The sequence below is a fragment of the Accipiter gentilis genome, chromosome 33 (genome assembly GCF_929443795.1).
Source record: "Accipiter gentilis chromosome 33, bAccGen1.1, whole genome shotgun sequence".
Lineage (NCBI taxonomy): Eukaryota > Metazoa > Chordata > Aves > Accipitriformes > Accipitridae > Astur > Astur gentilis.
In genome coordinates this window covers 20,376,648-20,519,059 of record NC_064912.1, presented here as the reverse complement: position 1 = coordinate 20,519,059, position 142,412 = coordinate 20,376,648, and the positions used below count along the sequence as shown (strand labels likewise).

At 52.8% G+C, this 142,412-nt stretch overlaps 1 protein-coding gene across 1 annotated transcript; it reads right to left on the bottom strand.

Moving 5' to 3' along the window:
* Positions 1 to 52,140: 52,140 nt before the first annotated feature.
* Positions 52,141 to 117,709, bottom strand: HS3ST4 (heparan sulfate-glucosamine 3-sulfotransferase 4). Its single transcript, XM_049791484.1, is given in 3 exon segments — positions 52,141 to 52,786; positions 116,789 to 117,319; positions 117,321 to 117,709. Coding segments are annotated over 3 exon segments (1,290 nt in total). The 5' UTR covers positions 117,443 to 117,709; the 3' UTR covers positions 52,141 to 52,149.
* Positions 117,710 to 142,412: the final 24,703 nt, after the last annotated feature.

Here is a 142,412-nt window from a genome sequence, read left to right as displayed (position 1 = left end):
TGCCTTGCAGCTTGGCATTGCCTTTCTCACCACGTCTCTGCCGATTCAAATGTAATCTGTAGGACATTGCTCCTTCCCTTGCTGTGTGCAAACCGCGTTAGAGGCAGCACACGCAGGTAGGTTGTGCTGAATGGCATGTGCACTGCAGGCAGCTCTTTGTTGCTCCCACGTAGGCCGTGGATGCTGCGGGATTAAAGCTGGTGACGTTGGTAGTAGTAACTAAGCCCCTGTACATCCCCCTGCCATAGTACGGGTTGTGTACAGGGTTGTTCGCCCATGGAGCTAATGAGCAACAACGGGATGAGAAATGGAAAATTAAGCCTGTATAATGTGCAAAGAAGACAGCAAACTAAGGAGGGGAAACTTTCTCCCCCACAGAGCTGTGAAATGCTCCCAGTTCACAGGCCACTTGTGGCATCTTTTACAGCCCCTTGGGTTTTGCTGCAACACAGGAATGGTGCTTACACAGATGGCGAAGATATGTTTTTGTAAAGGCATGGAAAATATCTGTGGGTAGACAAGATATCAGGCTGTCATCGGCACAAATGTATCTGTGCATTGTTTTCCAGGCTCCTGGACAAGTGCCACTACAACCAACAATTTTCCTGTCCTTTTTTCCTTGGCTTTTACAAGCATCTTAAACCAAACCCCTCCTTCCCAGCAGGAACAGAATTCACTGCTGGGTGTAGAATAAAAAAAATCAGGATTTTGAATCCATCAAGGAGAAACAGAGGAAAAAATTTTCTGTTGGGTGTAAACCCAACCAGTGCCCACTCAGCTCCCTGCGTCCCCCTGACCAGCTCCTGCCCGTGCCGGGGAGCCAGGGCTGGCCGTTCCCCCTTCCCATGGAGAAGGAGCTCAGCAGCGCCCTGGACCTACAGTGCTGTGCCCCCCAGCTGGTGCCAGCTCCACTGTGCCAAGCTCTGGGCAAAAGTGAAGGGGGGAAAGCAAGGTGTGATACGACCCTCACTGCCCTTTCTCTCTTGAGTGGCTTGGAGTCCCGTGCAGGGATTCAGTTAGCCCTGACTGCTGCAGGCTGAGCATGGGTCGTGGCTGGAGCACACAGCCAGTGCTGGGAACTGTCCAATGACTTTGTCCTTTCCCTCTTTATGCCTCCTCCCCCCACATGGAGCAGAAAAGAGGTACATCTATTTGCTGGAGCCAGAGGAGTGAGACTGGATTGCCTGTCCCCGGGGTAAGCATGCAGGGTGGACTTGTCTGGCAGTGACAGCAGGGTGATAGGTTTTACCTGGTTGTCTGCTTGGCCCATTTATTTGGAACAAAACACATTCAGAAATGTGTCTGTGTCAGCAGCACTGCAACAAACAAATATCCCTGAGCAAGGAAGGACTCGGGGACATTTTCGTATGGGTCAGATGTTTATCAAAGAGCAATAGAAAACATAGAAAAGTTAGCTGGTCAGTGAGTGGGCTCTTTGGACCCCGGGAGAATGGGGCTGAGCCATGCCAGCAGCAGGTCTCCTCTCCTTGCCCTGGCAGCAAGGGTTTTCCCAGCTTTTTCATGCCTGCCTGCCTTCGGGAGCTGCCGTCAGCAGCTGGTGTCCCCATCCCCTGCCAGGAGCGCCTGTGACAACAACATCCCAGACAGCTCCTGCACATCACCCCAGCTGTGCCACCGTGGCCAAAACCATCCCTCCTCCTTGGGCAGAGGGAGCTGCCCTGTGTCCCTCTCCCACGGGTGGTGAAGGCGGCACCAGAGAGGCAGCAGTTTTCCTTGTTGTGCTGCGTGTCAGGGGCTCCGAAAGGAGGGTAAGAGCATGCCAGTGCTCTTGCAGGTTTTCCCTGTAGGAAAGCTATAGTATTTCCCTGGAATAAAACACGCATTTTAGAGAGAGAAGAGAAATTCAATTTTTAAGTAGTTTTACAGGGAAAGGAGGAGGAAACAGAAGAATGTGGTTTTATTTCACAGTCTTACGGTCGCCATGCTCACTGGTAGTACAGCGAGTGAGGTCGAGCCAGTGCTGGCTGGGCACCAGGCACAGCTGGGGAGTGACCCTTTGTACCTGCCCAGGGAGAATGGTGCAAGTGCTGAGACATCCCAGCATGGCGCCGGGATACCCCATCCCCAGGTGATCTGTACCCCTCCTGTGGGGTTAGCCTGGTGCTGCAGAGCCCGTGGATCCTGTGCTCCGACAATGCTTGTATGATGTTACTCAGTAGCCAAAGTGTGCACACAGCAACCCAGCTGGCAGCTTTCTGCAGCCCAGCCACCGGGCCACCCTGGTCTCACTTTTTACTTCCAGAGCTGATGGAGCATGAGGGACTGCACCCACCGGGGCTGGGTATTGTTCCCCTGGCAGGGAGCAGGGCAGGCAGAGAGAAGAGTTTGAAGGGGGCTTTAAACTAAAGTTGCTGGAGGAGGGGAACCTCAATCCATCCCGCGCCTACCAGTTTGATGCCAGTGCCAGCAATAGATGCCCAGAGCCTGGACAGGGATCACAGGTCAGCAGGAGAGCACCTGAAGAGCAGCACGAAGGAATCCCAGCCAGTAAGTTAGCTTCATCAGGGCCCAACTTAAATGCCAACTCACGTAGTATGGGGAATAAACAAGAGGAGTTAGAGATGTGCACACGCCTGCAGGGCTCTGATCTTATTGGCGTCACAGAGATGTGGTGGGATGGCTCCTGTGACTGGAGTGCTGGAATGGAAGGGTACAGGCTCTTTAGGAAGGACAGGCAGGGGAGATGAGGAGGGGATGTTGCCTTCTACATCAGTGACCAGCTGGGGTGCATGAAGTTCCACCTGGGGATGGATGAGGAGCTGACGGAGACCCTGTCGGCCAGGATTAAAGGGAGGGCAGGGACAGGTGACATTATAGTGGGGGTCTGCTACAGGCCACCTGACCAGGAAGACCAAGCGGATGAGGCCTCTATAGACAGATAGGAGCAGCCTCATGTTCACAAGCCCTGGTCCTCATGGAGGACTTCAACTGCCCTGGTACCTGTTGGAGGGACAACATGGCAGGGCATAAGCAATCCAGGAGGTTCCTGGAATGCATTGATGACAATGTCCTTCTCGAAGTGATAGAGGAGCCAACGAGGAGAGGTGCTATGCTGGACCTTCTTCTCACCAACAAGGAGGAGCTGGTGGGGAACGTGAAGCTCAAGAGCAGCCGTGGCTGCAGTGACCATGAAATGGTGGAGTTCAAGATCCTTAGGGCAGCGAGGAGGGTGCACAGCAAGCTCACTACCCTGGACTTCAGGAGAGCAGACTTTGGCCTCTTCAGGGATCTGCTTGGTTGAGTACCATGGGATACAGCCCTGGAGGGAAGAGGGGCCCGGGTTAATATTCAAGGATCACCTCCTCCAAGCTCAGGAGTGATGCATCCCAACAAAGAGGAAGTCAGACAAAAACACCAGGAGGCCTGCGTGGATGAACAAGGAGCTCCTGGACAAACTCAAACACAAAAAGGAAGCCTATAGAGGGTGGAAGCAAGGACAAATAGCCTGGGAGGAATACAGAGAAATTGTCTGAGCAGCCAGAGATCAGGTTAGGAAAGCCAAAGCCCTCATAGAATTAAATCTGGCCAGGGACGTCAAGGGCAACAAGAAAAGCTTCTATAGGTATGTCGGTGATACAAGGAAGACTAGGGAAAATGTGTGCCCTTTCTGGAAGGAAACAGGAGACCTGGTTACCCAGGACATGAAGAAGGCTGAGGTACTCAATGACTTTTTTACCTCAGTCTTCACTGACGAGTGCTCCAGCCACACCGCCCAAGTCACAGAAGGCAAAGGCAGGGACTGGGAGAATGAAGAACCACCCGCAGTAGGAGAAGATCAGGTCTGAGACCATCTAAGGAACCTGAAGGTGCAAAAGTCCATGGGACCTGATGAGATGCATCCGCGGCTCCTGAAGAAACTGGTAGATTAAGTAGCTAAGCCACTATCCATCATATTTGAGAAGTCATGGCAGTCTGGGGAAGTTCCCACTGACTGGAAAAGGGGAAACTTAACCCCCATTTTTAAAAAGTGAAAAAAGGAAGACCTGGGGAACTATAGGCCAGTCAGTCTCACCTCTGTGCCCGGCAAGATCATGGAGTGGATCCTCCTGGAAACTATGCCAGGGCACATGAAAAATAAGTAGGTGATTGGTGACAGCTGACATGGCTTCACTAAGGGCAAATAGTGCCTGACAAATTTTGTGGCCTTCTACGACAGGGTTACAGCATTGGTAGATAAGGGAAGAGCAACTGACATCATCTACCTGGACTTCTGCAAAGCGTTTGACACTGTCCCACGCTACATCCTTGTCTCTAAATTGGAGAGACATGGATTTGATGGATGGACCACTCGGTGGATAAGGAATTGGCTAGATGATCACACTCAAAGAATTGCGGTCAATGGCTCGATGTCTGAGCAGAGATCAGTGACGAGCAGTGTTCCTCAGGGGTCAGTATTGGGAGCGGTGCTGTTTAACATCTTTGTTGGCAACATGGACCGCAGGGTTGAGTGCACCCTCAGCAGGTTTGCCAGTTGCACCAAACTGTGTGGTGAGGTCAACACACCGGAGGGAAGGGATGCCATCTGGAGGGACCTTGACAAGCTTCAGTTCAACAAGGGCAAGTGCAAGGTCCTGCACATGGGTCAGGGCAATCCCAAACACAAATACAGGCTGGGCATTGAGTGGATTGGGAGCAGCCCTGCAGAGAAGGACTTGGGGGTATTAGTTGATGAAAAACCCAATATGAGCTGGCAATGTGTGCTCAAAGCCCAGAAAGCCAACCATATCCTGGGCTGCATCAAAAGAAGTGTGGCCAGCAGGTTGAGGGAGGGGATTCTCCCCTTCTACTCCGCTCCTGTGAGACCCCACCTGGAGTACTGTGTTCAGCTCTGGGGCCCACAACATAAGAAATACAGGGACCTGTTGGAGTGAGTCCAGAGGAGGGCCACAAAGATGATCAGGGGGCTGGAGCATCTCCCCTCTGAGGAAAGGCTGAGAGAGTTGGGGTTGTTTAGCCTGGAGAAGAGAAGGTTCTGGGAGACCTTATGATGGCCTTCCAGTACCGAAAGGGGGCCTACAGGAAAGGTGGGGAGGGACTCTTTAACAGGGAGTGTACTGATAGATGGAGGGGTAATGGTTTTAAACTGAAAGAGGTCAGATTTAGGTTAGGTATTAGGAAGAAATTCTTCACTATGAGGGTGGTGTGACACTGGAACAGGTTGCCCAGAGAAGTTGTATCTGCCCCATCCCTGGCAGTGTTCAAGGCCAGGTTGGATGGGGCTTTGAGCAACCTGGTCTGGTGGAAGGTGTCCCTGCCCATGGCAGGGTGGTTGGAACTAGATGATCTTTAAGGTCCCTTCCAACCCAAACAATTGTATGATTCTAAGAAGCGGCAGGAGAGAACATGGTGACCAGGCTGATGGCTGCCTGTTGGGATGCAGGTGCATCAGCAGAGCTGCTGGGAGCCTTGCGTGTTCCCTGGCTGCACTGCAGATGCTTAAGTCTAGTGCTATTATGCCCCTGTTTAGGAGTGCTAAATTTGTTCACAAATCTGAAATGAAACAAAAGGTGCTCTTTTAAAGTAAAAATGCCACTCACAAGTTTTATAATACGTATTCTATTTGAACTTACTTTAAAAAGTGACCTTTAAGCATTTAGTTCACTCACTTTGATGTTAGATACAATTTTCTCCAATAAATCTCATTTTAACTGTTGCTTTAAATTAAGTAAATTCTCCACCTGCAGGGCTGGTAACCAGCGGTCACATCTTCCAGAGATTTTCTAGTTGTTCAGTAGAACTGTGGTGTGCAGATCTGTGAATCTCATTTGCCAGCTCTGAGCTTAGCTATGCCATGAACCCCAACGTCCTGCTGTGTTTGCTGTGTTTTTTCAACTCGGAGCCATCTTCCCAGGGAAGGTGGTTTGCTCCAGCTGTGTGGGAAGTGTTTAGCATTATATCCTAACTATGTGCAAATGTTCCTCTGTAACTGATTTTAAATTGTTAAAAAATCATAATCAATAGTGGAGCTGTGGTCCTTATAAACATGATCTCAGCAAGCAGGCAGTGCCTTTGCTACTGAGTCCAGAAACATTGAGGCTTTGCGAGAAGTGTTTACTGCCTTGTTTCTTAAAGGTAGAGTTGTGTATTGCTGAAAAGACACAGAACACAGCTCATCTGTTCCCTGTACCTAAAAGTGAGAAACACAGAGTATGGAGCATCAGTGCTGCCTAAGTGCTATGAGACTTGGCCAGAGGCACTAAACTTGGAAAGGTGCTCAAGGGAGGATCCTGCCGCAGCCGAAATCGGATCAGAGACACGGGGTTTGTGTAAGCAGAAACTGGAGAGGCTGAGGCTGAAGAGCGTGCAGACCACAGGCCAGGGCGTCTCAGATTCCTGCTGCAGGATGCTCAGCCCGTGAGCTTGCTGGGTTCCTCCTGGATCTCCAGATCATTATCCCAAAGGCTTGTTTCTAGTCCTTTGGCAACACTGTAGACAGCTGAAGTTCATGTATCGGCTCTGACTCAGGGGTCTTTTCTGACTCTAAGGTGCTTGGGGCAGCTCCCCCCTTGGCCAGACTCCTTGCGGTGACGTTGCCCTCTTCGCCCACATCTGTTGGTGACAGCACACAGATGATCAGTGAAGAAAGAGCTGGACATTAAGTGGAGCTGAGATGCGTGAATGCCTGTTATCACCCTGCCCTGAGTGGCAGGACGGGGGAAAGGGAGGAGGAGGCTCCTGTTCTGGGAAAGGGCTCTCCTCCTCCACCGGCACAGTGGCACCATGCCGTGGGCACTCCTGCTGCCACCTGCAAGCAGCCTCTGACCCTCTGAGGCAGGAAAGTAGCATCTTCTCTGTTTCCTAGGTAGCTCAGGACGCACAGAGGAGCTGGGTGGCCCGTCAGGCCATGCTGAAATGATGTGAGCCGGCACAGCAGCATGCAGGGCACAGCCAGGTGCTGGAGTGACCGAGGAGGAGACACTGACAATGACAAAGGCAGAAACCCAACAGGTAACAGCCTGAGGAGGGGACCGGCACCAGTGTAGTAGTTCTGCTTTTACGTTTCAAATGTGTGCATTGCAGATGATTCAGTGTAGAGGGGAGAGGGAGGGACAGAGGGGGCAGTGGATCTGAAAACAGTCTGTGGCTTTGTGTTTGTGCCACCTCTTGGGCCATTCCCAGGCTGGCATGTCCCTGCCACTGCTCAAGGACCCGTCAAAGGAATTAGGAAAGACACTGTAAATAATGAAGCCCAAGACACCCTACATAAATTTAAGCACAAAAGGAAAAAGCCCATGGGGGCTCACCATTTTCCTTGACAGTCTCCACTTTGCACCTTGAATTTCATAAGCCATTATTTTCCTCTCTAGTAGTGATGTACAACAAAGGCAGAGCGAGCAGGCTCCGAGGGATCACAGGCAGCCCTCAAAGCAGCATCTTTGCTGTGCAGAATCAAAACCCAGCTCTTGTTATTTATTCACCGCAGAGAAAAAGGAACTCCTGAACCACTGTGAGGAGGAAGAAAGGGGGGGGAGGTGTGTGTGGGGGGGTGTGCGCACGCGTACACGCGTGTGTGTGCGCAAAAGGTGGGAGGCACCCCACAGCTGTGCTCCCCACGCTGCTGAGCAGGACCCTTGTGTGTCAGTCCAAGAGCGTGCTGAGCCCACCAGCCCAACGGGGAGCCCAGGCAGCCCTCGGAGCTCTGCCTTTCTCTCTGTGCAGCCTGTGCTCCAGCCCACGGAGCTGATTTTTTATTTAAGTGCATTTGAAATGCATACAGAAGATTCCCCCAGACCTGAGGCATCTTGGCAGGCTGGTGCCTGGGGGAGTCCAGGCGAGGACGGCGGGGGGGGTCTGCCCCCCAGCCAGGACACGCTGAGGCCGAGGCTGTGGGTCAGCTCACCTGGGGCCGGTGAGGGTGTGTGGGGTGGTTGTGCCTCTGGGCAGGGCACTGCCCTTGCCCATGCCCGCTGCCCCCGGTGGGGCACGGGTGATGCTGTGACGGGCATGTCCTCCCTCCGGGCAGCAGCCCTCCCTTCCAGCGTGCTCCATAGAGCTCCGGGCTGGGCCAGGTTGTGGTGCTGCCGACACATCCTCTGCTGCGTACTTCCATATTTTAGCTTTTGGCTTAGGCTGAAGCTGGGGATTGATGATGCACGTGAAAACCAAAGGAGCCGGCCCGCAAAGGCACTGCAGCCCCTGCTGGAGCTTTCACCTGAGTGCAGCAGATCCCATCTTTCAGGCACGCCTTTTAATTGTGCTCTCCACCTGCCGTGCGAGAACTGAGCAGCTTCTGGAGCCACCCTCGGTGCGAGGGAGAGCTTCGGGCTCCTTCGTCGTGCTCGTGGCAGGAGACTCGGGTGCTGCTGGTCTCTGGCTGTGGTCAGCAGGCTGAGCCTTGCAGATGCCTGCTTTCCTTGCGCCTCTGACGATGGAAGGCTGGCGGAGAGGGCCCTGGTCTGTGTGGTTCGATTTGTTTCCCGTGGCAGGTCAAAGCAAGTGTTAGTCTCCCGGCTGCAGGCGCATCGATCCGCCTCCCTCAGGACCATGTGCAAATACAGACGGGAGGGAAGGAGGCGGCTGCAGAGCATGTTTTAATTCTGTCCTCGTGGCCGCTGTGGGAGAAAGGCAGGCAGGCTAGATAGGCACAGCGGTGTGGAGTTTGCCGAGGGACACGGCTAATTGTGTCTTCAGGTCTGCCTCTTCCCCAGGCAGGTGCCCAGAGCTTTCCAACCATAGTCTGTTAGCAGAGATTCTTTTTAAAACCTATGCCAGGAGCCCACACAGGGAATCTGTAACCCTGGGCTCTGCAAGCCCAAGGGAGCAAGAAAAGTCTGTCCTGCAGCCGGGGAGACTTGGACCCGAGGCGGGATGGGGGTGGCAGTGGTCCGCAGGAGTCCCACCCCCACCCTGCCAGCAAACAGGGCAGGGCACTTGAGGTGCTGCTCCTCTGAGCGCACTTACAAACTGAGCTGATTTAATAAACAACAGGAGTGTTTTCCCAGGCCACATGCTGAGCTGTATTCAAAATACATTTGTACGAACATCAATTTTTAATGCAATTTATGCCAAATGTTGTTGCAAAAAGCAGCCGTTAACATGACATTAATTCAATCACTGGAAATACAGTACGTGCTGCTAAATGAAAACATGTTATTAGTCAATTAGATTAACTGGATGTAACTCTTCCAAACACAATGTATTATGGTTTCTACATGGTTAATTACGTTGTACAAATTACATGGCAATAAGGCTTAGCACTGGACACACACATACCATTAATACATAAGCAGAAAAAACAGCTTGCAATTCACAGTTGAACCCTGTAAAAATTATTTGAAATATAAATATCTTGCAAGCTCGAAATAAAGAGACAGAATTATGCTGGTATTATAATGGGAACAGGGCAATTTCTAAAAGAGCCAGGAAAGCCTTTGCTGTGAGATCACAGATGTTCATGGTTGCTTTCATAACAAGTTTTAATCTGCTTTAAAAAGACCATTTTAATTTTAAACAGAAATACTCCTGGCCCTGGTGAAGTCCCTCCCTGTGCAGGAATCTCTCAGCGCCCACGCCAGCGACGACTTTGCTGCCTCCTCCTTTGTTTGTGTTTTAGGATGAATTTGTGCCCACTTGTAGGGAATCGTGCCAGACTTTGGCACCAGCAGCGGGCATTGTGCCTGACAGCCATGCGACATGCCGCAGGCACCACAAACCCTCTGCACAGCATATGTGCCACCGCAAACACCGCCGGGGGTGGCAGCAGGCGGGCCGGCACCGGCTTCAGCACCCTGCTTGGGTAGGGAGCCCCGCAGCTCCGCCGCCTCTGGGATCCCCAGTGAGGGGTGTCCCCAAGTGCCCAAGCCAAGAGGCCCCTGGAAAGAGGAGGCTGCTGTTCCTGGGAAGGACTCGGTTCCCTGTGGCCGGGAGGGCAGCTGCAGCCCAGCAAGCTGGACGTCCCAGGAGGCAGCCCCCTGCTGTCCCCCATCTGCGGGGAGGGGGCTGCACCACCCAGCCAGAGCTGCCTGGGGACCCCCTGGGCAGCCCGGGCAGCGGCTCTGCACCACTCAGGTCCCAGCACATAGTGGCTGGCATCCTTGGAAGAGCAGAGTGCCTTCAGCCCCCCAGATTCACCAGGGTCAGCCTTGAACCCTGGAGAAACCCCAGTTGAAGAGGAGAGCTGGTTCTGGCAGAGCAGCGTGTGAAGCAGAGACACAGGTAACCCGGAGCACTGCAAACCGAGCAGAATGCCATTGCAGCTCACGTGCGGGAACAAGTGGTGTCCGTACCTGCTTGGTACCTCCGCTGGGTGGGGAGTGAGCCCTTGACTTCCCAGCCGGGGCTGGAGCGTGCCTCTCCTCCAGTTCCATCCCAGATGCTCTCCTGCGTTTCTCTTGCTGCTCCCCAGCGCTGCCCCTCTCCTCCCTCTTACCCAGCGAGACGGTAGCTTAACTCAGAATGTGCTCTTTGCCAAAGCCGTCTGCGGTGGCCCAGTCACCCCTCGCCTGTTGTCACGAGGGAGGTGCCCCCATCTGCCACATTGCCGGCCCTTTCCACCTCTCGGGGGGGCTCCTTTGCACTTGCAGGGGGCTGGTAGACCTGCCCCAGGCCCTTGTCCTGTGGGGATCTGGGACGTGGGCTTGTGGCTCCCCCTCCCCTGGGACCCTGTGCTACAGAAACACCCAACTGCAAATCATCCTGCAAACAGGGCATAAACAAGCTGGTGGTGGAGCTCTGGAAATACGTTTTTGTTGCTATTGTTGCAATAATTATCACAGTCCATGGAAATGTGGCTCTCAGATATTCAATTGGTAATCTAAACAGCACCCCAGCAGTGCTGTGAGGCTCAGAAGGGCGGGCGAGCAAGGGTGAGGTGAGCTACACCAGGAGCATGCTCTGCCCGGCGCTTGTCCCTCTGAGTCCCTGAAACAACTCCAGCGCCGCAGGGCTGAGGAGGGTGCGACCAGGAGTGTAAGTAAGGAGAAAAAGGAACAGCAGAGTGATGGATAATGTCCTGGTGAGCAGCTGTGTGGTGCTTAGTTGCTGGTTGGGGTTAAACCATGACAATAAGTAAAACACAAGGTGCAACGCAGGCAGCTATGCTCGTAGGCTGCTAGAGGTGTGTAGTGCTAGCTGGGGAGGATGGGCCAGCCCTCGCTTACAGGTCGCGGTACTAGTGCAGAGATGAGGCGCTTGGGCAAAGCCAAGGAGGAGCTGTGCAGAGTGCAGTGCAGGGGGAGATGGTGGGATGCTATCAGACGTGACAGGGACAGCCTTCCAGCAGTGCCTGCGCAGACAGGCCCATGCCAAGAGCGGTTTTTGTGTTGTGGTGCGTGGCCAGGTGGCACAGAGCCGTGCGGTCACCGGGAGGTGAGCAGAGAAACTGCTTCACCTTCACAAGAGCTAGTCCATGCCCGTGCAGGCAGCTCCTCGGGTGACAGCACCTGCACTTCTCAGATCCCTGCACCGGCGCTGGTGGAGGTGGCTGGGTTGGGAGGCGAGACGTGCCAGCGGTCGGCACCCTGCTGACCTGTGGCTCCCTGCGGCCCCCGGCCCCGCTGGTGCAGAGGTGGGTGCTGCACCAGCAGCTGCAGCCCCAGCTCCCGGGATGCCCACCCTCACATACTCCCGCCCTGGGGGGTGCCCAGGGATGTGCGCTGATATTGGCAATCTGTCGGTGATGGACTGAGATTTAATTTGACATAACCAGGGGGCACGGTTCAGGAACCTAGTCGATGCAGTGGAGTATAGCTTATTGGTTTCACCGGGAGCAGAGAACGATTTGAGCAACCTCTGTACCGCTGGTCCAGACACACACCACCGCACTGTTGACTTAGCAGCTGCTGCTGTCAGAGAGAAGTGATAAAGCTCTTGGAGATATTCCTGTCTCATCTGTCTCAGGTAAATCAGAGGAAGGCTGGAAACATCAGAGGAGGCAAAATGCAAAAGCAATAAAAAACTCCTGACTCTCATTGAAGACAGAAGCTGGTCCGACATGACCACTGGCAACAGAAAGATTTCACGTCATCAGGGCGTTGCTTACTTGAGGAATTGTTGATTATTTAGTGGCTGCTTAAGGGGCTGGGGGAAAAAGAAATCAAAGCTCCTGCTGTTTGCAGGTTGATGAAAGGACTACATGCTGCCCCTCTGCAGCCCTTGTTTACCACCAGCCTTACCTGCTCGGAGTAGTTGGAGAGATTTCTGACTGCTTGCTCAGAAATAAAAGGAGCCTGAGAATCAATCATTTGTTTACATTGTATAACTTGTTGAAAATCAATTGGCTCCACATGTTGCAGATCTGATTGCATTTTGTTAGCGGTCACAGGGAATGGTTTTCCCTTGACATGCCTGTGTTCGTGGTTTCTCCAATGCATCAATTGTACCAAGCTTTTAGGGTAATTGAGACTGAGCAACAATCCCCTTTATAAATATTAACTCTGATATGCTTGGGAAACTCTGCCTCTCTTGGATGAATTTTTAACTAGCTTTTTAATCTATCGCTTCTTGTTAGAACAGCAGGAGCGTTTCTTGGTGCCTGTTTCTGTCTCCCCGGCTCCAAGAGAGCAGCGTCCCTGCTGACCCCCACACCCGGGGCAGGGAGCCCACTCCTGCCCTGCCTGGCTGGGACGACCCCCCCGGAGCCGGCAGCTGCTGCCGCGGGCAGGGGAGGGCTCTGCCGGCCCCGGTGGGCCACGGGGATGGGAGAAGCTCCAGCTCAGCGGGGCTCCTCGGGGACCCGCTGCCCGCTTGTCTGGCGGCCATCCTCCGCACGCGGCACCGCGGAGCCTCCCACCGAGGTTCGCCCGGGGAGCATCCGTGCGCCGGGCCAGCCGCGGGGTTGGCGGAGACAGGGTGAGGAGAGGAGGCCCCAGGCCAGCAGGGAGCAGGCGCCATGCCACTGGCCTCTGGCAGGGCGCGGGCGACGGTGGGACGTGGCAGGGGCAGCCCGTGCCGGCTTCGGCCGACGGATTGGCTCCAGCTGCGGTTCCCCGGCAGCGCTGCGGAGCAGAGACACAGGCCCAGCCCTCGCCTCAGCAGTCATCCGTCCCCTGCCAACGTGTCCTGGGGAGGCATACCCCAGCCTGCAATGTGACTGGCTCCCAGTGCCTGTCTGTTATGCTATTTTTTCTGTTAGTAATTCACTGGTGAGAAACTGGCGTGTTTGAAGACTGCCAGGACCAGTGGAGACCGAAACAAGGAACATGTCTTCCAAAAGAGGAGAAGGGCTTTGTTACAGGGAACTCCAGCCAGATGCTTAGAGATCCCCTTCCCTTCCCTTCCCTTCCCTTCCCTTCCCTTCCCTTCCCTTCCCTTCCCTTCCCTTCCCTTCCCTTCCCTTCCCTTCGGCTGGTCTGATTGTGCCATTGCTGCATATTTTCTGTACTCTTGAATCTGCTGTTCAAGTTCCCCTGTGGGGAACTGAAGGTTTAGGAGCAAAGAGTGCTCTGGTTACTGCCCATATCGGCAGCACAGCTGTGCCCAGGTCTGGATGCGGCAACAGGCAATTTCCAAGAGTGGCACACGCAGGACTGGCTGGCAAGTCCCTTCCCTCTGCTCGCTGTGCCCTCGCTCCCCTCGCACACATTGTCTGCAGAGCAGTGCGGCCCTTGTGCAACCTCGCGTGTTTGTGTTCCCTATCTAGCACTAGCAGACAGTGGCACTGTGCTGCAAAGGGGTTGGCAGTCATCCTGAATGCTGAACTTCAGCTCAGGCCTGGGAGAAGTGCTGCTGGGCCCCGCTACCCTGTCTGAGCCCTCCTGTGGGATGTGTTCCCCGCCCCCCCCCCCCATCTCGGTTCAGGGCTCCCGCAGAGCAGTGACCACAGAGGGGACAAGGGTTTGTCTGGCTGCAGACTTCGGGGGGGAACTACAAGCAACCCCTTTCCTTAGAAAAAGTGGGGAGACAGTGCTGTCTCAGCCATGGGACACTGTAGAGGTGGGGGAACCCCCAGTCAGACCTGGCCACCCCACACCTGTGGGGCCCAGGACACGCTGATGGAGGGGTGTCCACTGGCAGGGAAGGGAAGGGTGATGCGGAGGGGAAAGGGCTGATGCTCACAGCTCTCGCCGACTCCCTGTCCTACACCCAGGGCCAGGGGTCCCCCAGAGGGGAAGCATTTCCTCTGGCATGGGCACATGCCTGTGCCCGTGCTGTGCCTGTTGTCATCCCTCTGTGTGGCTCTCTCCTTTCCCATTCCTCCCCATCTCCCGCATGGCAAGCCAGGATGCCTTTGTGCAGACCTGCCGTGCTGCAGGCAAAGGGCAAGTAGCAAGAAGCATCTCCTGGCCAGCGCTGACCCAATTGCTGGGGCTGGGGAAGGCTGCGTGTGTGTGATGGGCTCTCTCTCTGGCAGAGGTTGCAGCTGCAGCACGGTACCAGGACCCTCTTAGTCTTTCCTTTCCATCGGCATGTGTCTGGCTGGTTCTGCAAAGCAGCAGGTCAGAGCCCATTTCAGTTAAACTGTTTCTTTCCCCCCCAATCAGATGTTGCCTTCTTTAATATCATCTGAAAGTCTGTCAAACTGTGTACATTCTTGTGAAACCTCTATACAGAAAGAGACAAAAGGAATCAGGGATGCTGTTAAAATGAAAGCCCTACTTTACATTTCAAATACGTTAACAGATTTTTCTCTTCTTTTTTTTCTTGGATCTTTAATAAAAGCTTTTAAAATACTTTTTTTGTTAATGGTGATTGCTTGCCAAGGGACGTGTCTATGAGGATATGAGAAAGATATTGCAGTCAGAGGTTGCCCCAAACTAGGCTCGACTTTCTGGGCTGGTGCTCGCCTGTTCCAGCTGAGTGGCTGCCTGCGTTGCTGTGGGGGAGGCAGGATGGATTGCCTGGAGAACCCAGGCATCGCGGCTGTGAGCATTTGCCTAATAGGCGCCTGGGAAATGCATCCTGGGAGCCATGCCTCTTCTCTGAGCAGCAGCTGTTTCTCTCCAGTAAGTATGTAAATCCCAGCACATTCCCAAGTGCAGGAGGTTTCTGTCAGGCTCCAGAGGCTGCACACTGGCACGGAGGCTGGGAGACCCCAGGGTAAACTCCAGTGCATCACAATATGATCAGCATCGGGTGAAAGAACTATTCTTGGGCACTTGCTTGTGTTACAGGGTAATACTTTTTTTTTCAACAGTTTGTACCATGCCAATATTATTAAAATGTTCTACAAGTTCAGAAAAAGTGCAGCTTACTCTGAACAGTATGCAGAAATTTAAGTACAAGAAATACATTTAATGATCTTGTAGACCAGGCTGGGGAGAGTGGCATTTATTCCATGCAGAGAGACAGACCCTGGCACAGCTTTGCCCCAGTCTGTGCTGTCTGCCACTGCCCTGGGGACACAAGCGGTGGGTGGGAGCGGGCAGGTGCCGTGTGAGGGGCACTCACGCCGTGTCCCACTGCATTTGCTTGACTCCCAGCGTGGTGGTAACTCGCTGCTGCGTGTCTGCCCCATAGCTGTCCCCTGCACGCTGTGGGCTGGAAACCGCGCCTGCTGCCTTGGGGATGCTCCCAGCCCCTCCGCCCATTACCCTGGCTGGCAGGAAGTGGGGGGCACCTCCTTCGCAAGGAGGAAAATTAAATTCCTGATGAAACAGTGACTGCAGAGCTGTCTGCGAGCCCTTCCTCGGCTCAACGATGGCCAGGCAAGCCGGGGGAGCTGCTCGCTGGCTGTCAGGCTGGCCAGCCTTAGCCATATTTCAGCACTTGGGGAGGGCAGGTTATTTCCCAGCTACTTGGCATGGTTGCAAAATTTAGTGGAAAAGCTAAAACAAACAGACTGTGGAGTGTCACATTTTGTTAGTGCTATGCAGAGAAGGGTTGTCAAACCCGCAAACAAGACACAGGAGAAGTCTGGAATCGACACAAACACTGATGTCTGTCTCTACTGAAAGTGCTCTGCTGCGAGCGGACATCGAAGCAGGGGCTGGGACACCTTCGCATGCTGCCAAACTTAGTGTTAAAATCTGCAGCACTAACCAAGGCTGATGGAAGTGTATTTATTTAAATTGCCAGGATAAATTAACTTTTAAAGCCACAGCGAAAAAGTCTTAAAGTCTGTGCCGCGAATCAGGGGCATGAATATTCAGGCACATGCACTCATTGAATTAGTTTGTTGCAAACATATTTGGAGGCAGCTGTTCATTTAATAATCAGGGATAATCACAGAAATAGACGACCGGTTACTCCATCTAAATTGCATGGTTAAAATTATAATTTTATAACTCTATCTCAGCAATTAGATTTAATAGCTATGAAAATCCAGCAAAACCCAGTTGAGGGAAAGCTGTTATTCTTTTAATGCAGAAAAGCCAAGGTCAGATTTGGGCTGCCCCTACACGTAACCAGCAGTGTCTCCAGTGTCTGCATTGTTTCTGACACCCCCCGAAGTGCAGGTGCGAGACTTCTGGGCCAAACAGTCCGATGCTAAAATCAGCCCAGGCAGGGGTTAATTTTCTTGGCATTTCTTGTCTTCATTACAATATTTGTCCCAAGAACAGATTAATTCCTCTCATTCTTTCTGCTTTCCAGCCTTTTGTCACGGGAATGCATTTCACAGGACTGTAATGTTTGATACTTGCTCTGAGTTATAGCTGTGCCGTACGCTGTAAAAGTTTGACTCTCTCAGTATTGTACATTTTGATTCTACCCCTGCAGGCTATAAACAACCCAAATTACCTCTTTCTTTAGCTTCCAAGAGGACTAATCCCCTGTCTAGTGCTTTATCAGTCAGTTGAGAAAGAGTGAGACCAACCTGCCAATCCAAACAGAATATATTGAAAAAATCATATTACCACAATGCAGAACCTTGCCGTAATTCACCGAACAGCTCAGCCGGTAAAAGCCTGACGCCGTGGCCGCCTCCGTTACTGTAATGAGACCAGCAGCAGATGCACCATCCATCCACCCATCCATCCTTCATGCCCCATCAGCCTCTTCTAAGGCACTGCACGGAACAGGGAGGGGCGGTGGATGGCAGGGGCGGTGGCAGACTGATGGCTAGGACCCTTTTTAACATAATAAACCCCATTTCGATGATGGACGCTGTGCTGCTGGTGGGCTCTTGTGGTCCCTCTGCCTCTGGGCGGCCAGGGTTGAGCCCGCTGTGCACGGCAGGAGCGTGGGCTGGAGCGGGCGGTGGGTCCGTGCTGAGGAGGCACCATCCGCGGGGTGGGGAGCTCCCTGAGCCGCTTCCCGCTTGTCATTCCATCCTGGTCAGGTCTCGCTGGGTGGATCTGGGGGCTTCTCCTGTATTTCATCCCCCTCCTCCAGCTTGCAGGTGGCCTGTTTCTGAACAGCATCATGCGATGTCTCCTGCTGGGCGGCAGCATCCTCAATTTTACTCGGGCTGCTTTTACGGTCCCTGCCCCGATGAGCTGATCACCCCCAGCCCCTCGGTGAGCAGGGGAGGTTGACTAGAACAGCATTGCGGGGCCTGGGCTGCATTTCCCTAAATCGCCACCCCAGCATCCCTGACAGCCCAGCTGGGGTGCAGTGCTGCTGGGGATAGGCAGGACGTGGCCTCTGCCTGGGGAGCGGCAGGGGGTGCCTCCGCCTGGGGAGGGGGCTCTCCTTGGAAAAGGAAGCCAGTATTCATCAGAGCTGCTGCAGGAAGAGCCGCACTGGCCGGTAATAGTGCCCTCCAGCCCGCGGCAAGTGGCTCATCGGTTCAGCTGAAACTCCTCTCCTCTCAAGCACCGAGGCCAGTGCGGGTTGCTTCAAGGTTTAACGCTTTATTAGAAAATGAGAGGTTAGAGCATGTTCCAGAGGAGAAGGAAATTTATTGTTGCCCTGGCCCTGCAGCAAAGCAAAACTCAAATAACCCAGATGCAGGGAGGACTATAAATCCCCCACTGGCAATCACACTGCTAAAAGGATGGTGACAGCCACAGCAAAGTTTGGCCAGTTAATATTTCTCATATCTGAGAGAGAAAAATAGCAATATTTAAAATGATATCTCTGCCGAATTATGCAAGGAAAAAAAAAAGAAAGCTGTAAGCCCTTCTCGACACTCGGCCACAGGAGGTGCAGGTTTGCAGAGGGCTCCCCGGGAGCGGTGGAGAGTCCCGGGGGTCTCCTCCCCATTGCCCTCCTCTGCTGAGGGACCCCTTTTCTGCCTCCAGGCAATCCTGGGCAGGTGACAGCTTTCTGCCCAGCCAACCCTGCTGTGATTTCCTACCTTGTGCTGGGTGAAGCTGACTCAGCCTGGGCTGATCATTTAGTGAAAGGGAGAGCAAGATGGGGACAGAGAAATTGGGAAGGAACAAGTGCTCCAGCAGACACCAGACAGGTGGTTAAAGCACTTGAGGGCTGCGGGAAGGTGGTGTCACACCGGCGTGTGTCCAGATCGCTGTCCAGGTGAGGCTGCACCACCGCAGCCAGCTCACCGCGGGGACAGGTATGAAGAGAGGTACATTTCTTTCCAGCTCTGGCTGGTACCTCTGCAGTGGGATGGAGAGGGTTATCATCATCCTAAGAGCTCCAAGTCTTTTTTCCATTTAAAAATGTAATTATGAGAAACTTTTACTTTCTAATTTTTATTTTTAGGCTGTTGTTGTTTTGAAGTCATACTTGTCCACAGATTAAAGGTCCTTGGCTGATGGTCCTGGGAACAGCAGGGAACAGGTAGCAAAGGAACCATTTCAGCTTGATAGACCCTATAAATTTCCAGTGTATGTTTTTGTTTTATGCTCCAGGTGAAGGGAGCAGAAGTCATCAATCCTCCCTCCTGGCTGACCCTGAACTGCTCACGCACAGGCAGGCCAGGCAGCATCTGTCTGGGACATCCCTGATGGGGATGAAGGTCGGTGAAGATCCTGGGCTGTTCTAGTCTAGCAGGTTTGCCTTTAAAAACCGATTTTCCATGGGCAGAAAATGCAAGCTGCTGAGGGCATGCCAGGAGGGGATATTTGGATCTTTCTGGTCTGACATCTGAAATAACTCACCATTAGCCTTAGCAACGTGCCGGTGTTGGCGTGGGCTCCCCCCAGCACAGCCACCCGCTCTCCCCGCAGATGCGCAATTCGTGAGCTTTCACATCTCTGTCATTAGCCCGTTAATCCAACACCTTGCTCCAGCCTCGCACCACGGTGAGGATTTATGGTTCTTACAGACCAATTTCATTATCCCGGGGGGAAAATCAGCATCTTGTTATGGATAAAATGACAATAAATGAAACGGCCATTAATTTACGATCTTGCCACACAGTGGCACTCAAACAGATTCCCATTAATGGCTTGTTATTATCACCTCCCATACAGGGCTAATAACAGTTCATGGGAAAAACCGCACCTGAGCCCAGGGAAGGCGCTGGCTGCTGGGTGTGCGGGACCCCCGGCCCTGTCCCGCAGCAGCAGGGCCACCCCAGCCCTGCTCTGGGGCTGGTGGGAGCTGGGGAGAGGTCGGACACCCATCACGCTGGCCCCAGTGGGAAAGCAGCAGCCAGGCCCTGCTTTGGGGCCTTGGGACCCGCTGGCTTTCTGGAGGAAGAGGTGTCTCAGCAACAGATGCTGACGCTGTGCCTCCGTGGGATTTTTAATTCAGAGCCTTCTTTTGCAATGGCAAAGTGAAAAGCGAGGCTGGGCCGGCTATGTCCTCCTAGGAACAAAGGGACCAGGGGCACATTCACAGAGGGATGTGCTGGGCGGCGGGGAGCCTCGTCCCGCTTTCTGCTCCTTCCCTTTGCACTGTGGACAGTCCCAGGGGGTTATTGCTTGCTAACGAGCAGCTCCGTTAGGCAGCAATTTGATTTTCGATGCATGTTAATCCCACCCATGGCAAATGAATTTGCGGACTGAGGCAGGCAGGATCCCTGCCCGGCTGCAGGATGCGGCAGCGGGATCCCCACGGTCCCCTGAGAGCCCAGCCCTGCCCGTTGGCATCAGGCAGCAGGAGAGGAGACGGAGCCATGCCACAGCAGGCGCAGTGCTGGGGAGCTGCACTAGCAGAGATCGATCGGCCGGGGATGGAAGTTGCCATACAGAAAGGGGAGGAAAAGCTGCCAGCTGGGAGATCGTCCAGGGAGTGGTGTAAAAAGCTGATTTTTCTGTTTGCTTGCAGCTCAAAAAGCCTGGAAACATTGGCTTGACATTAAACAACTTTTCAAAAACTTCAGCAAAGCAAAAAGCACTGTAAAACATGAAACAAAGGCTAACCTTTCTATGTGGTCGAAGTACTTAATTTGTTCCAGAATGAAGAACCTAATTTCCTTACTGAATTTGTACTTTTTAAGAACATGAAGTGGTGTCAGATGGAAAAGCTTCAAAACTTCTTCTTAAAATACTCTCCTTTTTAAAGCCAAATAAACTGGCAAAACCCAACTTAATCTGCAAGAAGTTCAGTGATCACATTTGCTTCTTTGCCACAAAATGGTTCATTTGAAGAACTTCTGGCTGCTTTCTCATGCCTGTGTGGATCCACGTACTCAGAGCTCGCTGGGGACTGCACCATCCCAAGCCTGGACGCGATGCTGCAAGAGCTGCACACCTCCCACCAGGCAATGTGAGCATCTCCTCGTGCACTGCCCGCGCACCTTCCAAACTCTGCTGCAACTCCCACTCCTGCTGCCAAGAGAGGGAGAGTGGAGGGTGCATTGCCAGGGACAGGAGAGCCCTGCGCCTGGGCAGAGTGCTGTGCCCGGGGCTGAGGGCAGCCGGCACCAGGGCTCCGTACCGCCACGCTCTGAACAGCCGAATCCACTGCTTCTGCTCTAGGTAAATTATGTTTAATGTGCATTTTGCTAAACACATTTTTTGCTTGATGAGCGAACATGCCAGGAAGTGGCCTTCATAAACACTTTTTTACAGTAATATAACAGTATAAATAAATGCTCCGGCATATCTCCCAGTGTCACCTTTATTTACATTTTAAGTGACCTGTTATTATTGACCCCTCTGCCTTAAATGCCTAATTGAGAGGAGGCCACTGAGCAAGCAGAGCCAATGTGAAAGTGCATTATGCTAAATAATTCATAACGAGCACTGTGGTTGTTGCAGTGATATATGTAAATAGGGGATCCTTATTTTTTAACTTACAGTCTGTGTTGGTTTATGAATTTTAAAAGGAGAAAGTCTTCATTCTCTAGTACAGAACTGAAGAGTTTCTTTTTCCCTGAAGTCCCGTCCCCAGTAGTCAGCTTCACAGGACTGACTGTGAGACTGGAAAAAATGTGCTCATGGACCTCTTTCTGCGTTAGCACATTTTATGTCTATTTATTCCTATGTTTTACCTGTGGCTTGGTGACAGTCTTTGTGGGTGCCACCTTCAGATCCAGAGGGTGGAAACAGGCACCCGGGGGTGGGGGTGCAGCATCTGCATGTTGGGGCATCAGCAGAGCATCCTTCCCTGATGTCCGGCTGCAGAGACCTCAGCCCTAAAAACCCAAGTCCGAGAGTCTCTCCAGCTCAGTGAAGACACCATGCAAGGTTCCCAGGCTCTTCCTCTGCAGCCCTGGGATTGAAGCACTTTGCACTTGTCAGGCAGAGCAGAGCATCCTGGTCCCTGAGGAGCACACCTGGGCTTGTGTGGCGCTGAGATTCACCCACTTGTTACAGCTCGCATGAGAAAAGTACTTCCCCTTTATTCCACCTTTTAATTCAATATCATGTTTTCTCTTCCTTTGTTATGAGAGTGGGATGAGAGGAGCTCCCAGACTGTCTCTTCAAGACAATTTATTATTTATTCATTCTGTTTCTACCTTGTTTTTCTGTCTCTCCTTATTTGAGAATTTTTCCAGTCCTTGATATTATTCTTGTCCTTCTCTAGTTTTCATCTATTCCTACAATACCCTCTAGAGATAGGGTAATCACACCAAGAAAATTGACTTACTTTCAATGGCAAAAAAGCTTCATTAAAACCCAGTTAAGGTTCCCAAAGGTACCTTCTGTTCCTCAGAAATATTCAGCAAAACTCATACTACTTCCAACAACACAAACTGAGGAGTTTTGGTACTGCCCAGGCAAGGCTGCAATAGCGAGTGAGCTCCTCTGCCCTCTTGCACTGGCGTGCAGGTGAAGGCAGGCTCTGCAGTCAAGCGCTACTCGGGGAATCACCCTCCATAACGCACATGGGCAGTGATTTTACTTCCCCAGAGTTTAGGGTGCTGCCAACTAGCCTGGCAACTTCACTCTGGGGCTGGGAGCTCTCAGGACCACCCCCCTGACTTGCAGGCCATCTGGAGGGGCTTTTAGCAATCCTGCCTTCTGACCAGAAGGGCTTTGCAGACTCGGGTACAGTGCCTCTGGGGTGCACCTTGCTGTCCTCCGCGTGGGGCTCACCCTGCCCATGCTCGTGTCGTGGTGGGGCGCAGAGGTCCCCACGGGGCCCGCTGCCCTGAACCCCGACCCACCTGCAGGAGCCAGGGCAGTTTCTTCAGAGCTTTGCAGGGTGTGAGTGGTGGTCAGGCCTCCCTGCCCTGTTCGTGGCTTTGCATTTGCAGTGCCCATGTGCACCCCGTCCCTGTGGCCAGCGCGGTTGCCCCTGAGGTGCTGCTCTGCTCGTGCTCGCCTAAATTGGTGTCATATTGGCACATTTTGTAAATCACTGCTCACCTTCCCTGCCCTTTCCAGTTCATTAACATGTTTGTTAACAAGCAGGACCGACTGCAGAGGCTTTACACCACTGCTGCTAACACGTAGTGACACAGAAACGGATGCTGCCTTCTGCCACAGCAGAAGCCTTAGGGTGGGCAGGGCATGACTGCCTTCTGGTTGCCTCACCAGCACCAGTTAACCAGGCTGGTGGCATTAGTGGGGTAAGCATTGCCCGTGCATTCCGCATGGGGAAGCAGTGGTGTGGAGCAACTTGTCCACAGCAGTGCAAGACAAGTCAGTGGTCCTGGGGGCACAGAGAGCACATCTCTGGTGCTTGGCTTTGTGCTTGAACCGTTCAGGCCTGCCTTTTGTCCAGCAAAATCCCTCTGCGCTTGCAGGGCAGCTGAAGGAGGGGAGCCGTGCGGCCCCCGTGCTGTGCGAGGCTGGTGGGACGGGAGCCGGGGCAGCTCCGGGCTGGGGTCAAGGAGCTCCCGGGTGCCCGCACATCCCCCCTCTGTCTCAGCCTGGGGCAATACGGAGCTGCTGCGTGGGGGGAAAGTAAGGGGGAACTGGGAATTTCCCCTCTGCCGTAGCTGTTCTTAATGGAGCCTGAAAGTTTTCCTCGGGTTCAAGTGACACCAGACCAGGTGTCTGTGCAGTGCTCCCCGCAAGCACGGCAAAGAAGCTGTGATGATGGTCAGGGCGCACGTCGTTTGGATACAGCAAAAGCCTTAAAAGCGTCGTCAACAGCGTGGCGCAAGCCTCCAGCCTGGCCTCTCCTGGTTCTGCTCGGCTTTCTGAGGGCAGGGGAGGACGCGGCGGCCGGAGCGGAGGGGGCAGCGCGGCAGCAGCCGGGGGCTGCCCCGCCGCGGGGGCGGCAGCTGCTGGAACGGGGCAGGGAGCCCGGCCCGGCTGCTGGGCTGCTCCCGGCTCGCCCCGGTGGCCAGAGGTGCTGGGGACCCGCTCGCCAGGTAGGGTGGTGTCATGCGAGGGCTACCGCCGGGCTGTTCGTGGGTGGGGTGAAGGGGTCCCGCTCGCTGGGGGAGCTCAGCAGGCAGGAGCAGTGTCCTGCAAGGGCCCCTGGCTGCTCCTGGCATCACAAAACAGAGCTAAAGCTGATGGCGCCTTGAATGGTGCCGGCTCTGCAAGCGACGCTTCCCAAACCCCGACCGGAGGGATGCTTCAGGAAGAATAACTTATGCTTGTGTAGTATTGCCCAAGAAGGGCGAGGCTGGAAAACTTGCCTTAAAATAACTTAGAAAGTCGGTCTCTTTCCTCCTGCAGCAGAGGAGTAATTACCACTTTGTAAAGCTTTTAATTTTTTTAACATTGCATATAAATACTGCTGCTCAAGAGTTCAGAGGCAGGGATTTTAAATCTAATCCACATTTAACAAGGCTATTAAAGAAAATGTTTAAGCTGCCAGAATTTAACTGATTACAATATTTAATAAATCTTACCCGAAAAAAGATGTCTTTAAAAAAAGGAAAAAAGGAGCCAAGATCACATGGCTTTTATGTATGCACTACTGAGAATGCTTTAATGGGAAATGGAAACCCAAAAGATGCCATAATCCTGCCAAAAAGGCCCAAATGTATTATAAAAATGTTTAAAGCTCCATTTGAGTTTTTCTAATTAACTTGATAATGACACCAGCATCCTCTCTCTATCAGTCTCCTGGAAGATCAGATGCTTCTCGATTGTTAGAGCAATCTTAACAGTGGCAGGAAAAGCAAGGGGTTTTTTCCCTTCCCCAGGAGGCCACGGCGTTGCTTTTGAAGCTATCCTGTGGCTCTGGGGCTGTGCGTGGCTGTAGCATGCTTGGATCAGGGGGGAAATGTGCACTCCAGCGAGGAGCTGGGCACTGACGTCCGCAAGCCCCCTCTGTGCAGGATGTGCCCTGCCTGCCCCGTGCCCACCCACAGCCGGGAGCACTGCAGGCAGCGGGGCCTTTCTGCTGGCAGTCAGATAAAGGCAGCGGGCAAAAGCTGCTTCTTCCCAGAAGCTCTGGGCAGGGGCCAGCAGTGCTCAGTGCTGTTTCCCATGTCCCTGAGAAGCTACTGTGTGCCAAGAGCTCTGCTGATGCGAGTGTGCGACCACCCTCCCCTCATGCATAGAAGTGCCCGTGGACACCTGCAGCCAAGGCACTGCGCTTGCTCCGCCTGGGCAGGGGCAGCTGGGGGGCTCTTTCTTGGCTATTCTCTCTCCCCCTGGCTGGTGAGAGGGGCATCAGGTTGCTGGTACAGAGGTGCCAGCGGAGAGCATACTGGTGTGAAGTGGCGCATTGCCCAGCCAAACATGCCCTTGGAGCTTTCTGACAGCCCTCTGAAGCCCGGTCCCTGGGTGCAGGCCTGCAGCTCCTCACCTCCCCTTGCTCTGCAACACACTCAGAGATTTTTGTTAGTTTTAAGACATGAGTCTCTTAAATCCTCTGGAAGAAGGCAAATGAGGGCAGCTGCTTGGGCTCCTGGCAGATGCTCAGCCTGTGTTTGGATGGGTGTCTGCAGCACCTGTTTCTGCAGGCACAACAGGAGGAAGAGCCATGTATGGAGCCAGAGGGATGCTGGTGTGACCTGGGAGTGAGGGCAGCTGAGCTTTGGGTTCAGCCTTTACTGGAGCAATCTGGGACTGAGTGCATAGCGAGTGCAATGTCTGCAACATCACCTGTGGCTTGTGGTACAAGTTCCAGGGGTTCTCTAAAAGGGACAGGACTCCACCAGGCAGCCCTATGTCAGCTGGACCTTCTTGTCCTTTTTCTGCAGGTCCTGTCCTGTTCTCACAGACAGTGCAGCGTTCCTCCAGGGCAGGCATAGACTCTGACAGAGCATCAGTGCCTGGATGGGCTGGTGGGGACAAGCCCAGCAGGCAAATGGGGGCAAGGGGAACCGGGTGTCTGCAGGGAGGTGTCAGTCCGTTATGCTCTTCAAACACAAAGGCATGCAAACAGGCCCTGGTGTTAGGTGCAGGAGAGGACCCTTGTTGGAGCCCTCGCTGTAGCAAGCAAGCTTATGGTCTTGGTGCTGAGGCTGCTCCGAAAAGGGGGAAAGGCATCCCAGTGAATTAGCAGAGATCCACATTTTGAGGCTGCATTTCTTGTTGGCTGAGTCAGAGAAAGGCCCCTGAGCTGCAGTGTATATCCCATAGGAGATATTAACTAGAAAATGTGAGGTCAAGGTAGAGTCATATAATTTCATGGTTGAAGTTTCTGGGCTGCAGCAGACACCTTACTTATAAGGTGCTCGGTATTGTAGCAGAAATGCCACCGAAGGAGTGCTGAATGCATTTGGGGCAGAGGCTCAGCCCCAAACACCTGGGTGTGTGTCCTGAGCTCTGGGAGCGGCAGGATCCCGTCTGGAGCTCCAAGGATCCCGTCTGGAGAAATGCTTAGGGGGGCTCACAGCTCTCTGCGTCCTGCAGGCCCATGTAGGGTGCCTGCCTCTCCTGACACCAGCACCTGGGGACTTCTGCTCTTGCTCCCAGCCTGGGCAGAAAAGGATGGTGCTGAAGCAGTACTGAACCTCCAGATGTCCACCAGAATGGACCTGAGATCATGAGTTGATTTCCAGGGCAGCTGCTGCCATTCACTTCCCTTTGCTAATCTGGTCCAGGCTTTGCTGTTCAATAGCAGGCATCTTCTTGAGCCTTTCAACTGTGTTTTGTGGCTCTTGTTCCCTCCCTACAACTTTCACACCTCGTTGTAGCATGGGAGGGGAAGAGTTGTGATATTCCTGCTGTGTCTCCCCAAAGCTGCATGAAGAAGTCCTCCTCCGTGCTCCTAACTGCCGCCTCTGCACATCAGCCTGTTTGGCCACCACCTCACGCTGGGACCTTATGCTGTGTTGCTTGTCAGTGCACCTCGGCTGCTTCGCAAGGTCAGTGCTGTAGAGAAGGCAGCTCCTCCTGCAGGAGCTGTCTCCGTGCCCAGCTCCCGGTGCCCAGGTCCTGTGTGGCAGGGCTGCCTGGTGTGCCCATGTTGGTGACAAGGCTGAGCAGCGTCCAACCCCTGCTTGTCCTCAAGAGGCAACTCCTTGATGGGGATTCCTCATTCACAGATGCTTCAGCTGCTGCTTAATCCATTTAGCACGGGCTCTGGTGTGGAGTGCGATATTTCACTCAGGATGGCATGTGATGCAGTGCCAAACACCTCACAGAAGCCTGTTACATCAGTGTAATTGCCTTAATCAGCCCAACTTGTAATCTCATCGAAGGAGGAGGTGTGGATTGTTTGACAAGGCCAATTTTCCATTGCTCCATGCCAGCTGGACTTATCCCTGCTTGTTAAATCTTCATGGGTCCCCCAGTGAGCTGTCCTGTTGTTTTCCCTTGAGGCTGCAGTCACTCCCCAGAGGAGTCTTTAACTTCCCTGTGGGTAGCTCTTCTCTTCAGCCTTTTTAAATATCAAGCTCCTCATTTGTCCCCTTATAGTTTTCCAGAGCACTGCAATTCCCCCCCAAGCCTGAATAGAAATGAGCAATGGGCTGGACACTTTTTCCTTCTGCCTGTTCTCAGGTTTCATGGACATGAATTTTTCAGGCATGGGACACTGTGAGAATTGTTATAGTCACTGTCATTGTGACATCCTCAGCTAGTCACTGATTGAGAGCACTTACCCATGTGTGACAAACGGCCACAATGGTTCTGAGTGCAGAACAAACGTACCTGCTGAATATATGTGGAAGAGGTACATACAAATTGGCATCTTTGCTATCCCCCTAGAAATAGAATCTGCCACTGTTGAAATTTGTCACCAAAAATCTATCTCCTTTTTCTTACCCCTGTCAGAGTATGCTCTGCTGTCCTGTAACTTTTGTCTGCTCTCGAGAGCTCCTGACTTTGCCTAGTCAGCTATTGCCTTCCTCCCATCTGTGTGGGCACCTGTATTTCCAGTTGCTTCCTCTGCTTCCCCAGGAGACAGTAGAAGCCCTTTAACCAAAGTTGTGGTTTTCTGCCTCTCCAGTCACCTGCGAGGTGCTCAAGCACAGCCAGACAGAGGGATGCGTGTGGGGCATTGGGACCAGACATCCTCACTGCGCTGGCTGCAGTGGCAGCAGCGCATGGCTTGCATACTTCATAACATGCCTGCAGAACGTGATGGATGTGCCTGTAATAGATGTGGGGCATGCCTGGTGCGTGGTCACAGCACTCCTTTACAAGTCTTTAGTGACAAGTGTTCAGACACATTCTTGTACTGTACAAATTGTCTAACACTTGAAGCTGTCAGACACAAATTCATTAGCCAGGTATATTTTGAAGATATAATCTCCAGGACCCAGCAGTGCTGCCTGCAGTCGCTCTGACAGCAGTGACACCGGCTCCTTGGGACTCTGCTGGCCATCGTGCCGTTGCCCCGTACCCTGCTCGCCCACCTCGGGGCTCCTGTGTGGCAGCTGCCCCCCCCAGCCTGGTGCTGTTGTCCCATGATAGGGTTTCATTTCTCTAGTTTCTCCTCTGGCTCAGTGAAATTTGATTTGCTGTGCCACATCTCTCAGCAGTGTTAATCTGCATTATTAGAACTGAGATTTAGTAGTGCTTAAAGTTCTAATTCTGAAGCTTTTTCTAGGGCTATAGATCTGTTTCCTTGCCGTGGTTCAGCACTTCAAACCTGCAGCACAGCGTGCCTGTCTTAGGGCTGTTGTGGGAAGACTTTACAGTGCCATGCACCCCTGCCCAGAACAGGTTTGGTCCTAATCAGGCTCTCCTTGCTCGGCATTTTGTTCCTCAAAGGCCAGCTTTGTGTGCGATGTGCAGGCTGTCTTGACTCCGTGTCAGGAAGGGTCTGCTGGCCAGGCAGCGTCCAGGCGCTGGGTGTTTCTAACGTGGCTTGGGAGGCATCTCTGCAGCATCTCTGCAGCCATTTGACAAGTGCCCCCGAAGAGAGCCCAGGGAAATGGATCTGGGTCTGCAGCATGTGTTGCTATAGGCTTTGGGTGAGATACAAAGGCAGTGCAGGGTTAGTGCTGAAAGCAGTGGAGAAAATGACTGCTATTTATGAGCATCTGCTGTCTCTGGTCTGGGCAATGTAAAGCAGTTCTGACAGCACGTGGCTGACTTGACAACCGTTGAGGTATTCGCCTAATGCAGCAATTCCACAGCTTCAGTGGAATTCATAAAATGTGCCTTGACAGATTCCCTGAATCATCGCAGCAGGATGCCTAACCCCTGCGGAGACTGGGAGCGGAGCGTTCCCCTTACAATAATAATTGTATTTCTGAAGCGTGTCTCTCCTGCCACGCTGCACGGGGCCCAGCGGAGATGGTTTCGAAACCAAAATCTGTCGAGGAGCGTGCTGCACCCACCATGCTCAGTGCATGTGCCCAGCACCCGCTAAGCCCCAGGGTAGCGCGGCACGGGGGCGCGCGGCACGGGGGCACCCGACTGCAGCAGGAGCTGCTGGAGGACGGCTCGTCCCACGGCAGCCGCCCCTGTTCCCTGAGCAGGACCGTGCGTGGTGGCCGGGTGGCAAGTGATGGGAGGGCGGCGGGAGCCGACGGGAGAACAGCTCCTGTGTGCAGGGGTGTCCCTGCCTGGCACCCCCTCCCCGACTGCCTGCCAGAGCTGAAGGGGTCATTGCCCCCAGGGAGCAAAGCAGGCCCGTGGTGGCAGGGGTGAGGACAACACTTCTGCAACAGGCTCTCCTGTGTTGGCTGCTGCAGCCCATCAAGTAGGAAAAAGCTCTGTTAACTGTTCCTCCTGGAGGAGAAATAAGCCTTTTTAGAGATCTATAAAACGCTGTCATTTTGTAAAGAGTGGATGGTGAAGCTCCTGTGTACTGTCTCTCCCTACACTGGTACTGATGCCCTGGAAGCAGCAAGTCATGGCATGAGAGGGCTTCTTTTTGCTGGGGGTCAGCATGTGAGTTGGGAAATGAATGGGCAGTGTTCCTTTCCTGGGGATACGTGAGATCCGCTGCTGATGACTCTCCTGTTACTGCTGTGGGTTAATCATTCAGCAGCAACATCTTGCCACTCTGAGACAAAGATTTCACTTGTGCTGAAAAACAATAAAAGACCAACGGAGGAGAGCATCTTTGAGAACAGTAGGCAAAGAAAAATGCTAGCAATTTTGCATTTAAAAAAACCCAAACAGATTTTAACTGAGTTCTGATACCTCTCTGTGGAAAATGGTTGTGGGAACTGTGTTTCCTTGTTCTGAATTTTGCCTTGAATAAAATAAGACAAATATTACAGGAAGTTTAAAAACAAACAACCTTTTCTAAAAGCAGAGTTTTTTAAACCGCAACATCCCCTCCAGTGCTGCTGGCTGCGCAGGGGTGGCCGGGACCCGTGGCTGGCAGGAGCTGTGCTCCCAGTGCAGGGAACCAGTGGCTGGATGCGGGTCCTGCTCCCTCTGCTACTGCACATCCGCACCCGGGGGAACGGCTGTGCCTCCAGCTCCCTGTCCAGATGAGCTCTGCGGGGCCAGCTTCTCTGCTGGGCTGAGCACCCCCAGGGGTTTCCCTGGGCCCTGTGGCTGTGGGGGAAGCAGGGTGCTCCCCTTGCTGTGGCATGGTCTGCAGGCTCTCCAGCCCCCCTGGACCTGGCGGTGAACCGTAGCCTCCTAGACCTCATCCGTGGCATTCCCTGCCTCAGCATTACATCCGGGGGGGGGGGGGGGGGGTTCAAACTGCATTTGCATGCATTAAAGAGGCTTCACGTATCGTACAGGGATAGATATTTTGAAAAACAAGATAGCGATGCAAGTGTTGAGCCACTTTATTGGCTCATTCACGTATTAGTGGACGTGGCTCCCGTCCTGCTGTTTGTGCTCAGAATGGATTTTTATTGCTTAATTCCCTGTAAGTGAAGTGGTAGCAAATTGTAAAATCCTATTGCTTAACATGTAGCATTAAGTATTGAACTTGCAAAAGAATCAATTACAGGTTTGGTCACTGATTAGCTTGACTTTTTATGGAATTTAATGCCAAGTCTCATTATAATTCTGCTCTTTAATTCAGGAAATAAAGCACGTGTGAGTGGGATAATGGCTGTGAGTGGCTCTGTTCCAGCTTTCCCGCTGGTGGGATGCTCAATAGTATGCTGCTGGGAGAACCTGCAGAGCCAGTGGTGGGGAGGTGACATCCAAGCCGTGCTGCCTCTGGAGCCTGCTCCCCATCTCCCCATCAGGACAGGGCCAGCCCTGGGGCTCTTTCGGGGTCCCCCAGTCCTGCAGAAGACATGCCTGAGAGTCTGGCTCTTTGTTTCTCTGCCCTGCTTTTCTTGCCTGTGAAGGGACCAGGGGCTGGCTGCATGGTTCAGGACAGGGGCTGCTTCGTGAGCCTGATGCATCTTTACGCATGTCCTTCCCATTTGTCTTGCAATTCCCTGCAGGCTGGTGAGAGGCAGAGCTGCTGAGCTAGCACCTTCCTTGGTGGGAGGCCTTGTAACCTGCTCCCCAAGTACGGGGCAGCATTCCACCTTGCAACCCAGGGAACGGCCCGCAGCGTGGGCATTGCAATCAGACTTTGGTTATTTCATTACTACCAAAGCCTGGGTGCAAAGTAACTTACATTTGGCATCTGAAATACTGATAGGCCCTCAAAGCCTCCTTCCTTGGGGGAAATGGGGTAGGAAATGGCTCCAAGTAGTTTGCAGGAGCCTTTCAGCAAAGGGCTGAGCCAGAGCTGTGCAGCAGAAGACTTGAGCCTTCGTTGGATCACTGGAGTCCATCAAGGACCTTGAAAAGCTCTGTCTGGCTTCTGGTAAAATATCAATGTAATGACTGAGGGCAAGTGAAATATGAGGAGGTATCTGAGCCCAAGTTAAAAATCCTAGCAGAAACATTTAAATCAAACCTTCAAGGAAGGTGGTGCAGAGAGAGCTATGCTTTTCTCTTGGGGATGGGGTATCAGTGCAGCACCCCAGCAGACCCAACAGGGATGGGCCGTGCTGGGGGCAGCCTGCATTTCCCTCCTGGCATCTCTCAGTGCTGCCAGCGAAGGTGGGGAGGGCTTCTGCCAAGCTGCTTTCCCCCTCTTGCTTCTCTCTGACTTGCAGCAGCACTTGTCCTGCACGTGGCTGCTGTTGTCAGTGCCAGCCTCTGTAAAACCCCTCTGGGAAAAGGGCTGTGGACTGTAGCAGGGCAAAGAGGCTTTGCAGCATCTTGGGCCTCCTAATTCCCTGTGTGGGCTGGGGTCCCATGGGGCTGAGCCCCCCACCTCCCCTGCCCTGCTGCTGTGGGCTCGAATCGCCTGCAGCCTCCTGGCTCCCCTTGCCAGTTGCTGCCTTTGCTGATGGACAAGTGCAATTGGATTTCCAAATTACACCAGCCCGGATTAGATTCAATATCCCTTTTCTCTAGCCAGACAACCCTTTAATTCCTTTTCTTTCGATTGCATGGGGACCCTTCCGTGCATTTCAGACCCTTCGGCGGGAAATCTTTGCTGCACGGAGGCTGCCATGTGCTGCCACTGCAATAAACCGGAGACATGGAGCTCCAGCACAAATAGCGGGAGACCAGCAACTTTTCCCTTCCAGCACTGAGATTTCTGGAGACTCCTTCTTGTCTGGCTGAGCTTATGCCCCTTCCAGGAGAAGCTCTGCTAGCATACTAATTTATAGCGTACTTTAGCAGTCCCCCTACATCCTGAGTGAGGATGGTTTGGGAAATTAAAGTTTGTAGGAAATACATCAAAATTCTGATGTCCTCAAGCAAGACATCTGTTTTTCCAGCCACCAAAAGGGAGGCTGTAACTAACTGCAGCGACTTGGGGGTCAGCAGAGAGAGGAGGGGGGGACAAGCATGCTGCCTGGGCTGGGCTGGGGGGCGATGCAGTGCTTGCATCTCAGCGAGGGGGAGGTTTGGTCAGTGCCTGTGGTCTCTTGGCACTGGGAGCATGGTGCGTGCCTGGGAGTCACGTTACACTGTGCCTGCGCTGTGCTGGGCACGTTCCTGGTGCTGGCAAATAATAAATAACGATAATGATTATGAAAGCACTGTGCATGTGCCCCTAGGGCTCTGCAAAAAAACTTTTACATCAAAATCCAACCGGAACATTTTCCCCCTTGTCTAATTCACAAAATATGCCCATAAAACCACTAATTTATCTGTACAAGGGTAATTCCCTAGGTATTTAAACAAAGATTGATAGCTGCTGACTGTATCCCGTCCTAGCAGAGAGTGAGACCCAGTGGAATTCCTGGGACTTTGTGCAAATGCAGAAGCATTTTGGTTTTGCATATTAAAAAATTATTACATGACATGATAGTTACTAGTTGGGATTAAACTCTGTGGTAGGTCTGGTCCTACCCCTAGCTGCGTCTCTGAACTTGCTCATGACATCCCTAGGCTCTGGGCCTGGCTCAGCTCCCGATTTTCAGGAAGGGAGCTGAGAGCAAGCGCTTCTCCCTGTCTCCAGGTTTGACTTTCATATCATGGCTTTTCAATGTACTTAAATCTGCGTGGTGTTTAAAATTCAGCTATGTTTGTTGGAATTCAATTACCCCTGAAGATTACACAAAGATTATCAAAGTTGTAAACAGCAGAATATGCTCAGAGATCAATGAAGCGCAACAAAGACCATATTTAACAGGAGAAATAAAAGTAAGAGCATGCTGGCAAACTCTGACAGTGGAGCGTAATGTCGCATCATCACACTGAAGGTTGGAAAGTAATTGAAATCTATGTTATAGCACAATATATCCCTGCACAGATTTGCAGTCATGGAACACAATTTCAGCTCTAATATCCGAGCAATTCATTTGGTTTAAGCAGACCCAGGCTCTGAGGTGTTCTTATTAAGCATCGGTGCCGAGCACCTGCACAGGTTGCACAGTGGCTGCAGAGCTGCTGCCCATGCATATCCCGGCTTCCCCCCCGCCGCCTTACACCCTCCGCTGGCAGCCTGCCAGCAGCAGAAATGCTTCACTGGAGGAAATTCAGGATTTGGGGCAACAGTATGATTATCCTTAATACAAACGAAGCATCTTGCCATTTTTGTGTGGGTTTTTTTTTTGGTAGGAAGGTATTTTCAGCTCTGCAGCCATGCCCACAGCATCGCTGTGTAAGGCGCTGGGGTCAGAGGTGTGCCAGCTGCCTCCACAGCCGCAGTGTGCGGGCACAGCTGATCCCTGTGCCGGCAGAGCTGCCCTGCTCTGGGGCAGTGCCCTGTCCCGGGGGCAATCCCCTGCCCTGGCAGAGGAGCTGCTGCCTGAAGAGCTTGAGGTGTCTGAGGAGCAGCAGGAGGGACTGAGGGTGCGGGGTCCCAGCTGCCAGCCCTGTTCAGGAGCACGGCTGTCCCCTCTGCCCAGAAGGTGTCTGTTTGCCACGGGGCAGTGGGCCACGGCCCGTGGGACGCCGTGCTCTGTGGGACTCCTTCCCCATGAGCACCCTTCCTTGCAGCACCCCGGCAGAGATCTCCTGCAGCCAGCCGCACCTCCATCATGTTTTGTGGCTTTCCATTGTCATTCTGGAGGCAACGCAGCCAGCTGATTTTTCTTCTCTGTAATATATTGCCACTATAATACCAAGTCTAGCAGAACAATGAACTCTGGAGGATGGAGATACCTTCCTCCTGTTTTGCAAACTAAACATAATTTTTATTTGTGCTCAGATTTGTGGCTGCTGCAGGGGGGAGCGTGGGGCAGGGAGGAGGGATGGCACGGGCCAGGGGCCGGTGCTCCATCCCTGGGTCCTGCCCCACAGACCAAGTGCTCCTGCTCTGTGTGTCCCCAGCAGCATTGAGATTCAGAGGAGGATGCCTCCTTTTGTCAAACACCGCGGGGTTTCAGAAGAAACCCTTCAACCCAGATTAATTACTGTTATCTGTACCCACTGGGGCCGGGTCCACCTGCCTGTCTGCTGCAGCCAGAATGTGCTGAAATTCTCATTCCCTTTTTCCCTTTCTTTCTCTCTCTCTTTTTTTCTTTTCCTATTTACTTCTGCTTTAATCTGCATATTATCATCAGTGCAAAGACCTCTGAAATAACATCTGACAAATGATGCCTATTAAAAAAAAACTCTGCACTGTCCTCTTTCACCGCCTTCCAATTTGGACTAGCACTATAACTATGCATCAATAGACAAGCAATATTATGTTAAGAACATGATAAAATACCAGCAGCTTCATAATGGCAGCAGCCAAATGGTAATTTCTGCTTCAGAAATTGGTCATTTATTTTGCTGGTCTGTTCTTACGTTCAAATTAGATGAAGTTTAATATACTGTAAAATTGAATGTATTCTATCCTTTTCAACAAATATGGCATGTATGAAATGATTTATGGGTCTTACAAACCTTAAAATGTTAAATAATCTCCTTTTTCCTGTGCCTTAAGTCAGTGATGCCAAATAGTTTAAGTACAGAGAAGCAAAACTTTATTAGCTCCCATCCTGATCATCACTTTATTTTGCTGCATTTACAGAGGCAGGAACAGTATTTAACATATTAGACTGAGTTTTAGAAGCAGCCATATTAATTGGTACATTAATTTTACCCTATTAACTGTAATTGGTAGGAAAGCGATTCTTCCCCGGTGAATGTTGTAATTTGTGTTTTAAATTTTTAATAAAGTCATGATGGCACTGCAGATGCCTAAATGAGGGTGCTCTTCTCAGCTCGAACCTCCGGCCACCACTGGGCTCCCCCTGGCCAGTGATCACGGGGCTGCCCCATGGCATCCAGGAGCACCAGCCTGCGGCTTTGTCTCTGCCCAGCATCCTCCCTGGCCTCTGGCTCTGTCCCCCTGCCCATGGTTCCCCTCGGCGTGCCCCTCGTGGGGATCTCAGGTCAGTCTTGTCTGAATCCGTGCCTCCTTCTATGCTTCCCCTACAAGGGGGTCACAGCGTCGAGTGCGATGGGCTGGGTGGGCGTGAAGATACTGCAGGTCTGTGTCCCTCGACCCGCTGCTCGCGAGTCTTTCCGAGGTGTGCACCAGTGGGACAGTGAGGGTGCTAAGGCTTTGGTAACCTCCAGCCCTGACCAAAGGCAGGCGTGCCAGCTGCTCCTTGCACATACAAGCCTTTTCTCTGGCCCCTGCTGTCACCCTTGTGCAGGATCTGTCCCAGCATCGTAACTGTGCACGCTCTGGGTTGCTCCAAGGGCTGACAGAGCTTCTTGCAACACCTTCCAGCTTTGCACACACGAGCGTGCCACATGGCAGAGAGGGCAATGAGATACTCCTGTAGTGATTTGGATGCAGCAGCCTTAGAGAAATCCCTGCTTTCCCTTGAGGTGAGAAGCTTGTCTGAATTTGAGCTGAATCTGATCTACAAGTTGCTTCCCGTGCAGACAAGGATATCAGCTCCTTAATGGCATAAGGAGAAGGGAGACAACCTCACCCCGGCTGACATTGCCCTTCACAAGTGCTGTCCCTGGGCTTCCTGCCAGCCCACGGGCAAAGCTGGCTTGCATGGTCCGGTGTCTCTGATGCATCTTGGAGCATGAGGTCCCTCTGTCTCCGTGGAGCCGAAACAAGCAGGGCTCTGACCCTCCCAGCTGGTGAGCGAGCTGCTCTGCTTGGGAGATGCAAAGCAAGGATTAGCATTCTAGATGGGTTCACTGAAAATTACTAACAATGTGCAAATCCCACCTTGATTTGAAAATAGGCATTTATACCTGTTAAATTCAAAGTTTTCGAGTGTCTTGTGGCATCCGAAGCTTGCAGCAGTAGCTTATGTATATTCAGCTTCCTACAAGGCTGGTGACAGCAGCTTCTCCAAAGCATGGGGAGGTTGTTTTGATGGAGGCTGCCCTCCCCTGCAGGGTATCTGCTTGGCTACGGGTCAGAAAACAATTCCCCTTCCCCAGCCTGACAGCACATTAAACCCTCTCCTAAGGTCTGGCCCCACATCCCAGGGAAATCACTGGGGCGACTGCCCTGGCTGTGGGGTAGGGTGATGGATGATGCAGAATCAGCCAAGGAGCAGAATGAGAGTGACTCCCTCCTGGCTTGTAGTTATTTAAAAACAACTTGTCTCCTTGCCCTTAGCCCTTTCTCTGTTTCCTGATCAGCAGCTTGTCCCTGAGGATAAGCCTCAGAGCAGCACAATCTCCTGCAGTCCTCTGGAGCTGCAGCCCTGTGCACCAGGATAATAGAGAAGCCTTTTATTCTGTTTATTTGCTCTATATAATTTTTCCTGCTCTTGCTGACCCTTCTGGGAAGCGTTCCACCCTTCAGTCTCTCTGCTGGGTGCCAGAATTGTTGAGCTTAGGCTATATTTGCATTTCATATCCTAGTTAAACCAACATCATGAAGGTCAGAACACACTGTTGAATTGGAATAGGCTACAAGACAGCATCCCCCTTCATGGCACAGGGGCAGCGCAGAAACCAGGCCTCCACTCCTGGGGACCACCCGTCGTTGCCCCAGCCCGCTCCCAGAAAAGAGGAAGGGGGCTTCTGCCCCAGGTACTGCCCACCCGAGCCCTGCGGCTAGAGGTGGCTGGGCAGGGGCTGCTCCACTTTGCATCCTCAGGGTCTGCTCGCAGGCAGGCGCTTGCAGAGGCAGGGGCTCAGCTCTGGGGTTTGCAGCCCTGGCTCACAGGTCTAAGGGCAGAGCCCTTCGGTCAGCCCCTGCTCTGGACAATGTGCAGGGGGAACGTGGGGGTTTTTAAGGAAGCGCTGAAGGACAGACTGCCTCGCTCTCCCCTGGGCAAGACTGGCTGCTCCGCCAATGTTCCCGCGCTCTGGGGGCCTCCAGGGCTCTAGGGGCATGGTCGGATGCCTGCTCCCAGCCAGCTCCGAGCTCTGCTCAAGGCAGCATGTGTGCCTCGCACCCTCCTCTCTGCCCCGCTGCTGTGCCATCCCTGATCCCCTTACCGTCAGCCAGGGAGGTTTCTCCGCTTGGGCTGCCCTCGCTCGGACCAACCCATCCTGCAAGCCCTCAGCACGGTGCAGCCATGGCCGTGGACGACAGTCCCCACTGAAGAGGCATGGAGCCCACTTCTGTAAAAGCATATGAGGAGAAATAGGCAGAATGAGACAGAAAATTCAAGAAACATAAGAAGTAACCCTCCTGCTCCCTAAAGGTAGCTGGAATTTATGCCCCATTTCAGAGCATAACCTCAAGGCAGAGATGCTACTGTGCATCTCCACATGTGCACGTGTGTTCATACAAACAGGCTTTAAAAGACAGCAGCTGTACAGAAAACAGAGCTACACTATAATGATTTTTACATCTGTGCACACAGTCTATCTTTCCTTTCATTAAGAAACATTTCTTACGGAAAAGTAGCTGGATTTCTGATGTGAAAAAACAATTCTGCTCAAGACTGAGAGCTGTTTAGAATAAGCGCCAGACACTGTGTGATGGAGACATTGCATGGAGACTTAATGCTGGTCACATCTCTCTTCTCTGCCAGTAAGTCAAGGATGTGTCTTTGCTATTGTATTTGGTGACTCATCTTTCAAATAATCATCTCTGGAAGAATTTCATGCCAAGATGAAAAAATGCCCGGATCCCAGAGGTGCGTGTGTGTGTCCTTCTGTGAGCACAGCCTAGGAGGGAGCTGTGGGGCAGCTCCTCTCGTTCTCCCACACAGGGGGCTGGGGTGGTGGGGGCACGGGCTGGCACGGACCGCTTGCTGGGACAGCACCTGCTTTGGGCACAGGGTGGGGATGGAACGAACACAAATTCTGGCAGGAGGTAGTGCTGCCTTGTTCAGGTCCCACTGGCCGCTATTTGGCTGGAGAACAGGGTCAGGCAGGCACCCCCAGGCCACCAGCAAGCCCACGGCATGGGGCAGCCAGCGGCACTCTGCCACGTCTGCCCATGCCCACCTGCCTCGGGGCTGGAGCCATGACCACATGAGCATCCTTCCAGCACCTGGAGGTTTCCCTCACCCTCGGAGCAAAATATGCAGATTAGCAGAATAAGTGAAGTGCTCTATGCTAATTAATTCAACAGACTCACTGTTCCATAACATCAAACCTACACGAGGAGGATGTGCTGGAATTAGCTTCCCCTGGAAAACACTTCCTCACTGCTTAACAAAAAGTTGCACAAACTTTTAAACACTTAACAAGAAGGTGAATACCAGAGAAGCTGTAGGTGCTGTGTGGGCTAAATCCAAGCATCTGTGCCTACAGAGAGAGCAGGATTCCTCAGTGGCAAGGTAGGGCTCCAGCAGCAGATGCGTGCCTGGTGATGCTGAAATGTGCCAACAGCTTTTTATTTGTAACCCATAAGAAACCTGTAGTGTAAGTGGCCCAGAAACCAGCATAGCCAGGCACCACGGGCTGCGAGTACCACCTCCATCTGCTCCATATCTCATCGGGGCAGCAGCCATATGCATGGTACCGGCAGCACTCTCACAGGGGTGGCAGAGTTGTCCTGCTCCAGGAAGCTTTAAAAGCAAGTCCACAACCTGAAATGAAATTCAGTCCTGAAACATGTCTGTCTGGGCTGCTCTGTGATTTAGCAGGGATAAAACAGCCCTTAATGTGAGAGAGAATATAACATTGTGTGTCTTCATAAATAGTGGGAGCACACTCAAATGCAGAAGTGTGCAAGAACCATCCTGGGACACTGCTTCTCTCTGCTGCCTTCCAGCTGTGTGGCTCCTTCATCTTCTCCTTCTCCTGTTCCTTCTGTGCTGGGATACAGGCAAACACCTCCAGTGCACTTGGGTCTGTCTGGACCTAGACTGTCCAGTGCTTGCCAAGGGAATCCGAAGGGAACTGCAAATACCACCTGAGAGCCCTACCAGAATGACTAATGGGGCTGTGGGTGCTCTCCAGAACACAAAAGAGTAAAGCCCCGCAGCAGGAGCATTTGCTATCACCTGGGCACAGCTGGGAAGAGTGGATGGAAAAGACTGCTTCAAAAGCACGGAGAAAAAGGCTTTAGCAGAAACGATTTGACAGTTGCAATCAGGCCAAGAACTGAAGGAACTAAGGAAAGAAAGATGCAGTTGTGCAGAGGAGGAAAGGTAGCAGGCACTACACAGCTCCTAAGATATCCTCTGTATGAGCACACACATTTATATCTCCAGAAGTCCTACATTCCTGCAGAGATCACTAGGCCAGCATGAGCACAGGGCTGTGAGTCTGTTATTTGGCCTGGCTCTTTGATTATATATTCAAAATGCAGAAAACCTTTCCCACCTGAAAAATGGGAATGCCACCTGACTGAGGCCAATGGTGCAACACTACACAGAGGGGCGATAGAAAGCTGCAGTTCCCAAACTGGCTGTGTGGCACACGAGGTGCATGGGCACACAAGAAAATCCTAAAAATGCCCGTGCTCTTGCAAGGCATGGGCTTTAATGGGAAGGCTGCATCTCTATCTATAATGTCCTCCAAGGAGGTGCAGTTCAGCTTGTTCACAGCACAGGAGGAAGAGTCTCCTCTGCTGCAGGGTTTGAGTCAACACTGAGTCTGTCTCTTCTTCTCCAGCACTGTGTGCTCGTTTCTACCTAGCACCCTCATGAATGCCTGACCTGTGCGTGTTACAGTCATGACTCCAGCTCATATTGCTGTGTAGCTCTTGTTTTCTGTGTTTACAATAATAAAGTGGATGCTGCAATTTTTGACAGGACCTATGGCTGCCTTTCTGGTTTGAGAGCTCTGCTGCTGCAAACAGAGCAAGACAGATGGACAAGCCAGTGGCATATGCCATTCCCTCTCTGAGTTGCATGAAAAGACATTTTCCCTAATAGAATGGGGATAAAACTCAGAGTTCTCAGGGCATTAGAGTATATCTAATGTATGTCTCTGGGAACACGGGCTTGGTTTTTTTTTTTCCTTTTTGAGAGTAATGCTCATATTGTAAATCTAACAAATCTACTTTGCCACATAAGTTGTCATACCTGGAAGGAAAACACTAGACTTACAATTTTATTATTAAATCTTGCTAGAAGAAAATGTTAGTTAAACTGTTTTTCTATCGTCTTACACTGTAGAGCTGGCCCCTGACCAAATGGATGAGCTGAGTATTTGCTGCTGTGTATGCACTCCAGCTTAGGAGCTGTAGCTCTCCAGAAACTGCAAAGTCCCTCTCAGCAGGACCTCCTCTTCTGTGAACTCTGACAGATTGTGTGAACTGGAAAGCGGCCAAATTGCAGCCCAGATAAAGAGAGCCTTTTTGCATAGTCACTAATGAACTGTCTTTGCAGACTGGTATCACGCTGGGCGGAGGCTGTTGTGCCAGTGTTTAGGATTAAGAAATTGCCACAGCTGGCTCAGGAGATGCAGTGGGCTTTCAAGACAAAGCAAACTTCTAAACAGTAAACCTTTGCTAGATAGTAAACCTTTGCTAGACAAACAGGTCAGCCCACAAAGGGCAGCCAAAATCGTTGGTGCTTGGGCAAAACAACGTAAATTGCTCAACCTCCTTCAAGGAGATCATCTGCTGAGAGTGGCTCATCTTCATCTGCCAGGCCTTGTAGTCACAGTACTCCAGCGGCACCCATTGCCCACAAGGGGTTTCGAAGCCATGGGGCAGCGTGGAGCAGACAGTCATAGTGTTGAGAAATCAAATTAAATTAGCAGGAATTAACTGTGATGAGACACTTCTTTCCAGGGAGACTGGGAACACTGAGGAAATGGAGCACTTCTCCACCCTCCACTGCGGCGCTTGACCAGGGGAGAGATTTCTGAGGCAGGCACATCATCCAGCCCTCCAGTGTGGAGCCAGCTGAAGTCCAACCCCTTCCTGGGTTTTACCCCCGGCTCCTGGCCTGCTCAGCAGGGACAAGCTTGGAGGCAGCGCAGCCTCTGGTGCTTTCTCAGCTTCTGCAGCTGGCCTCCCTCAGGGCCTGTCCATGCAGGTCCTGTCCAGGCAGGGCTTGTCCGTGCAGGGCTTGTCCATGCAGGGTCTGTCCCTGCAGGGCTTGTCCGTGCGGGGTCTGTCCGTGCAGGTCCTGTCCATGCAAAGTCTGTCCGTGCAGGGTCTGTCCCTGCAGGGTCTGTCCGTGCAGGGCTTGTCCGTGCAGGGTCTGTCCATGCAGGTCCTGTCCGTGCAGGGTCTGTCCGTGCGGGGTCTGTCTGTGCAGGGTCTGTCTGTGCAGGGTCTGCCTGTGCAGGTGCTGTCCATGCAGGGTCTGTCTGTGCGGGTCCTGTCCGTGCAGGTGCTGTCCATGCAGGGTCTGTCTGTGCGGGTCCTGTCCGTGCGGGGTCTGTCCGTGCAGGATCTGTCCATGCAGGTCCTGTCCGTGCAGGATTGGTCCATGCAGGATCTGTCCATGCAGGTCCTCTCTGTGCAGGGTCTGTCCGTGCAGGATCTGTCCATGCAGGGTCTGCCTGTGCAGGTGCTGTCCGTGCAGGGTCTGTCCGTGCGGGGTCTGTCCCTGCAGGGTCTGTCCCTGCTGGTCCTGTCCATGCGGGGTCTGTCTGTGCAGGGTCTATCTGTGCAGGGTCTGTCCGTGCAGGGTCTGTCTTTGCGGGGTCTGCCTGTGTAGGTGATGTCCATGCAGGGTCTGTCTGTGCGGGTCCTGTCTGTGCAGGGTCTGTCTGTGCAGGGTCTGCCTGTGCAGGTGCTGTCCATGCAGGGTCTGTCCGTGCAGGGCTTGTCCATGCAGGGTCTGTCTGTGCGGGTCCTGTCCGTGCGGGGTCTGTCCATGCAGGATCTGTCCATGCAGGGTCTGCCTGTGCAGGTGCTGTCCGTGCGGGGTCTGTCCGTGCAGGGTCTGTCTGTGCGGGTCCTGTCCATGCGGGGTCTGTCCGTGCGGGGTCTGTCCGTGCCGGGTCTGTCTGTGCGGGTCCTGTCCGTGCGGGGTCTGTCCGTGCGGGGTCTGTCTGTGCGGGTCCTGTCCGTGCGGGTCCTGTCCGTGCGGGGTCTGTCCGTGCAGGGTCTGTCTGTGCGGGTCCTGTCCGTGCGGGGTCCGGCTGCCAAGGTCTCTGCAGCAGCCGCGCTCGGCCGCTGTGGCAGGGCACAGCCCGGGCTGGCCGGAGCAGAGCCCCTTTGGCCGGCGGGCGGGGTGGGCTGCCCGGGGCTGGGCCGTGCTCCGGGTCAGCCCTGGGGCTGGGGTCGAGCACAGGGAAGATGCTGACCCCCTCCTTCCCTCCCTGCTCTGCGCTGGAGGCTGCGTGCCCTGCTCCTCTCAGGGAAGGCCGTACCGGGGTGCCATCTAGTGCCAGACCTGCCCGGCCGTGCGGGACGCTGGGGGGACACGGGTGCTGCTGCCCCGGGACGTGGCGAGAGCAGAGCACCCACCTCTGTGGGACACAGGAGCCCTGCAGCTGCAGTAGCGAGCTCTCGCGGAGGAGGTGGGAATCCTTTCGCTACCTCCCATAGCATGGCCGGGATGCGCTGCATGGTCATGGACCGCGCTCCCTTGCCTCCCTCAGCAAGGATAGAAATGATGGCAGTGCGTCCTGGGTGCAGAAGGCAATGGCTGCTTTGTCTCATGGTCATACACAGGCTCTCCCCGCCGTGCGGGATCTCTGCCCGGGGGTTATCCATGGCCCGTGTGCCTGGCCCTGCCGAGGGCCCCAGACCCCCCCGCTCTCAGACCCCCTTTCTGCTGCAGACAGAGGGGGCTGAGCATGGCCTGCTCCTGGCAGACCGAGGTGCTGCCGGGAGCCCGGGGTGACTGTGCCCCTGGTGTCCCCAACACACACTGGGGTTGGGGCACAACAGAAGCGGGGTGGGTGAGAGTGCCCGTGCACGGCAGAGCCCCTGGTTGTTGGGTCTGCACACGCTAGGTATGGCTCCTGCTGTGAGCAGCCTGTCTCTGCCAGAGCCAAGGCCACAAGCATCATTTCCACAAGCAGGAGATTCTGGTAAGAGAGGAAACAGCTGGGCTCTGGCCAGTGAAACTAAAAGCCACAGGTCACAGACACAGTGAAAAACCTTAAAAATATTACTCAGAGGCACCAGTGTCTAGGGAATTGTCATGTGAATGGAAAGATTCCCTGAAAAAAACTGGATTTGTTAGAGGACTAGCTGTCGGCTGGTTATTCGGCTCAGATGGAATCCTTCAAGAGGGGAGTGTGGTCACCCTCAGTGACCTGTGTATTCCTCACTCGTTTCATTAACTGCAACTTATTCTGCAGGTAGTTTTCTAAGATAAGGGCAAAAATCATCCATTAGCTTTCCCTCATTAAACTAGGGCTGGACCCCAGCTGAGTCCAGCTGCTTGGCAAGGCTGAGTGCTGTGCAGGGTCCCTGCGGAAAGGATGACAGTTCCCAGGGAGGGACACCAGAGCACCAGCCGACCTGCCAGGAGCTGGGCTGGTGGTGACTGTGGCAGCCCGGGGGGAGCACGGCTGGGCCGGCACCTGACAGGGCAACGCAAGCTGCCCTGGCAGTACTGCCTGGTGCGCTTACAGCTTCATAACCCCTTGTCTCCTTCTGGGAAGTGTCTCCCTCTGCCACTGCCATGCTTCGGTTTGCCTCTGCTAACAAGGGGCTGCAAGCCTGGCAGCTCTGTTGTAGCTGCCGCTCAGGTGCCCAGCCAAAGCACCAGCCCCCGCTTGCTGCACGCTGGCCCCACAGACTCTCAAGACAAGCTTTGAAGGATGCTTACACTATTAATGGGGTGTATTTATAACTGTTTATCTCTGTCACTTGGGTGGAAAATTGCCAGATGTGTCGTTTGCCTTCATTACACAGACATCTCTCGTGTTATCTGGATCAGTGCTTTTAAGCGGTATGTCACTGCCAGGGAAAAGCTCATTTCTTCTGCGTCGTGTTGATGTTTGTGGGATCTGCCTTAGAGAGTATGGAGAGCAACATCCTCGAGGCAAGTCTCCGTACAGGACAGATCTCTGTCCTCCGCTGCTCTGGATATTGGTCTTGTGGAAGGAAAAGGGAGCTGAAAGCCTCCTAACTGGAGCTCTAGAGCAGCCAAGGCTGCCTGGGTTGGGCACTGCAGCCTCGGAAAGCAGTACCCTACCCCTTGGGCCGGCTTGCCGGGGCCAGCTACAGGCTGGCTCCATGCTGCAGGGCCCGGCTGGCTCTGGGCAAATGCAGCCAGGCACAGGGAGGATGGGTGGAGTGGCTGGCACAAAGCAGGGCTGTTGCAGCCGGGGTCGGCTGGCAGGAGAGCAGCTGCCCTTTCCCAGGGCCACGATGTGCTCAGCTGCCACGGTGCCAACACCTCTGGGGCAGGGACCACCCTGGGGCTGCGTCCTGTGCTCCAAGACAGATTATAGTGCTTGCCGCTACTTAAGGTTGCAGCATTAATTGCCCTTCTTGACAGATGTAAAGTCCAAACGGGTGCACTATCTCAACACAGAAACTTCTGTAACGATTTCCTGGAATTAATACCATGTGCCACCTACCGCTGCTTTGGAGGCATCAGGAAAGCCACCTGACAGGGCTGTTCACCAGCTGTGAGAAGTGGTCAGGAGCAGCATGGGGATTCCAGCTGGGCACGGGGTCCTGGAGAGCACAGACACCCCATGTGCAGGAGAGGCAACTCAGAGTCATGCAGATACCCGTTCCAACACAGAACAAGGGAGAAAGATAAGAATGGCTTAAACAGAAAGAAATTGCCTCCAAATAAAATGTTTTTCCTCGTTTCCCATGATACAGTGAAATTTCTTCACGGCCAGATAGTCAGAGTAGAGTCCATTACACTCCACGCTTTTTGCCTTGAAACATAAATAGCTGCATATCATAGAAGTGTTTGTTATGAGGAAATGTGTATGCTAGAAAAAGTTAGACATTAAATCATTATTTCATGCAGAAAGATATTGCTAAAGGGAGAGGATTACTTACTATATTAATTCTGTCCTTCAGCTACCCGTACATCTCTCTGCACATAATGACTTTAGTCACAAAATGTATTGTTGAAAAAATCCCGGTTCTTCTCAATTCCGATTTCCTCGGAGACTGTGCACACAGTGAGCCCTCCCTCCCAGCCCCGTGCCCAGGCACAGCACTGGGCGCAGCGGGGCAGCCCACCTCCCGGGCAGCCCACCCTGGGGCAAAGCGCAGGAGAGGGCTGCAGAAGGGCCCTCAGTCCTGCCTCTGAGGACAGGGAGAGGGGAGGGGATCCAGTGGCTGCGGACCTTTTCCTTCCCTGCACAGCTGCTGGGGGACAGGGGATGCCTACCTCCATCCGAGGGGCTCCTCGGCTGCGCTGAGGCGATGCCTACCCTAACCGTGAGCCAACAAACCAGCCTTTGCCTGCCAACACAGGAGCTGAGCACAGGCTGCACAGCCTGTCCTGCAGCTGGTGAGTTAGCAGCAAATAAATGTCGTCTTCCCAGTGGCTGAGGTCTCTTAGCTGTCCGCAGCCCCCGCTGTTGAGGCTCCCAGCCTGGCACAAGGCAAAGCCTTGGCCACTGTCCTCTGAGGGTGCCACATCCCACAGAGCTCCTTTGCTGGGGTGTCTGGCGGATCGTCTCTGACATGGGTGAGACATCCCCTACCCCACCCAGAGCAGCCATGGGGCTGGGTGCTGGTGGCACAGGGAGCTCTCTGCATTATTCTGCAAACCCTCAACATCTTTCTTCTCTGCCATCTTAGACCATCACTAGGTTAGAGCAGAAATTCCTGTTAAGCTGTAGGTAAATCCTTCCTTTCTGAGCTGGCAGCCTCTACCCTTGCATGGAGTGCATATGGACAAGTGCTCATATCTATTGGGCTATTAGACCTTGTGTTACACCTAAAAATTTCCAAAATACCTCTGTTGGTGGTATAAAGTAATAGTGAAGTGACCCTCAAATTATTTCTTCTGATTTCAAGTCTTTTATCTGAAGTTGGAAGAGCTTCTTAACAGGCATCAAGAATCTTCTAATCAGATTTTTTTTTTTCCAGCAAATGACTCATGGAGGGATAGTTTCTGAGGTCAGCAAAACCAAAAAAAACTGAGCAAAAGGCACCACAAAGCCTGGGGAGGCAAGAGTATTGGTTTGTTTTGATGCTTCTGCCTGGAACCACTGGCACATCACAGCCTGTTGGCACAGGGTGCAAAAGCCTCCTCACCGCACCGTGCAGGGGTCACAGGCACCCGGCACTGTGCCAAGAAGGCAGCGGCAGAGAGCCGGGGGCTGGAAAAAGGAGTTTATTCATGCTGACAAAGCTATAACAGGTCATTGTGGGTTTGCAACCTGGCCAGCTAAATAATCCCCATGTTGCTCTCCTCCCAGGCTCGGGTGTCAGAGAAAAACTCTTTGTTCCAGTATGTGAAAGCTGATGGCTGGAGCTCTTGCCTGATGTTCCGGTTTCCCGTATTTGCTGATGTAGATGCAGAAAGCTCAGTGCTGCACACCGGATAGGGAAAAGCAGTAAGCAACAGGGTCTTATATCACCATCTAGTATGTCATCCTTATTCAAAGGGCTCTGTTTGAAATCTGGCATTGGCATATACAGAACATGTTGCATCTTTGCTGGTACCTCTTCAATCTGGTTTGCAAGACATCCTGGAGGATGTGACCTTGGAAGGCAGGCAGAATATCGAACCTGCATAATAAGAGCATCTCTGCATCGGTGGCAGCCTGTTGGGTACAGGGCAGTTAATAAATAATGAGGATGTCAAAGATAACAGCAGGAAAGTGGGAGCGGGTAACAGCTTTGCAGCCAGCTTTCTGACAGCCGCCTGGCAATGTCCAATTAAGAGGCGTGCACTGCCGCTCAGCCCAGTGCGGAGCGTGTCCGGCGCCGGCACGAGGGGTGTCGTGATGCCGGCACCAGCGCAGCCTGCAGCACTGCGTTTGCAGCATGCGCTCCCAAAGGTGGAGGGAGCAGGCAAGCGCTTTGCAGAGCTGCGCCGGTCTTCTGGGGAGCAAATCCATGGAGGTAGCAAAAGGTGCCCGGCTACGGTGGTGGAGAGACAAAACAGCAGCGGATTGCCAGGAGGAGTGATGCTCGCTGGCCCAACATGAAGGGGTGTGCAAAGGGTGGCGGAGCCCTGCACGGAGCAGGGGAAGGAGACATTGCAAGAGACAGGTGGATCTGTCTCTTCCAATGTGGGACTCGCTTTCTCAGGGCTAGCAAGAGAGGAACACATTGGCCCTGGCCCGGTGCAGGCACTGCTGGGGCAGCTCCTCGGGGTTACGGTCCCTGCTCACACAGGTGTTTTTTTCAAGGGCTCAATTATATCATGCCACAATTCAAATATTAGGAATCTGACTACATTTGAGGTGTAATTGATCTTGTGATGACTTTTTAAACATCTGGTAAGAGGGGACTGCTTTCCAAACAGCAAAATCTACACCAAAATGATCTTGATTTGAATAATAAGTATTCCATCCTTGTTTGGTAAATATACCCAGTGTTAATGGTGCTTAATGGTGCCTGTAATTGGTGTCTAAAGTTATTTAAAAGTAAATTTACTAGAAAATAATTAGCAATTTTATAGTTCACTACTTCCTAATTTTGTTGATAAAAGTTTTTCAGTGGTTTTTATCAGATGACACAATAGGGCCGTGCTGTGAAATAGGTTTTTTCAAACTAGCAGGAAATTATGCACACAAAATAAGATAAAAAAATTTTCCCCCTAATTTCTTTGCCTGGCAGCCAGCCCTCTCTCTCCTTTTATTACCCACTGATTTATCCTTAATCAGCAGGAAGTGAAACTTCCCAGGCATTGCTCAGGGATTTGTTCTTTGTGACCTTGGGAGGTGCACCCTGAGCTGTGAGGCCAACGAGGAAATCTGCCCCCCACGTCAGGGACAATCCTGCTGTGCCCCACCGGAGGGGCACATCATGCTGCCCCCCCACCGCAGGAACAAACCTGCTGTCCCCAGCTGAGGCAGTCCTGGGTCTGGGGGCCAGTGGCTGGTCCCTGCCAGCAGAGGAAAGCGGGGATTGTGCTCTCCATGGGTCCCTGACCTGATGTCATGCAGGACATCTCTGGGGATGCTGCCCAACGGGTTGGAAACTCCCCCATGCCTGCGACCCTGCAGGCTGGGTGCTGGCCCAGGCAGTCCTGGTCCTGGTCCTGGTCCCGGTCCCGGCTGTGGCATGCGCCTTCCCCTGGCCCTTTTGGCACCCGTGGGGCCGCATCCTGCGGAGCAGGTCAGAGCAGCTGCTCAGGGCTGGGCTGGCTGGTGGCAGGCCATGGCCAGTGGCCATGGGTCTGCCACTTGCTGGGTGTTGGTGCTGCTGGCGGGGCTGGGAGAAATGGAGCAGAGAAATGCAGCTGCTACAATGTTTTATTGTTAGTGCTGTGGGTTCAAGTGTTCAGTTCAGGATTTTCATACTGTTCAGGTACAGAGTGACACCGACAGACAGAGACGCGTTTGGGAGGAGGCGACAGCACAGCAGTTTGGTTTCAGAAAAGATTAACTCTCCATTTCCAGTCTCTGAACCATAAAGTACCAGCTTTTCCAGAACAATGAATCACCCAGTCTGTGTATAAAATTAAATATAATTTATGCTTTGTTAATTGAAATCAAATACAAAATTCAATTTCCTGTGTATTCTAATGCTGACATTTGAATAGTTTAAAAAAAAAGTGTTATTAACCTGACTCACTCTCATTTGGCAGGCCACTCTCCGGCCAGATAGAAAATAATTCCCCTGTCAAGCCCCTGCATTAGCATGGCAGACACGGGGTGCATTTCAGAAAAACAGAAAAGAGAATAAATGACCCCAGAGGCCCCCCCTGTGCCACCCGTGCCCCCCACCCGCCCCCCAGGGTGGGTGGCTGGCACGCTCCGCTCCCTTCCAGCGCTGCGAAGGGGCTGGTAGTGCCGCGGTGGCCCCTGGGGAGGGGAGTGGGTCCCGTCCCATCGTGCTGGGGCGGTCGGTGTCCGTGGGGCAGCCGCTCAGAGGCGGAAGAGTGGGGCCTCCTCTGCCACCAGGCGCTTGGTGGCTCCTCCCAAGCTGGAGATTGCAGCCAATATAAAAAATAAACCTCTGAATATATGGCAGAACGAACGGGAGCGAGAGTCCGGGGCAGGCGCAGCACCTCCCACCACCCGCCCCGCTTCTGTAAACCATCGGGTGGCCCCTCCTGGGGGGCCCGGGGGCCAGGGCCGGCTGTGTCCTGCTCTGGAGCCCTACGCTGGGAGCCCTCCTGCAGGACCCTCCTCTGCATCCCTGCTCCAGGGCCTTGTTCCAGCTCCAGGACTGAGCCCCAGGCGCAACTGTGCTTCATCCCACCGCAGGACGGACGCTCCGGCCCGGCCCCGCCGCACGCCATGACCTCCCTAAGGGGGTGCTTCATTGGGTCGTAATTCTCAGACAAACATGCGTTTTCACACCTCCTGTCCCTCCAGTGAGGGGCACGATGAGAAGAGTGACGGTGGCTTGATGGCAGTCGGGGACCAGAGGCTCTTCCAGGGAGAAGCCAGCCCGAGCACCCAGGGAGACAGACACAGGGCAGTGCTCGGGCCGGACCAGACCAGACCAAGGCTGGGGTGGGCAGGGAGACCGGCTGGCTGGGGACAGGGGTTCTCAGGGGCTCTTTCAAGCTCAAGGAGACCTTGCTTAGTGAAGACCTGCTCCTGGTTAAGCCGTGGATGGGGGCTGAGAGAGTCCAAGCTTTCGCCACAAAGGCAATGCACAGTGCCACGCTGATGGCCCTAACAGCTGGGGTTGCGTGCAGCTGCCAACCTGCCAGGTCCCAACCAAGCCGTGACCTGGGATGGTGTCCTGCCGGAGCCAAGCCCCTCCGGCAGGCAGCCAGGGCCGCCGGTCCCGCCGTCTCCATTGGCAGGCTCTGCTCAGCACCGTCAGGGCCAGCCCGCTGCAGCGTCGGGGCTGCAGCATGCTGGGAACAGGCAAACATTTCTGGATATCCCTCTGGTGAGGAGCCTGGACACTGGGCCTCAATAAGCCCCTCAACCTCCAACTGAATCCAACGAGCTTGCACCAAATTGTGTAACAACAGTTTTCACTTAGGATCTGATCTGACATTTTAATAATGTGTGAAACACTGTAAAATTATTCCTATTACATACTTCCAATTTTCATGTAATAATTTCAGGATTTGTGGGACTGTGAAAAGCTATGTTATGTCAGGAGCTGTTTTTAAATCTAATCAGGCTAATAGGAACTGACGTGACGTTAGCAGGGACCTTGCGGTGCCCCTCCAGCATGGCCCATGGTGTAAATTTTCCAAATGGCTTCAGCTCTTTTTCATCCACTCCAAGGCACCAGCACCACTTCATGGCATAATGAACCACACAACAGGCCATGAAACTCAAAGCAGGTTCAGCTTGTTACACAACGTAACAGTGATTTCATTTGGTTAGCTGAATCAGCAGGGATTTCTTGCCACCTTAATCAAAACTGAGTCTTGGTCCTCCCACAGCGATCTCATGCTGCATCTCTCCTGCTTTCCAACAGCCAGGGACCCACCTGAAAGGGGACAGGGGACTCACACACAGCTATGCTCCACCAGGGAGGCATTCTTACCACTCGTTAAAACAAAGAAAGCGGCCAGCAATATTTGAGTGCCCTTAGAAATCACCCATGTGAAGGGAACATTTCAGCAACAGGAGATCTGCATTCTTCCTTTTGTTCCCTCTCTTTCTGTTTTTCTCTCAGTAATGGAGATGGAAACAGCGCAGCTGTGTCAAAGTGCTGCTGGCCTGCTCTCCACTGGTTCCAGCATGCAGCTCTCATCACGTTGCTGGAGGATCCAGTTGGGATATGGGTTTATTCTACAGTTTCTACCAGGATTTGCAAATTTGGTTGACGTGGTCATTTCCACTAGAAAGCACACATTTTTTGCGCAGAGCAGTACTCACCCTGGGAATTAATTGCTCTTTTGTAATTCTGAAGTAAAGATGAAGGCTGCTTCTCCATTTTGCAAACCTGGCTGTCAACAGCAAGCAGCAGAGCTCTCGTTTTCAAGGTGCAAATGAAGGGCAGTGCCAGACGCTCCGACAGTCAGCCCTGCCCAAACCCTACGCTGGGGCTGTCCCCCATACCTCTGCCCTACAGTCAGCCCCTCGGTTCCCACCAGGAACGCCTGGCTCCAAACCACGGAGCAGGGCACAGCATGGCCTTGCTGGGGGGTGCTGCATGGGCGCACGTGGCTCCACAACGCACCTCAGCAGCCTGGCTGGGCGGTGAGACCCCTGCTCACTCCAAGCGGATGCCTGGGAATGGCCTTCGGTACGGCTTCCCGGAGGAGCGGGGGAGTCCAAGGGAGGCCCCGGTTCTGATCTCACTGAGCAGCCCAGCAAAGCAGGAACGACTCTCTTCCAACAGTGGCGATACACCCATCAGTCAGAGGAGAATTGGGCCCAGGTGTTTTGTGGCACTTGGTAAATACTAGTTTTAGTGCAACAAGTAATTGAAATGTCTGGTGCAAATGAAGTTTCTGTACATAGTTCCTTTGCAGCATAACTGGCTTTATTCCTTCCACACACAAATGCCAGTGTGCATGTGAATGCACGTGTCCTGAATTTACCAGATCTGATGCTGCTGTCTGGGCAAAACTAACAGCCAGGGCAGGAGAAATCAAATCTATGGGTTTTTCCCGGTGTTGCGGGGTTTTGTGAGCCACCCTCCCGCTCAGCTAGCCATGGCAGGTGGTGCTGGTCCTGCCTGCCTGGCTGCAAGGGGGACATCAGCAGTGAAATGTCAACACGAAGCATCCCATCACCCTGAGGAACCCTGCTCCCTCTGCCTCCTCCTCCTCCCACCCACCCCCTGATCCCCCTCAGCATCACAGGGGGGAGAGCCCAAATGCAACCCCAGGTGATGTGCCACTAAGGTTCCAGAGCTGGAAACGCGGGGCAGCTTTGGCTGCAACCCTAACAGCGCAAGAGTCTTGTGCTCACAAGGCTGAGCCTCTAGCCCCGAGTGACTTTTGGGTCTCTAATGATGATTTGCATCTCAAAAGAAAATAACCTTTTTCCTGATTTCATGGTTCTACTTATCACTTTCTTCCTGCTCCCACTGGAAATCTTGGCCTGTCATTTGGTAAAACATGACATTGAAGGGTTTGTAAAACTTCCGCAGTCTGTGTATGACGTCTGGGTCTATTTTGGGGTGAGTTCGACCCTTGGACTTGCCCAAGCACCGGGGAGCACTGCTGTCCTCTGGCTTCTTTAGACAGGGGAACCCCTTGGTTTTATTAAAATAAAAATGTTTCTCTGTCACAATCCTCTTGAGGCCTAAGAAGTCCTGGACCTTAGCCATTTCCCCAGCTGGGTCAGTGATGAGCCTCTCGCCACTGACAAAAAGGATTTGGGAGAGGGGGAAGTACTGGAGCCAGTTCTCCAAGTGCAGGGCATAGATCCCGATGCGGATTGCGCTCCAGGAGGCATCGATCAGCCCCAGGGTCCGGTTCTTGAAGGCCAGCACCTCAAAGGTGGGGATCTCTGGCTTCTTGGAGAGCGTCTGCGTGTAGTCCGAGATGGCCCGTGTGACTGGGTTTCTCACCACCACGATCAGCTTCGTGTCCTTGGCCATGGAGTGAATGCGCCTGGGGGCCTCGTTGGTCACGAAGTAGCTGGGGGTCTTCTCCATGGTGATCTGGCCGTCCAGCGTCTTGGGCATCACGTTCCTGCACAGAAGCAGAGGACGGGTGGTTAGCAAGGTGCCAGGCATGGCCAGACACCTCAGTGTCCCTCCTGCCCCATGCAGGTGTTGTCGGGATGTTCAGAAGGAGGGATGCTGCCACACCTGTGGGACCCAGGGACCAAAGCACTTCTGGCTTTGTTTCTTCTCGGACCCTGGACATGGTGGGCACCTGAAGTGTTAAATCAGCCTTGGTAACACATTATACAGTCAATTCGCCATAGGCATATGTAGACAAAAGTTAATTGACAATAAACCTGTACAATACCTGTCTGTTCAGCAAGCCATCTGCTTCCATTTGCTCAATTAAGCCTATTCACTTCAGAGCCTTGTACCAGAGTGGTGCAGTTAGGATTACACAAGACCTTTTTGTTATGATGACATGCTTTTAAATGTCTCAGCTAATAAAACTTAATACAGAATAAGATCCCTTGCTTCTAGTACAATAATTAAATTTATTTACTATCTTGTGTGTGAGAAAGAATGACTTTTCTTTTATCTCTAATTCACATGCTCTGTCAATAATTAATTGCTGCTGGGTTTTGAGCTTCCTGTGCAAGCACTTTTATTAGCCAAAAGGAATTTGCCTACTGGATAAATTAGCATGTAGCAAGACTTTCCTGGATAGCATATTACCATATTGTAAAATGAAACTGCAGCAAGATAGCATTTATATCTAAGAAAATGAAGAGGTAAATGCTTGTCCCAGCTGCCCCCAGTTAAAGATTATCATAGCAAGCCGGAAGGTATTAAATGATGTCCCTGCAAGAGCATTACAGCCTCTTTCACACCTCCTCGGCTGCCGAGTGCTGGAGAGGCTGGAGGGCAGTGCCACGAACCAGGCAGCTACCCCCCTCCTGCTCCTGCACACACCGTGGCCGTGGCCGTGGCCAGCCCTAGCCCTGCCGCCGTGCCCCCTGCCCCCAGGGCTCCACTCTGGCATCTGCTATGTCACCTGCAATAGAGATGCCCGAGTGGGAAACGGGCTGGATCCCAAAAGCTGCGGAACACCCGCCTCGCCGGCCAGCAGTGACCCCGTGCAGGCGCTGACCCGTGCAGCGTGGGAGACGCGCTGCCAACCCTCCCCCCCGCCCTTTCCCAGCACCAGGTGAGGTGAGACAACGCAGGAGGCCACGGAGCTGCGGCAGCTGCGTGCACAGCCGCGTCTGCCGGAGCGCGCCCATCCAAGGCTTTCTGTACCCACAGTGTACCTGTTCAAAGGTTTTACAGGCACAGTATTGGCTGCTTCTTAAGTGTGTTTTAACAATATTTTTATCTTAAGCTTCTCCAACACTTGTACCTAGGCACACCCACACGAAGCAGTTTAACCTGTTGTTGACTAATGTGAAGATGGGGTCCCTGATGGTCCTGCTGCCTGGGAGGAATGAGGAGGAGCGGTGTCACTAATCGCGGGAAGCACTTGCGGCAGTGGCCAGGTCTTCTGCAGCAGACACGGAGGATGGCGATGCTCGGGGTCTTACAGGATTATCCCTTCATATTGCAACTATTTTTAGTACCAACATATGGTGAGAAAACAATGTGAATAGGCTGGAAATGGTTCTGTAAGAGCACCTTGGGCACTGTCGACCGCAGCGATGCTGACGTCAAACCGCCGAGCCGCGGGAAACAGCCATTTCAGGAATTACGCAGCTGAAGTCTGCAAGCAGAAGTGGCTGTCAGGCAAGGCCCAGCTAGATTTGCCTGTCAGTGTTGCCTCGTCTTTGTGACTGCTAAATGCATCAGCTTGCTTTAAACCTCTCCGTAATTTGTGTATTTACTGCTGGTGTAATCCATCCAGCTGGGCTTGTTTTGCCAAGATGCTGCTGGAGGAGGTGCTGGGTCTCCTGTCAAGGCAAGAGCAAAGGCGGGTTTGGTGCTGCCACAGGGCTGCTTGCGCCTTCAGCATTTTTGGGTGAAGAGGCCAGCAGGTCCCATGGCTCCCCCTCTCCTGCAGCCAGCATCTTTCCTGTTGAAAAATCTCTAGCTGAGTCCTGGCAATGGGGGTTTGCGGGGAGCCGGGCTGCAGGACTCCAGCTCACCAGTTTCAGGGCCAGCATGCCGGTGGCCAGGCCCTGCCAGGGAGCTCGTCCCTCCAGCGTCGTGCCCTGCCAGAGCTGCCTTCCCAACATGGTGGGGTGTCTGCAGTCCTGCCTTCTGCCCGGAGCACTTTGGTGCTTTGTCCTTGCCTTGCATCAGCCATTTGAGTAGCAGTGATACACAAGGAGCATGGATCAGGTGCAATGATGCATGCTGAGGTATTTTTCCTTTAAGAAAAGCCTGAACAAATTAAGAGGCATGCAAGCACTTGCGGACTGCAGATGCTGCAGAATTACAGACTGGCTTTCCTGGGGGGGATCCAGCACCCGGCTTTAACAGCCCTGTGGGAAGGAAGCATCTTTTATGGCTATCCACATCACAGCAAGGCCACAGCGTGATCAGGGATTGAGATCTCAGGTGCCCACTGCCCTTCGGCTGAGCCCTTCGGTTGTGTAAGGGAGTGGTGCAAGGGACGTGCACAGAAAATGAGACCGGGAGGTTGAGCACGTGGGCAGGCAGCGCTTGCCCCAAGGAGGGCTGGAGCAGAAGTGCTCCCTGCTGCTCTCCACAAGTGTCTGACAGACAGGAGAGCATCACTGATGGCCAGGCCAGGGTTTCCCCTCCCCAGCACCACGCAGTACCCGCGCTCCAGCTTGCCGCAATGGCCGGGGGCAGCAGCCAGCTGGGCACTGGCACCACTGGCCGCAGGGAGCAGTGGCTGGGGACCGACCCTGCAAGGGCATCCTGTCAAGCTCCCAGGGCTGCACCGGGGCTGACCTGACTGCTCAGTCTCTGCATGATTCCGACTGGTGTTTGTATTCCCATGGAAATTGCATTCACTCAGCAGCATGTCTTGAGAGCAGCCGGCCAAAGATAACCCTCAATTTCAGGATATGACCCACTGCAGAAATCTCCCCGCTGCAGCGTCCCACTCACTGGCCTTGGCAGGCACTGCCTTCACATGCACAGCAAGCTTGCAGTGAACCAGTCCTTTCTGCATTGCCCACAAAATCCAAGCGTGGCTGTGTAAAATTTCCTGTTTGATTTTTTATTTTTTAAATATTGCTTAACAAACTTGGAGCCAAAAGGCTAAAATTTCTGCATGGAAACTAGGTCTCGGTCTTGATATGACAGAGTGGTGAAAGGAAGGAGGAGAGCTGGGGTCTGAACAGGAGGAGGGCTGGGGGCTGCTGGGGGCAGCTCCAGGCAGCACTGCTCTGTGTGACTGCTCTTGCAGCCCAGGTGCTAATTGCTGGCCGTGGAGGAGGGGGGAGCAACCCACCTCCAGCAAGGATGAGGGCCACGATCACAGGGCATCCGTTCCCCACAGCAGCACCAGACACCCTGGGCCCAGCATCGCCAGGTGCGGCTCAGTGTTGGGACCCAGCCCCCTGAGCCCGTGCCAGGAGCCAACGCAGCAAGCTAAACTATCTTGTAAAAGCTGTTTAGAGAAACGACACTGAAGAGCAGGCCAGCAAGGACCTCTGAACAATGACTCCATTTCCCTGCTACCAGGCTCTCTGTTTGGATCAGGCGTTTTGCTCCGAACACGCTCAGCTGCAGGGGCTCAATCACTCCCTCTGTCACCACCCTCTGCTGTACTCACTCGCTTGCCTGGAGAGGCACGAGCAGCACAGTGATATTGCTGGCTGCGGTTCTCCCCCCACATCTGATCTAGCCCTAACCTGGCAGAGTTCTCGCAGCGCTGCCGCCTCCCTCCTGCTGCTGCACCATCCATCATCCACCCAGATGCCAGGAGGCAATGCCACTCCTGGCTGTGCTGTCTGAGGTTTAGCCATTGCAGTCCTCTGCATGTTGCAACCTGCTCCTGACTCAGGTATGGTGCTACATTGATCTCACCAGGGTCCACGCTCCAGCGCTTAGGGCAGCATCTGGTGCTGGAAACCACTTTAGCAGTGGCTGGAGGCGTTTCCAGCCCTGTTGGGATGAGCACTGCACACAGGCTGAGCCAAAATCTCTGCCCCAAAGACCTTCCAGAGAAAGAGTAGGAGCCTGCGAGGAGGAGCGGCAGCTGAGCTGCAGGAGCCAGCGCCTGTGGCTGTCCTCGGGGCTGTGCAATCAGCCTCGGAGAACACGTGGAGGAGTGAAGCAAAGAACAGACCAGGGAATAAAGAAGCTTCCAATCCAGTGACTTTGCCCAGGGCGTTCCTAGAACAGGTTTCTATTGAACCATTAATTACCAAAATCAATGTGTTACTCTTCTGTTCCTTGCTCCACAAAATAGTTATTTTATCATCAGTTATAGCTAGTAATTTGTATGCATTTCCTTTTTAACAGATTCTATCACAACCTAGCTGCAGACCACATTTTACCCTGCTGCTTGCTGTCCTGTGCTAACACCCAGAGCACCTCCAGAGTACCTGAGCTGCCAGCCCCCAGGGACAGAGGTACCACAGCCTGGGTGGTGACTGGGAATTTTCCTGCCAGGTCGCCTGTCTTTGACACCAGGCAGTAAATGGGAGCCCCAAGGAAGGACGGAGAATCTCTCAACCAGCTATGGGATTACTCTGCCCATGCTCCTTTCCTCCTGATTGCTATCAATCACTGAAGATTTATTGAAGTCCTGAAGCAGAAAGTTTTAGTATCGCTTTCCAATCTCTGTAGTTAGTGGCAACTCTAGATAAGGTTAACATGCACAGAGGGGTCCAGTCCCTCCTGTGTCTTGCTAAGTTCGCTGCTGAATGACATCAAGCAGCAACAGGGTCCATAGACTTGTTCCTCAGTGCTTGGCCAGTGTTAATCTTTCGTGCCGGCCCTATATTCACTGCTGTCCTGCTCTGCAAGGGTGCGAGTACGGAGCTCTCCACCCCCTCCCTTTATCCCAACCTGCATTTTACACCATGGTAAAGCTTGAAGGGGCTGGACCAGCTCTGATGCTCCCTTTGCCAGCTCTCCACAGGAATACCTAAGGTCTCCATTCCCTGCAGGTTCTCCCAAAGCATCCCTTCCAGGCCAGGGGCATGTTTGAACCTGAGCTGATAACAGGGGTGAAGCTCTGGGGAAGGCCGACCTGGGGCTCTCATTACTGCTCCTGCGGCTGCTGCTGGGAGCTTGGATCAGTGCTTTGAGACAAGAGCATCAAACCAGACCAACAGGATTGCAGTGAACCTGTGGCATGTGGCACTACGGGAAACGGGAAGAGGCAGCTCTGATATTTGAGTGAAGAGAGCATCAGTTGAGACAGCAGTGGACTGGGTAACAGGAGAAGGAGCAGCATGTAGAAGTCCTTCTACCTTGCAAATGGTGTTGGACTGTCAGGCAAGCACCAAACACCATTACCCCATGGTGTTCAATTACCCCGACACTGCGTATCAGCACCGCACGCTTGTTTGTGCTGTCTCAGACAGGATAAGCTGGGTTTCCTATGCAATTGTCTGAGCAGGAGGGACCAGCAAAGGCAGAATTAGCTGGTGTATGCTCCTGTCCTGGTTTTGGCTGGGATAGAGTTCATTTTCTTTATAGTAGCTGGTACAGCGTTGTGTTTTGGACACAATATGAGAAGAACGTTGGTAACACACTGATGTTTTCAGTTGTTGCTAAATAGTGTTTATACTAAGTCAAAGATTTTTCAGCTTCTCACACCCAGCCAGCAAGAAGGCTGGAGGGGCACAAGAAGTTGGGAGGGGACACCGCCAGGGCAGCTGGCCCAAACTGGCCAAAGGGGTATTCCATACCATGTGACATCACGCCCAGTATATAAACTGGGGGGAGTTGGAGGGGGGGGGGGGGGGGGGAGGGCAGATTGCTGCTCAGGAACTAACTCGGCAAGTGGTAAGCAATTGCATTGTGCATCACTTGTTTTGTATATTCCAATTCTTTTAGTAGTAGTAGTAGTAGTAGTAGTAGTATTGTAATTTTATTATTATCATTATTTTCTTCCTTTCTGTCCTATTAAACTCTCTTTATCTCAACCCACGAGTTTTACTTTCTTTTCCAATTCTCTCCCCCATCCCACTTGGAGGGGGAAGTGAGTGAGCGGCTGCGTGGTGCTTAGTTGCTGGCTGGGGTTAATCCACGACATCTCCTCAGAGTCAGACACCCTGGCAGCATGCAACAGGCTGTCAAATGTCAAAATGTGGCGACTATGAGATGCTAAAAGCTCTGCTAGACTTCAAGCAATGGACTCTCAGGCAATAGGGCTCCAGGGGACCATTGCTGTTGTCTGCTCTGACCCTCTGCATCGCAGAGGCAGACCTGCCCCAGCCCACCCGGAGCACTGCCTCCACCAGCACATCTGCTCTGCAGCAAGGAGCTTGGGGAGCAGACGGGCTGGGGGGGAGCTCCCGGGCTTAAGTTATCACCACTCGCTGCTACTTAGCACCTCGGCTGCAGTGTGAATTGGTCTAGCCACAGCCACTAGCTTATTGGTTTTTTGTAATACATCTTTGTATCTGGTCTCTCTCCTAGCTGACAAGATGCTGTTCTGCAAATAAGTGCCTGTGCAGTCTCAAACTAAAAGCTCAGAGCAAATGGGGGCTGGCTGGGCCCTTGCCCCTTGTGCCAATGCTCTGGCTGTGTAATGAGACCGGAGGGTGTTACTGATGGTATTTGTAGTGCATTTGATCCAGCTCCCCCCGACCAGCATCTCCCTGGCACTGCGAGCTGTCTGCAGCCCCTGGGACATTTGGGCAGGTACCCAGGGACCTGGTGCTTGTACAAGCCTTCCTTTGCTCTGTATTATAGATTGTGGCTGTGATTTGTGAGTTTTTAGATGACAATGCTTTAAAAGAGATAAAAATTAATCAGAATTCAGAGAAAATACTGCTGCTCTCCTTCATCCATGCTGCCGTGCCTGCCCATCTTGCCGCTTGCAGGGGCTGGGAGACAGCCAGGAGCGGGGCTCCCTCTCCTTCCAGGCACTGCCATGCCAGGGCAATAGCTCCTTCATGGAGAGTTTTGTAAACAAGGATTTTGGTCCCCTCTGTCTTGCCTTTAATATTATACTTACTTAGTCTTTACTTTAAATTATGGTTTCAATAAGCTGTTGCAAAACCCCCCCAAACCTCTAAGCCTTTTCTCTGTGGTAGGGACACTTCAGACAATACAGTGGAAGTAAGTGTTAGTGGCTGATGTTCAAGTATAAAACAAACACACCAGGGGTTTATAAAAGAAGCACGAACAAACTATTAATTACAACAGCCCCTTCAGATGATGTTATCACAATAAACAGGAGCCAAGAAATTGCAGAGCTAATAATCTGAAAGTGTTGCCACATTTAAGGACTGTGTTTAATTCCATGCACAATAAAGACAAATGGATAGATAGGTTGACACTGAGAAGAGACAGCAGGGAAGTAGCGATCAAGGAAAAGAGGAGGAAAAGCAGATTCAGCTTTTGCTGTACGGTTTTAAGGATAACATTGGGATCTGCAGTGTGTCCTCGAGGCACCCCGGCCCTGCAGAGCACCAGAACTACTGCAGCTCTGGGATGCACGCACAGAAATGCTTTTTCCCAAATTCTGCCTTGTTTCAGAGTTACCTTCTGAGTGCTGCCTCTCCTAGGCAGGCATACGGACTGCCTTGCTGAGCTCCCACTGTGCAAAGGCAGCTGTGAAGGAGTCTTGAGCCTGTCAGCCCCAAGAACCAGCGCGTCCTGCACACGTCCTGCTGCACACAATGGCTGTTGCCAAGCACGCAGCAGAGAACAATACACGGCACCACCGGCTCCTGTTGTCGAGAATAACTAGGGTGTTAAACCTGGAGCAGCCGAGTCTCTGGCACTGCACGAGTACTCCTCAGAGCAGTTAACCTTCACAGAGCTGCTGCCATGTGCTCTGGCCCTAATTGCACGCGTGCTGACAGAATGCTAACCAGCTCCGCATGCTTGGGCAGGATGCGACGCTCCGGATCGCTCTCCTCCGGTGGCTGCTGCAGAGCAATTTGCAGTGCTGCGCCAGGGCTCTGCTCCTGGAGAAGACTGCACAGCCTCTTGGACACACTTTGGCTTTTCTCGCAGCGTTCCTTCCCCTTTCGATGCCAGGCTGGTTGATAAAGAGGCACTGCCATGCTGCTGACCACGCCTGATGCACCTCTGCAGAGCAGCCCTGGAGATAAAGCGTTGGAATGGGACATGGCTACTCATGGCCCTGCCACTGGTCTCTACTCACCTCCCGCCCCTCCTCTGTCTCCATCGCTACCCATCTGAAAAAGGGGGGCAATGACAACAAGCCACTGGAAGGAGTTCCACCGCCATCCTCCGTTAATGACTCTTTTGCTCGGTTACAGGGATGGGCGTCATTTTTCATGCTTGTTGGTAGCAGCATCTCTGTGCTGTGCAACGTCAAAATGAAACTTTTATTGCCATTCCTGGGCTTGGATCCAGGAATTACCTGGTCCTCCAAGCAGATGATCAAATATGTATTATTGGGTGCTTGCTTGGGCTTTTGATATTTCTCTCCTTTCCTGTTCATTCCCCAGTGCTGTGGCCTGGCGGCTAAGGAGGGCCACGCTGCTCTGCATGCTCCCCAGCACCCCCACCGCTCCTGCAGCTCCCCAGTTGGACAGGGGACTTGCTGCGTCACTTCTTCAAGTTTTTTTCTCTGTGCATAAAACTGGCACCCAGCGGCTGTGCGGCGATGGGCAGGACATCTGGCTCCCACTCTCCTCTGGTTTGTGGCAAAGGCGAGCTCTAAGCCCTCATTGGGAAAATGTGCTGTAGTAATTGTTCTTAACTGCTGGCTTCAGACAAGCTCTTTATTTTCAAAGGATACATTTTATAAATTTGTGAATTTGCATGTTGCCAAAATCCCCTTGTGGTTTATTTAAATCCAGATTATCTTGTTTATTCCTTCAGTCACAGCTGTCATTTATCTCTGTGTAGGCAGCTTGTTCACGATGTTGCAGGTTTCCTGCAATCCCACTCAAAAGGAGTCTTTGTTAACTGTATTTTCATGTTCTCCACAAGAGAAAAAAGTTCACAGCAACTCCCAGGGCTTGGAGAACCACAGAGAAGGACACGGATTTGCACGATTGCTATCCAAAAGAGGCAACGGCCAGGTGCTGCAACAGCGTCACCTGCCCATGGAGCTCATCTCTGCTGCTCCTCAGGGTAGAGCAAACATCTGCTTTTGTCTTCTGAAAAGACAAACATGAAGTCATTTTCCTTTTTATTATTAACACATTCTGGTATAATCGCTTGAGCTGTCAACTGTGACCTACCAGTAATTCAGCAGGCGTGGGACTTTCAAGGGGAGAATGGCATTGCAACTGAAGACTGCAATACGCATTAAAAGCAGAACCTATTTGCTGTAAGCCCCCAAGTCAAATCTCTCGTTGAATTTGTTCAAACATAAATTTACAGCTGAATTTACATAGGTTTAATGTTTTATAATCTTTTTGGTCTGTGAATCTATATTCAAGACTGAGTGCATTAGCTTAGAAATATTGTGCTTAACGCTGAAAATAATTTTAATCTCTCCAAAGTCCAATCCTTTGCACATCACTAAACCTCAGAATCCAATCCCTTCTAATAAGAGACACAAAACCTGCATCTGTCGCTGCCTAATAGATTCATACTGCTCTAATTCAAATGGCTTGCACATGTCTGTTAAAAAACATTAAACGCAAATTGTAAAGCACTTTCAGAAAAGTGGGTGCCAGTTCAGACTGGGGCTAAAGCAAAACAAATCTCCCCCAGGAGGTTCACTGAAAGAGTTTAATGGTTTGGAGGTGGTGGCTGTGGGAGAAGGGGGTGAACCACCCTTCTCTGTGACTTGAGCTCTGCTCTTGCAGGACTTAATACCCCAAATTAAGGGCTGCCTGGGGACCACTGGTTTCCCTCTCCAAGACGAGCAGCTTTCCCTTGTCCCAAAGTTTGCAAAGCCATTTGGTGTCCACGCAAAACACTCATGAGGGGCGGTCTGAGACTGCAAGGATGCTTCCTTGCTCCATGCCAGCCACGTCCCCGCTGAGCATCTCCCCAGCGTCTCCCAGGCCGTTGCAGGACTCGGGAGCCCAGGACACTATGGCCAGAGCAGGGGGCAGCCCCGGGTCCCGCTGCAGCCAGGGGAATAAGGAGCAGCCCAGGCTTGGGAGCATCTCACCGCCCCGCAGCAGGGCCAACTGTGCCCCCAGTGCTGCCGCTGCCCTCGGGGGCCGCCTGGAGCCATCCCTCCCGCAGCAGCTCAGCCAGGATGGAGAATGGTCCTGCGTTGCCATACCAACGCAGGTGCTAACGTGGTGTTGACTGACGGCGAGCTGATCTGATCAGAGAATGGCAGCATCGAGTTGCTACGGTAACCAAAATGCCAAATTGGAAATTGTGTCAATAGCAAAGTTATCCAAGAGGAGGCAAGCGTGCCTAGTGGGGCACAGCTCAGGACACCGCAAAGGCTTGGCTGCATCCCAGGTCCAGCCTCGGGACTTCCATTTCATGGGACACGGCTCCCCAGCTCTCTCCTTCCCTCTCTTGCTCCTCCACCTCTGCTTTCCTCGCAGGCATGGCCAGAGGGGTCTGTGCCTCTCATTGCAACAAATCGCAAAGGACAGGGCTCCCCTCCAGCGACGGTGCAGGCAGCCCAGGCTCGCAGGGCACCGCTGGCAGTGGCTGGGCATACGCCTGGAGGAAGGATGCCGCACCATTCGAGCCACCCTCCCAGACGCTGAGGAAAATGCCTTTGGAGTACAGTCTATTTCTAATGTGATTTTTCATTGTCTCGCCCAGTCTGGAGTCCAACAATCGCAAAGAAAGGGATTCTGTGTCTCCACAAAATGCAAAATCTTTAACGACTCATTGGCATGTGCTTAAGTTGGCCTGGATAAGAAGTTACTCCTGAGAGCCTGCTATTGATTCTGTCAGGGATTCAGAGATTTTATAGGCATTGCTCAGGATCTCTTTAGTACTTGTACCTTCTTAATGGCTCTCATTGCCAATAGAACTGAAAACATCCCCGTGTGCACTGGGAAGCAGATGAATCCATGCCAGGAGACAGTGCTGCACTGCTGCCGTGGGAGCATAGCTGCCCTCCACGGCCAGCCAGGCAAGCCTCCCAGGCAGTCCTGGGGAGAGAACCCTTCCGTGGTTCCTTCAATGCATTTTAGGAGGTGAGGGAGATACCGGGGCTAGGGAAAGAAGTGGGTGAACTTCACCCAGGAAGGCTCCTCTCCTCCTACCACTATGCAACAAAATCAGTGGGCAGCTGGCTGAGTAGCAGACAAAAATATAAATATGCTCCAATTTCACTGGGACCATCTGGCTCATGCATGATAGGCGGGTAAGAATGCTATAATCATGGAGCAGAGAACTAAGCTGATCCATTAAAGTCTTTTAGCAGAAGCAACTATGGAACCTGTATTAATCCAGCAATGCTTTGTGAACAGACATCACAAGGTTAGATCCATTCAGTTGCAATTAAAAATAACCCTCGCTGTTCAGGCTGGCTTGGATAGCTATTACAGCATTGTGTTCCCCAAAGACTCTCATGTATATAGATTGTTGATGCTCGCACAATGCAATCTGAAATTATGATCTTAATGCTAAATCTTGCTTTCTTCTGTTCTTTACTCAAGTGGATCTCCTCTGGGATATGGCTGTTGCCTTGTGCCGAAATCCCTTGCCCATCTGACTGCACAGCTCACACACAAATTGGACAGCCTCAGATTAGATAGTGCTGCTATGATTTTACTGCTTTCCTAATGGGGGGTGCCCTTAACCACCACCTTTCTCACCAGCAGCCACGGCGAATGCATAGGGGTGTGCTGACCCCTGAGCTGCCTGGCCTGGTCCAGCAGCCTGCCTAGAAAGAGCCACCAGAGCTCTGCAAGCTCCTGGCACGGCTGGAAGTGCTCGGCACATCTGTGCCGGCACACACCATCTCAGGTGGCTCACAAGCACGGCCCTTGGCACCACTTGGCTTTGACTGTGCAAAGCAATCTCAGCCCTGTGGCTGGAGATGCATGTTCGGTGTGACATTGGTTTTACCAGGCATAAATTTGGCCGAATCTCTCCAATTTTAGTGTAAGATTTATTGTTGGTCAGTGCTCAGCCATGAAACAAGTTGTGAAAAAGGCTGGAAACGACCACTGCAGTCAAAACTGTTTTGACGAAGCCTCACTACCATTCTCTCCAGAAGTGCTGTGATCCTATTCACCGGGAATATCTCAGTGTCATCTACCAGATTTAATTACTGTATTAACCACAGTTATAGCAAAGCAGCAGTAGTCCGAGTACCCTGCCTCTCACACACGTGCTGGAACTGGGGCTCGCTGACAGAGGCAGAGGCGAGTCCTGCCTCCTTTCACCGAGGATGTTCACGTCAAGGTAGGCTGTTCCGAGTCCAGGTTTCCCTTCAATGTATGGGTACATGTCCCTTGAGTGGTAGCTCATTCATTTTCCACTGTCATAGGAGGAAGGGAAAAGACCTGGACATCCATGACTTGGTATAAATCCTAGGGCTAAGAAGAAAGCAAGCAGCCATCCCAAAAAGAAGCATGCCCACCCTCAGGACTGTGTGTAACCATGGCGAGCTCCACACTCAAGGGAGGCTTGGTCTTGCAGAAGGAGTTCAGATAGTTTGGGGAGCAAACAGCAGCTCTTTAATGAGCAAATAAATACAAACTAGCTCTGAAAAACCTGGGGTGTCCCAATACCATGTCTCAGTCACAGGCAGCTTGCTCTGCAAAGTGGGTCCTCCAAAGCACAGCGGTGCTCCTCTTTCTCCCCACTCCTGTTCCCCTGCCTGCTCAGAAGATGTGGCCAAGCCGAGGGTGTCACCTGCACCTCCAGGCTCTGGGAACGCACGGGCTAACGCTCAGTACGGGGCTGAGTGAGGACAGCAGCAGAGCAGAAGGGAGCAGGGTGGAGCGCCTTCCCTACACCTGCTTGGAAAGTACCAATACAGCTGGAGTGGGATGAAAAACTCCCGGGGGGGGGGGGGGGGGAAATCCCTGACACAAGCGAGCTAACCCCACTGCCCGCCTCTGAGATCAGCCGAACCTACTGTGTGCTGCAGAGCTGTCACCGCCTGGATTGGCCTGGAAAGCCGTTTGCAGCCCCCGCTCCCCCAGCTCGGGCAGGAGCAGCCCCTGCCAGGGGTCGGTACCCGGGGCTTGGCAGGGGCACCGGGCTCCCTCCACCTTCCCCTTGCACGCTGGTGCCCAAGCAGCGCCGAGAGGCCAGCTAAGCTGAAGCACGTACAAGCATGCACGTGCTCCCCTGGCTGTCCCAGTCTACTCCGCAACCTCGGGAAAGCCGCGGGATTGCAGCCGTGCCTGCCCACGTGCCCGTCCCCAGCACGCCCACAGATAAAAGGGGCGTGAACTACGTGAAATGCCGATAAACGCGTTGGCCTATGCCTGCAGGACAGAAATCCTCTCCGAAACACTAGATCCAGTGCACGTTGTTGGCAGCAGGCCATCGCAGACCTTCCCTTCCCACGTTGTTGGCAGCAGGCCATCGCAGACCTTCCCTTCCCACTTGCTTGGGAAGACCCATTCCCAAGGTGGGAACTCACCTCAGACACGCAGCAGGAGGAGCCCCAGTGCAGCCGGCCACGTCCTCCTGTCCCGAACACGGCTGGTGGGCATCTGTGCGGAACTGCGCAGGCACCCACACAGAAGCATCTCTATCCAGCTTTGCCTTGCTGATTGCCAAGTAATATCTGTGGAAGTTTCAAGACTGTTGATAATGCATGCTATTGTTATTGCTGGCTGCGGTTCCTGGAAAAGCCAGTTTGATATGGAAAAGATACAGCTGAGGAAGAGAGTGCTATACACACAGTCCAGTTCACTTTAAATACTGATTTGACTCAACTGGGCAGATCAAACCATTCCTGTTTCCCAAAGATCGGCCCCTCCTGAGAAGGAAGGCCATGAAAATAGAATATTAAAATGTAGTAGTATGGAGCTATACATTGCGAGGAGTCCTTTTTTCATCTTCTGGAAAATTTACTTCTACCAAGGAAAAAACCCTGACAATAACAGCTGCCTAAGTGAAAGTACTGCTGCTGTATCATGCTAAAAGCTTTTCAGGGAAAAACAGTAAATAAATTCCACACTTCAGATGTATCTGGATGTTATCCTAACACAGTACCAGAGTAATAGGCGAGCCATCAACAGCTAAAAGGCTGGGAATTGTTACGGAGGGACAACAGAGGAAAGATATCTGCAGAACAGGTTGAATAACAAAAGTAATTGTACACATCCCACTGCTGAGCTCCTGCACCGCTGGCAGCCAGGGGAAGGAGAAGGACCCTCAGCCCACCAGCACAGAAAGGTCTGACACAAAAACACCAGTAAAGGTGGCCACAGGAGCTCCTGGCTGGTCAGAGGCAGGCGGCCAGGAGCACAGCCCCCCAGTCTTCAAACTTGTGCAACCACTTGCCTTATTTCTAGTTGTAGACAAGACGGGTCCATGCAGGCCCACTGGTGCCACAGGCAGAGCGACCGAATGCAGGGGCAGGAGGGGAGGAGCAGAGGGCTGAGGAGGACAGGCTCTGGCAGGGAGGCAACAGCAGATGCTGGAGGTAGCAAAGCCAGTCCCAAACCCCTCCACATAGACACTGGGGGCCAGGTCTTCCCGACTGCATTAACCTCCCAGCTGTCCAAAACACAGTATCCCACTTTTTAATCTACAGTGGGGCAGTGTTCGCATCCAGCCCCAGGCGCCCAGCACATGCCCTGGGCAGAGCCCCGCTGCCCTCCCTCGCCATTACCAGGCAGCAGCGAACACCACCGCCCTGGCCCCCTTTACTGCCTCTTCCCTGCAGCCCCTGATCTCTCCTGCTCAGCACCCCGGGCAAGCTGGCTGTGTCAGTTCTGAGTCCCCACAGCACCCTGGAGGCATGAGAGGTGACGCTGCACCATCTTGGTCCCAGCATCAGACAAGCCCCACGGTGGCCAAGGCATCCCCCAAAGTAACCACCAAGGACTGCACAGATCTGAGACTCCTCCGTTCCCATCCAGGAGCTGCTCTTCTGCCCCAGGAAGGAGCAATGCCAGCCAGGCTGTTGCCGAGGGCACAGCTATTTATTATTTGCTTCTGTCGATTATTTTGGGGTTTAAGTTCATTTATTATGTATGCAAAAATGGTAATACACTGGCATATGAATGTCTTTTAGGCATACAATATCCTTATTATTCAAAATGTTTTTTTCCCTCCATAATTGAACGGTTTACCTTATTATTACTTTATGTTAATGACCCAGCATTTCCATTTTTCTATAGGATGCTTAATTGTAAGCAAAGTGCAATCAGAATCAGAGATGCCAGCTGTAATTGACAGCATCATAATAACAGCCAGCATCGCAGGAACAAAGTACTAAAATAAATGGCAGTGGGGAGAAAGCCGCCTCTGAAAATACCCAGGAAGCTGTTCTGGGCTGGGACAGAGCCCCATCCACGCAGGATCCTCTCCCCAAGCAGTGACAGTTTGGGCATTAACACAGATAGAGTGCTATTTATATCAGTTTGTACATTTAATCAGTTTTTTGCAGTTTTCAGCGAGATGTGAACTATATCCCTGTCCAAGGCATTTGGTTCAAATCAGCTGAGACAGAGAATAATCAAGATTTATGATTCTCATTCTGACTCGGATCACACAGTCAGTGCAATCGGTACAGCAGAGCTTCCTCTCTGAGCCCGAGTGACATCCCTTCACTCTCCCTCGCAGAAGTGATTTAACGTCCATCTCGGGAACTGTCAAAACGCTGCTGCAGCTCCAGATAACAGCGACTCTGGGCTTTCCCCCCTGTTCCCCCGCTGCACGTGGCCACACACTCCCCTCCCGGGCAGCAGCACTGGAGGGGCACCGTGACCGAATTAGGGGTTGTTTGTCAGAAATCAATAAAATAGCACTTTGCAAAATAAAAGGGATTTCATCTTGTTCTACCTCTCAGTACAGCTCAAGAGCAGCCAGGAGAAGGAATAGTCTGTGGCGCATGTGACCTTCCTTATACAGAGCATCCTTGCTGCAGGAACAACATCGCAGGCTCTGCACAAGCCACCAGTGTCTGTAAGTCATACCTGCCCCGCTGCAAGGGGAAGGGGTTTGGTAACAGAGCGAGCGCTGGGTCTGCAGCAGGGAAGGTCCCTGGGAATGGCTCAGGAGGCAGCTTCCAGCAACCCAGAAAGGGCTGTCAGCGCTTCCAGCAGACAGCTCTATTTCCAGGGGCTCAGAGCTGTGCTCTCCAAAACCTCAGCTGGGAAGCAAATGTTTAGATAAAAATTAAAAGATCCAAAAGCAACTCTATTAAAAAAGAGCCAGGTGATGGGAACAGAGCAGTGGCAAGGCTGTTTCCAAACCATTTTGAAGGCAGCCATACTATGCTGCCACTGGCATCGGCTCTCAGGATGCTCCAGTGGGCTCTTCCCCAGACATCTGCTCCCGTCAGCGCTAGACGGACACGAGCCTGGGCCAGGCAGCTCAGCAACAACTGCGGAGGAGGATCCTGGCACATCATATGCTTTCGCGCCTGGGAGAGACCCCGCAGGCTACGTCCGCACCACCTGGCAGACCTGGGCAGGAACCCTCCTTGGGCAGCACAGCCTGAGCATCTCATCTGATAAACCTCATCTCCCATGTCTGGTTCATGAAAACAGAGCACTGTGACCCTGGTAATGAGGGCTTGGCAGGGTTGGTGGATTCATCCAATAAACGGGGTGACGGGAGCTCTGTCTTGATTGTAGCAGGCAGTGAGCTGGGAAGGGGAACACAGGCTCATCTTCCCTTATGCACACCCTCAAAATGAAGGTAGAGAAATATGCCGGCCACAAAGGGAAAATAAATGCATTTACTTGCAATGCTGAAATCTCCATGTAGTGACTTCATCCATATAGGTGCCTGTTAATGTTTTTTCTTCTTTAGGGTTTGTTTAGCCATCTTTTCCCCATACACACTATGCGCAGCATAGCTTAGGCTTAGCCAGGACTCTCTGTTAAATTCACACATGCAGTGTAACATTCAAGTAAGTGAAAAAACAGACTGATGCCACTCCAGTCAATAGAGTAAACAATTCATGGTTTGGATAAACAGAATTACTAGTGCTGAAGAGCCCTGGGCAGCACTGCACACTCTGATTAGTGTAAATGCTAAACACAAACCAATTAACACTCTCTAAGTCTGCTTATCTCATGTCACTTAGTGCTAAAATAAAGCCCAACACTAAATACACATATTGATTTAGCCATTAAATCTAGCATCACTCAAAATAGCTCATTATATTACTGAGAAACAAATAAAGTCACCTTAATTTTCAGAAGCTACTGTATTATGAACAATGACTTAATTGCTCCATCCAGCATCAAGGAGTTACTACTGGTACTGAGAACAGACTGAGACTACTTAGCCTAAAAATTAAACCTAGTAGGACCACAGGCAGAGGTGGCAAGAGGGCATCCCTGTGTCACCTCAGGTAGCTTCACTGTGGAAGCATGTGGCATGCTGGCCTGATACTGTGCCATCAGCTTATAGAACCAGGATATAAACATCCCCATTGCTAAGGATACTATTGCTCCACTGGCACCAGACACAAGTCAAGGGCACCAATTAGCTCCTCTAAGGAAGAGGACAAGACTTACCACACAGTCCTGGCAAACACTACCAACCGCTACTGCCCTTTCCTAGAGTGCAATCAGCACTGACAAAACACCAATCTCAACCCTTGAAGAACTAAAGCTACTTTTGACTTGATTTGGGGTTTATATGCCTGTTAATTTAGAAACTACTGGAAGGTGGTGTGTGGGAAGTTGATAACGGGAAGAGCCCGGCTGGAGGTATCGTGCCCTAACGAGCACCAGGAGAAGGCAGGGATGGGACACCGGGATGTTAGCAGGCAGTGTGTGATGTTTACATTCCTAATTACAAGAGCTAATTCTTCAGTTTGGCCAGGTGTCCCTTCTGCAGACAAGGTTAATGGGATGTGAGAGGCCACAGCTGCCACAGCACCAAGTGAGGAGGACAGGCAAGGGACAGCAGTATTAATCAGCCAGGAGCAATGCAAAAATGGTTATCTCAAGCTGTTTGGAGGCACGGATTAAAAATAAATCTCCATGAGTTTAATATTCTGCCAGTCAGCTCCTTTTTGTAGGTGGAATCTATTAAAAAATTATCTTTCTGCTAAAATGCTAAAGTATTTCTGACATTTAACAGCTTGCTTCAAGCAAAAAAGTGCAATAAATACATGGGAGAGCTAATTGGCTCCAGTACACCCGACATCCAGTCCGTCATGAAGAAGCAATGCAGTGCCAGCTTTCTGATGGCTCCAGCAGACCCTGAACACCTCCTCCTGTGCAATGGCACATCTGCTCCAGTCTCCCCTGTTCACCCAGCGTAACTGGGAAGTTCCCACCATGATCCAGCAGCAGAACAAAACCAGCCACAAACTGAACTTTTAGACCCGAGGCTACCGGGGTGGTGGTGGGGGCACATGCTTTAATTTGGTCTTACCGAAGTCTAGGCTTTACGGTACTTAGTTTGCTGCAAGATGCAGAAGGAGCTGCTTGGCAATGTAGTCTTCTCAATAAAAATTAATGCTTTAACAAGAAGCCAAATAGCTACAGCTAATGTACTTCTGAATGAGATCTAAATTTTATTCATAAGCATCAGTGTCAGGACTAAAATAACAGTTTTATGGACACTATGAGCATAAACAGCTCCGCTGATTCAAAAACAGAAACTGCACTTCTGAATGAATCAACTCATTCATTTGGAACAAAAGCATCATTTTAAATGCATGCCTCGAATAAAAGAGAAAGCCAGAGACAATATTCTTCTTGTGAGCCTGCTTCCAAGAGATGCACTGCAGAGGAAAAGGGAGACTAGCTCCTGGCAAGGGAATGGTGACTGGGAATGTGCTGGGGAAAAGGAGCAGAGATCACTCAGAAGCTGCCTGGGACATGGCTGGAGGTAGGGTGGAATGGCAGTCCCACCTCCTGAATCATCTACCTGTGGAAAAGAATCACAGATGGGAAAGAAGAGTTTTATGGTGCTGCGAAAATCCCCACTGAGCTCCAGCATTCAGGATGTGCTGGCTCTGGTGCCTGTTGAAATGGCCTTCATTTATTTGGGATGGATTGCACCATGGTTAGATATTTTTCTGGACTCCTGAGTACCAGATATTGGGAAATCAGAAGAAATTTAAAGGAAAGAAAAATCTCAGGGCTGCGGATATCACTCACTGATATGTGAGAGGATGCACAGAGCCTTTGAATGTCCTTCCACATGGATTTGCATGGATGCAAAAGCATCTGCATGGATGGCTGTATCCACGCTGCCATCATATGGGATGCTACAGCAGCAACTATGCTAAATTTATGTTGCTGGAGAAAAATAATACAAAGGAGATGACCCTGTTTCCTGCCGATGTTTCCAACAGTTACCAGTCCCTGGTCTTCATGCTCCACCTCTGCCTGTGCTGTTTTCCTTGCCCTCTCCCAGTGTAACACGTTGTGGTGGTTCCCAGGAGCTGCCAGTCATGGTGCCAGGAGCTGCTGGCCGTAGCACATGCTGGAGGCAGGGCAGCTTGGGCACATTCCTCAGTTTGGGACCCTTAGTGCTGCCTTACCTGTCATTTCCAGACATCCTTTAAGTGGTGGTGGCCTGGGAAGGGTCCCATGGTACACTGCACGAAGGAGTCTCCAGAAGCTTAGTCTGGATCTTGATGTGAATAATGATAACACACAGATATCTGTTGCTAGCCCAAAAAAGCAGTTACAAATGCAAGTTAAAAACAGTGATAAAATTGGAAAATGTGGAGAGCTGTATAGCTAGCAGCTAACTGGTAAAAGATTTTTAGGCAAATACATCTTGGAGAGTGCACTCATTACAGACAGAAAAGTCAGATGTCAGGAAACCCTCCGACATAAAGAAAACTTTATAGGCATGCATGACAGGACGAGAAAATGACAGTCATCTGGACTGGTGGCAATTCTTGTGCCTCAAGGCCTGAAACGAGGAGCTGCGCAACACCGCCGTTCTGCTGAGTGAGGGCAAGAGTTCCCGCAGGGGACGGCGAAGCCCAGGGCAGCAGAGGAGCCGCGCCTTGGAGATGGTCACTGGGGCGGTTGGGCTGGGCAAGGGACACCGAAGAGGGACAGTGACACAGGGGATGGGGCTCACCGGGACAAAAGCCAAAGCCCTGAATCCGCACTGCCTCGTCCCCGTGCGGTGCCTCCAATGGGCGTCTTTGTGGAGACAGGGTTCCTCCCGGCCACCTTCGCCAACCCCACCAGAGACGCCGACAGGCGTCAGGTCACATCTCCTGATGGTGCCTTTGCAGAGGATGCTGAGGGCACCTGCCCTCCCCTGGCACACGACATGGCCTGCGTGCCCGGGCCGTGGCGTGACCGTGCCAGCCAGAAAGACTCCAGAGCACAGCCGAAACTGGGTTGAGAAACACATTGGGTATTCAGTGACGAGTCTGTTAAGTTGTCCGGCTCCTAATGAAACCGTAACAGCTCTGGACAGTTTGTTTATTTTACATGGCCAATTACGGGCTGTGCAAGAGGAAAACTGCCAGCTCCCAGCACCCCCCCTGCTCTCACACGCTTTCTGCAAGTGCAAACAGGACCACGCAATTACAGTCGATACTGAAACACCCCCGGCAAAGCGATCCTCATCCAGCCCTGAGCACCCAGAGCTCCCGGCTGGGAGGAGGCTGAGCCGAACCCTCCTGCACCGGGCAGCCCCTGGTTCCTTGATGGAGCCCATCAGCTCGAGGCACTGCAGGGCAGCTCGCCCCATGCCGGGGCTGGGAGCGCAGGCAGCCCGGCTCTTGCCACTGCCGTGTTTCCCGTAACTGGGGTAATATATCTGTGGCCACAAATGAAAGATCAATATTTATTTAACACACACACTACCCTTTAGAGGCCCTTAATTGTAAATTAATCATCATTAACTGACAGTAATTGAACATGCTGAAAGCTCCGATCACGGCTTTCCCCCGCAGCGGGAGCCCCTGGCAGCGGAGGGGAGCGGGATGGAGGTGGAGGCAGGAGAGGGATGCGGCAGGAGGCACTGCCAGCCCCACGCACCCACCCTGCCCAGGCAGCAGAGATGCTCGGGGGACCGCTGCTGCTCAGGCAGCCGAAGCTTTGCTCAGCTCGTAGCAATCCTGCGCCAGAGGGACAGAGTTCTAGGCTGGGCTGGGGGACCCTCAGCAGACCGTGACAAAATGTGGGGGTGCCCCCAGGAGCAGGCAGGCACCCCTCACCCTGCTGCAGCCCCAGAGCCCCTGGCAGGACACACTTGCGCTTTAGCCCCAGTCTCACCTCCCACGGGGAAAGGTAGTGGCCTCCAGACTGGACAAACCCCCACGGCCCGTGTGTCCAGCATGGGGGTCTGCGAAGACAAATGTGAGGAGTGAAGGGACCATCACAGGAGAACAAGTGCACTGGCTGCGCAATGCCTGCTGCCCTGGGGCGGCAGATGGTCCCAGGACAGGGAAGCACCGTTACGTTAGGTAGCTCACCGGCTCACCGCGTGCTGTCCTGTCCGCCAGAGGCACAGCTAGTGACAGGCTCTAAGCCCAGGGGTGATATCTTTCCCTTGGGAGGGAGAAGCCGTGGTTCGTTTCTTTCCGGAGTTTACAGAAATACAGACAAGAAGTGCAAGTGGCAGCTCTTCCTCCCTTGGCTCCTGGGTAAATCAGGTGCGAGCCTGCCCACAGGGTACTGTGGGAGAGCAGCCGGAGGGAGGCTGCGGGACATGCGCGGTCACCAGCAGAAGTGTTTTGGAGAGTGCTGCTTTTTAGACAAACTTGCACATTCGAGGACTTTTGAGATATTGGTGCACGCTCTCATCTGGGGGGTTAGAGCAGCTCCACCCTCCATTTCTGGTGTTACAGTGATTAAGCAACAAAACATAACTTAGTCCTTGGTGGGGAGTGCAGGAGAGTGTGGCTGATCTCCAGTGCCAGCAGGCTGTGCAGAATGAGCTGGCAGAAAGAAATGCAAATTCCCTTTCTGTAAGGACGACAGTGGCACGAACACTGACTTTATTAAAATGCAGAATTATTTCAGGGCCCTTTGTTTAGCTCAGAGCCTGGAGGTAATTTATGCGCAAGGATGGAGCAGTGAGGGCTGTGCTCAGCTGCCTGGTGCTGCCAGCATTTCTTGGCTCATGCTCCTGGTGTGAAGGCTTTCCAGCTCTGGAAGGAAGGTCTGGGAAGCCCACAGTCTCCCTGCTTGTTCTTGTTGAAGAAGTTTTCCTGTCCCCACAGCTCCTATGTACAGCTCCTGGGGACTGGGCCTTTAACATAGAGGCTAATTAAGTGCTCACTTATCAAGTAGGCTGGTCTGCTGCTCCTCCATGCCTGAGCCTTTCCCCCTCAGCCTGCCCTTCTCCTGCTGCCCAGAGAACAGCAGCCTGACTGCACTCACGGCCTGGAGGCTGCTGCACGGGAGACGCTATCCCTGGGTGCCGGTGCATGGCATCCCCATGTGCCTTCCTACAGCTCCCCTGGGACAGAGACGAGCGCATCGCCCCACCGCAGCCTGGCAAAAGAGTTGTTTGAGTTGTGGGCAGCGAGGAGACCCGCTCCCTGCCCCGCTGCTGGCTGAGGCTCTGCCACGCCACGGGGTGCGAGCTGCATCTCTCACGTGGGAAGTGCAGAAGCGTTGACCCTTGCAGCCACCAGACTCGGCGTCACTGCTGGATCTGCCCCAAGTGCCCTCAGCTGGGCAGTTCATGGACTTTGCAGCCCATGAATTCTGTTTGGACCTGGGGACTCGTAGCTGGCAATATGAGCCACTGCAAGCTCTGATCAAAATTTTGGGCTTGGTCGGCTCTTCCGCAGCTTTGGCCTCTATAGTGAAGGGAAATGGGCGGGATTTGGCAGAAGAAATCCCAGAACCTGGCACAGAGATGACAATTAGTTTCTTATGATGAAACACTAAAACTCAAGAGGGATGCAGTTCATTCGCCCAAGACAGGACTCCAGCACAGCTCAGAGTAAATGTCCCGGACCGCAGCAGCAGACAGCTGGGTGGGTTCCTGGGAAGGGACCTGGAGGTTTCCCACGAGCCATATGAGGTGGACAGAAGAGAGAGGAAGATGCTGCCCAAGGTCTCTGAAAGGCAGCAGCAAGCACGCTTGCCCATGAGCACAGTGCTGGGAGAGGGTCCAGCCAAGTCACCGATGGCCTGGGGGAGCTGGCAGAAGGCTCAGGCCGGTGCGTTTCAGAGGAGCAAGTTCAGCTGGGGGTGCTGGGGGGGGGCAGAAGCACAGCCCGGGAGCACAGAGGGATGCCGGGGCAGAGGCAGGGGCTGGGTGCTGCTGAGGCAGCAGAGTCGAGATGCTCTTGGGCATGGGGACCGATGCCAAGCACTTCACCTCTGCCTGAACATCATTGCTAAGGCAAACAAAGGCTCCTGGAGCTTGTTGACAGGGAGGTTTATTGAGATGAAATCTTCGCATCAGGTTGTGTGTTCTTGTTTTGAGGAGCTTAAACCATGTCCAGGATCAGGCTAGATTAAATCCTTGACTTCCACTGCCGTCCAGGAAGTCTCATCTAGGCTGATTTGCATTTTCATCTGCATACTAATGCTGGACTTATAATCAGCAAGAAAACCTTCCCAGCTCCTTGCTCCAAAGGTAAATGTCTACAATGGAGAGTAAACAGGGAGGAAGGCTCCTGCCGCTGTGCTGCTCAAACAGAAGCTCCCCCCCGTGCCGCACGTACAGGATTTGCCGTATCCTGACTGACAGGACATCGGGGGCTCTGCCGCCTAATCCTGAGAGCTGCATGTCTGGCATTAGGATGCGCACTGCCGGGCTGTGTTTCGAGAATATTACAGTGTGTTTGACACAAAGTCTGGCTTCACTGAGCCAGGTTTATCACCTGATAAAAGCTGCTACACCCAGACATTACAGGCAGAGCAGAGGACCTGCTATTAACAGGGGAAGGAGCTGGTGAATAAATCCAGGACTTCTGCTTTCATGCAGGTGGGGTGCAGATTTAGGTTGAAGAAGAACCGTGCTCTCTGTGTGATTCCCAAATTACACCAACCGCACACATTGATCACCAGCAGCTGGTAACAAGCTGCGGGTTTGCCGGCACCAGGAGAGGAATGGGGGTGCTGCGAGCGCGCAGAGCCGAGAGGCTGGAACCAGCCGCCCTTCTGGGGGGAGAGACTATTCTTAGGTGGGTATTTGGATGCAGTTCACTTGTCACACTTGAATTCCTGTCTCCACGGTGGCACGGTGACAGAAGCCTTCCCGTATGGCGCCGTGGGAGGGAAAGCTTCCGCCCGCCATTGTCTGCGGCGGATACCAAACGGCGCACTGGGCGCCTGCCATCGGCAGCGGGCTGGCGGCCGCCCGGGTCGGTACCCCTGAACAGCGCTGGCTGCTCAGCAGTCAGCGAGAAGCCCCGTCCCTGCCTCGTCCCCAGCCAGGAGAGCACAGGGGGCACGGGCCACACATGTCGCAGGGACCCTGGCTGCAGACCACCATTTCAAGGCATTTGAACACACCATTTAACTTCCCCAAACACTTCACTCCATTAAACCTCTTCGCTTCTAGTTTCTCTGCATTTTGATCTCCTCACCACACATCCTGCCAATTGCTATGCAAAATAATCATGTTAATTTCCAACTCCGTTAGCAAACAGCCAATAAAATCTCTGGTGCTTGCCAAGACTGGGGGCCCCGGTGCTGGGAGCGCGAGCGCGGTGCTGCCTGCAGACAGGCTGGGCCAGCGGTGCCAGGGGAACACCACCAGGAAGGAGCTGGAGAAGCCCCGAGTTGCATGGAAGGAAAATGGCCACAGCCTCGGCAGCAGGTGGGTTCTGTACCGTGAGCAGCTTCATTCCAACCGGCAGTGCCACCGCATGCTGCCGGAGTGCCTACTTGTGCCCTGTCCTGCCCAAGGCAGCCGTCCCGGCACACCGAATGCCACTGCAGCTCTTGCGCTGCCATCGCAGGGCACCGCGGAGTCAGCCCTGCCCCGACCTAAGCTCGTGCTTGCCCTGATTCCCAGCTGACAGGGACAACGTGAACAGGTCTGGTTCCAAAACTGGGCACTGCATTCCCACAAACTTCCCTAGAGTACTTCTGTACTTGAAAGTTTCCAGCAAATTGGGGTTACAGTAGAGTTGGGGTCGGCCTGTCCTGCACCACAGGCAGATGTGCAGCCTCGCCACAGCGCACAGTGGTATGAAGAAATTAATCACCATGGCTCATCTCCTCTCCTGCCACTGTGTCACAGCCGCGCCACCCTAATTGTGCTTGTTAAGTGGAGTGTCTTCCTTGCGCTTGGCTGGGGCTGCGGCCATTTCAGGTAAGACAGAGCCTGGATCAATGCTGTTTGACGGGTGATGCACCCCCAGCCAGCCTGTTCATGGGGCCTCGGGGTGTCACCGGGCATTTGCAGTGCCCCGACCCCTGAGCAGGGAACACGGCACACCGTGTGCCCCAGACAGTGCTCCTGCCCAGCAAGGAGGGAGTCTTCCCGGAGCTGAATGACCCAAATGTCCCTGGTGGGCTGCAGGGAAGGACATCTCCAGCATGGCTCTGCGCTGCCCTGCCGACACCACTTATCTGCACCGCTCTCCCCACGCAGCTTCTGCTGGGAAGGCACCAGCCTTCCGGGGAGACTTGTTGCCAGAAATGATAAACCCCGACACTGTCCCAGCCCTTCTGGAAAGGCCGTTACTTCTCTTTGACTCCCTGCTGTCCGAGGGGCTTCGCCACAGAGGACTCTCGGCGGCTCTGCCCTTTCGTTGCTGCACTTAGCACGGGACAAAGCCGGCTGCACATTTAACACTTAGGGCATCGCAGGTAATCCCAGCAGATGTTTCTGTGTTATCTGACTGGTCACAAATATCTCGCTCTAAGGAAGAGCCGGCTCTGCTGGCTGCACCTAGCAATGCTCTGTTTGAATCTGGTCACTGCTGCCTGCGGGCAGGCACTCACACTGCATCCCAGCCGGCGGTGGGCTCGGGAGCAGGGAGAGGGCTGGGGAGCCGTGACCAGTCTGAGCACACGTGCTGGTCAGTGGGGCCACCAGAGACCCAGCAGGGCAGGGACACCCTTCCCAAAAGCCACCATAGCCCCAGGCACTAATGGTGACCCTGCTGCTGACTGGCTGCCGAGCCGCCTGGTCCCAGCAGCAGCCCTGGTATCCAGCAAAGGGCAGCCCTGCCAGACCCCGGCTCTCTGCCGCCTGCCCCATGCACACCCTGCACCCCTGGGAAATGGCAGCCTGTGGGGCTGGGGCCGAGCAGCTCTTCTTGCTGTCACCTGGGGCTTTTCCAGACTCCAGGTATTTGCTGCGCCTCCTGCAGCTCGCAGGGACGGGCAGTGCTTGCTGGAGGCAATAGGACAACTTCCCTGCCTGAGATGGAGCTCTGGGGCAAAGCAGTTTCCATCAGCTCCGACCTGCTTGGCTGCCAGGCACCGTGGGGATGCTCGGCAGACTCACCCCATGTGGATGCATTTCAGACCAAATGCATCTCCAGTTTGGGAGTGCTTGGGGACCAGCAGTGATGGATGGTGGTGGTGGCTGCCCTGGGCAACCTCAGGCTCATATGGAGAGATGTCTCCTTCCTGTCAGAGAAGAAAAAAGCCATAATCCGCCCTAACTGCTGCTGTGACTTTCTTATCCATCACAGTGGCAGCTTATTTCTACCTGCCCGGGACTCGTTACTGCTCCAGCAGCAGAGGAGAAGAAGTGGGGCAGCTGGCAGGAAAGCAGTGGGAGCACCTGATGGGCATCCCCTGCTCCCCGTCACTGCAGCCGGACCAGCAGGACCAGCAGGATGAGTCCTGCTGACCAAAGCCAGAGGCAGGTGCCCACAGCTGAGGTCCCAGCTACCCTGCGGAGGGAGTGCAGCGCTGGCCCCATGCACCCCCAGGGCAGTGGGAGGCCCAGGTGGGTTCCAAAAGTGGGAGAGCAGATTTGGGGAGTTGTCACAGCAACAGCATCACTGACTGTCACGTTCCACATCCTGGAAGGGTATGCCAGGGCAGGGTGGGGGCTGCTTGCTCTCTGTGTTTGCTAGGAGTGGTGCAGGATGCAGGCAGCTATCAGCACAGGGGGGCAGGGGAGGCCAAAGCAGGCAAGAGGGGGTCTGCACCACCTTGCGGCCCCACTGTGCCCCAAGGCACGTGAACAAAACTTCACCGCGATTCTTCCCTTCTTTGGTAACCAAACCTGGGGCAACACATCTCTGAATTCAATGCCTTCCTCTGGATTAGCTCCAGAGTGTACCGTACCGCCTTTGGGAACGTGCAGCGTTTTCCTGTAAATCTACAAATTCTTGTTTGTTAGCTGGTGGTGTGACCAGAAATGCCATGCTCAGTGTGCTCATCCGCTGACAGTGTCTCTGCTTGCTATCTCCATCTCATCTCCTGAGGGGTTAAACTAATCTTGAGGCTGGGAAATGGTGCATGCTAGGCGAGATCTGAGGAGCTGAGCCTGGATCTTGGGATGGCTGTGGGACCTGGGGGTGCCAAACAGACTGTCAGACTCCAAAAGATACGCATGGGGAGACATGTCACCACAAAGGAGCAGTAAACGGTTTCAATATCGGGCTGAAGTTTTAGAATCCTCATTTTACAGTGGGGGAAAGTGTTCCTGTGTGTGTTTGCATATGTCTGCATGTCTGTGTCTCTGATGACAGAGCTAACAGCCCAGCAGCAGCAGTTGCTAGAAGATGCACAAAGTGAGAGCGTCCCCGAAGGAGTGTATCCAGCTGCGGGAAGGGCCTCTCCCTGCGCGTCCCTTCCCTCCCTCGCTGCTGGCCTGGCAGCTGCGGAGCCGCAGCCTCCCTCAGCTTTCCCCACTGGCAGTACGAGGGGTGGCCCTGCAGACCCCAGGCAGCAGGACCTCTTGTGCACCAGGATGCTTTTGAGCACCCAATTAATCCAGCTGTCTCTGATGGTTTTCTGGAGAGCGGCTGACCTGCTGGCCAGGGCTGGTGCTGGAGATGGGTGTCCCAGGGCTCTGCTGCTCCCAGCCCCAGCGGGGCTGAGGGGCGACCGGCAGCTGGTGGCTCTTCCCTGCCTCGACACTGTCCATCAGCGCAGCCCCCCCTGGGAAGCTCCACAGCCTCAGCTCCATGCAGTGGTCCTCAGCTGGGCAGCAACAACCTGTGGCGGACGCGCAGCCCCTGCGAGGAGCAAACCTTCAGCTGCGAAGCACCCGCCCTTCGCAGCCCAGTTACCAGTTACGCCTCCTACACATCTTCTCTCTATTTACAGACATAAATCCTCGGCATATCACAAGAAAAGGTTCAGCTTTGCCAGCCAGACTTGTAAACTGCTTTACAGTAGCCCACGACTCTGACATAGACAATTTAATGTGGCACAACTGTGCGCTGAAGCTACGCTGGAGTTCGCAATTGCCACGCGAATGCCCTGTTTCAGGGCTTGTGGCACAGCCAGGAGCCCTTCACAGCGGGTGTAGCTCCCTGGCTCCTCACTCCCACTGCAAGACCCCGATGCAGCTGGGGGGTTGCAGCTGTCCAGGCTCGGGACTCCCAGCCAAGCCTCAGGTCTGCCCTGTGGTCCGGGGGGGGCTCAGCCGCATCAGCAGGAGCAGCTGAGCGAAGCCCCAGGGGCTTTCACCCTGCCCTGGGAAGCAAAATAGCAACTTTTAAAAAGTCAATTAGCTCTCTGTCAATTAGCCTACGCTGAAGAAGGTAATTACCTTATCACTTCCAGTACTCCCATACTCCTGGAGAAGGCAAACATTCCTCCTCCCTGCCTGGCGCAAAGGATCCCCGCACTTAACCGCCAGCCTCACCTCCCCGCTGCCTGCAAGGCGACGGCCAGCGCTGCCCATTTCGGCGCCCCCAGCCCCAACCCGCGCTGTTCCCCGGCAGATCAGGCTTTCAGCACTTGCAACAACCAGGAGAAGAGTGAAAACCAGAACTGCAGCAGGACCCCCCGCTCTGCTCTGTGGCAGCAGGACGAACCCCACCAGCTGCTGGCAACGGGGGGCTCACGGTGGGTCTGGGCCGGGCCTGGACGCATGCTGTCCTGAGTCTCTTGCTCCAGCACCTGGTTCTGCTCTGTGCCCGTCCTTGTTTCTCTCCTGCTTTTCTACAGATGCTTCTCCACGCCCTCCCCAGGGCTGCTGTCCCACAGCCTGCAGCTTAATGGGCTCTGGGTGAGGAAAGGGAGGGATATGCTGGGTGCTCCCAGGTCCCAGCAGGATGCAGCGCCTTATCCTGGTCGGCAGTCCCTGGTGAGCTCTTCTTTGGTGTTTGGCAAACGCGGCTGTTCCCTGCAGCGATGGCTTGGCAGACTCACCACAGAGACAGTGCCAAGTTCATGAGCTCCATCTCCTGAGGAAGACGTTCTCCTCACAGTGCCTCGCCTTGCAACATCTGCGGCCGAGCAGCATATCGCAGGCATGTCAGGATAGGAAATCTCCATAAAAAATGTCCACAAACAATAAAGCAAAATAAAAAGGTTCCATTGTAATCCTATTAATGTATCTCCACACAGGTTGGTATCTCCTGAAGAACACTTCCCATTAAAGAAATCAATTTAGCATTCAGCTTTCTTCCTGTGGTGCATATTGAAGTGGGATTTGACAATGATGGAAAACAGATTTGTGTTAAATACTGCCAATAATGTCTCATAGCTCAAGGTTACAGCTTCTCATGAGCGACAGACGCTCGTAATCCAAAGCGTTGAAAATACTGCACTCCACTATCAATTATCTGGAGTTATTAGGTTTTAAAATAAACTGCACATCCGGACTTCAGGCCACACGTTTATTTTACATTTTCCTTGCAGTTGCTTCACCCTGTTCTGGGCTTTCTGAGGCTGTCTGCCGCCAGCCCTTGCAAAGTGCAGGGCTGCTCTGCAGCACAGCTGGGCCCGGCTCCAGCTGCAGACCCATCCCAGCCCGTGGCCTGGAAAACCCGGTGGGTGCAGAGTCTGCATCCTTGGTGCCCCCAGATTTCAGACCCAGATGAAGCTCCAGACTTCAGAGAGACTTAGAACAAAGAGGTAATTTCCTGAGCCTCTTCTATTCAGCTAAACACAAACTGCGGATTTCAGATTCACCAGTTTAGTTGGGAATTTCAAACAACTCGTTTTCTTCCTCAGGTTTCTCAGAAGCCCCCAGCAAAGCAGTTTGCTTTGTGTCCTAAATCCCAGCTTTGATGCTTGACAAAAGCTTTCTATTCTTTGATAAACAGAAATGAAGCTAAACATTAATGGATCCTTTTCTTCTCACTTGAGAAGGCAGGGGAGCCTTGCAGGGGAGTCAGAAGACCTTTTGGAGCATCTTTTTATTTTGAGGCTGCGGAAGCGTGAGCCGAGCCGGCATCTGCCCCTGTGAGCTCCCTCTGCCAAGGAGATGCCCAGGCAGAAGCACAAAGCAACACCGATCTCACGGCGACCGGGTGCCAGCATCACGCGTCTGCTGCCCAGGGGTGCGCCGGGAGCTTGGTTTCAGCAATGCCACAAGCTAAAATGGGACAATCTGGGAAACGCACAGCGGGCTGGATTTCAGCCCCTGCTTGGGGATGCACAGTGTTACGTGTCTGCGGAGGAGGTACTGCCGAGTGCCAAGGAGCAAAAACAACAGCCAGAGGCTGGGGAAACAGAGACATAACTGACAGGTTCATCTGACAGGTAGGAAGTGCAAAATGCATGCACACTTGGGTAGCGGGGCCAAGGAATCTGGACCCCTATGCGCTCACTGCTAGGCATCTTCACAGTGATTTTTTTACCCTAGTTCACAAGTCAGTAAAGCCATACAGAAGCCCCGTCCCATTTCTGAACTGCATTTTTGAAGCAGTGTTCCCTGGGACAAAGAGTCTGTGGCACGAGTCCTTACGGACATCACTTTGCCCATGCAATGGCAGCAAAGTCAACCAGCTGTGGAAGGCACTACAAGGGTGAGCAGAAGGCTTGAGCTAGCCCAGCCTGGCTACAAGGTGATCATAAACAGGGCCACAGCCAAGTCTTTTGCAGACCACAAAGACATTAATTGGTCCTACAAAACCCAGGCTAACAGTGAATATTCTTGATTCCTGTCTATCAGCACTTCATTAAGCAATTACAGATCTACAGACATTTCTCTTCTATAAAGTGTTCCTGCATCAATGGCAACAGACTGCAAATATTCTAGAGGCATAAACAGAGTAATTAATCAGGGTGCTGTAATGGCAAGAAATTAACATAAGGAAAACACAGACTGAATATCGGAGAAAGTTTTCTGGCAGCAAACCATGTTAATCAGAGAATTGCCATCCCAGGGAAAGGGGGAAACTCCACGGCATGATACAGGTCAGAGATCCCTGGCAAATATCCCAGAGGGAATGCACAAATGCTGGCTCATGAGATGGACAGGATGACCCAATACACGACTTGCTTTTCCTAATATCAATCACTGAGTGATTTCTAATGACAATTCACTACTCTGGGTAAAGGCGCATTCATTCATGGCTTGCCTGACAAGCCAGCAGCGTACTCACCGAGGTCACCCCCCTTGGTGAGAGCGTTTGCTATCCAGGTCTCTCCAAGCTCATTCTGCTGCAGGTTATGTCTTTGCAGCAGGTTATTCCTTTGCAGCAGGTTATTCCATTGCAGCACGCAATCCTTCTGCACGTGCCGTAAACCTGTGGGCTCCCCAGGTGGGCAGGAGCGGCCCAGAGCATGTTGGCTGCTGTTTGCTGAACCCAAGAGGAGCGAGGCACTGCCAGCACTGGTTGCTGGTGGACTGGCTGCTCCCAGGCTGGGCATGGCAAATGCTGCCTATAGCTGAGTGCTAGAGCTTGCAGCCGCTGCAGCCCCCTTGCCTGGGGATACAGCCCCTGTGCAGGTGCAGCGAGTGCTGCTGGCAGACTGCAGTACAGGGACCTGCCTGGGAGGACACTGGAACTGGCTGGACTGGGTCCTAGGAATCGCTGGTCCCACAGAATAAAAACAGTTTAATAGTTTGGATTGCTTTTTGCACATATGTTAATATGCTGGGGCAGAAACAGGGGTAATTGCAATTCTATGGAGGAGTGACAGCTGCAGCCTTGCCTGGGAGAGGAGTCTCACAGAACATGCAGCGGGACAGGACTGGTTCCAGGCAAATGGTGTGTCTGCCTGACAGCTACCCGGAGCATCCCGCAGCTCCGCATCCGAGACCCGCTCCTGCACAGCAGCTGCGAGCAGGAACGCTGGGCTCTAGCCAGCCTTCGAAAGAGCAAAAACTGCAAGGTGAAAGAATAAAAATGCCTGAAGTCATAAATTCTATTTTTACAGCAGCTTTTCCAGAAATTTGGATGCACTGTAGTGAGTGCAACAGCACTGCTGTACCTGCGCTGACCTCCTCCTAGGAGACCCCTGTAGACACAGTGAACCCCACTGCTGAACTCACAGATCTCAGCTGAGATTGAAACCCACCGGTTGTGGTACCTCACCTCTCCCCAGCTCATGTTGCCCACAAAGCCTACTTGCCACACACCACCATGCACTTTCTGCATTTTTCAAGATGACAAAACATGCCCAGTGTTCCTCCCAGCCTTCCTTTAGCCACAGAGGCTCTGCTGTCCTCCACCGTGGTGCCCGTATGCGGGAGAGCCAGAGTCCCCCTATCCAGGTGTGCTCTGCAATCACAGAAGCCAAAAAAGCTCTCTATAGCTGTGGCAAATAAATTAATCCAAAGGGTTGGGACATATTCATCTGCTGCTGGCTGCTCCCCCCATGCCTCCAGAAGACTGTGCCCTACCTGTTGTGATGCTGGAGGTTGAAAACAGTGAAGACTCCAGCTGATTTTAGAGCACGTGCCAGGAACTCGGTGTAGTAACAAGTGTCGCTAACACAGTCTTGGAGTGCAACCTGTGCAGCTGCAATGGATGGCAAGGTTACCTTTACCTGCCATCACAGGGGAGGCAGCCGCTTGTAGGACGCGTCCCCTCGAACACTGACAGATCATTTGCTCTGTGCGTCCTGTTGCAAACAGATGTCTCTGTGCAACAGAGCAGCCACCCGAATGCTAAAGCAGTTTGTTCCCGGCGCTCCATAAAGATGTTATATTTGTTCCCAGAAGTTAATCTTTAAAGATTTTTAGAGCGATCAATAACCAACCAGTGGATGTATGCAGAGCAGCCTGAAGCAGCATCCAGGAGCATCTCCCAGTGCAACAAGCACCCGTGCTGAGCACAGTGCCGGATGGTGGTGACGGTCCCCCACAGCTCGGGACTGGGGGGCACCGCAGCACTGCAGGGCTCGGGGGACTGGGACGCTGAGCCCGTGCGGCACTGGGGGCTCTTGGCACTGAGCCCAGAGGCTGTCAGGGGACGTGGGCAGCACGAAGCCAGGCCAGCAGTGGTGGGGCTTCCCATGGCACACCACGTCCTGCTGGGACGGGACTGTAGCTGGGGGCACGCCGAGCCCCAACTGCACCGTGCGCCGCAGGCTCTAGCTGCTGCCCGCTTCCTGGGCAGGCTCTGGGCACACAGACGTCTGCGAAGAGCAAGGGGAAGTTTAGCTTCAATCTGGCAGGCAGATTAGCAGGGAGAGGAGCGTTCAATGCCAAGAAATTGGAAAACCACTTCATTTGCGTTGGGCAACCAGCGGGATGCTGGGCTGTGCTGCTGGCAGGGACGACGTGTGCTGAACGAAACGTGCCTGTTTCCACAGACTGCGTGGTACATCCCGGTCCCACAGTGACTGCTGGAAAACCAGGTGCCTTTGCACAGCCACAGGTACACCTCATCACCCCCACAGAGCTCCCCTAGGTGCTTCCTTGGGCCCCTGCTCTTCTCCTCTTGAGAAGGAATCGGCCCAGCCACTCCTCGGTCCTTGCTCCAGACCCAGGGAGGGCTGGGCGCTGCCTGTGCAGGTGCTTGCCCCCGGAGTGGTTTCGGACCCGAGCTGCCCATCACTTCAGCATGTGGCACTCGAAGAAAGCCAGGATGTGAACGTTTCAGGAAAACACCCCAGGTCCCAGCAAACCCCCTTCCACCCTCTGAGAAGAATTTCCATATTCATGAGTCTTATCGCTCCCCTCAAGCTGCTGTGTGAACGCAAGCGATTCAAAAAGCAGCACCACACAAAGACAGGTTTTGAAGCCGTTGGGGAATCAGTAATATAGTTTCTCAAAGACTCACTCGCCCTGCGCCTGTCCTGCCTCATTTAAGCTTATGTTCCAGCACCGCTAGTCCCAAGGCGGTGACTTAGTCCCAGCAAGGCCAGTGGAGGTCTAACGTCCCCCGTGGCACTTCTTGCTTAGCGGCTGGCAGCAGGATAAGACCTTGTGCTACCTGCAGAGTGGGGCACTCGGACTTCCCTCAGTACCCAGGAGGGCTGGCTCCTTGCTAGATGGAGGGTGGGAGCCGGCTCCTGGTGAGGTGCTGGAGGTGACGGGTGCCAGGGCGTGCGCCGGCTGAGGCAGAGCTGGGACAAGCCTCCAGGTTGCCAGATCAATGCTGTGACCAGCTACGAGCCGCTGCAATCAACCAGCCTGTGGCTGCAGCGCTCCCGGGCTGTGATGGCCACGCAGCCTTTGCTGTTTGCCACTGTCAGCCCTGCCGGAGTGTTGCATTTAGCTTTTTATTAAGGAGAGCCATTATCATTTGAAAAAACATTCCAGACTTTGTCAGTGCTTATCCTTGTCTGACTCCGAAAAGCTTGTTCGCGCTTTTATCTCTTGCAGACTAGATTACAGTAATGCCTTGCAGCTTCCCAGCTTGCCAGGAGGACTGATTACCAGCCCTCAGCCCCACAGGGCAGTGCCACAGCCGCGCGCAGAGCATGGCTACCGTCAACCCAGCACGTCACCCCAGGGCTGGTCCCGGGCCATTTTTCCTCTTGGAAAGGTCTCGAAAGGAGAGTGCTCCAGGTCGTCAGCTTTAATGAGCGCTCTGCCCAATTAGTGCTCCTAGTGCCCCTGTCACCCTGGCCACAAAGCGCTGCCGGGGCTCTGCAACCATCACCGCTTCCATTCGGGGTTTGCCGCCCCAGAGGAGCCTTTGGTGTTTCATCGGCTTCCTTCCCACTGCGCCAGGAGGGCAGCTGCTCTTAACGGCATCCCGGTTGTTTCACTGCTCATCCCATGCTGCAGGCAGTGATCGCACCTGACGCTGCAGAGTAAAACTGTTCTGGCATTCGTGGGGCCAAACATTAATGCTGTTAATGCTCCACTGGACTGGTGTAAAACTGCCTGGGAAGCGACTGCCAGAAACCTCCTCCTCCTCCCAGGAAAGGTCCAAAATGCCACTTACACCTTCAAGTGCCGACTGCAGCCTGGGGCGCCAGGGCCGGCCGCGCTGCCCGACCCCTCCCTGCACGTGCCCACGGAGAAAGGAACGTGCCAGGCCCCACGCTGCCCCATCACGCCTGGTCTGCAAAGCCCGCTGCCCTTCGTGGGGCCGCCCGCCCGCCTGCCATGCACGCCGGACACGCACCCGGCACCCGCCGGAGAGCAGGCGGTGGCACGGCTGGAGCCATGCTCCTGGACCATCCCCGCGGGACTGAGCTGCCGGCTCCGCTGGGCTGGCTGGGCAGCAGCAGTGGAGCTGGGGAGCTGGGCTGCCGGCAAGACCTGCACTCCCAGGCTCCTGCGCTCACGGTGCTGCCAGCTCCCCTTCCCATCACATGCCAGCTCCTGCGCAAACAGCCGTGCTGCTCTCCCTGTGCTGTTCTCCTGCAGGCCAAATTAATTATTTCTAATAAACCCATGTTTAAATTACAGAACCAGGCAGGGGCCAGCTGATTTGAGGGCTTTTCGCTCCATTAGCCTTACTGCAGTCAGCTGTGGGCCAGGCAAAGCCCTCGACTGCACCCTCTCGATTTGCTGGGACGGAACCCCGCAGCCCGCCCTTCCTCTGCTGGGTGGGCTTTCACACCTGAGGACCTCAGCCACCTCTTTGGGCCTGGGGATAGCCCAAAGGGGCTCACCGCATGCCCGATCACAAGCCTCAGCTCTGGGACACCAGGAGCAAACGCCTCATCTGGTCTGTGCCAGTGATGGATAAGATATCCCAAACACCAGGCAGACAGAGACGAGCCCTCTGATCAGGGCTTGCAGCTTTTATTTTGGGGAAAGTGCAAAGATAAGACACACTAAGGAAAGAAAGCGAATTTGCAGCCAGTGCCGCTTAATGAACAGGTGTTTCCAATAGGCAGCTACAGTCAGCAGGATTTGCAGAGGCAATGCTGCTTTGCAAAGGCAAATGCTGGGACAGGGGACACACCACTGGGTAAGAGGCTGAAGCACCTGGGTAGGATTTACCCTACCCCGCCTCGGGGTATCTCAGCTTTATCAGCCTGAATGCAGGGAGGCGAAGCCGAAACACTTACAGGCAGCAGGTTCATTTCAGCATGTTGCAGTCAGTGCATCTAAGCTTGTCTGGCTCCCCCCCCAACTTATCTGAACTCTTCCCAGATGGCTTTTATCTTTAAACTACTGTACAGCAATACAAAAAAGACAACATTAATTTAAGATCCTCTTTGACTGCAGGCTAATACCAATTCACTCCATTTGCTGAAGGATGGTACTTCCCCTTCTTTATAGAGCCTATGTGATTTTTTCAGCGTATGCAGATAATCTCATGCTCCTCATAAATGCAGCCATAAACTTTCCTCCCTCTGCCCCCTCGGAAGTGCATAAAACCTGCAGAATAACCAACATCATCCCAGGAGGCCTCTCTGGGGAGGCAACAGCTAACATGGGGCAGCAGCAGCTGGGCAGGTCTCGGAGGGAGCTCCCAGAAACTGGCACCCTTCACAAGCCTGAGCAGAGAAGGGAGGACAAGCGCAAAGCAACGGAGCCTGCATTTCTGTACATTAAGGGCTCTCTGCAGCTGCGGCTGCCATCTGAGGCGGTCCCCACGGGCAATGCTCCTGGCTGGGCATGTGCTGGGGAGCATGGCACCTCTGGACACAACGGGCTGGCCGGCTTGCAATCAGCTCCTGCTCCCTCTCAGAGCCTGCCCGGTTCGTACAGACACCTCTCAGGGGCTGGCTGGAAGGAAGTCCTGCTTACAGACCAGCCAGGAATGGTTCTCTTCTCCTGAAGAGATTTTGAAACATAAAAAGCTCTTCCCTATTAGTTTGGGGTTTTTTTCACATGCTAGGTCTGAATTAATTAAGCCTTCAAATTCTGACTCATTTTCAACCTGTTCACTAGAGCAGCTGAAAGAAGGTGTTCTGTCAACAATGGAACTTTTCCCCCAAACACTTTAAAATCTGAAGGTTCATCAAAACCAACTTTAGTCTGCAGACTGTTTAGGTTTTGAATTAGCAGCTTTTTTGTGGCAAAAAGAACGGTTAAGAAACGCTCCCAGGCATCTCTGCTGCAGATTCTGGGAGAGCAAAGGGGGCTGGCACAGATCTCTGATCCTCAGCCAACTTCTCCAGCACCGGATTATAAGCATCCTTCTTCCTCTTGCTGGAGTGCAGACAAAAACTGCATGTTCTTGTAAAAGCCTCCAGCCATAAAGAAGACAAAATGGTGTAATGTTTAACAGAGCATGGGCTCCTGGCTATGGCTCCGTGTCCTTGGGGTTACGCGTTGTCAGCATGGGCCATTGCTGGCCCCCATCACTCTCAGGTACCCCTGGGTGTGGAAGTACATCTCTGGCTGAGCAGCGGAAAGATGCCACCATGGGCATCTGGGTGCATTGTCCCCAGACACCAAGTAGACCTTTCCACGTGAGCAAAATAACCCAAGCTTCCCTGACAGCAGAAACCTCCTGTCTCTCCGCTGGCTGCTCTTTCTCAATTCTTCACTGAGAGCAAGAATGAAAATGAGCCCTTGGATTTTCCCTTGGCCTCTGACGGTGAAACTACCAGAAGTTCGGACACCGCACACTGCTGGGAAAGGGTGCTGACACACAGGGGCCTGGGCTCAGTGCCATCCTGGGCTCCAGGGTGCCTGGTCTGTTTTGACAGTGAGACTTAAGGTTCTTTAGGTTCTCTTGCAAATGTCACGCTTGACCGTCCCTGTCCCAGGGATCGCCCAGGACCTGTAGGTTCAGTGCTGCGTGCACAGCTCCTTCAGCAAACTTTCCCAGTTTGCTCCCCCGCAAGAAGCAGGATCTAGTTTTTCCAGGAGTCGTCTTGCTCATTACAGGTGCCTCCATTCTGCAGATGACAAATCACTCCCTGAATGTACGGGCTGCACAGCATGTCTCTGGTTGAGTTGAGATTTCACCCAGAACCACATCCCCAAGAGTTATTATCGGTTTCATTAGATTAATGATTGCAGAACCACCAGCAGCATAGCAGATGAGGCATTTACTTTTGCATTCGCGTACAGTAGCAACCAGTTGCATGGCTTTGCTTAAATCAGGACAAGAGACTGACTAGAGACTGACACAGTGAGACGTGATTTCTTGCTGGCTTTAGCAGCAAGGAGACAGATTTATGATGCTTAAAAAATACAGACTGGACTGGGAAACAGACAGAAATCTTCTTGGTCTGTGCATAATGACGCACAAAACTTTAACCTCTTGCATACTATAAACTTCTTCCCAGTCTATTCTCAGCTTAGACTGGTGGTAGAACCCCCCCTAATACAATGGGGTGAAGAAAGCAAATTAGAAAACATCTTCTCACTGCCTAGTCTGTCATCTGTGCTGCTAATAGTCATGAGTAGACCACATGGTGGGCATGCTGAGATAAAAGGAAGCTAAGAGATTGTTTGTACCGTTAATACATCTCATGATAAATGATGTGTAAAGTTTTACTGCAAGGTCTTAAGGAGGCTGTGAGCAGGGAACACCAGCTGAGGGAATGCCAATTTTGGGGAAGGATCAAAAGGCAAATCTGGGGAGGCTGGGGAAGGGCTGGGAGCAGCCTGAGCCCAGAGAAGAGAGGCAGGGAAGGTTTATCTTGTCTCCTTCAGGTCCATGTAATACCCCAAAGCCAGATGCAAGGCGCTGAGACGTCAGATCTGATGAGGGCTGAATGAGGGAGGTCGGGACATCACATCCACACTGGGGAGGTGAAGTTGAAGACTCCTGCAATAGCTGAAACACTGAGGCAGCCAAGGCTAATCCTGGTACCTAAATATGCTCCTAGCGGGCTTCCTTGCTTTATCTTTTAAAATTTTCTCCTATGTTATGACACAGTGTTAAATGGAATAAAGCCATTTTTCATCCTGAAACCTTCCCTGAGCTCTCTGGACCCTCCTTCCCTATGGGAACGGAGAATTATTAAAGAGGTTGTGCTCTGCAAAGTCACGGGAGGCCGTTCAGAGCACGAGCTGCAGAGGTCCCTAGCATGGGGGCTGTGTCTGCAGGAGGTGCGGGTGCTGGGCAGGGTGGGCTCCCCGGACCACTTGCACTGCGACTCCTGGAGCGCCGTCCTTTGGAAATGGCTTAGCTGCTCCTTAGCAAACACCTGTGAAATGCAGGGCTGTTACTGGTGTCTGCCAAGGTTTCCTTGAAGCAGCAGCTACGTTGCAGCAAGAGATGCCGGCACAGTCTATGCTTTCCGTGCTCATTCAGGCTAACTCTTCTGGTGCTTTGTGCTTGGCTCGAGGCTGCTGAGAAGCAAATGGTAGGTCACCATGCCCCAGTGCACTGGTGAGCTGGAGCGAGCTGGTCTCTGTGCCTCTGACCAAAGCCTGTGTTTGAGCCTCTCAGCACTGCTCCTGGAACAAACCTGAGGGTCCCTGGGAAGCTGCCACCCACCTACATCTGCTTCTCCATGCTGCATCTATTGCTACTAGATCCTGCTGTGTGGGTCCTGATGCCAGCGGGGAGTCCTGTGACTGGTGAAACTGCGAGCCCCTCTCCTCAGCTGGGGCTTTGTCAGAGTCCCAAGGCAGAGGATTAATGCCGTGGCTATCTCATAAATGCCATGCAAACACGAAGAGAATTGAGCAAATGATAAAATGGAGATGAATTTTTGGGAGCAGAGAGATTGAATGAAGAAACAAGGCATCAAAATATGCAGTTTATGCACAGGAAAGATATATCTTGACAAGGACTAATATTTTATGTGGAGCAAATAACTCACTAGTAACAGATATGCCCATTTAAAAATGTATTAGGAAAAAAGTCCTGGTTTCCTCTACTTCTCATCAGAGTCCCTGACAAGTACAGCCTCCTCACCCTGCACTCAGCATTGCCTTGCACTTAAACGTCCTCCTCTTCCCTGCTCTTCTCCTTCCTCAGCCACTCTCCTCTCCCTGCTGGAGCCTGGCGTGCTGAGACGGGCTCATTGCTTCAGCTCTCCAGTGCAGAGGAGCACCTTCTCCCAATGACCGACACTGACAACCCCATGCGCAGACTTTAGGTACAGAAGTGCCCAGCCCATGCGCTCCGATCGCCCCATCGCGCCCGATGCTGCATCGTGCCCGCTGCTCCCTGCAAGGGCATTTCTCTCTACACAGGGGATGCTCTTCAGCTCAGCAGTGTTAGTTATGCTTGTGCGGTTACCACACATTGAGACTGTTTGAGTGCACCCCAGAGGAAGACAGCGGGCTGAGGGACTTGCGAAAACCATGACCTGTGATGGTGGGACCCAGCCCGTGGAGTGACTGGGAGTCGGAACTCCTGTTACGCTCACCTTCCTGTCTTTAAAGGACTCTGCCACAAGGCAATCGGGACGCCTTTTAGAAAGTGTGCGTTAGCAGGCTCCCAGTGTGCTTTCTGTGCCAGACCATCTGTCTGTGCTCCCCATCTCTCCTTGCCACAGCCAGAGATTTGCACAATCGAGCACATTTAACTGTCACTGGAATCTTCCTACCTGGCGCGAGGGCTGTAAGCCTTATCTGCATTTAGGAATTGCGCTAAGCCAGCAGATCTCCTGCATATTTGCTCTTTGAAACCACACTATGAAAAGCTCTGGCAGGAGGGCCACATAAAGGGAAAGCCCTACATCTCCAGCCTGCAGATAAAGCTTTGCACCGTACAAGACATTCTGGTATTTTATGCTACAATTTGGCACTGCTCCAGAAGAGCTCTGAGTTATCTTAAGCTTCGTAAATGCAGAGCTAAAGCATTAGCAGGGGAATTGTTCCTAAGTCACGGGCTAGAGGTGCACAGCAAAAAGGGTTCTTATGGGGTACTCTCCCACTGGCTTTGGGGGGATAAGTGCATGCTTACACCCCCCACGCCCCCCCTAGGAAAACCACAACACGCTCACCAGCGCTAAGCTGAAGGGCTTACTGAAAAACTACAGCAAACCAATTCATCCAAGCTCCTAAGTACATAAAAGCATCAAAAAGTAAAAATGTATTTTAAACTATGGTAATTAATTAGGATGATGGATGGGGACACAAATCTGGTTACATTGCCTCTTTTGCACAGATGCAGAAGCTGTTCTGAGCAGAGGAATCCGAGATGTTCAGACCAAGATGTTGCTCTGGATGGTCGCAGCTTGCACAGCCGTGGAGAACGGCAGGACGTGAGACCGCAGTGACCAAAAACGTGCAAGAGGCTCCTGCCTGCATTAGCACAGCTAGAAGGGTGACAAGTGAATCAGGTCTGCGTTTGTGCCCACCCTGGGTTGCCCACTTTTGCAGGAGCGGATGGTAGGAGCTGAACAGCTAAAATAGGTGGTCTTGAAATAATCTTGAGGGAGAGAAGCGAGGCAGCTGCTCAAAGGCATGTGCCAGCTTGGAGCTGAATCTCACTTGGGGAAAGGTGCCGCAGCAAAGGAGACCCTGTGTCTGATCAGGAAGCACAGTCAAGAGATGGAGCATTTAAACAGCAATAGCGAAGGAACTGGGAAACAGAAAACAGGAAAGAGCAAACGGCTTTTAAACAGTGGAAATGTTCTGCTATGGAGGAGGAGGAGGACTGAAGAGGGAGGATTAGCCAGCTATAAATACAAGCAGCACTGAGTTAAAAGGCTAATTAGAATAGCAAAAAGAAATACAGCAGCACATTTCAGAGACTATTTCAGCTAACAAAGAGTTTTTCAAATCTGTTTGCAGGAGTGAATATTGAAAGAGAAAATTGGATCCCTATGAAATGATTTCAAGAATTGGAGGAGGAAAAAGGTGATGGCAGATCTCTTAAACAGCTAGTCAAGCTCCCTGACATCTTCATCTGTTGCAAAGGTAGAGGGAAAGACGACAGGCCTCACTTTTCATGTCTTGGGAGGAAAAGAGCCGGTAACAAAGGATGGGTTTGTGAAGATATGGGACACAAAGGGAAAGGCCAGGCATTCCTTCCCCAGCAGGCTGGAGAGAAGCAAGCAATCTAATTATTTCAGGCTGAACTGGAAGGGCCTGAGCCCCAGGGTGCTGGGGGTCTGCAATGGCCCTGTGGTGCTGCACATGGGGGGGGGGCACTGCCTCTCCCCACAGCCCCGCTGCCATCCCCAGACCTGGCCCGGACTGCTCCCGGGGGGGGCTGCAAGTCCCAGAGGTGGCCCCAGCTGCAGCTGCACAAGAGGCAGCTAACGGGGCATCAGAGCCAGCACAGAGCAACACCACGGTCTGTGGAAGTGAATCACTGAGCCCTCGGTGATTTATTACCTACAGCCTCAGCATGTGCCAGGAAAGGCTTTTAGCTTCCCCAAAGCTGAATAGGTCCTCAAGTTCTAACCTATTAAATATATACATACACACACACATACATGTACATTCGTATACATATATATCTATGAATATACCCCGCCCCGGCCTCACCCTGCAAACATGCGTGGCTGGGCTGGACTGCTGCAAAGCAGCGCCATGAGCTGCTTCACTCCCCAGCAATGCACACCCTGTTCTCCCTCTCCATCACAGAGTTGTTTAAACGCTCCTTGACCTGACAGCACTTCTGGCGAGGCAGGCATGCAGCTGGCCTTACGGCAGTCTGGTTTGCAGCCCTTACCCAGCTTAGGTCTTCTGGCAGAAATTGTGATCTACATGTGATACATCCTGCAGCTCTTCCTGGACTCAGGGTGGTGCCAGCGTGGCTGGGAGGAAGGATGTCTCTATTGTCCAGTACACTCTGATTTTCCCCAGTCTTTGGGACACGGGAGCATTTCAGCCCTACAAAGAGCTTGGAGCTAGCCTGAGATAGAGTTTGTCCCGCACATCTGCTGGGCAGAGGCAGCACAGAAAAAAGGAGATTGTCACCAGAGCAGAGGGTGGTTTGGATTCACATCCTTCATCTGGGCTCCCAGTAGCTTGGGCTGTAGTACAAGGGTGTCATCCAGACCCCTCTGCAGCTGGAGAAGAGGGATTGGCATGGCCAGAGCTCACATCGAGGTAAACAGCAGAGGATAAATGGGATGACTTTTATTCTTCATGTGTTCATGATATCACTGGTGGCTGCTGTGACCAGAGCCACAGGTCACGATGACATCAGGCCATTAACGGGACAAAAGGGCGACAACTGGGGATGATTCAAGAACCAGGGATGGGGCAGGGGGTAGAGGTGGTCACAGGGAGCAGACGCTGAGTGCTGCTGTCTCCTCCCTGGTAGACAGTGAGCTGGCTCTCCGTGAGCATGCACATGGCAGCGTGCAGACAGGGACAGGGCAGTGACTGGGGTAAGGGCTGGCTGGCTGGGAACTTTCTGAAATTAAACTAATTGCATTGCCTAGCAAATCATAACAGCAGCTATGATACTTTGCTCTTCTCCAAGGATGCAGTGTGGCTTTATGAGCATTAATTAACTCAGACTCATACGACACGCCTGTGAGGCAGGTACAATTAGATCCATGGAGAGGGGAAGCCAGTAGCCCTAGGTCCCACGGCATGGCAGTGCAGAGGCAGCGCACACAACCTGGGAGATCTCGCAGTACCCACAGGACCAGCACCCTCCCCAGAGTGCGATTACAGCCCAGGAGTTCCCACTCCCAGGGCTCCACTCTAATTACCAGCTCCCTGCACACTCGCATCCATATTCATCATGACTTCCTAGAACATAAGGCAAAACCATGAGGAGTAGTTTTGCTAATAAACAGCCACCAGCCGCAGCCCTCTGTCCTGCCCGGGTCCAGCAGAGTCCATCTGTCCTCTTCTCCTGACTCACCCGCTGTGTCCATTCCTCTGCTCCTGCCTGGTGTGCCCACCCTCAGCAGCCCATGGGGCCCTGCAGCTCCGCATCAGACTGTTCCCAACACCTGGTGTGCGCTGGGCATGAGGCAGCCTTGCAGAGGTAGGAGAGCGTGCACGGGTCCTGGGGATGCTCTGTGCACTTGGCTCTGCGTCCCTGTCCTCTCCCCACTAAGAGCCACAGGACTCCATCCAGCAAGGCGCCTGCGCTCCAGGAGGTGTTCTCTGTTGTATGGAGCAAGGGGGAGAGAAGCAGAAAAATTCAGAGACATGCACCTAAATAAAATATTTTTAACTGAGTTTCCCATGAGCTGCCAGCAGCTCTTTAATATTATACTGCCTTTGCTGGCTGATCATGTCATCACTCCAGCTGGTGGGGAGAGTAGCTGCCAGCTGCCTACAGGAAAAGGAAGATAGCAATGTCTCCTCTTGCCTGGAAGACCTGCGCTGGCTCATCCTCGAGCACCACTCCTGACTCTACAAAAGAATGGCTTCTTGCAACAGGTAGCAGGATGGCAGCAAGAGCATCAGCAGCAGATGTGTGCAGCCACAGATTGCTGCCCTGTCCCCAACAGGGAGTGGAGCGGCAGGTCCCAGCCACGAGGTACATAGGATTTTGCTCAGAAATTAAGAGCTTTGTTGGTCTCAAAAGGGTGGAACTGGATGCCGCCTTCTGCATCACACCATCCCTCCAGCCCTGCCCAGCTGGCAGGCTGGGATGGCTGCCCTGTCCCTGGAGACTTCTCCATTCCTCTAGCAGCCAGCGGGAAACCAAGAATAAAGCCACACAGTTGCACACAGCTCTGCATTGGATGCTCAGCTGGCCTCTGTCCTAATCCTTGGGCTGAGCATGTCTGAGATCATTAGGGAGAAATACCATACATATTAGGGAGCAATACCCTATACGTACAGGGATGCCAGGTCCTGCATCCTTGGGCATCCACCTGTGGTCGCGGTCAGAAGGCAGGATACTGGGCTCGGTGACCTTCCCCCACAACGACCACTCATAAGGTGTCATGCCCTCCCCACCTCTCCGGTCACTGCTGTCACTCCAGCAGTGGGAGGCTTTTGTACAGAGCAGGGATGACTGCTACGAATGTCAGCTTTAATAGCAGGCTTCACCTTAGCTGGACAAAAAAGCTCTTTGCCCTGTGGCAAAGCCAATGCAGCTGAGCTGCATAAACTCACCAGGTCAAATCTGGCCATTTGCGATTTGCGCTTTCTTAGCATGGGGAAGAAATAGTTATTTCCCCTAATTACAAGTTAAATGCCAAATAAATGCCCTATCCTGTATGGTAATTGCAATGTCACTGAGTGATTAATGCCTGCTCTAGAAGCTGAGAATCTGTACAACATTTGCAAACCATAATAACCCAGCTCCCCTGAGTTACCAAGCTCTGCATGGCGTTTCTGTCACTGGTCATTTGCTGGGCTCTGGTGAGCCAACACAAAAGGGTGGTCTCCAGACCTGCCAGCACAGGTCTGCAGCAGGTCACAAGCTGACAAAGAAAGGCCGTTCTCCACCACACCAGTGGCAAGAGCTGTGGCTATGCCTGACTCGCGCCCTAGCCCCAAAGTTACCGTACCCTGGTCGCGGTGCAGTGGAGCGGGCGGCTGAGCTGCGCTGGCTCTGTGTTCTGCGCAGCACCGGCTGCCTGGCCCCTGGCCCGCAGTGAGATGCGGCAGGGTGTGGGGACAGCCCCGCTCCCCACGCCTCTGCACAGAGCCCTGGCTGGTTCCCGGGGGCCGGAGCAGAGAGCTCCGCGTGGGCTCCCGGAGCGGTGCCAGACCTCAGCCCCAGCCCCGGCAGCTCCGCATCCCTGGGGGGTGCAGGCGCCCATCCCAAAGCGGAGGCTCCTTGAAGCTGCTCATGCCACAAACCAAGCGACCCGTCACAGCGCTGATCAATACGAGGCTGAACATTAAAATTGATTCTCCAGCTGATCTCACATTCCAGTAGCGAGCAGTGCTCTCCTCCCGATGATTTCTGCAGCCTTGCTGTTATTATTTGTACCCAACGACATGGCACGGGAGCAGGAGGGGCCTGGCCCCATCCCACCCCACCAGCCAGCCACGGAGGCTGCTACCGCGGGAGGCCAGGGCTGAGCCGCGCTCCCTCGCCTGCAGCCACTCCTGAGAGGGCAGCTGCTGGGGAGAAGGAAAGGCTTTCAAGTTTGGTTTTATATGTATATGAGGGTCTCAAATGGTGACACTTGCTAATTACATTTTAGAAAATAACAAGGAAATTCTAGAGAAAAGCTCAGCATTTAGTCTTCCTCCCCTGCCACACACAGGTTTTTTCCCTTTTTTAAAGAAATACTCTTTTAAGCATTAAAAAACTTCCCAGTGCTGCTGGTACAAATGCAGTGTAACCTTGAATTATATGTAGCAGGGCTGGCTTTCATTATTTATTAGCAAGATCAATTAGAATATTCTGTTTGCAGAAGAATATAATCCAATATGTACTTCAAGCACTAACAGCTAAATATATGCTTATTTAAAAATCAATCTAAAAGTCAAGGTTTCCTTTGTAAATCCTTACTACAGATTAAGAAAAAAGCTTTGAGTGTTACCACCTGCTGAATGCTGTAGTCTCAAGGAGACAGTTATACATTTTAAAACATCTCACATAGGGATTGATTGTAAAGGCAAACAATTGCTGACACCCCACCCCCCCAGCACAGAGGGCTCACGGCTAGCTGGCGTGCGTGAAGCCTGCATGCCTCCCACGGGTGGGCACCCTGGGACCCTGTGGGGGAGCAGGGACGAGCACCCCCCGCCCGGGCAGCGACAGCCACCCACCTCCCCGCTCAGCCGGGGAGGGCACCGGCAGCACCTGGCTCCTGCCAGCACCGGGAGCTTGCCAGCCGTGCCAAGTAATTCACCACCCACTTACAGCATCCCGGCAGAGGCTTATTTTCCATTGACTTGTCTCGGCTGACGTGGAGCCAAAGCATCCGCCTGACAGCCCGGCCCAGGATCCGCAGTGTCCTCGCCTTTCTCCCCCAAGTCGCAGGTTTCTAAGATTAATTGTCATGTATTATTTATTGACCTCAGCCACGACCTTGGCCCGGCGCGGTTTCCTTCACGAGCGCCTCCGCACCGCGGCGATGGCGGTGACCGGCAGCCGCTCTGGCAGGATGGCGGGCAGGGGAGCACCAGCAGCGCAGGGCGGCTGGTGGTCCCGGCCCCAGCCACGGCGCAGGGCTGCCCGACGGCCCTGGAGACACCCCGGCTGCTCCCTTCCTGCCCCCTTCCTACCCTGCATGGCCATTTCCCCGGCTGTGCCAGCGCTCACTTTAATCTCTCCCCTGCCACAAGCCATGCGCGGGTGTGCTCAGCGAGCTTCCAGGTTCTCCTTCTTTCTTAAGCTCTTTCTCTTTCGTCTTTCATTTTTAAATCTTATCTCTAGGTAAAGAGGGTATTTGACAGGATCAAAAGCTGACCTTTAACAAGGTTAGCAGAGCCTCAAACGATATCCCTGCAAGTTCATGCACACTCAAGCGTTAAAGGGAACAGTTCTCTGATCTCCTGTTCCTCGGTGGAAAAGTTGTTTCACAAAGATCTCTGCCAAAAGTCCATGCAGCAGGATGAGAAAACTTTCTTAAAAACCCAACACCTAGAGCTAGGCACAGGATGTCCTCCAGCGTCTGAGAAAGCAATCATTAAAAACTCCTGAAGTATTTCTTTCTCTGCTCAAGTTCCCAGCCTCTTGCCAATTCCCTGGGTCTAACAGATCCCTGACTCTCCCCCATCTTTCACTTTGCTAAATAAAATCACTCAAACGCCTCTTAGAAGCGTTACCGCCGTGGAGAGAGATCAGATAGAAGCAATCAGGATGATTAGAGAGCGATTAGTGGGCTGGAAACGCATCGAAACAGAGTGTGGGACAGAGACCCCGCCGACTGTCTGCCAGGCAGAGACCCTGTAGCGGCACTGCCTGGGGACCCCTCCGGCCTTGAGGGAGCCAACAGCCCCATCATGCTGGGCTTCCCAATGCCTCCTCGGCAGCGGCGTGTCCTGCACGGGCCCAAGGTCCTCCCAGCCATGCCAGGAGAGATGAACGGAGGGACCAGCAGCATGAGCTGGGGGATGGCAAATCCCTTCCTGCAGAGAACGGGCTATTTGACCTGCGAGCTGGGGGTCACTCCAGCCTTGCCCAGGACCAAGACCTACAGAGCTCTTCTAAGCACCCTGCGGATAAACTCCAGGCGGGTGAAGAACAGCCCGGGCTAAGGGATGATGTGGGCACATGGTGGCGTGGCTCCCGAGCTTCCACCGCGCCATGGGGTCAACGGGCTGCAGCACCGCATCCCTCTGGGGCCCCGACAGATGAGGAGGGGAGCAGGGAGGGCCGGAGGCCAGGCTGTGCCGGATCAGGAGGGCAGTCCCGTGCTCTCCGGGGGCAGCCCGGGCCCGGCACAAGCAGTAATGGGACCCCCGTGTCGGCAGCAGGGCGAGGGGCCGCACGCGGGCTCCCCCGTCTGCAATGGAGCCCACCAGCGCCTCCGCGCGTGGCAGGGCGCCCGAAGCGAAGTGGACAGACGGGAGCGGGTGGGCGGGCAGGAATGATACCAGCGTTAATCATTTCCGTGCCACCGTACACGAATGCAGCAGCGCGCAGCCTGCGCCGCTCCGCTGCCAAGCGCTGTGCACGGTGGACACAAGCGCGGGCGACCGGCTCTGCGCAAAAGCTGCCTGTTCAGCACAGCCAACCTGCTGTGGCACCGCTGGCCAAGAGCGGGTCCCCTTCATGTCCCCTCCACATCCCCACAACTCTGGGGAGAGGGACGAGAGGCACCAGCTCTGGGTGCTCTGGGACGGGACACACCGAGTTGCGCTCCTACCCCCAGCCTCCTCCGGCACACACACCCCTACAGCACCTCGCCGCAGGGATGGCAAAACCACCCCAGGCAGGCCAGCTGCCAAGGGGTTAAAGTGCCTTGTTATTCCTTTCATACCTGGGCTCCACTTATTTGCAGACTGAATTTCCCAGAAGCCAAGGCTTTTTACTAGTGGATCTGCTGTAGAACCATGTTATTATAGATTGCAAGTTCCTTAAAGGTCAGATAACACAATACAATTGAATCATATTAGTGAGCATAGCGACTTGGTATTTTACTAAGAAAACCCATAAAGCAGATTGTTTGTTGCAGAGAAACATACATCGTATAATAAAGTCAGTGTAATTGTCTCCAGAAACAAACAATCCATTTACGAGAAAAAAAACTCCCATAATTGTGGGTCCTCGGTGCAGCTGCTGCCAGGGCCAGGCACTGGCAGGGTATCGAGTGCAGGTATTTCAAGTCTGTATTTTACAATTTAGGTTACAGTACCTAAATGCATTGCAGAAGACCTAGTAGGGAAATAAACAATTTCCAAGCGTATTGTTGAGAGACAAATATTCAATACTTCATTTAATGTATGGTTTGCAGTTAGCGGTTAATCTAAGACAATGCAGAGCGGGCCGTGTTTCACACTGCTATTAAGGAAATGCAGAATTGATTGTGAGGATGATTGAAGATTTCTGAAGAGCACAATTCCCAAGTCCGTGATGACCCCTCCTTTTTTTTTCTAATTTGCCTGTAATCTACTCAGACAAATCCTTTTATCACGTTTATTTCCTTTCCAAGTTACAACCGGTGTGATTAATTACTTAACTTTGCAGGCCTACTTACCCTGCTGTACGGTCTAATTTTTCTTCCTTTTAAAATGGTTTTCCACCCCAAATAGACATATTTCCTTTTTACACTCCCTCACTTTGTCCCACTGAAACTCACTGCTAATAACCGATCCTACTGGCGAAAGGTTTCCCCAGGACCTACCCAGCAGCTCCCTGTCCCACACCTGATTCCGCAGTTCTTTCTGGAGGTGGCGGGCACCATTCATCACCCCGCTTCCCGCTGCAGAGGGGCTCCGGCCTTTTCTGTCGGGAGAGGAAAAGCACTAACGTCTTTCTCCAAAAAGCCGGGCGCTTGTCGGACCCAAGGGGGTCGCAGCCGCTCCACCAGCCTGGAAATTCTCATTTGGTTCTAGATTTAATCTTGTAATGAAAAAGGAATTGGAACCAGCGCAACTGTTTTAACCTTCCCTAGTCACAGAAAGAGGAGGAAAAGTAATTTATAAAAAAAAAAATTGAATACACAAAGCCACGTCTCCTCTCATCCACCTTTTAACACCCCACGTCGGCTGTTCACCATCCAGGGGGAGCAGAGGAGGAACGCTGCACGGCTCCCACCTCCTGCCCCGTGCCAGCTCCCAGCTCCCTCTCCACAGCGTGCCATCTTGTCCCAGCCAAACAGTGGCAAAATGCACACAGAAAAGCAATTAGATTTAAATCTAGTTTCCTCTTTCTACCTTGCCTTTCTCTTTTCTCTACTTAGATGCTCTTCAGCATTGTAACTAATATGATTTGTGTTTAGCACAGTGTGAAACAAGAATGATTTATGGGTCTGTTAGCACTACACAGCTACCTGACGCCATCTCTGCCCCCCGAAAGGGCACTCCAAGAGCAGACTGACGAGAGAGTTCTGGCATTACATGTAATTATTTGTATACCCTGCCCACATAATCACCGTTATTCTGGCTCTCACGATGCCTGTGTGTTTTCCTTACGCCACGCTGGGCTCCACTTAGGGAGAAAATGGGACCAGGACCCTCAACCAGCTCCAGCCCCCAATGCCACGCACTGGCCACTGCCCACGCCGTTCCCATGAACTGATCTGCTGGGTTTAAATTGGTGTTTCAGCTCAGATTAACTTGTGCCTTAGCTAAAACAAATACAGGCTCAGACTCTGCATTTCATTACCAACTGCTAATGCAAAGGCTCTGCGTGCTCGAGAACCGAGCAGACCCAACTCCTTGAACGTGTTCGGAAGCCCAGCGTGCCCAAGGCTAGATCAGTAGCTTGGGTGCCAAAGTCCTACTGAAAGTCTCTGGATCGGTCAAATTTTACCCATGGCTCTGAGAGCGGCTCTGTCAGTGAGGATCCTGCGCCTCTGCGCTAGCAAGTGCCCTTCATTAATTCTTAATGCTGCCCCAAGTACATCCAGTGTCCTCCTCGGCTTGGCAGCCCGCCTCTGCAAAGCGGGGCAGACAATAAGCAGAGCCCCCTCCCTTTCCTTCAACATATAACAAGAAGCCAAATGAAATAATGAAAGAAACTCATTTTAATGCCACAGAGGGAATTGTTTTATTGCTAAAGCAGCAAATAGAACTAATTGAATCCGCTGGAAAAAAAAAAAAAAGGAGCGAAGGAAAGGAAAGGAGAGGTGCAGTGCACAGACAGAAAGGGCGAACTGGAGCCTGAATATTCATGGGCCTGGAAACTGCAAATCCTTGAATGCAAAATATCTTCATAACTGATAATACTGCCAACGGCAATGCATGCACAGTGCTCGGAGAGAGGGAGTCAGGAATGTTTGCATTTACAGTATTTTTTTTTAAAGTAATATTATGGAACAAATTCTCTGGTTCATTAAGCTGATTTGCACCTCCCTGGTAAAAGGAAACAGCCTAGGAGCGAGCACCGTGGCCGGGGCCGATTTCCACCCGCAGCTGAGCGCAGGGTGAGGCTGGGCAGGGCAAGGCACCCATGCTGCCTGCGTCCTGCCTGCGGGCGGGCAGCAGTGCCCAAAGGAGCTCCACTAACCCCTGCGGTGCCACATTCACAGGCAGCAGGCACCCTTGGGGCAGTTTTGCTGCCTGCTGGCGACAGGCAGGTGAGCAGGCAGCTGCCTACTGGATTAGGGGGCTGCGAAGGCAGCTCCGATCCCCTGTCCCTGCTGCGGGCTGAGCACGGTCCCGCGTAGCTGGGCTGCAGAGCCAGGGCACTTCACCCCAAATCACTTCCCATTTCAGCTGCCGCCAGTTAAACTTGCCACAAGCTTTTAAACTCACCATTTTCAGTGAACCTTAATTTTCAGTGGCAACATATATATTGACGTAGGGGATTGCATTTTAATTAAGGCAGCATTCATGTTCATCATTACAATACTAAGTCATCCAGCAAGAAACACCAAGGATATAAATCCCGTTAATGAAGAAGGAGCTACATATTCTGCATTGTATGCTTAAGCACAGAGGCACCAATGTACAAAATGACCATTACATGAAGTGCAAGGGGGTGCTCCAGGAGAAAAAATGGAAATGCAATTTATACTCCGACGGGCCACACAACTTTCATTTGGCACCACCGCAACCGTACGCCCTGAACCTGCATCCCAAAGGTATAGCGAGCAGCCAGTTGTACTTTCAATCTACCTTCTCCCCCTAGAAAACAACCAAGGCACAACTAGGCTGCACGGGTTTGCTGGTGGGGTTGGGCAGTGCCCAGGCTCCTCCTGGACCCCGATGCTTGTGGGCAGGAGGAGAAGGTCTGCAGCAGAGACCCTCCACCAGCAGAAGCCAGCAGAGCTGCGGGAGGAGGGGGCCTTCCCCACCCCGAGGTGCTGCGGAGTGCTGTGCACCCAGCGTCAGTGGGAACCCAGGGCTGAGCTGGAGGACAGAGCCATTGGGGACGAAATCTGCCTCTCTGCAGAGCTCCCCCCCTCCCCAATCCCTCCCTACACCAGCATCCCAAATCCTCACCCTCTGGGCACAGCAGAGAACTTCAGGCTCTCCTCTGCCTGTGATGCACTCTAAGCATTAGCAAAAGTTAATAGGGGGCATTGGCAGAGCCGCCCTGGGAAGCGCCTTGCCAGGTTACCCTGGGGAAGGACCTCGAACCGGGCAGCAGAAGACTTGCATCCACCGCTGTGCCCTGCGGGGACCTTAGCCAGCAGGAATCCCCGCTCCTGAATACATTACCCTGACTGCAGTCAGCAGCTTTGAACTTAAACATTAATAAACGAGCTCCTTAAACACTCTGGCAATGGGAAAGCACTTTCTCACCGTTGCCTACTGCAAAAAATGGCTGAAGAATTTCCATTCAGTTTTTCCAAATGAACCAGTCCACGGTAGAGACACGGATGGTCTCCCACAGAGACAGCCACATCCCAACACAAGAGTGTTTCAGAATATTACGTGGGAACAGGGTAATAATAAAATACCTTGATGTAACTTTACCAGCAGCAGCTCTAGCAGAAGATCTGTAATGATCTAATAACACATTTCCCCTGCTGCCACTCCAGCCTCGAGAAATCCAGGGTGGTTTGAGCCTTAAATCTACCTCAGCTCTTCCTTTGTCATTAATTGTTAGCCTATTTGTATTACCCATTTTACATACCAAATAGACTCCAACTTCATGGTGGGCTAGACTGCAGAAATGCTTCTTTTAATCTTCTTAATTCTAAAGTAGTATCAAACTTTAATATTTTCTAATGGAGTATACATTTACTCACATCTAACAATATCACTACAATTTAGGAGCAATAAAAGTCAAGCTCCCGTCTGTCTGATAAGCTTGCAGCTTTATTTCCAAAGTTCAATCAGTTAACCTACGAGAGCAATAGCTTCCCTACAATGAGTAACGATGCAGAATAATATTTAGATAGAGATAAACCCTTTTTGCATAGGAAATTGCATTATGATTTGCTGGGTCTTAGAAATTCTCAGCAAGATGCTTTAGTTTACCAATGAAGTTACTGCCTCAGGCATTCCTCCACAGCGCTTTGATTTTTTCGGGGGTTTCTAGAGGATTTTGAGCTGAGTAAAGAACCTTTATTGTTCCTGATCCAGGCGTGTGCAGCAGCCCCAGCGGCACGGCCTGCGCGCCCTTCTCCCACGCCGATGCGCAGGCCGCGCTGACCGGGCGGCGGTGGGGGGAAGAGCATCCCAAAGAGCGGCTGCTGAAGAGAACCAGACCCCCGTCGGAGGCCGGGACTGCGCAGCCCCGGGCTCTCTGCCCCTCACGAGGGAGAGGCGGGTGGGCACTGCCCACGCTGCTGGCCGGGGACTGCCAGGGCTGCCCCGGCACCCTGGGCCCACGCCGAGCGCTTGCCCCGTCAGGCCCAGCTCCCCGGAGCGAACGCACGCGTGGTTACGACAGCAACTGCAGCAGATGCCTGGCTAGCTTGGATTGCTGTGGTTTGGCCAGATGTTTAATTTACCAGGGGTAGCCACTGATGAAGACTGGCGAGCGAGAACGCTGCCAAGTGCCTCCCCGCTGTTGCCGGGCCCCGGCCAGGTTTAATCCCCTCCTGCCTGTGGCAGAGGTCAGCATCCAGCACCAGCCACCACGCTTCCATCTTCCTTCGCACCCCTGAAGCACCTTCCCCACCACGCTGTCCAGCTCCCCTAGAGCCTCTCGAGTTCACGCCCAGCTGTGGATTGCAGCAGTTTCCCTTTCTGTACGCTTTTAACGGCTCACATAAAAAAGGCAGAGCCCTTTCCTGGGTCCCCGCCGTGCATGGCCTGGCTCTGCAGGCCCCCAGCGCCGCGGAGCAGCGGCAGCGGTTGGTGATTTGGGATTCACACGGTTCAAATAAATAGCCCAGAAATTAGCTCTGAGGTGCGAGTGCTGACGGTGCAGGTGAGCAGCAGCGGGATCAATGCTGGTGCTCCCTGGGGGACAGACCAAGAGGGGATGAACCAAAGGCGAATCAAATACCTCCAGCGGCAAGGACTTCAGGATCCACAGCCTGCCATCGGCATCTCATGAGTCAGCGCTCTGGACATAAAAGGGGCGGTTTGTCTTTAAACAAGTGGGATTGGAGCCGAGTAATTCACCATTAATAACCTGCCCAAGTGATGCAGCCCCTTCCACCTGTGTCTGAGCCAGGAGGCGAGTCCTCCCCACCCGTCTGGGGACTCCGAGGTGGGTCCTGAACATGGGGGCGGCAGCTGAGCCCCCCCCCCCGGGGTGCGGGGGCATCCGGAGGAGCCCCCAGGCCTCTGGAGCTGGTGCCTCCTCGCAGTCGGCATTACATAGATTGGGTGGTTTTGTCTTTTCCTTGGCTGGGTGATGGCAGCTCATGCTGTCAGCCGCTGAATCCAAATGCGAATTTAACACACGCTCCTGACGCTGACGTTAGCTTTCCACAAGCGTGCTCACTGCTCAGCTTAATTATATGAATGTCCATCAAGAACAAATACACAAAGGGCAGAGCTGAGGCTGAAATAAAGTTATTTGCAGATGTAGATGAACACTAATAGAAAGTATATTATATTACTGTACCCCTCTCAATGCAAGATGAAAGGAAATATGCTCTAAAACAAAGGAGAGCTGCAAATTCGGGCTACCAGAGCAACGTTGCTCCACTCAGATCCGAAATGATTACCCGCTAATAAAGAAGGGGGCCGAGTCCACTCCAGCCTGGCTCTGGAGGGAATGGAAAACAGATTTTGGCTCGAAATGTGTTACAGCAATCTCCGTAATACAAAATAAAGTCTGACAGATGGAGTTATTTTTATCCAAAGCCAGTTCTGTTTAGTAGGTCCGTGGCTATAGATGATGTCCCTTTGCTATTTCCTCTTCGCCCGCCGGTCCCCCTGCCTCAGTTTCTCCAAGGCACTGACAAGATTGGAGCAGACAACCATGGATGTATTTTGAGAGGATCCTACATGACTTAGCTGTAAAAATCAATTGTGAATTTTGCATCCACCCTCAGCATTTGGCCTGTTTATATTACCAAATAAATTCTTTAAAGAAGTACTGTACTTCACAGGAGAGCTTGTCAAGGTAAATACCTTCATTTACATAAAATGTGACTAGCAATTGAAATGTTAAAGCCATAAAGAGCAAGTTTATGATCCATCCTTGATGCTTGGGTGTATAATATGACAAGGGGGAAAATAGTGTGCCTTGCAACATTTACTAAATTGGTGTGTTGACTCTGGGGATGGAAATGGGAGATTTGAAAAAACAGGTTGGAGAGTTTTTTTGAGGTTGGGTTGTTTTTTTTCTTTTTTCCATAAACATGAATCCTTTCCACAGCCTTCAAACAGTTGGCTTTTAAATACTCTCCTTCAGCTTGGAAACAGCAGCTACCTAAATAAACAAACAGACGGCTGGGCAGGGACCCGCGTGGGAAGCAGCTACCTGGTATGCGGGCCTCCCCGGGGGATGCTCGCCTCAGGCCACAGCGGGGGGACAGGACCCCAGCAGAGGAGGGGGAGCCCAGCAGGGGAGGGGGACTCCGGCCACGCACTCCCACGCACCGATGTCCCCCGAAAAAGTGGAAGCGGAAAGTGGTGCCCACATGCCATTGTGCATACAGCAGAGGTCTGAGAAGCAGCTCCTGCAGCCCCGCCGCTCGTGGCTGGCTTCGCCATCCACAGGGAGGCTGAGCTGCTCCTGGCATGGGTCACGGGGACTGATCCTGCCTGGGCCTCTCTACTGCCATGCCCAGGAGCAAAGGCAAGGCCACGCTTTGCCAGGGCTGACCCCGTGCCCTTGATCTAAACAGTAATTTCTCACTGTGATTGGAAAGACTCTTACAGTTTAGGGGTTTTCCTTTAAACTTTTTACAAGGGAGGGGGAAACCAATTTAAACCACTTCAAATCCTAAATAATACTTTTTAGAAAAGTGAATAAAAAGGATAAAATGGACTGGTGCCTACATACGTACCACAGTGAAATTATAATATCCACACTTAATGCTCTGGAAAGTTTGATAGTACGCGTTCCTCACCTGAACTCAGGACGAACGTTTCAGCCATTCATTCACACTCATACCCTTCTCAATTCATTGAAACCACTTCAAGCAAAAATCATTTGAAAGAAATTACCTCTGTGTATTACACCACGAGCAGTGAGAAATGTCCCACATGAGCCTCTCCAGCCCCCAAAGCAATAAAATTTCTGCTGAAGTGCATGATATAATGACTCAGGGAAAAGAAGTCCCCATGACAACAAGAGGTAAGAGAAATCCATGAAAAGCAAAAGACTCCGACCTCTCTCCATACAAGGTGTCACCAATTTGTGCTGGAATTTTCACTTTGAAAATCAAAAGCCTTTGTCCATACCTTACTTTGAGAACCTGCTGTTCCTCCTTTGCTAGTCTGGGCTTCAAACAGAGCAGAACGAGCCTTGCTAAATCAGAAACCGAGCAGGGGTCAGGCTCATCATTTAAACCCATGAACACAACCAACTGACTCTTCGCCCTTCTCTTTTCCAAGGGGGCTGCTTTTCCCCAGGCGTGTCTTTGGGTTCTCTGTAGCATCTACATGCTTGAGCAATACTGCATTCACACACAGAGCAAAGCTCACAAGCTTTGACGCTACAAACAACACTTAAACCATTAGCAGCGAAGCACTGTAGTGTTTACTTAGCGGATTATTGAGCAAAATCCTAGAGAAAGAGTGTTCTTGAAAATAGAGTGCAACAGTTAGATTATTTCAGGCCTGGCGACACGTGACGGTTCCCTACGTGCTCCAAGGGATGCTCCAAAAGTTACGGGAAGAGGCACCCCTGCCTCGTTTGGCTGGTTTTCCGAGCCCTGCGTTCATAACCCTCCCAAGCGCTTCTGCTGGGAGGTGCTGGGCTGCTCCTGCTCGCAGGGTCCGGGCACACGCTGGGGGAGCGGGACAGGACCCAGCTGGGTGCAGTGGTGGGAGGCAGCCCCGGCGCACCCCCGCCCCGCGCTGCCGAGCGAGCGGTGCCAGCCGCGTCCCTGCCAGGGCTGCGGGGGGCAGCTGCGCAGGGGCTGCCGAGGGGCTTCGGCGCACGGCCGTGCTGCTGCCCTGCTCCCCCCGGCTCTCTCTGCACTACGTGCCCACCGTCACCTGCAAACGAATACATTTTACCCAGAGGCAGAAGCAGCGACCAGCTCTGCAGGAGCGGGCTCTCCGGAGCTCTCCCCCGCCAGCGTGTTGTCCCTCGCACTTCTCTCACTCTCTTTGCAAGAGGAGCAAGCACAGCGTGGAGGGGCTGCGGGTGCTGAAAGCAGCTGCCATTCCCATGGCTACAATCGAGTAGCCTGTAAATAACCATCATCAGGTGATAAAACACTGCAAAGAGTCCAGATTCATTCCTGCATCCCATCCCTTGAGCTGAAACTGAGCAGAAAGGCTGGGAGAAGACTGCTGCCCAGCAAGGGTGCAGGGTGGGCTCCCCTGGCCCAGCGCACAGGGCAGGGGCAGAGGCCAGGAGACCCCCAGCTCTGGCACATGGTGGATTCACTCCGGCAGCTCTGGGTGCAGAAGAAAATCCGTGCCTGATGCTGGAGTGGCCACTCTCCAGCCCCCAGACAGGCAAAAACACAGGGACCGACGAGCGAGGAGCCTGGCCCTCTGCTCAGAACCTCCAGCCTATAACCCAGGTCAGCCCAGACCCTCCGCCAGCTTTACCGAGAGCCAGACCCAGGCATCAGTGGGAGATCAGTGCTGCACGCGTGTGCTTGCTCTGCTCAGAAGACTTGGGCTAGGAAAAACAGTGCACATGCAGGATCTAACACAGACCTAACGGTTTAGGAAAGGTGAAGGGGACAAGGTATTGAAAGAGCTATGTTACATGGAATTACTCGTAGTCTTCAAGCCAGATTAATCCCAATGCATTGGATCCACAGAGGAAGGCAGGCAGCTGAGTCACTACATTTCAGCAAAAGCCAACTCACAGCAGGTCCCAGAAAAAAAAAAAAAAATAAAAAATAAAAAAAAATATATAAATCAATACACTTTCCCTAAGTTACCAGAAGTACAGAGGGCACAGTATACTGGGAAGGCCTTTTGCAGAGAAATACAGCAGTTACCAGGCTTCTGCAGCAGTGCCTGTCATTACCGGCAAAGCCCGATCTGTCCGTCCACCGTAGGTGTTCCTCTAGTGCCCATCAGCACGGACTCACAGCGCTGATGGAAGAGGTTTGATTTTCTGAATATCCTGAGCTGATCGGAGAGGCGCAAGCATTACCCAGCAACGCAATTACAGCTCACAGTGAGGGTCACACTGTGTGGGACCGAGGCTGAAATGGCCCCAAGCTATTGCTGTCCAACAGCTGTTAAGGGATGCTGCCGGGGGGTCTCGTCACACATCCTCGGACACGACCAGCACTGCTTCTGCCAGCAGCTGCAGCGGCAAGAGCCAGGCACGCCAAGGTAGGATCAGTCCCGGTACACACAGAGAGGGCCCCACAAGCCAGACTCCAGATCAGCACAGCAGGAGGGTAGGTGAGACAGCAAGCAGCCCCTGGGAGGAGCAGAGCCTGTTACAGCAATAACAGTGCATGACAGCCGCTTCCCCGATACAGACGAGTTTAATGTCCACAGGGACATGACTGAGAGTGTTGGCTCTGTAGCCACAGCCAGCTGCTCTTTGGAACCGCTGGCTCGAGAGCACATGTTTATTACTGGGAGAAGAGCTCCCTGTCATGGTATTATTCATTATTTGTATGAGGGTAGCAGCTCACAATAACACACGGGAGACCGTTAGGGAGAACGCTCCAAAAAACCCAGACAGGCAGTGAAAATGGCATTAGACATGCAAACCATTTCACTGCCTGTCATGGTGACTGCTCCCTGCAGTGGCTGCAATGGGGCCACTCCACGCATAAAGCTACACCCCTGTATAAGTGCTTAACGTGTGGAAGCCTAGGGCAGAGTGAGAGGAACATGGTCTAGTTACAGAGACATTGCTGCAGCTTCTCTGTGAAGGCTCCACTGAGAGGGAGGCAAAGAGTAAAGTAATGTGCATGTACACATAGAATTTAACTCACGATTATTTGGAGCAGCCTTCAAATCAGTGAACTTTAAAACTCCACAATTTAAGTTCACCACTATCAGATATTCTCTTTGCATTGTAGAGATCGTATTTTTGTTAAAACTGCAAATTTGTTTTCAAAATACTGTTATGAGTCTCCAGTTTTCTGCTAAACAGAGGATGTCGAGACAGGCTTGAAAGCATGAAGGGACAAAACCAAACCACCTCACCGTGCTGAGCCTGCGGGCAGCTGGGAACGGTAGACTCAGAGCACTGGGCTGTTCCGCTCAGCTCAGGGAGCCACCAAGATGCAGAAATGCCGAGGTCTGCTGTGCTGGTCATTCAGCAGAACGACCCAACTAAAGCACCGTCTGTCCCGGTGCAAAGAAGCCCCGCTCTCTTCACACAGCCACCCAAAAGCGTTTCTCCTCCAACACCTCCAGACTGGTCACCAGCAGCTTCTGAGCATCTGGAGGCATCAGCATCTGCACACGTGAAACCACCCCACCGCTGAAACCGCTGGTGGCGGGGCAGCGCGACAGCTATGCAATGCCAACAGGATCACCTCTTCCCTTCTCCTCCAGCCACATAAAGCCATGCGGCACCACAGCGAAGCCAGGGCTCCCCCGCACACCCCAGTTCCAGCCCTCCGGCACACAGCCTCTCCAACAGCTGTTGCAGCAGACAGCAAACCAAGGCTTCCAGCACCGCAAGGTGACAAACCTGCCTGAGTGTCGGACACTGCGGGCAGTTTGCAGTTCCTGTTATCCACAAAATCCTCTCGTGCTCATGCACCCTTGTTTCATGCCCAGGCAAGGGACTCGGGCATACCCCAGATGCTGCTTCTGTTTGTGCTGGTAACGAGCATTTGTAAATGCAAGCTGAATTCCTTCTGTGCTCAGAGGCCTCCAAAGTCTTCCCATCATTCTGCTGTCCTTGTTGCACCCTCAAGAAGGCTCTCACAGTTCATTTCCAACTGCAGGATAGCTCGGGGCAGAGCTCACGGCATGGGACATGCCCACTGAGGCATGAGGCTCACGCTGGAGAGAGCACATTGCCCATGCAAACGCCTCCGGTCCAGCCTGGCCGTGGGGGCCGTGCGGGGGGGTTACCCTGTGCCTGGGGTGAGTGGGCAGCAAAAGCTACCCTGGGCGTGCGAAGGAGCAGAAGGACACTCAGGCACTGGCTGAAAGTCAGCAGCAGTTCCTACAGGGAAGGATGGCACAACCTGTAGTTTAGAAGGATCGAGTGGGTGAAAGAGAGCTGCCAGTGACTTCCAAAAGAAAAGCAGATACCTGCTCCTTGCCACAACCTTCGTCCAACGGTGGGACCAAATTCTGGCATATTGTGAGGGATGAAGTCAGCAAAGTTCATCACCAAAGACAGTACTTACTGCCAGGTATCAGTGTCCTGGACTTAAGAGAGAGAGAGAAGAAAATATACAAGTAATACATACACTAGAGAGACGTATTGCCACACTGTTAACAAAAGTAAAGGTTGAAAGTCATTTCCCACTCAGCTGTTAACATACTGTTCGATAGTAGTCAAGTCACATTCTGCATTAAGGAACCAAAAAAAAGAGCAAGCTAGGAAATTTATCAACAAAAGTTAATGTATATGGGGGTATTAAGTGCAGTTCAAGGAAAGCTGTATCATGGAACTTGTCCTTCAGACAGCCCAACATTAGGATGTAAGGAATCACAAACTACAATTACATGAACAATTCTGGCAGCCTAACACTAACCAGCCAAAACAAGCCTTCAACTCAGTTCGCATCAGTATGTGTGTAGGAAGACCTCAGTTCGGTAATTTCTACATAAACTTTGACTGCAGAGCTAAAGCAATTGCAGACAGCACAGCTTTCCCTAAAGGTTACCAGGAAAACAGCACAGACTGCAGAGAGCTGGTGTAACAGGCTTGCCACACTGCACCAGCCAACAGGCAGAAAGCCATATGCACTAACTTCAGCCTCTCTCTACTGTCCCGATACAGATCCTGGACACAGTGTTTATAGCTGACTAACCTCAAGGCAGCAAAGACATGAATAATGCAGCATGGGACACACACAAAAGAAATGGTAGCGTTCAGGTGCTGTCTCCGTTTTACAGGCGGAGAAACTAAGGTGGGGAAACTGCTTCTCTTCCCTACAGCTCTGCCAGACTAGAAAATATTCTCATGACAAAGCAAGGAATCCTGAGGTTCTGCTGTTTCCTTATTTCACTACATAAGAAAAAACTTGACGGTATTAAAAGCTAACAGTTTATAGTGCGTAAAGAGAAGTGTTATATGCAAAATATAAACAAGTGATAGAAGTCACTGTAAGGAGATGCTGGTATAAACACTTCAATAGTTGTTTCTTTGCTTAAAGAAAATTGACATTTCTGTGGATAGGAACAATCTCCAATTACTCTACCTGGGACACAGCTGCAAGCAGTCGGCCTTCTTGGTGCACTCAATCAGGTAATCTCAGAGAAGGTCAGGAAGAAATAGCTGCTAGTGTGGATGGCGATCTTTCGCCTCTCCGTTTTTGCTTAGTATTTGTACGGCACCAAGCACACCAGCCTCCCGGTCTGTGACAACAGCCTGGTACCGGTACAGCACTGGGGGAACCCTGTCGCTCCCGCTGCGGTGGGGACTGCCAGTGCTGTGTGACCTGTCCTGTCCCAGCAAGGCTGAAAAACTTTTGCAAGGACAGAGGAGAATAATGTTGTTTGGGTTGGGCAGGTGTGAAGATGGCTTTAGGTTAAACAATCAGGGCAAATCCTCAGGGCCACAATGACAATTAAGCAGCAGTTCAATTTACTCATCCCATGACCAGAGAATCAATCCCCCAGCCTACTCTGCCCAGGACCCTCACAAATCAGCTCTGACCCAACCTTTCCTTCTCCCACTTCTCTACCAGGGCAGCATAGCACCAGTGCTAGAAATAAGCTAAACAAACCACAGAGCTTCTGCAGGGATGAAAAATTTTAAAATGCATTCTGCAAATGAAAGCCTGTGTGTGCCTTTTACTGCACGAGAGGAGTTACACCCACTCTCTAGCCCTTTTCTTGTAGCATGACTTTAAAGATGAAAAAGCAGCTGCTTGCCATATTCAGTGCTTGATCTTCTTCTGCCTATTTTGAATAAACCGAAACCTTTTTATATGCCACTTTCTAGCCTCTTCAAGCAAGTTTCTAAACTTATTTTTCAAGGCAAGCCTTTCCTGCAGGAAAATTCTCTAAAATAAGAAACTATGTCTGAAATTATATATATAAACACAATAACCACAGTCACTCCTTTATTCCTTTCCCACGTTGGTACAGCACACTGAAAACACTCTGAGACAAATGTGCTTTCCCCATGTGCTGATCTCCACTTTATTGAAGTCCCTCAAGAAAATCCCTCAGCATTTTAACAAAGCCAGGTGGATGCTACACCAAATAAGTGTTATGAAGACTTTGCTTCCACAACTGCCACAGAAAATTGCCTGGAGTTCCTCCCATTTAAATGCCATTGACATGAAGACGGTGTGCTCCATTTTAATAAAGAGTGACCAGATAATCCAAGCAGTAACTAACTTGCTGCCTCTATTTATTTTTTCCTTCCCTTTCAGAGCAGCTAAACAGCTACCATACTAAGTGCAATAAAATGACAGAACTTCATCAGCTTAGCCACAGAATATTTCTTATGAAGAAACTAGTACGGGTTGCTTTTAACTTCAGAACTACTGGTAATTTGCAAGTTCCACTGATGTACTGCTTCCTTTTTTTTTTTGGGGGGGGGGGGGGGGGGGGGGAGAGACCCTGAGCCCTCACAATTCATTGATTTGCTAAACCTGCCAGGGCACTTAACTCTTCAATCCCGCAGTCCAGTATTTTCTAATAATCAGGACTTCCAGCATAAGATTCCTTTGAAATGTTACCCTACGTCAGACAACAACATTTCGAGACTTCTTCACGAACAGAATTAGATCTTGTCAATGGGAGAAACTTTCTGACGTGGAACTTGTTGAATAAGGAGTAGATCTTATTTGTGAAGTGCACCCTGCAGCTTGTATGAAAGCAGGCATCCTTCTTCACTTCAAAGCCCCTAGCATCACCTGAACAACTTACAATCTTGTTTATTTCAGTAGTTACTGACCTATTTAGACGTGTTTTACGCCAAGCGCAGCTGAACTGCTGCGGTCTGCTCAGGCGCTCTCTGCACGGGGGTGACAGAACGGGGATCTTTTTACGCGTTTTCTGCCTCTCCCCCCGCCCCGAACGCCGCGTTTTGAATCACCGCAGCTCTCAGGCGAGGCGCCCACGCGATCGCCCGGCCTGCCCTGACAGCGCGGCTCGGCTGTCGGGCTCCGCACCCGCCGCGGCCCCACGCCGCGGTCCCGGGACGCGCCGCGGCCCCCGCCGCCGTCCGGGGCCCCGGCCCCCGCCGCCCAGCCACCCCCCCCGGCGGGGGGCACCGGGGACCCGCCGCCCCGGCGCGCACGGACGCGCATCCTCCCGCCGCGGTCCGCGCCCGGGGGCCCCGCGCCCTCACCTGTACCACTCCAGCCCCTTCTCGTAGTTCCTGTCGAAGAAGTGGGGCTCGGTGCCCACGGCGCGCACGTCGGGGTGCGCCCGGATGGCCTCCAGCAGCGCCCGCGTCCCCCCCTTCTTCACGCCGATGATGAGGGCTTGCGGCAGCCGCTTCTCCCCGTAGTCCGGCGTGGTGCTGCCGCCGCCGCGGCTCCCCGGGCTGCCGGCCCGGCTCAGCTCCTCGTCCGTGGTGCTCGACTCCTGCGGGTCCCTCTCGAAGGCTCCGCTCTGCGCCGTGATCACCTCCCCGGGGGCCAGCGGCGTCCGCGGCCAGGCGCCCGCCGCCCCTTCCCGGCTGCCGTTGGAGGCCCGCGTCGGAGCCGCGGAGGGGGCCGGGGCGCCGGAGCCGCTGCCCGGCGGGCTGGCGGGGGAGCGCGGGGCCGCCGGCGCCGCCGTGCCGGGGAGCGCGGCGGGGGAGCGCGGGGCGCCGGGGGCCGCCGTGCCGGGGAGGGCGGCGGGGGAGCGCAGGGCGCCCGGGCCGGTGCCCCCCCCCCATGAGGCTGTAGCACAGGTAGGTGAGGCAGAGGGAGAGGCTGCACATGCAGAGGAGCTTCCGCGCCGGGGGCACCTTAGAGCCGCGCCCGCCCGGCACCCCCGGCTGGGCGGGGGGGGACATGGCTGCTCCCCGCTCCTCGCCCCGGGCACCGGGCGCACATGGTGTCAGCCGCCGCCCGGCCGCCCCAGCCGCATGGGGCGCCGCTGCCCTCCCGCCCCGCCGCCGCCGCCGCCGCCGCCGCCGGTGGGGGGGAGCCCCGCATGGCACGGTCGCCGCCGGCCCCCGCCGGGCACCGGGGCGCCTGGGCTCAGCGCGGCGGCGCTCCGGTGCCGCCCCGGCGCCGCCGGCTCCGCACTGTTGCCGCCCGAGTTCCTGCCGCTAAACTTTGTGCCGGGTGGGAGGCGGGAGCGCGCTCCCGGCGCGGGGAGGGCCCGCCCCCGCCGCCGCCGCCGCCGCCGAGAGCGCGGGGAGCGCGCCGGGCCCCGCCGAGCGCCGCGCCGGGCGGAGCGGGGCAGCGGCCGGGCGGCCCCGCGGGAGGCGCCGGGGAGAGCTCGGAGCCCCGGCGGGGGCAGCGGCCCCGCTGGCCCCCGGTGTGCGCGGCCGTCCCCGGCAGCCCCGCACCCCGCCCGCCCAGCTGCTCCCCAGATCCACCCGCTGGGCCGCAGCCAGCCCCCGGCAGCGCCCACGGCCGCCGGGAGGACACGGGCCCCCAAGGGCGGGAGGCAGCGCCGGCTGTCCTCTCCGAATCCTTCTTTCCCTCGGCAGGAATCACGGTGCCGCAGCTCCTTGACCCCTTGTCCCGACCTGCTCCCCTCCGCCTACCCCAAAGGGCTGTGTTGTCACCCTCTCGCCCCGCTGCCCCCGGCCCACAGCTCCTGCCCAAATCCTGCGCCTCCCCAGAGAGGAACATCCAGAGGGGTCCTCTGGGATGGCACCGTGCAGCAGGGCCGAGGTCCCCTGGCTCTGGCCCTCCGAGGATCTGGAGCAGAGTGGATAGGTGGCAGACCGTGGGCAGGGGCCGGCAGTAGCTTCTTTGCCGGTACCGTGGAGCTAAGGGCCATTTGGAGCATGGAGGGTTCAGAGTTTGGGTGCCAGGAGCTGCACTAGTAGGTGAGGCCAATTACACCCTCGCATGCTGCTCTTCCAGGAACTCTGTCCCCAGCCTTGGTGGAGCAGGCTGGGGCTGAGAGCCTCCCTCCTCACAGTTTTTCTGGAGCAGCCACCACCTCTCCCCAGCTCCACATTTTGGCACTTCCCACCTCCAGTTCTCAGCTTTGGCTTTAGCGAGGATTTTGTGAGGGGAAGAAATGCTTTAGCATCTCTCAGCTTCCTCCTCTCCCTCATTCTGGGGTCTGCCAGGAGCGTCTCCCTCATAAGTGTTGTCCTGTGGCATTGGGGCACGTCACACAGCTCTTGGCATCCTGGCCACCATGGTCCCCCTCAGCAGAACAGTGCTGGCATTGCCATGGTACAGAGATGAATTGAGGAACACAGTAATTTCCTAAAGCCCTCACAAGTGAAGGAGCAGCAACCTAACCTTTTGCACCTGAACTGCTAACCCCCAAACCACCAGCGCTATCTGAATGCTGCACATCACCCAAACACCCAGCACCAGATCCAGGTGGCAAAAGCTGCAGAGCAGCTGCACGTTAACACATACAAGGGCCACAGCTGGGCTTCTGAGCAAGCGCTGGAAAAAATCAGAGTACATTTACAGCCCTGCGTGGCTGTGAGTGCTGGGTACCTCATCCTGCCCGCAAGCAGGAGGAGTGTTTGGAGGCAGTGAACCTTCTCCACTAGCCTCTGCTTTGGGAAACTGCAGAGCTGTGCATCCCATCAAGCAGAGGTGCTCTGGGCAAGGGCTGGATGGGAGAGAGCTGGCAGAGCTCCCTCGTGCTCCTTCAGCTGACGAGCCATGGCCTAGATTTTACAGGGGAAGTCCAGGGATTGCTTCAAATCTTGCTGTTACTGTGTGCAGCTCAGTGAGGAGCATAGAATCATAGAATGGTTTGGGTTGGAAGGGACTTTTAAAGGTCATCTAGTCCAACCGCCCTGCAATGACATCTTCAACTAGATCACGTTGCTCAGAGCCCCATCCAGCCTGGCCTGGAATGTTTCCAGGGATGGGGCATTGACCACCTCTCTGGGCAACCAGTGCCAGTGTCTTGCCACCCTCACAGTAAAGAATTTCTTCCTTATATCTAGTCTGAGTCTACCCTCTTCTAGTTTAAAACCATTACCCCTTGTCCTGTTGTTACAGGCCCTACTAAAAACTTTGTCCTCATCTTTCTTATGAGACCCCTTTAAGTACTGAAAGGCCACAGTAAGGTCTCCCCAGAGCTTTCTCTTCTCCAGGCTGAACAACCCCAACTCTCTCAGCCTTTCTTCATAGCAGAGGTGTTCCAGCCCTCTGATCATTTTTGTGTCCCTCCTCTGGACCTGCTCCAACAGGTCCATGTCTTTCTTGTGCTGAGGACCGCAGAGCTGGATGCAGTACCGCAGGTGGGGTCTCACTAGAGCGGAGTAAAGGGGCAGAATCCCCTCCCTTGACCTGCTGGCCACGCTGCTTTTGATACAGCCCAGGATACGGTTGGCTTTCTGGGCTGCAAATGCACATTGCCGGGCCGTGTTCTGCTTTTCATCCACCAGTACCCCCAAGCCCTTCTCAGCAGGGCTGCTCTCAAGCCCTTCATCCCCCAGCCTGTATTGATACCAGAGGTTGCCCCGACCCAGGTGTGGGACCTTGTCCTGGTCCCTCTGGATGGCATCCCGTTCCTCAGGCGTCAGCTGCACCACTCAGCTTTGGTGTCACCTGCAGACTTCTGAGGGTGTGCTCAATCCCACTGTCTATGTCACTGATGAAGGTAATAAACAGTACTGGTCCTAATACGGACCCCTGAGGGACAGCACTTGTCACCAGCCTCCATCTGGACGTTGAGCTGTTGACCACTACCCTCTGGAGGCGACCATCCAACCAATTCCTCATCCACCAAACAGCCCACCCATCAAATCCATATCTCGCCATTTAGAGAGAAGGATGTTGTGGGGACCGTGTCAAAGGCCTTACAGAATTCCAGATAGGCAACATCCGTAGCTCTTCCCTTGTCCGCTGACGTAGTCACTCCGACATAGAAGGCCACTAGGCTGGTCAGGCAGGACTTGCCCTTGGTGAAGCCATGCTGGCTGTCTGGAATCACCTCCTTGTCCTCCATGTGCCTTGGCGTAGCTTCTAGGAGGATCTGTTCCATGATCTTCCCAGGCACAGAGGTGAGGCTGACAGGTTGGTAGTTCCCAGGGTCCTCCTTTCTACCCTTTTTAAAAATGGGTGCAATGTTTCCCTTTTTCCAGTCACCAGGGACTTCACCTGACTGCCATGACTTTTCAAATGTCATGGAGAGTGGCTTGGCAACTACATCGGCCAATTCCCTCAGGACTCTGGGATGCGTCTCGTCAGGTGTCATAGACCTCTGCATGTTCAGGTTCCTCAGGTGGTCACTGAACCTGATCTTCTCTTGCAGTGGGAGAGACTTTGCTTCCCCAGTCCCCATCCCGCAGTCCATCCACTCAAGAGGTGTGGGAAGAGGGACTGCTAGTGAAGACCGAGGCAAAAAATGTTGTTGAGAACCTCAGCCTTCTCCCCATCCCTTGTTACCAGTTTGCCAGTCTTGGTCAGCAGGATGGGTACGCTTTCTTTGACCTTCCTTTTCTGGCTGGCATACCTGTAGAAGCCCTTCTTATTATTCTTTGCATCCCTTGCCAAGTTCAGCTCCAGCCGTGCCTTGGCCTTCCTGACCCCCTCCCTACACAATTGGCTGACATCCCTATACTCTTCCCAGGATCCCTGTCCCTGCTTCCACTGCCTGTGCATTTCCTTCTTGCCTTTTAGTTTGACCAGCACATCTCAACTCAGCCATGCTGGTCTCCTGCCTTCTTTTCCTGATTTCTTACACCTGGGGATTGAGAGCTCTTGTGCTCTATGGAAAGCATCCTTAAAGATCTGCCAGCTCTGTTCTGCTCCCTTGTCCCTGAGGGCAGCTTCCCAGGGGGTCCTATTGACTAACTCCTTGAAGAGCTGGAATTTTGCTTTCCTAAAATTCAGGGTCCTGACTTTGCTCTTCACCTGTCCCATAACCCTCAGGACTGCAAACTCCACCGGAGCAACATGCCATTGGAGTCTCAACTATGCTTGGTCTCATGGCAAAAGCAACATTTGAAAAAAAAAATAAAATTAAGTGCCAACATTAACTAGATACCCAGAGCTGAGGAAAATATTCACTGAAAAAGAGGAAGAGCACAGACTTTTCCCATAATGAACAAAAGCTCAATGCTGCTCTCAGCTGGACATGTGTTCTCTCTGTGCAGCTACAGTTCCGATAGAGATTATTCCTTCATAATATATTTTTTATGGTACACATGAGACCTCTGAAATGCAGTGTCTTGTGTCCTGTAAATCATTTCCTGTAACTCGTAGATTCCTTTTCAACTGCATTACGGTAATGTGAATGTTAAGGGACTAACTTGAACTGACAGAAGCAAAGCCTCGCATCCCTCACTCACGGCTTCCTGCCCCGGTGCTCAAGGGAGGCTGTACAGCCTGTGGCCAGGCAGCAGGCGCTTGGCCTGGGGGTGTTCCCTAGAGCTCTGCGGAGCCCACAGAAAGGTTGCTGCAAATTTAGCAATCAGACTTGAACCTTAAACGAAAATCCCAAGTAGGTGCAGTTTGGGTCATGGTGGGGAGGAGCCCATGCTGCAGGACTGGGGACAGACTGATGTTCTTGGGAAGCCCTGAGCAGAGTGGGTTCGCTCTGCTGCCCTGCTTAGCTCATATGTATGTCCTTTCACATAATTGTTTTAATATGTATCAATCTACCTTGAGAGACATGAATCCTCCTCAAACATGGAGATAACATTTATTGCAAATTGGAGAACCCACAGTGAGTCTGCTGGCATCAACAAGCCTGCTCTAGAGTTTCCCAACATCGCACAAAAAAAAATAATAATTGTTTTCAGTTCCACAAATATAAGATAAACCTCAAAATAGACACCATTTAATGAAGAGTCACAGTGCTTTGGTCTTCCTTATACCGAGCACACATCTAAACCGCAGTGCTTAGCAAAATGGCCTCGTTTGACATCCTTGTGTCTTTTCCCCTATGATGTGCTGCACAGAAGACTAATAGGATTTGCAGGCAAATCATACATAACGGAAAGACTATTTCTTCTAGGGCATCAGCTTCCAGCCCAGAGGAAATTTTACAACCAGAATGTAAAGCCCTCTAAAACAAATGGTTTAGCCTTAAATGCCTGCTGCCTGGGCTCTGACTCTTTTTATTCATCATAGAATGTGTATTTCTCCTGTATGGATGTCAAACCCATCCATGAGCAGATCGGAGTGTTATCCAAGCGTCTGGTGGTGTTCAGCCAGTAGATGAATAGGAGCTGATGGAGTGGAACACTTTATTTGACAGTTCTGCTTTTAAAGGCTTATGTATTTACACTGCCTACCTGCACACTTCTATTCACATTAATTAGCAGTAAGAGTGTTTCCCAAGCATTCAGTAAGTGTCAGTCTAGCGAGGCCAACTGACGCTGTTAGCCTGTGTGGGAATTGCTAGGATAGGGCAGTCTGGTGGATCATCTAGTTCATGCCCCAAATCTTGGCAGGGATCAAGACCAGTTGCTTTGGAGAAAGGTGGAAGAACTCTGTAGTGGGCAGCCATGGAGCAGCCTCCCCCCAGATGCAGTTTCTGCTAAGTCCCCATCATTTAGTGTGACTTGTGGCTGTCCCGGCCTGGGGGACATGCCTGTGATGCTCTCATCTCCAAAGGGACAGCAGCACTGAGATTTGTGCCAAAATCTTGGGTATGGGGACAATAAGTCATAGCAGGCAGCTGGGACGCCTTCCCTGCACCAGCTGGTAGGGCCTGACTCTGCACATGCAAGGCTCTAATTAGAGCTGGTTTTCCCACATAATAGATTGGAAAGCCCTTTCTGAGATGTTGCTGCACCGCCAAGCAGCACAAGGGTCTCTCATGCCTGGTTGGGACCATGCAAAGGCTGGTGGCCTGGCTTGTGAAGGGAAAGCAGAACTCTGCTCCAAGGCAGGGACAGGTGAGGGTTGGCTCATTCGCTATTTAGACATGGGAATGTCCACCATTCTCATCATCAACTCTGTTCCAGGAACATAAAATGGGAGAGGAACAGGGGCAGAGCCAGACTCCAAGGACAACCTCCCGACTGAAGAGCCCATCTGAGGGGACCTAGGCATATTTAGCCAAGCAAGAGGAGGGAGGGCTGGGGAGCGTATCCCTGCTCTTGAAATGCACAAGCAGATGAGCACCAAAGAGGGAGGAAAATGGCCTCAGATAGGCAGTGCTGGCACAAAACCAAAGAGGTATGAATTGGCACAAATACATTTTGGCTGGAAATCAGATGGTTTCTAACTGCAGGAGAAATGTTGTTTGGGAACAGATTCCTGAGAGAAGTACTGGGGGCAAAGCATGCAATTAGTTTTGAGATTGAGTTTGAAATGGACTTTATAACATGGTTGCCAGCAATTGCAGGGGAATGGGATTTGATGGCCCAAGCTGTCCCTTCCAGTTCTACGCTCCTGTTGTGATTCACAAGCACCAGTCTGAGAAGACGACCTCTGACAGGAAAGGGCTCTTTAATCTATCAAAGGCTTAACAAGACCCATTGATGGGAAGCTGGAATTAGACACATCTGAGTGAAATGAGAAGTGTGTTTTAACAGGGACGGTAATTGCCTTTTGCAATAATTTGTGAATGAATATGGCAGGTTACTTCTCTTGGAAGGCTTTACGCTGTGACCTGAAGTCTTTTGAAAGAAATGGTCCTACTGGACCAAGATGTAAGCTGGGGATGCGGTCCCTGTGCGAAAGTCTCTGGTCTGTGAATCTCTACATGCTGCTATCCCAGTTATTGCTTCTGCTGAGAAGTAAGCTTCCAGAGATTGTCACCTTTATTTCCTGACTTTTACAAACACTAGAAATATATTTTTCAGAAAACTTCAGAGGTTAACCTCCCATAATTCCTCCTCATTATTTACTTGTCATCAGAAGCAGTGAAACACCTTGAAAAGAGGTAGATTAAGTCACACAGTGCTCTACCTCTTTCAGGAAATTAATGAAGTTTGTAAATATATACTGAATAGAAAATAAACAGTAAAAATGCAATGACATTGAAACTCTAGTCCAAGAAGGCACTCAAGATGTTTTGCCATGGCATTCCACGCTGTCAAAACATTTTCCCATTCATGGAAACAGCTTCAAGTTTAGAATAAGTGTTTGTTCTGATGGCATTTAGTAGTGGCTCCTGTGATTAAAATATACAGGCTAGGAACCTACATCCATCTTCCTTGCCTAAAATTAACAAAAGGTGGAAGAAGAGCATCTGTGGGCAAGCTGCTCAGAAACCAAACCCCCTGTTTCACTGATGCATTGTTCACAGTTGCTATAAAAAAGGGAACAGCTCTTAGACTTGGAAAAGTGTATGTGCCGCAAATATGTTGTGGTACGTGATTTATACAGTGAATAGTCCTGAAAACATAGCCAGAGGGAAAGGCATTCAGTCTGAGAGGTGCATGCTGGCAGAGGCAATAGAAGAGGTTAGATAAGGGGCAGTCACGGGTGACACAGGCATAGGAATGAACTAGATGGTCCCTCAAGGCCCTACCAGCCCTTAAAATCTGTTTCTGTACCCTCCGCGTGGCCAAAGATCGTAAAGACCCCTGGCTCCAGCCATATGAGCAATGGGAGAGGTTGTGGCAAACGCTGGAGGAAGCAACGGCTTCTGGGCTCTGTTGTTTCTGCTGTCACTGTTTTGATAAGCCAGCCCTTAGGAAAGCTGTGAAAAGATTGAAGCCAGGAATTTTCCTTCCATTGCTGAACACCTGAATTACATATCTGCTCCCTCTAATCCTCCCCGTGCTTGCAGGGCTGGGGCTCTGCCTCCTCCCCCTCGCTTTTCCTACAAGCAGCCTGCTGCTGCCCTGGATCCGTGCGGCACTATGGGGAGAGCCAGCCTTGCTTCTCCTCAGCAAGGAGCCTGTCCGCAGGAGATGCGGACGGAGAATCAAGAAGGCTGCAGCCAGCACACTGACAGCAAGCCCAGTCTGGGGCTGCTGGCACCCCCAGAGACACGGCCCCAAGCAGCGAGGCTTCCCAGGGCTCAGCCTGAGGAGTGTCCTGCTAAGGGGGGCCGCACATCGAGGTCGTGCCATGGCCAGGGGCTCAGACCTCCCAGTGCTCCTGAGCAACCTGCTCCCACTCTGCAAGTGAGTTATTGCTCAGGGCCGAAGCCTCCAGTTCCCCTCACAGCTGCCCTCAGTCTCACTGGTAAGCATGGGAGCTGGCTGTTCTCCCTGTAGGAAGGGTATTGCGGGACCTATCCCATCTGTCATGTACTTACTCAGTGGAAGTGGGTGAGTGGCTCTATCTGCACATTATCAGGAGATAATCTCCTGTTCTAATCTCGGCTCTTGCAGAATGAGGACCAGGGCTTGCAAAGCAAGCCCTTCGCTGATGGCGTGACAGGATGACATGGCAAAGCCATGCTGAACACGGTGTTAGCTGGCTGTCTCCGTCCTGTGCTGAAGTAGTGATGATGGTAGGAAAGGGGAAGGCAGCAGCTGCGGAGAAGAAGCCACCTCATATTTGTAAGGTGGCTGTGTACATTATCGCTTGGCTGCAGAAGGGGAAACCAAGGCAGGGAGGGAGGAAGAGATCCACCTGTGGTCACAAAGTGACTTTGATCCCAGTCTTGGAAGGCACATTGTCCGCATCGCAGCCCTGCATGTCGGCGCTCCGGGCCGGAGGCGCGCAGGGGCTGGTAGCACATCACACAGAGACCTGGCCCCGGCTGCCGACGCTGCAGCTCTGCGGACAGGGCTGCCTCCAGGCCAGTGTGCGCTGCGCACGTCTCCAGCCGCTGACGTGGACTGCAACGCTGCTGGCTGCGGTGAGCTCATTCTGAGCCATCATGACATCATGCAGCCAGGCAGCCGAGGATGAGAGATTAGCAGGACAGCCAGGAGACCGCCTGGCCTCTCCACCTCGCCATCGCTGCTGGTGCCCTGCTCTTTGGTGCTGGAAGAGTGTCTACAGCACTGGGGCAAATCCTGAACTGGGAAGGAGTGGGACGTACCTGCCAAACAGCGCAGAGCCCAGGGCCTTGGATATGGCTCATCCGCAGCACGGCCTGCTGCCAGCTTTGCATCAGGAGGCCAGATTAGAAATGTTTTGCCAACATACACTGTGCTTTCTAAAATGCCCTTCACCGGCTGCATGGTCCACTGCAGGAGAAGAATGAATGCACTGGCTGGGCGGCTTCCTTGCCCGAGGAGTGTGTGCTGGGCCACTGTGCTGCAGCCTTGCAGAGCATCGCCCCCTCCGATGCAGGACATCTCCTGCGCTTGCTCATGGGCCAGGGATGACTGTCTATGGCGAGATGCCATTGAATCAGCACAGTCGTGCCAGCCTCCCAGCTCCACCTCGGGTAGCTGGCTCACACCGAGCTCCGAGGTGCTCCTCATGTGTTACCATAGCAATCGCATAGGCTGCCTGGAGAGGGAACGGCCAGCCTAGCCTCTGCAGCCCTGTGTCCAAGGAGGTGCAGCTCCCCCTGAGCCCCAGCCCTACCAGCCGAAATGCTTTCTCTCTCCATCGCACGCTGATGCTTGAGCTGTGGAGCAAAGACATTGTCACCTCACTCGCTTCATCCCTTCTCTGCAGAAGACCTTCTGGTAGCCAGCAGTGCTGCCAGTTTAAACTGTTAAACTAGAGCTGACAAACCTGTACCGGCACCAGACCCTGATTCTGCGTCATAAACTGCAACTCCCCTGCACTGCCCCAGACACGGCTCAGCACCTGATGTCTCTGATCTCATAGTGCGGGATAGCCACAGAGACCTTACGGCATCTGCGGCTCATCGCTGCGTGGCTCAGCCCTGGCAGTAGTGAGTGCTCAGCCGGGAGGGCTTTCACCCTACTGCCATGGTAGAGAGTTGCCTCCCCGAATCAGCACCAGGTTTTACAGGGACCCAGCAATGAGGCTTCCCAGGACCTGCCCGTTATCTACTGCCCTTCGCTGGTGGGAGCAATGCCCAGTGTGAGTCTTTGTAAATCATCCGTTCTTACTCATCCTTTCCCTTCCCTACATGGTTCTTCCTCCCCTCCTCACTTGCCACTCAGCCAAGCCTTGCCAATTTCAGTCATTTAATCTCTGCTCATTAGATGGATCCTCCACCTCCCTCATCATTTCTGTAGCTCTTCTGTGAGCTGCCTAATTTATCACTCTCTGCCTGGTAACGAGGTACCCAGCATGTTCCCTCTAAGATTTATTCTTCAGAAACACCCATGCCACCTACTCTGCGGGGCTCTGCTCTCTTGACTGCTTAGGGAGTCTTTCTTTTAGGATTTTGAATTATTTTACTTGGGATTGAAATAGAATTAATAAATGATCATGACTGTTCATTTACTATATTTTAATACCACATCTGCCTTCCTTGGTTCTGGGATCTTCTATAGTCTAGAAAAAGAAACCTCTGCTGATGTATCCCTAACAGCTGTGACACAAATAATACCTGAATTTCAAGTGGGGAAATGAACTATGCTCCACGCCTTATACGACCAACTAGACAGCGGCCTCTGAGCAAGATAGCAGTTAATGTTGTCTGGGATGACATTTAGTGAAGTCTGAAGTAATTTCTTCTCTATCAAAAATGAGAAGTTTTTGTTCTTTCATGTTAGAAATATTGTTGAGATGTTAATTTTTACAACCCTGTCTGTTGTTTCATCATCATCCATCTACCAGCTAGCTGCTGGTGTGGGATCAGAGCGTCACCTGGCCAGCAGACAGCCCAAGACCTCCCGGGAGCCGGCTGCGGCACAGAGCCAGTTCCTACTACCCCTCCTTCACCAGCTGCAAACCAAGGAGGGTCACTGCCTGCCACAGAAGAGCGAGGTGACATTGCCAGTGCTTGCCAAAATTAGGGGTGGGATGCAATCCTCCCCACCACCAGAACATCCCGCAGAGGTGGAAGGGAGAGGCAATCACTGTACCTTCCTGTGGGTGTCTCAGAGCATCTGAGCCTTTGTTAGAGGCAACTGAGAAGAGAGGAAGCAGGAAGGGAGCCAGAGTTTTTTGGGTAGTTTAGTTCAAATGAAACCCTTCTTGCCCACAAGTACTCAGGACTCCTGCCTCTGAAAGCATTCCCTGGTGATGACAGTTCACACCCCATAGCTGCAATTGATGGAGCAGTCCTACTCGGGAGTACAGAATATCAAGGGATTAAGAAAAGGACCAGGAAACAAAATGGGTGTTTGCCACCCATTCAGCAATTGGCATGCAACCCTCTCTGATAAATTTTGCAACCTGAGCTTGTCCTCTGCTGTGCCAGAATACAGTAAATGTATTCAGCCTGTAATTTAGTCTAGCTGTAGGTGTGATCTCTAGGTAGAACTGACTCATGTAAAACATTTGGCTTCATCTGGGAGCAGAAAACCCCTGCAGTGTGCCAAGTGACTGACTTTCAGGAGCTTGTGTCACTGCATGTCAGGACAGGGCATTATCTACAGCTAAAGTGCACAGTTCACAGGGAAATAGCCCATGCTTCCCCAAATTGTGTCCTCTTGAGGAAGCACAGCAGGGCTGCACTCACATCTCCGGGGCTGCTGCACTTCGACCGTGCTCTTCTCTGTACCTTCTTCTCCCTTGGTACCCACCAGCTTGGAACAGCAGGGCTTGGCCTCACTGGGAGCCAGCGATCCCCAGGTTCCCCCAGGACCCCAGCAGCAGGAGCACGCTGCCCACCCGCAGCAGCCCTCACCACCCATCTATCTGTGTCTCCAACCCTTCCCTCCAGCAACTGCTAACGAGATGGCCAGCATGGTCCAGTGCTGTCCTTGCTGTGGCACTAGCTCCGTTCCCAGGACCACTTAAATCTACAGGGGGGATGTGGGGTGCTCCTGGGCTGGCTCCAGACTGGAGGCAGTGGCTGAGAAGGAAAGGCTGCTGCCTCCTGCCAGGGGCCCAGGACACAGCAGGGAAAGGGTGGAGGACAGAGCTGGAAATGCCTATGCAAGGATCATTGGACCATTTTGCTGCAAGGATTTCCCACCCTGCTCTCCTCATCCCCGTCCTGTCATTGGCAGGAGCTGTGCTGGGGCCCAGCGCTTGCCTTCACATCCCCTGCCTCGGTCCCGGTTTCCACATTTCCAGCTGTGCAGCTTTCTGTCGCAGCTGAGCAATGCGACCACTCCTGGCCGGGTTCAGTTTTTCTTCCATGATGTGAGAAGTGACAGCTCATAAACTTGAAAGAGTATCTGAAATGTTTGAGGAAAGGAAAAGTAAAAAAAAAAAACCACAATGCCAAAGCAAGGGGACTGGGTTTGGATATCTGGCATTTTGTGATTCAGAAATCCACCATGCAGTGAACTGAAAACAAAGTGGCTGCCTAACTAGCTGCTTAAACAAACTTCAGATTCATCTGAGCAGAGTTTCTAAAGATTCAGGTATAAAGGTCAAATAGTCCTTGCCAGCGCATGAGCCTTTTTTACAGCGAAGAATCAACTACGGCCCTCGTTATGGAAAACAGTCAAAATAATACAGTGATGCTACCTCCAAGAGAAAATAGATAGTGCAAGTTATTCCGTCTTCCCTTTCAGTGATATCAGTTTAGAAAAAGCTAGGCTATTTACAGAGAGCATTTTGCTTCCAGTACTTTTGAAGTAAGTGAATTTTGAATTAGTTTAAGTGCAGGATAAATCAGTGAAATAGGAAGATCTTTACACTCCAATAAGATGCTATTACTCATAAGCATATTGCACTCTAGCTTGTGGACTAAAACTATCAGTGCATGACAGGACACCAAGGGCATGAAACACAGGGGATCCATGAAAATTAGCAAAGCACCTTCAGTATGAAGAGGTAATTTGGGATATTGATTGGTGATGATGGCAGTCCACTGCTGAGATAATCTGGCCAGATCCTGTGACCCTGGGTGCTCCAGATAGCTGTGAAAACTCAAAAATCCCTTCCAAGAGCAATCTATATTTCTTCAGATTTTACATCAGAGGTTGAAGCAGAGACACAGAATTAAATGTTGTGCTGTTGTTAAGGACACTGTGTCCACCGTTACTTTTGTTTATCACATCCATCACACTGGCACGGAAGAACCACAGGCAGAAGCTCACCCCCTTGCTGGGCACACCCAAAAACACGTCTGGCAGCAGGCTGTCCTTAATGAGTTTTTAACCTGGGTTAGAGCAGGGTGCACAGAATGGTAAATACACGGAGATGGAGAGGAAGGATGGAGTGGAGGCTGCTGCAGAGGAAGACAGAGCATCACCACAAGATGTTTGAGGAAATAATAATTTTTCTTTTTTATGTCTATGACCTCACTGTGTGTGGACCCCTGCAGCTCGGCACAAGGAAACTTGGCACGGGAAACCCTGTGTCCTGCTCCCCACTGCACAGGTCATTCTGACCGTGGAACAACATCGGTGATGCCCGGCTCCTGGCAGCACAGCATGGAGCTCTTGGTGTCTCCAGTGTCAGTTTGCATGGTACAAATATGATATGCAGTCAGAAAGGCAGACCTGGAGGGCTCCAGGGATGGCCAGACATTATATTGTGCTACATGCACACTATCAGCTACTGAGCAAGACGCGCAGCAGAAGCAGTTGTGTGTGGCCCTTATCTCTGGACATCTTTCCAAGGAAAGAGCCTCCTCGGGTTGCAATTCCAGACAGAAGCTGGTCAGAGAGGAATGATGCTGAGTGTGCATCATCTACAGTCCCAGCTGGATTCAAGCATGAAAAGAAGAGGGTGAAGAGCAGAAACGGCTTTGCAATTTCCACCATTTCTCTCCCCCTTTGCGTTACAACGGGGAAGGAGAATCTGAGGTGAAGGCATTTCCATGCCTTGGGACAGTGCTCCCTCCTTGTGACCCAGCCATACCATATCAAAGCAGCATGCTGATGTATTTTGTGCTGAGATATCCACTGGGTTCCCAGCTGCTTTCTGAAGACTAGCCAGCTGACTTTCCATGGGCTTGTATCTGGCTCTTGTATTTCCAGCTCTGCAGAAGAGGAGTCGGAGACCTTTCTGGGAAATGAAACACAGCCATACACTGGATGCAGAGAGGCATGGAGAATCTCTCCCTGCTCCCTTGACATCTTTGATCCTACTCCTCAAAAGCTGCTTGGATTTTGTGTCAAGAGGGTGATTCTGCAAATTAAATCGGTTCTTGTCTCCTCTTCGTTGGCATGGCAACCTGGGAGGATAGATGGCACAGCCTTGCTACAGCTCTCATGGCTGGAGACGCATCCCAGCTCCTTCGTGCCAGTGCTCCTGCTGATCTGGGCAAATGGTGCAAAAATCCCAAGCAGAGCGGCTCTGTGGGTGACGCTGGGCCCAGCTCCTGGGGCGGCTGCCCAACACCTGGGCTCGGATTCCCTCTGGTTGAAGGGCTGAGCTCAGCTCAGGGAGAGGCAGGAGCAAAGGCTGGTGCAGGAGCCGGGCACCGGGACCAGCAGAGGCTCCGGAGCCTCTGGAAATAACCGCAGCAAGAGCTGCACATCAGCACGGTCACCTCCCAGCTCTCAGACCTCCCAGTCCTTGGCAGCCATCCGCTTTTCCCTGCTGTCTCAATAAATGAATTTAAGCATTTTCCAGCTCAGCAACTAGAGCCTTTGCTAGTCTTGCATTTGTGTTTGATTAATGAGATAGCCAGTAATTTAAACATCTCTTGAGGTCTCTGTCTTTCCTGAGTAATTCTGAAGTTATTGCTGTTTACATAGAAGAAAATCATATTGCCTCGCAGAGAGCATTACTGTGGTGATAAGAGTGGAAATTGATCCTCAAGGAGCAGAGGCAATGGCACTTCCACGGAGTTTCGGTGAATGCTCATCGTTTCCTGGAAGAGAAAAAACACCTTCTGCAGGCTGAGAGTTGCCGACCCAAAACCCGGGAGAGGCTGGGGCCATTCCCACCCCATGGATCCGAAGTGCCTGAGACTGACTGCTGCTTCCTTGGGGGAGGCACCAGCAAGCCAAGAGGGCTGGGACTCACCATCATAAAAACCCCGTATTGTGGATTCCTCCAGGCTGGGGTTGGGAGGATTAATTTCCACGAGCAGAGTGGTTGTCAGACCCATTTGAGATAAATCTGTTTGCAAAATTATCATGTTAAAAGGTTTTAATTATTAGGGACACGTTAGGAAGACAGCTGGGATTTGCCTTCTGCTGTTCCCACTGGGCCTGATCAGTCCTGGTTTTTCTCACATCCCAGCATAAATCTGGAATAATCCTCCAGGTCAGAGGAATTAGGCTGCTGTCAAGGCAAAACCCAGTCTGGGAAGAGAGTGCAGACAGTGACGATTTGGGGGATACTTTTTTACAAAACCAGGACTTGTTCCTGAGGAGCAGACGTGGGATTAGTACTGACGCTAAGCCACACAGATTTCTGCATGTGTAACCTTGAAGCTGCTTTGCCTTTGAGGAGACAGTGCTACAGCCAAGCATTGTACGGAGCACCCTGGTCTGGCTGGTTTTCCACGAGGAACTTGGAGCCAGTTCAGATCCTCAGGTCTGGTTAGCGAGAGCTGTCATCCTGCCTCGGCTGCCATCAATCACAGTCCTTTCTGGGGGCTGCAGAACCACTCTGGGCAATTCCTGAGCAGACGATTATCTGCAGCTTCTGCTCCTTTGCACAGGGACCCACCACCTGCCACCCCCTGCCCACAGCAAGAGGAGCACCCCAGGCTGCAGAGCTGCACCAGGACTGGACCCCAGGTGGGACTGGGCTGAGCATCGGCCACGCAGACCCGCTCTGGCAGTGGCAGGGGACAGAGGGGGGACACCAAGCCCAGCAGTCCTCCTGCCTGCTCTCCTGCAGGTACGGGGAGCTCCTATGTTTTCCTGCTGCTCCTTTTCTTCAGCTGCCTCAGGAAAAACCTACAAAAACAGCTAAATCCAGTTGAGGCCGAGACTGAAACAAGAAGTGACAAAAAGGACTAAATTAAGACCCATATACTCAATGTGTCCTCTACATTTTTGAGTCATCCTGTTACATCTGGCTATTGTCAGAAGGTCACCCTCCCTCCCACGCGGACCAGGCAGCCCAGCATGCCCGAACGCTTTAGGAACACTGGGTGACAGGGAGCTGTGTTGCCCGAGGGCAGCAGAACTTGGCTGTGCTTACACAGCTCACTCTACTGCTGAAACGCAGGGGAGCCTGGTGCCATGGCAGCACAGGGTCCAGCAGCACAGCAGCGACTGTGAGAAGGGGTGGGCAGGAGGTGCCCCCCAGGTTATTTATCACAAGGGTGTTCCGGAGCACCCCGCTCCACCGCTGCCGATCCTCCCACCAGCAGCCCCACTCAGGACAGCAGGCTGAGCAAGGGCCAGGCAGCCGACATCCCACTCCCGTCTCCTGCTTGAGGCCAAACTTTGCCAGCACTGCAGGGTTTGATACCTCCCTGTTCTCTAACACAGCTTTTCGCAGGCACTCTCTTGTGGCCCTGTATGAAATAATTTCAATTTAATGAGCTCAGTTAGCTGCAGATTAATCGAAAACAATTTTGCACAGGTTCCTTCTTCATTATAAAAACATTCTGGTCTGTCTTCTCATTTCTCAAACTGTCTCTCTGTGGTCATCTTCTCTCCCCTCTCGCTGCAGATACAAATTACCCTTCCCTACGCGGGCTGGCTGTGAGAGCAAAAGCCTCAGAAACTCCTTAACTCCCGCATCTTCCCACTGGAGGGGTACAGGGAGCTCCTCCCTGTGCACGTGGCATGTTCTCAGCAGAGACACTTAAAATTCCTGCCATGGCAGGAGGCCGCAATTGCTGCAAAGCAGCATCTCCCCTGCACGCTCAGAGCGCCTGCAGTGGGGCCACAGCTGGCAGCAGCTGGGAGACCCCTGGGCTGGGCTCGCGGGGAGAGGGCAGAGCAGCCCCAGCGGGGATGGGCGAGGGAGCTCCTGGCTTCCCAGCCCCACTGACCAGCCTCTCCCAGCACCGATTCCTCCCATCGGCCTCCTGCATGCCCAATGTCTGGGCAGGCAAGGTGCCCCCAGACAGACCCTTTAACTTCTGTTCTCCTCTACCCAGCAGGCTGTGAGCTCTCCTTTTCACAGCACTCACACTGCTGGGTTTCTGCCCTCCGTAAAGGCCAGCCGCAGAGCTTTGAAGTCTCCTGGTGCTTTTGAAGTGCTCTCAGGAAGGAGAGTGTCTGCGCAATCCCACCTCAATGGTCTGGCCAGCCTGGGAGTCCCGCACTCACCAGTTTTCATCCAGGCCCCCAAACCGCAGTTTGTTTCTGCTGCCAGCCACATTGCTGGTCCCAGGGAAGCTGCAGCCCAAGGGTTTCCAGTGCTGGCACTGCCGAGGCTGTGTGGCACACATTGCAATCGGCTTTTCAGCCCACTGGCTGCCCTCCTCGAAGGCAGAAGCAGCTCACCCAAGGGATTTCGTTCACCCTGCAGCAGATGAGCTCTTCCTCACACTCACACGCTCAGATAAACCCCTGCCAACAGCTGCAATGCCCTCCCACGACGGGAGCTGCGGATCCCTGGGGACCCGGCGTCTTGGGGCTCCCGTCCCCCCTCTGCCAGCTCCTGGCTCCCCAGTCTAACCGCTGTGCTACCCAGGGGAGATGGGGGAAGGACACTGGGGACATGGAGCAGATGGATCCCAGCCACTGCCCTGGCATGCGTATGGTGGCGGGATGGATGGTGTAGTTTTTATCTTTGGTAATATCTCCTCCTCTGGGGGGTGAAGGCAGCTGGGAATTGCCTTTGGTAAAGCCAAGTCTCTGCCCCAGAGAGGCTGGGGTCCTGCGAGGTTGTGCTGGCTTGCCAAGGGAGCAGGTAAGCAGACAGAAGTTTTGGGCGTAATTTTCAGCTGCTCCAGGGGAACAGGAGGGGCAATGCCCCGGGGAAGAGCTCTGCAAAGCCCTGCTCCCTCCAGGTGCTGGCTGCTGCCCCATGGAGAAAATTCCCTGGACTTTGTCCTGCAGCTTTGCAAGAATCCCATGGCAGCATAGTCACAGCTCAGTCAGAAAGGAAATATTAATTATCTCCATTATCTCCCAAGCAAGTTAGCCAGCGCATAACATAAACAACCCTGAGCCCTCCAGCTCCAGACAGGGTGTCGAGCCATGCAAGCAGGGCTGCGTCTCAGCTCCCCCTGCACTGTGGGACAGGAGGAGCTGCTCCCTGCCAGCTCCTCCAGCCCCTGCCCGGGCACCTCGCAGGCTCCTCACCCGCCGGGAGCTGCTGGTTGGGGTGAGCCACCATCCCCTTTGCCACCCGGGCCCTGAGCTGTCCTCCTGACTGGGTGAGCTCCGGCCAAAAGGCAATCCATTTCGCAGCCTTATCGCCACGTGCTGCTCGAACCTGATTTACTGTTATTGGCAGTCAGCAACCTTTGCCATTTATATTCAATGCCAAGCTTCAATTTACAGTATACTTTCTGCTTCAGCTCACCCCGGCCTCTATCTCCACCTTCCACATTAATGCAGGATATGTGCGGAATTCATCTTGGAATTTATTTAAAAAAACATCAGCCACGCTGGCTTTAATACTTTCCCTCATCTAAGCAGCACAAAGCTCAATTTAAATGAAAATTAGTGAATTACAGATTGTTACCCAAGCCAGCACCCCGTTCAGTCCCGCTGAACTGGCAGCGTCCCCAGCGGCACAGTGGGTGCTCCGTGCCGGCATCCCTGCCCTGGGGTGGCTCCAGTCACTGTTGTTGGGAACCCACGTGAAAGAAGGCAGGAGATGAGTTGTAAGCTTGCAGCCAAATAGAATTCCTCCAGTTGTAGAAGATGGCCAGCCACAACATGTAGCATGTCCCTCTGGCACGTCCCTCAGCGAGCCCGGTGCCCTCCCCTCCGGCTGCCCAGGGACTCCTGCAGCCTTCCCATGCAGGGGACCCTCCACATCTGCCCAGGTGCAGTGACCCCATCCCCACTGCACCAACCCAGATACAGGAGTCCCTGTGCCTAGAGCAGCACATACAATTCAGGTTTGGGTGATGGGGCAGCTGCATCTATGCAGCCCCTCAGGGATAACAGGGTGGGTAGGAAGGGATGGTGGACACAAAGGTGAGAAGGATAAGAGCCTCCCCAGCTCGGGCACCTGCAGGTTGCTGGCTGTCTACTCTGTAGATGACTGAGAGGAGCACATGAAATATTTTTGATAGCTGTAAAACATTATACTGCAGCCGTTCTCCCTCCCAAGGGCAAAAGCCATTCCCGGATCAGGGCACGCTGTGTAGAAATGGAGACCCTGCTCCCCAGCAGCATTTAATTTAGTCTAATGGCAAGGAGCAGCAGCTGGCCATGCAGGAGAAAGCAATAATCATTAATTAGGATAGAAGAAGGAGAGGGCCAGAGCTGCCTGTTGCTGTCTGTTCTTGTGTTTGGGATGGGAGAGGGGAGAATAGCTGTGCTATGCCAGGATCTTCCTTGGAGTATCTTGTGTTGTTTGAATTAGTGGTTTGCTGCCTTGTGCTCCAGCTGTTTGGAGCATATGGGGGTGTCCTGGATTTGGGGGTGTATGGGGGTGTCTATTGAGACAGCTTCTGCTTTTCGTGGTTCTAACTCCAGGTGTAGATTTGCTCTTGAGGGGGTTCCAGCCTTAACAGAAGGCTCAATCAAGACTGCGCTAAAAATTTTGATGTGAGCAGCAACAATTTTGGGAAAGAGAAAAGCTGTAATAGGAGCACTTCATAGTTTTATGAGTTTTATCGGGCTGTGAAGAAGAGTGTCCACCTTGACAGTCAGCAAAGCTGGCACCTCCTGGTGCGAGGGGCACCCAGCCCCTCGGCTGCCCTGGCCATGAGGAGGAAACTGCCCTGGCTTCAGCCTGAACCTGCCAGCAGCGAGTCTGTGGTGGCTGCCGCTTTCCTTGCAAGAGAGTGGAAAATGGGTTTATAGCTAAAAAATAAATTAAAATACTGAAGCAATAGCCTGGTGGTGAGGAGCATATAATCCCCCTGCACAATAAGCAGAGCTAAAAAGCTGAAAGCAAAAATGAGTGTAAACAGAAAATCTGCAATTGTTCTCCAAGCTTTGCTGCCTCAAAGCTGTTCTGAAACCCTCGTGAGAAGCGCCTGCAGAAGACACCCGGACTGTGGGCAAGTCCCCTCCTGTGCACAGACCCCGGGTGCAGGGGGGATCCTGGCAGAGCAGGACCAGGGGCTTTTGCAGCCGGCCAGCTTGGATGGTGGTGATGGTGGAGCTGCTGCTTGGCCTCAGAAGATGATGCAGCAGGTTTGTGTGTCTTCTGCAGAGAAGTGCTCTGTATGGCCCCCCTGACAGGAGGGGAGGACCTTGGGCACCAGCCTGGGAGGAGGCAGGACTGAGCAGAGCTGGCCAAGCTCGGAACGGGCAGCAGAGCGGGCCCTTGCCCGGGGTTACACAGACCCATCAGTTTCCCTGCAATTAAATAAACAGGCTTGGTGGTTTATGGTGTGCCCCGTGCTAGAGCCAGCAGGACCCCGGGCCAGCTGTGGGGTGCTTTGGCATATCGGCACCAGCGGCTCTGTCTGGGTCTGGATACGAGAGGCAGGGTTGGGGGGGGGGGGGGGGGGGGGGAGTACTGAGCTCCTGCCCTGGGGGCATCTCAGCAAGGGTCTTTGGCTGGAAACTCAACTTGTCCAGTGGATGTGAAGGTTCCCAAAGGCAGCTCCAGCTGCTCCCCACCAGCTGGGGATGGGGTGGGGATGGGTGCGCTTGCTGCTGCAGGGAGAGGTTTCTCTGCAGAAAGTCAGGAGCAAACAACAAATATCATCACAGAAAAATGCCGTTTCCCACACTTTGCACCAATTAATATTCTTTTGGAGAGCTAACCATTGCTCCTTTGAGAAAGGGACAAAAGAAATATCATTGACAAGTTTTTCAGCCTCATTACAATATTCTGTACATCAAATGTGCCCAGTGTACCAGAAAATACAGATGTTGCAGCTGTCATTTGGGATAACCTGATTATCCTTTTATTTCTAGCTTTGTTCAAAATAAATTAGCTGTGGTAGTCTGTTCAGAGAGATAATTGGAGTCAGGCTAAACACCAGAATGTGAGAAGCCTTCTCTAGGTCAGAGACTTGACTGCGGCCAAGCTGGGCTGAAGACCCAGCCCTGCGCTTAAGTCTGCACATCCCACTGCATTCAGGACCTTCTCTTCTCCTCCCCTCCTGTGGAAAGTATCTGAGGATAATGAAGATATGCCAGTGGGAGACGAAGCTGCTGCAGGCTGGTGTGTGCTGCTGCCTCCATACCATGGCAGAGCTGCCAGGCAAGGTCTCATTTTGCCAAATGCGGTACAAGCACTGCTGAAAAGGGGAGGCCTTGCCTGCAGCTGCTGGTGGGCAGGAGAATGTGGGCAGGGAGGTGGGAGGGCTGTGCAGAGCTGAACCCTTTGCAGGATGCTCCCTGCCCAGCCCCATGTTGCCGGAGAGATGTTGGAGGCAGAGGAGGTCTCTGCAGGAAGGTTACCCCTCCATTAGGACTGGTTTGGGAGAGAGCTGTGGGATGCCGTGGCTGCAGGTGAGCTGGGTCTGGCCAAGGCTCCCTGTGGGTCTCTGACCAGCTCCAGCTGAACATTTAGGCTGAAAACTGCGCTGCTTCTAAGGCCTGATTTGCAGTGTAATTAACAAATAGATTCAGCACACACTGTGCACCAATTAAATGCTTCCATTCCAGTTATTAACTCTACTCACTTTTTAACAATAAAAAAGTGAAGACATTTTCTTTTTAAGGCTGATGTTATTTTGGCAGCTGTTGAAGATGTCAGTTTTAGCAGAAGCTAATTCTTCTGAATTAGGCCATAGTCAAATCTGTTTTCTAACTCTAGATACTTAAAGCCCGAATGATTAGATAATCCAGAATACGAATTAATAAAGCCTGAGGAAAAGGAAAAGCAAGCTGCTTTAGTGAGGTCCCATCCCATATGTTCTGACAAAAATAATGCAAATAAATGCAGATGTAGATGTGTGGCAGAAGACCAGCGTGTAACCTTACGGCACTCGGTTCAAATTGTTGGTTTGCCCGTGCTCAGTGCGTTGCTTTTTGGAGTGCTCCCCTCGCCCCCTCTAAAGGGGATCCTTTTCAGTGGTGCCTGCTCCAGGCTGATTCTAGTACAAGCTGCAAAGTGGCAAATTGAGTGAAGTTGCATGGAGCCGGCTGTCATTAATTAGTCTCTCACCTCTGCTAGGAGCCCCTGCTGCAGGTTATTAATGTGGCCGGTGGCTGCTTGCACTGCCGCTGTTCCCTGCCCAGTTGATGGGGATCAATCCCGGCCACCCCACACCCTGCAGCTGGGTGGTGGGGAGCCCTGACCGCTTCCTGCTTAATGAAATTACAGTTCATAAAATTCGCTGTCTTACAAATCACTAGTAAATACAGGCTGAGCCTTCCCAAGGAGCGTAGCTAATGTGCTTGCCAGGGCTGGGGGAGCGGAGCGGGCTCTCTGCCACCGGCACAGCTGAAGTGAGTTGGGCTCAGCCTCACAGCGCCTGGGGACACTGAGCTGCCCCCGGGACCTTCCCTCCCACGGGGCTTTTCAGGGAGGCTCCCAGCCCAGGAAAAATGAAACACTTGCTCTGAACTAGCACGTGTGAGGAGCTGGGGTCTCTCAGGAGGTCATTGGCACTGTGGGTATTAGAGGGGGACAGGAGCAGCATCCACGCTGCCAGCCCAGCATGCCAGCTGCGTCCCACGCCCTGCGCGGTGGCTGCTTCCGTGTGTGCAGAAGGGCTTATGAGCGTGTGGCTGCTCCAGGTGGCCCAGGAGAGGCTGAGCATCCCTGCCTGCAAGGGGATGATGACCCATGGACCGCACAGGCCTCGCAGTCATCTTCTCCCACAGGTTGGGGTTTTCTCTTTGCCAAGGACAGATGCTTCTTGGTTCCCTCCTCTGCTGCCGTGCATCTCGCAGGTCCTGGATGCCTGTGCCAGCCCCGTGTGGAGCCAGCAGGATGGGTGCCAATCGGCTTCCCCCAGGGCAGAGGTGATCAGCCTGAGAGCAGGAGCTGGATGTTGTGTGAAGCAGCAATAGCGTTCTGGGAAAGCTCCTGGGTTTGATCAGGTAACGGCGTTTCTGGGGATGCTCGCGCATCCTCTCGGCAGGGAGTGCGGAGCTGTCAAGGCTAAGCGGGCTTCCCCAGCACGGTGGGACCGGGAGGAGGGCTGGTGAGGGAAGTAGCGGGAGCGCCCAGCCTCTCGACAAGCTTCTCTGACACTATCGTTCTGCCAGAGTCCACGGCGTTGCGCCGGGCACTTGCCAGACCCTGGCTGTCGCTGCCTGTCCCCCTGGGCATTGGCACGGGCTGGGGCTGGCATCGTGTCGGCAGAGGAGCCTGGTCTCCCCGCCCCAACTTGCCCTTTCCGAACTGTGGCTGCCCCTTGGGGATGGGGTCTGCTAGTCCCTGGCCCTGCCGGGCACCCCGCCGGGGAGAGACCCCTGCATTGTGGTGCTGCTTGGGGGAAGCTGTGCAATTTGGGGTAAATCCCTCACGGTAGGGTCAGGGGCTGTGAGCCCCCTGCTCGGCGGCAGGCGCAGGAGGAGGCTTCTGCCAGGCTTCACGTGGCTGCTTGTCCTGGGGGTGCAATGTCCTGTGCACGGAAGCAGGAGGGCCCCAAGGTTTATCCCTCGGAGGAGCCCCAGCCTGGCTCCTGTTGCCTACTTAAAATCATCTTGCTTTAGAAAAGTCAGGAAGGGAAACTGCCTGATGAGAGTCCCAAAAGAGACAGTCTATGTACCAGGGAGTGGAGGGGGACACCCTGCCTGGGCAGCCCCCCCCGGGGGGGTCCAGTGACCGTGGCTGCAGAGCGGGTGCCAGGCGATGCCAGGGCTGGGGCACTCGTTACCAGAGCAGAGCTGGCTGCCCATACGTTCATAAATATTCTTGATGCAGGCAAGACTGGCTGGGTTTTGATTGTGGTTTTGCTAGAGAGCTTTTGCAAGGATCTTTATCATTCAGTGTCTGTGTAAAACACTTTCCAGAGTCTAAATTCTGCTATAGAAAAACTATTTATCAAATGCCCCCCCCTTTGCTGATACACTGGACAGGAGCTGCCAGCACGCTCTGACAGCCGGCTGGTGGCAATATGATAGATATGTGGCTAATAATCAATCGATACTTTTGTTTAGGCCTCTGTCTATCAGTCTGGCATTGTGTGAACTAATTAGATGATAAAATGTGATGAATGTGTATTAAAGTCAGCTTCCTCCTGTTAGCACTCCAGGGACCCTTTCCATTTTCTAGCTGACCTTTTAGATCTCAGCTTTATTGTACGTGAATGCAATTAAATCAATTTGTCAGATATTTGCATTGCTCCTGCTAGTTCAGAATTCAATTAGTCAGTGTCACTTTACCGTCCTTGTCAGCCTCTGCACCAGCTCAGGTAGAAAAAAAAAAAAAAAACCCAAACAAAAAAGCCTGTTAAAACCAAACCAAATCCTGCCAAGACTCAGCTCCTCTCTCCGTGGCTCATTCCTTCGTGGCTCGCACTATTTACTACTGCTGCTCTTCCCCGGGCCCTGCACAGGAGGCTACATCCCTGCTGGCGGGTGCAGCCCTGACACCCAGGGTCCCCCCGGCACTGGAGCAGGGGGGCCCTGGCTGGAGCGGGCCAATGGCTTGGGTCTCATGGGGCAATTAGCAGGCACTCTTGCTACCTCTGCTTTGGCTGTGCTGAGTAGAAATCTTGTCTAGCAAAATTATTCACACAAGCAGAATGAAACTGAAACAGCCATCTCCATGCTACAAGGGTTTTAAACAATATTCAAATGAGAGCCAACCTTGGCAATTATTTTTCTTCCTGCTGTTCTAAAGTGATGGCTCCTTTATCCATATTTTATCAGCCAGCAAGGAGCTCTGATAGTTAAGATTCTGTTGCTTGCTTAGATCCACGAGAGCACATCCTGAAAGTCTGTTTGAAATTAGCATACAGGAATGTGTCTGGCGAGCCAGGACTCGGTCCTCATCCTCCGCACTTGAATTTGGAGTTATTTCTTAATGACAAAGCAGCCGCTCATGACTCTGATGCGCCCTTCTCCCTCC